The 144,179-nt window shown below is 36.4% G+C and overlaps 6 protein-coding genes across 18 annotated transcripts; 3 read left to right on the forward strand and 3 right to left on the reverse strand.

Moving 5' to 3' along the window:
• The first annotated feature begins 4,363 nt into the window (after positions 1-4,363).
• Positions 4,364-15,151, forward strand: LOC117334296 (apoptosis regulator BAX-like). The gene is made up of 5 exons (XM_033893823.1): positions 4,364-4,447; positions 7,142-7,451; positions 7,607-7,724; positions 8,789-9,031; positions 9,468-15,151. Exons 2-5 carry the CDS (start codon positions 7,144-7,146, stop codon positions 9,579-9,581), a joined length of 783 nt encoding a protein of 260 aa, XP_033749714.1. The 5' UTR covers positions 4,364-4,447; positions 7,142-7,143; the 3' UTR covers positions 9,582-15,151.
• Positions 15,152-17,174: 2,023 nt separating this feature from the next.
• On the reverse strand, positions 17,175-32,225 carry LOC117334295 (ubiquitin-like protein 7). The gene is made up of 11 exons (XM_033893822.1): positions 31,648-32,225; positions 24,207-24,399; positions 21,807-21,926; positions 21,417-21,496; positions 20,728-20,812; positions 20,333-20,390; positions 20,095-20,195; positions 19,165-19,229; positions 18,612-18,701; positions 18,233-18,343; positions 17,175-17,676 (listed from the first exon to the last, which is right to left on the reverse strand). Exons 2-11 carry the CDS (start codon positions 24,394-24,396, stop codon positions 17,551-17,553), a joined length of 1,026 nt encoding a protein of 341 aa, XP_033749713.1. The 5' UTR covers positions 24,397-24,399; positions 31,648-32,225; the 3' UTR covers positions 17,175-17,550.
• Positions 24,401-56,916, forward strand: LOC117334294 (TIMELESS-interacting protein-like). 10 transcript variants are annotated; one of them, XR_004534076.1, is made up of 11 exons: positions 32,376-32,486; positions 43,608-43,761; positions 45,075-45,168; positions 48,679-48,754; positions 49,768-49,890; positions 51,056-51,175; positions 51,574-51,795; positions 52,162-52,255; positions 52,743-55,268; positions 55,646-55,726; positions 55,781-56,916. XR_004534076.1 is itself a non-coding variant. In XM_033893821.1 (9 exons), the coding sequence occupies exons 2-9, from the start codon at positions 43,623-43,625 to the stop codon at positions 53,381-53,383; spliced, it is 1,509 nt and encodes a 502-aa protein (XP_033749712.1). In that variant the 5' UTR covers positions 24,401-24,705; positions 43,608-43,622; the 3' UTR covers positions 53,384-56,916. The 10 variants fall into 10 exon arrangements, 2 of the variants coding, with proteins under 2 accessions (XP_033749712.1, XP_033749711.1); XR_004534070.1 differs by having other exon boundaries at positions 52,743-55,969; positions 56,024-56,916; XR_004534071.1 differs by having other exon boundaries at positions 52,743-55,726.
• A 2,695-nt stretch (positions 56,917-59,611) lies between these two features.
• On the reverse strand, positions 59,612-67,351 carry LOC117335198 (alpha- and gamma-adaptin-binding protein p34-like). Its single transcript, XM_033895185.1, has 9 exons — positions 67,274-67,351; positions 65,896-66,086; positions 65,384-65,483; positions 64,878-64,967; positions 64,379-64,459; positions 63,657-63,911; positions 63,153-63,260; positions 62,954-63,003; positions 59,612-61,825 (listed from the first exon to the last, which is right to left on the reverse strand). The coding sequence occupies exons 1-9, from the start codon at positions 67,338-67,340 to the stop codon at positions 61,769-61,771; spliced, it is 999 nt and encodes a 332-aa protein (XP_033751076.1). The 5' UTR covers positions 67,341-67,351; the 3' UTR covers positions 59,612-61,768.
• Positions 67,352-67,371: 20 nt separating this feature from the next.
• LOC117335196 (IQ domain-containing protein H-like) lies at positions 67,372-103,459 on the forward strand. 4 transcript variants are annotated; one of them, XM_033895181.1, is made up of 24 exons: positions 67,372-67,586; positions 76,818-76,928; positions 78,090-78,259; positions 78,582-78,669; positions 78,999-79,118; positions 82,287-82,364; positions 82,970-83,138; positions 83,485-83,711; positions 84,359-84,373; positions 88,972-89,105; positions 90,366-90,443; positions 91,089-91,197; positions 92,412-92,639; positions 93,057-93,207; positions 94,536-94,711; positions 96,068-96,340; positions 97,728-97,916; positions 98,241-98,361; positions 99,130-99,404; positions 99,740-99,922; positions 100,162-100,287; positions 100,815-100,876; positions 101,088-101,196; positions 101,562-103,459. In XM_033895181.1, exons 1-24 carry the CDS (start codon positions 67,536-67,538, stop codon positions 101,646-101,648), a joined length of 3,330 nt encoding a protein of 1,109 aa, XP_033751072.1. In that variant the 5' UTR covers positions 67,372-67,535; the 3' UTR covers positions 101,649-103,459. The 4 variants fall into 4 exon arrangements, with proteins under 4 accessions (XP_033751072.1, XP_033751070.1, XP_033751071.1 ...); XM_033895179.1 differs by lacking the exon at positions 84,359-84,373 and adding an exon at positions 85,107-85,217; XM_033895180.1 differs by lacking the exon at positions 84,359-84,373 and adding an exon at positions 86,014-86,115.
• Positions 102,618-110,543, reverse strand: LOC117335197 (tRNA (guanine(26)-N(2))-dimethyltransferase-like). Its single transcript, XM_033895184.1, has 5 exons — positions 110,504-110,543; positions 108,477-109,835; positions 107,910-108,000; positions 105,239-105,547; positions 102,618-104,687 (listed from the first exon to the last, which is right to left on the reverse strand). The coding sequence occupies exons 2-4, from the start codon at positions 109,805-109,807 to the stop codon at positions 105,296-105,298; spliced, it is 1,674 nt and encodes a 557-aa protein (XP_033751075.1). The 5' UTR covers positions 109,808-109,835; positions 110,504-110,543; the 3' UTR covers positions 102,618-104,687; positions 105,239-105,295.
• Positions 110,544-144,179: the final 33,636 nt, after the last annotated feature.

A 144,179-nucleotide genomic window follows, 5' to 3' on the forward strand; every position in this document is an offset into this window, starting at 1 on the left:
GACGATTGGGTAGCACACTACAGAAAGACTGCGTGTTAAGCAAATAACTCCTGTATTATGATATGCATAAAGAATGAAAATATGAATGTACACTATATTTGGTATGATAAAACTAAAATAAATAAAATGGTTTCTGATTTTCTGACAGTGTGATTACATTGGAAATTTAGTTTTGCCTACAGCGAAAAATGGTGCGTCATAGTGAAGGTAAGATGCGGGAATGTACAACATATGAAAAAACAAGATTACTTCTGTCTTTTTTTAATTTCAAATAAGTTTCAGGGAAAAAATTGTATAGGGAATTGTGTCATTTCGGGTCAAATATCATATTTTGCAATTTTAAAGATATTTTTAAGTTGTTACCATGGTATTCACAGGTCTGAAAAACAGAAAAATAAGTTTACTTATCCTTCAGAGCTGTATTAAAATTGCAGATGTTGCATAGATTACAAATATATATACTTCATTAGAAGTTATGTGTTGGGTTAACTGGCATTGTTTACATGTCTAAAACGTGCCATATTTTTCAGAATTGGGCATTTTTTTTCTGTACACTGCTACCTTGGCAGACAGCTGGAATACTGCAGATGGGTGCTTTATACCAAAGGAAGAAAACTCCAAGAACATGTAAGGGAAGGCAATGTGCTTGCTATCATATCAAGGAGAATGACCCAAGTACATGTTGGACAACAAGTACATTGACACCTCAGTGCAGAAGGGAGGTATACCCGGAGTATCTGGATGCGTGTAACACGCCAGCGTACTTACCCAGATCATCAGGAAGCAAGGAGAACAAGGGCGATGTGACAGTGCTCTGGCTTGACTTGGCAAACGCATACAAATCTATACTTCACAAGTTAGTAGAGCTTACCATGGAGAAATATAACATGCTGGAGAAGTTCAGAAGACTGTTAACATGCCACTTCGACAATTTCAAGATGTGTTTCACTGTGGACGACTTGAGGTCGGGATAGTCACCGGGTGCACAATATCTTAAATACTCTTGGCAGCAGCCATGAACTTGATTTTCGAAGCTGCCGGGAAGATTGGCAAATGCAATAATAAGGCAGTCGGCATCAGACAACCACCAAACAGAGTTTTCTTGGACGATATGACGGTGAAAACAAAGACTGTGGTAGAAGGAAGGTGGACACTAAGAATCCTAAAAAGATGGCCACAAGGGCACGTATGAAATTCAAACCAGCGAAGACCTCGAGTCTTGTACTGAAGGCAGGCAATGTGAAAGAGGAATGGTTCAAGATCATGGGAGAGGACATAACACAGTCACAGAGAAGCCAGTGAATAACATTACCAAGTGGTTTGAGGGTTCATTTAACGATAGGAACAGCGTAGTTGAGATGAAAAGGCAGGCAGAAGGATGGATGAAGGCTGTTGATGAAAGTGGACTACCAGGGAAACCCAATGCTTGGGTATATCAGCATTGTGTGCTTTCCAGATTCGTTTGGCCATCACAGGTCTACGAAGTACCAATCGCATCTGCTGAAGCAATGGAGATGAAGATCAGTGGTTACCTGGTTACCTTTGGCGATTGCTGAGCGTACCTCGGAGCTTCAGCAGTGTAGGTATGTACAGCTCAGGATCCAGACTTCACGTCCCACTCAAGTCGGTGACGGAGGAGTTCAAGGTAACCAAGGTGCGATAGGTCATTATGATGAGGGACAGTGCAGACGACAAGGTCAAGGTGGCTTCGGTTGCCACACGGACAGGAAAGAAATGGGACGCAAAACAAGCACTGAAAGGGGCAGAGTCGAGACTCCAGCACGGGGATATAGTTGGAACGGTGGCATCAGGGCGCCTCCAGGAACCATCACAAGTACCAGGGTAGGACAACGCTAATCAGCGGGAACGAAGGGACATAGTTCAGGCAGAGATCAGAGGGATTGATGAGGAGGCTAGGCAGGTGAGGGCAGTTAGCATGAGGCAGCGGGGAAGCTAGCTGGATCCACTTGGAGGGAGTGAGGCAGCGGAAGGAAGGCTACAGGCTAAGTTTCTTACTGAAGACAACTTACAATGTACTGTCAAGTCCAATCAACCTGTTCTCCTGCGGCCTTAAGGACAGTGCAGCATGTGCACTTTGCTGGCGACCAGCTACTCTGGTTCATATATCTTCTCACATCTTGCAAGGTAGCACTGTCGGACGGGAGGATAACATGGAGGCAAGGCCAGGTTCTGAAGGAGATATCGGCATGCAGTGACTGTGTCAGGCCAAAATTCGTCACCTTTGTGAAGTCTGGAGCAGGAGTGAAAAACAGTGTGGGGAAGGATGCGGGATATGAGGGCAGATATTCTTCAGAGGATGAGTTTGGCGGAAGAGGTTAATTGACTCAACACCGCTCCGCCCTCGACATCGTGTTGTGGTCCAACAGCTCCAAGCAGGTAGTGATGATTGAATTAACGGTGCCATGGGAAGATAGGATGGAGGAGGCTAATGAAAGAATACCAGCAGCTAGTATAGAGTAGTGTCAACAAGACGGATGGAGGACATGTAGCCCGATTTTCCTCTGGTCCTGACACCATATTTACACCAGACATGATGTCAGGGCTAGAGGAAACTCGGACTAGAGGACATGGTCGGATGTAGGGGATTCACTGGTTACTTCCAGCTGGATATGGAGAAAAAGGGGAGGAAAGATGGGGTGTTCACCAGACACAGTGATAGCCAAGGTGACAATTAAGAGTCAGGTATATATGCATTATGGGGGACCAAAATTTCACTGCAAATCTGTTCACTGCAAAATCTTATAAATTTTATTAGTTTGATAAAATTCTATATTTCACTGGCAAAATATGCAATGAATATATATTTTCAATAGAGATATCTGTATTTATGTAAAGTTTTGAAGGGGGGGAATATAAGATTTTTTGAAAGTTTTGAAGGGGGGGGGGGGGGGGGGGCCCATAAAAAATCTTATATTCCCCCCCTTCAAAACTTTCAAAAAATCTTATATTCATTGGGCATTGGGAACAGACCAATTATCTCCAACTAAGTCCTCTACATGTACATTTGTGTATAAAACTTAAATTGATCAGATACACCAAGATAATTAAATATGGCATAACCAAAAGAATGTACGGTTAAGTCTATATATAACGAGCTTTACACGCAAGTGGAAACTTCTCGTAACATAAATTGGGCTAAACGGCTGAAGAACATATTATGTGCTCATGGTTTTGGTTATGTTTGGCTAAACAAGGAGTTAAAGATACTGATGTATTTCATATCATTATTCCAATCAAGGGTACGAGACATTATTCATACAATACGGGCAAAGAGAGCTTGTAGACTCACCACGAGCCAGATGTTATAGACTTTTCTTAAATGAATTTGGTTACAAGAGATATCTTGATATCATTCGCTTACTTTATGGTAATACTGTTTTTCATGCTTTAATATTCTGTCGTGAATACTGTGATTTATTGGCAGCAAAATAATGGTAGCGCGCTTCATGGAATTTGCCTCTGTCCAGTTGGCATTCATATTGACTATGAATGCCAACTGAAAGCCGTTCAATGCTTATATTTACCATCTGCGATTTTTTATTTGTCGTGCGATTTTTTTTTTTTTTTAATTTTCAAATTCAAATTTCAGTTGGCAGTTCATAAGCTGGTGAACTCGCAACTGAATTGGTAGGGTAATATAGTGGCAGTGCCCCCCCCCCCCCCTCCAAAAAAAAAAAAAAAGCCACAGGCCCCCCCCCCCCCCCCCCCCCCCTTTCCCAAAATCCTGTATCCGCCACTGATAATCCCTATTTAACATTAAATAGATATAGATATCTGAACAAAATAAAATAAAAACGGAGCCCTATACATCATTAGGCCTACTGTAGACCACAGGTGCCTGACTCGTTTTATAAAATAATAACATATAGAGTACATATAAATTATATTATACTCTAATCTAATCTAGTCCAGAAACCTATATACTAAATTAATATAGGTCTCTGTCTAATCGAAGCTATGGAACTTAGAAATAAATACATCAGATTTCAGATTTCAAGCCTGAGGGAGTTCAGAACCTTTCTCATTTATATGTACTCTAGTCTATATGTTATTATTTTATAAAACGAGTCGGGCACCTGTGTGTAGACTAACGTTAGGCTTATCCTACCACGATACATGGACCATTTAGCCCGCCTTTCATATTTACAATGTATATCCTCGATTGTACAATGTGATAATATCGATCAATAATACGAGTTATATACTCATGTCTAATTTGGATTTACACATTATAAGGAAGAATCTAACACATTACATCACGGCACTTGTTTAGACACGTGCTCCATTGGTGGCACGATAGTCTATTTATAGACCATAACACTGCTTATGTAATACGGGGATTTCCGCCAAGTTGAGAGTGGTTTGTTTTGGGCGCCATATTGAAAAGCTGGAAGTACGAAGAAAAGAGAGAAACTTCTTCAAAGGAGTGAGTTTTGTCGTTTATACAAATCTGATTTATGATAATGTGTGTTGGGTGTAACTAGGAATGTAAGTGACGATTTTTTAATGTAAAATATGTGATGTTTTATCTCCGTCATCCCGAACACAATGATGATGGAAATTTCACCAGGTTGGGCACAACACGGGATTCGTTTTCGGGATTTTTAGTAAAATGTGACATCATTTAATAACCACAATACTATATTAGACCTTGAGATTATGTTTGTGACTCCCCAAAAATCGTTAATTCTTGGGATTGAATGCAACATGTCTATTTGACATTTGTTTTGACCCTTCAGGCTTCACTGGCTTCAGATTTCCAAGAAATATTCATTTGACTCATGAAATTTCTAAAAAATCAAGGGTCAACTAGATGCCCTGGGTAAAGACTGGTCTTTTCTAACATTGACTTTAGAGTCTACCATGTATAGTTTTATGTAATGTAGTCAGTCGCATGACTCTCTTGTGTCTACAAGTGAATGCCAGTTATATAAATTACTAGTAATAAGGGGTTGAACATGTCACCAACACTTGAGGTATTTCTAATTTGTTGGTGATTAATTTAGCTACCTGGATGTTCTATGCTGCACCATTTCCATTTTCCAAACTGAGCAGGTGATTTCAAAACATTTACAGGGATAGACAGGTGCTTTTTAGGCCTGCTACTTGACAAATGTAGAATATATTGTTTTTACCGTCGGGTAGATAATGACAAGGAAGTCAAAATTTATCATAATTGCTTTAGCCTCTTTAATCATTAATCATTAGTCATAGAAAACTACAACATACAAATAAACAAAACTTGTTTGACATCAGGAAAATTCAATATTTCAGTCATAATAAAAATCATCTCAAATGTTGATTTATAGTGATTGTATTATAGTACCAGCAGAGACATATATATATATCTATATAATATCTCTGCATGGTACCAGGTACATGCAATAATAAACCTGTAGGGATCCGGAGATAATTTCAACACAAGGGATCATTTTGTTGAAATATTAATTAAAAGATTTGTTGTACACTTGGAATAAGATACAATCTGTGTATTCAGTAAAATTAAGTCCAAACTTCCATTAACTAATATGTGACAATATATAAAGTACTGACATATCGATATACTTTTCCAAATTTAAGTCATGGTTACAAGATTTCACTGCCGTTGACCCATTAGAGTACTTACCTATATAACGTAAACAGTCGGTATAATGCGGGGATTAATGCCAGACCAGGGGACTACACATGCCTCAGGGACATTAGAACAGTGGTTGTTCTAAACTGAAAGTGTACAGATACTGATCTCGCTGTAAATGATAATGAACTTTGTTATAACTTACATATGTAGGAAATAATGAACATTCAGCCTTCTAATATAATTGTACATAACTTCACATCAAATTAACAAAGTGTCTTGTATGTAATACTTCATACACAAGACCGTTACTGATGTCATAATCAATGCAAGATGTATCTAACTTATGAAGCATATTTTACATTTTCTGATTAACAGATTTAAAAGGGAAAAAAAATAGCAGATATTACATATAGCACCATGTCTCGATATACAGGGACAGATATGTATAAAATTACTAGGATGTAAAACAACTGATCCTAATTAAGGTACAGTAGCACACTACAGTAGTAGGACAGGCTGGCCATGGGTGATTTTTTGTTAAGCAAATAACTCCTGTATTATGATATGCATAAAAAATGAAAAAATAAATGTACACTCTAATTGGTATATTCAGTATGAAGTAGTAGTCATACAGGCTTCACATTTGTTAAAACAAAAATTAATGATTTGGTTCCGGATTTTCCGAAGTGTGTTTACACAGGAAATTTAGTTTTGCCCACAGAACAGGTAAGATATAGCAGAAAACTTAATTTACAACATATGTCAAAACAAGATTAATTCTGTCTTTGGGATAGGGATATTTAATTTCAAATAGGTTTCAGAAAAAAAATTGTGTAGAGAATTGTGTCATTTTGGGTCAAATATAATGTTTTGCAATTTTTTAGCATTTTTTATAAGCTGTTACCGTGTTATCACAGAAAATATAAGTTTACTTATCCTTCAGAGCTGTATTAACATTGCAAATGTTGTACAGATTAAAATATATATAGACTTTATTAGAGCTCGAGATAATATGTAGGGTTAACTGACAATGTTTACATATCTAAAACATGTGCCATATTTTTCAGAATTGGGCATTTTTACTGTACACTGCTACCTAAGTATTATGGGCACTGACCAATTACTGACAGTAAAGATAATTTACACATTTGGCTGGATCTGTACATGTGGACAGTTCTGTTCTAATATTTCAGATCGGTGACCATCACAGAACATACTAAGTCTGAGACGAAATGTATGAACATAAAAATCAAAGTGAAATACAGGAAAATGTTTTAAATCAAAAACATTCGGATTGTATCCCACTTTGCAAGTTTGTAGCTCTAGAAATGTTGTGTGGAATGGTTTTAACCTTTTGTAGGCTTAAATTAAATTCGGCAAAGATACAGTATATACAAAGCCAATGACCTCGGATCTAATAACCTGGTTTGACATATTTGTAATTACCAGGTCAAGGGTATTTTATTTCTTTGTCAGCACTAGCAGTCTTGAAAGGATTTTCATATATCGCATTCATAGTATTGAATACATTTTATTTTTCAGGAATGAATACAGAAGGAGAAGGTGATAGTGGGCAGCAAAGCGATGACGCACATGATGGCTCTGTGGTCCATCAGAGGAGGAGGCACAGATCGTTTACAGAGAAGAGAAGAAATTCCATGAATCTGACTCCTTTAGTTATGCCAGGAAATAACACGAGCTCTTTTGGTGCATTCAATTTTCCATCAAGGTTTGGCAAAAAGGAGGACATAAAAGAAGAGAGCAAGGAATTGTTTGAACGTTTTGTGTATGATGAAATAAGCAGGGAACATCTTCATTTGCCTGATGACTTAGAAACCTTATCAGGAATAAGGTACAAATATATTTAATCTGAAACATGTCTGAAACATCAATGTTTGTAAAGGTTTTTATTAATGGGGTATGGTATATGTAAAGGTTTGTGTCCACATGTTATAGCTGCTTGGTCATACCGTCAATAAGTGATGCTGATTTTTATATTCCTTTCAGTACTCCACAAGGTTATAAAAACCCTACTTGGGCAAAATATGGCCGTGAACTTAGAGTAATGGCAGATGAATTTGCCGAGACCAAGGAAAGGCAACGAATAAAAAAAAGAGCAGGAAATGTAAGTTTCCAATGTAAGATTTTTGATATTTTACAGCAATGTAGTATTTAAAGTGTGAATCTTAACTTAATGTTTGTTTGTATATTTAAAGCCTAGAGCAGCATGCTATTTTGTAGGATTGATTTCTATAGATAACAAACTATATATACTCTGTTACCATGGAGTTTGTTATAAACAAGTTTTACTGTACTTACCAATTTTAGCAGTACTAGTGAACATCAATTACAAAGGTAAATTATATATGCCTAATTAACGATACTATATGATGTAGACTACTAAAATTTTCAAAGTCTTTGTTAGTACATGTACATGTATAATGTCGTAAATGATAGAATTTATGCTTGAAAGCTTAAGCAAATGATCCACATTTTAGTTCCTTGATTCAATCATATCTCAATTTTGAACAATTTTATTGACACAAAAACTTATGACAAATGATTGAATATAAGACAAAGCCTATTTAAGTCCTCTCCAAATGATTCTGTGTACGTTTGATGTTCAAATACAGTAATGAAATGAATATATATACCTCAAAACACATTTGCAAATAAAACTTCAAAGCCATGTTCACTTTCACTCTCTGCATCTCTGGAATATGTTGTGGCAAAATAAAAGCACACAACTAGTGAATATATCTCCTGCAGTATCAAGGGTGCTGTATCCATGAATGTTTGTTGTATAACATTCATGGTTTTCAAAATATCATTTGAATTTGATGAGAATCTAGGGAAGATAACAAAAAAGTGAAGATAAATCTTGGACTTTTGCATTGGTCTATATTGAGTATTCTCAAAGGTAAAGAGCCCACAATTATAATATTGGTATAAGGTATGATACAAGCTGGCACAATTTACATTTTGTACTTGTAGTATATTTCACACAGTACAATGGAAATGTTTATTTATTATCGGAACTTTCAAGAAACCCTAGAATCTTGGCCTGGTCTGGCAGAGATATCTTATTTAGTCAAAATAACTGTAGGAAAGCATTCATTGATGAAATTTACTGTCATGTTCCATGAAAAGTATGTGGTCAATATCAATTTTGATAAAAATTTTTTTCAGGTGGATATGAATTCTGCTACCTATGAAAGTTTCAGTGATATGTTATCGGAGTTATTTTTTAGCGGTGGGATGTCTTCTGCTATAACGAGGGAGAGACTGGTTGTTCTCTTCTTCTTCTGTTCTGACATTGTGATCCGCTCTCTGAAGGCCAAAGCTACAGACTTGTTTAGAAAGTTTATTGAGTGGTCGACACAATTTATAACTAGTAAAGTGGCAGAATGGATTGAGAGACTTGGAGGCTGGGTAAGAATTGAATATCACAAAATTTGAAAAGATTTCGGGACTATTTTCCTGAACTGATCTACTTTCTTAATAGTTTTCTTCATAGGCTGTCCAGAATGAAGATTGTTTTCTAACATACATGTATAGCAATTTTGCAAATCCAATCAACACTTTTCTTCCTGATATTTGAAGGTTGAAAAACACATATACATGTACAATTTTCAAGAGACAATCTTTCAACAATGTTTATACATGATGTCATAATAGTTTTATTTCACATGTTGCAATATTATGACAAGATGTCCTATTACATAGTATAACAGGCCAGTTCAGTGATAAATTGAGAATTTTCATCATGCTTTTGGCAGGAAATGGTGATGATTATCTTTAAACCACAGTAATTAAAAAGTTTTAATTAGTATTTGATAGTGAATTCGAACCTGGTTTATTTTTTCAGGGCACTGTTTTGAGGACCTCTGGACGCCTATTTACCAACTTGTTAATGATAAGCGCTGTGTGTATTGTTGCCTTTGCCGTAGGGAAGGTGATCATTCGCAGAAATACTGGATAGAACAAGCAGACATTAAAACAGTCTCACAAGTATATTAATATATGAACTTGACCTGCATTGGCCACCACATGATATCGGGATGATCAAACATTTGTGAACAGCATAGAAGAATAAAGAGAGTATTTTTGTGTACATGAAATCTGAAACAAGTAACTACCATAGAACAACAGAAATTTAATTAGAAAGTGTAATTACTGGTCTAAATAGTTAAATACATGTACATACTGCTGATAAAATCTGGATGAAATTTTTTTGGCAATTAAATATGAAGGTGTTTCGCTCTTGTACAATTTCAACAGTATTCTATTGTGTAACAAGATGAAGAGTCTTTGAATTTGCACGAAGAAGAAAAACTCAGTTACTAATCATGGTAGACAATTACAAGTCATTGTGTACATATACATGTAGTATTTTGAAGAATATACATGTAATTGTTTTCACCATGATTCAGTACTGAGAATTTTTTTGAAGAACACAAAACTTTGACATGAAAATTGTTATTATAAAGTACATGAACAGTAAGTTGAATGAATTTGTGCTGGATGTTAGAAATATTACTTGTCAGAATGATATTCTACATGCATTTAACCCTCTATTGATATGCTTGCAGAAATGAATTTAACTTCCTAACATGTCATACACAATGTGTTCAGATATAAATTTTGTATTGAAATCACATATATTGTATGGTAATGGGTATTAATGGGGTAGGCTATAAATTTATGTCAATATTTAAAACCTTTTTTGGGACTTTTAAAAAAAATGTTTTCGATTGTAAATTCTATTACTTTTTCACTTCAAAACAATTCAAATATTTTTTAATTGGAAATATCTTTTTAAAAACACTTCACAATTATTTAAATTCTGTGTTCATTTATTTCTGTAAATGAATTTTGTATGCATAAAGGGGCCAAATCAGAAGATTAATGTGAGAGGTATTTTCATTGATTGTGAAAATTTGCGTTGCTTGCATTAGGACATACATACCAGGTACGTTCACACTCATTCTCATTAACGATTGGCTAACATCAAATTAAAAGCATACATGGTATACACTTTCCCAAAACAAATAAAGTACCATACATGAACTAGAACAACTTTATTCATTCATCTTTTTCAGTGTACCTGTATAAAAATTACTTCCGACTTTCTGAGATTTAATTCTCTGTACCATAATTCATGATATGCAAATATTTTTTGTAGAGTATGGAGGAGAATTGTTCTATGTATTGTACATATGAATACAAAACCCAGATATTTACTATATACATGTACATAATAAATATTGTATCACCATAAATAATGCATCTACACAATAGTGCTTAATATACAATTGTTTACGTCGTAGGTACCTATATGATCCGTCTTTGCACAGCTCTGATCGATCCTGTTGGGGCCCTGGCGCAAAAAGTCTAATATTCTTGAATTATTTATGAACCAAATCCAGTTTTCTAATTGGTTATGTAGATAATGGCAGCTACAGAGAATCTGACCATATCAGAAACGTCATTTTATATGTTCTTTGGTTTGTTTGGCAAGGTGTTGATCGAAGGTGTTGATCGAATTACAAAAAGGCCAGTGCTCCCACGGGTCAAACGAGTGAAATGTAGAGAAGACTCTATGGGGGCCTATAGGATGACTTTTTATTGCGTAATAATATTGTTACCAGGCTCATAGAACACTTTTTAAATTTACTCAATAATTTAAGGGAGAAATAGTGATGGAAATGGGCAAAGATAGAATACTCTTATGAATTAAGATAATTTGTTTCAGGTGGAAATAAAGCCTGCCTTGTAGCCATTATGATTTGTCCTTTGAGCTGGACATGATCATTTAGTCTGCTTTTAGTTAGAAAAGTCACCATGTAATGATAGAAGAACACTGTATATTTTGCATAGTTTTATTTATATGTAGTTAAAAGTTCTATGAATTATATTTCCAATATATTCCTGATAACATTTAATCTATGTCCAATGTTTCATTTTAGTTTTGCCTTGTTAAATCACTTAAAAAGTGATAATGCAAGCAATTAATATGTACAGAAATCTGGTCAAATTCGATTTATTGAACATTATATTGGTTTTGATGAGTTTGTTTTTTGATAGATTTTTATTATACAGTATGACAGGATAATTAGATTTTTTTTTCTTTCCATAATTAGAAACCAATCAAATGGAAAACCACAGCTCTTTTATTTCATATGTCTGTTTTAAAATTTCTGATTCAGTATCAAAGCTATCTAAAGGACAAATTTCTGATTCAATATCCAAGCTATCTAAAGGACAACCGTTTGTTTTTTAATTTCCTTAAATTAACTAACAGTATGTTGGTTTTATGTTTTCATATATATGTGTGTTCATATTATGGATGATATGAATCTGGAAGCATTAGTTGGATGTATATATAGTGGGCGAAACAATCAGTAATACCAATCATTGATCTCGGTATCATTCGGTATAGAATGAGGAGTCCAAAATGGACACCTTTAGGTGAAGGTAATGTCAAAGTATTAGGTAAAGGATATCTTAAGCCGAAAGGGGTTATAGTCAAACATTGTGTTCATTCAAGTATCTTATTATCCATGAGATTGAAGGATGGTATATTAATTGTAATGCCTCAGTCATTCTGTCTGTCCACATCATCATTTTTCGACAATAATCCTATTTGGACAGATCAAAGTCAAACTGAACTGTTTCATTATTGAAGTGCCAGCTGGGATGATTTTGTTTTTGTGTCAAAATGTCAAGGTCACTGTTACTACCGATAGAGAATTGGTCTGTGCCAAATCAAAAGATCAAAGATCAGATGTCAATATAAGTAAAATATAAGCTACTAGGGCTAGTATCATTCAGCAGTAAATGTACCATGTTTTTTTTTAATTTAAATTAACAGTGATTTTTTTTTTTTTCCCAATATGACATCTCGGTGATTTATTTTTATTTTCCAATATGACATCTCTTTATGGCCAATCAGTTGCATGCTGTTTTATAAGATCTGTTGACAAAGATACAATACTACTGGGTACACTTCTCCACAATGATATGACCGAAAAAGTCTAAAAATCGAAATGCAACTTAGAAGACTCAATACATATATAATGTATACTGTATTGTTGTTATTATTTGTGGAGGGATTTAAATTTGTGGTTTTTAAATATAGCATGAAAAAAGATACCCAGAAAATATTTTTGTAAGTGTTTACAAAGTGTGGTCACACAAAATTTATTGGGACAACTGTGAAATTTAACAACTCTGCAGTGATATAAGTAACAAGAAAACGATGATGAGGAAGTGGTATGAATACCAAAAAGCGCACAAGGGTAAAAATATTAAAAGAATGATCTCATGAACATGTGTTCATTGCTCAATTATTTGTAGTCCATTATATTTAGTCAAAGTATAATCAGTAGTAGTACAGATATTATTTTTTAAAGATTTATTCTGGTTCCAACCAATGCAAGTGCTCAAGACTTTCAAAGAGTTAATTGAAATACAATTCGGTGTTAACTATTTTATTGAAGGAGTCATTGTTTATCTATAAGCTAACATATATTTATTTGTATTAGAAGGGGTTTATCAATTTTTTATCCAGTATCTTTTTTTTTTTTTTTACTTAGCTGCCAGTTGCACACTTCATCATGTGACATGCATATGGCATAACAAAGAAGTTTCCTGTAAATTGATGTAAATAATATTTGATTAGTAGAAATTATCAGTTGTCATTTTACATTTTAGGGCATCTTAAGAATCCCAGGGTTATATTCTCCATTGGTTGTCAAATATGAACATCACCCCAGGAATCTCATGATAGTCACCATATCTACAGTATTCAACAGCCTTTAACCTTGTGTAATCTAACCTAGAAACTTTAATTCACATCATCCTAATACAAAGTATATACACGCCTGTGTGCCTAAAGATGTTATATATGTATGTCATATGTACCACATTACTGAAAATTACTTAACACAATTTTCTGTGAAGAAAGAATGATAACATCATTGGAAAGCTACCGGTAAGCACATTTCTTTGCGACTTATCCACAATGATTGTACAATCTGTTTCACCAGCCATGTGATAAGACAGTAATCATGTGATAGTGCAGTGGTCATGTGATAGCACACAAGCCAAATGATGTACAGTAGTTGTGCTTGTTTCATATTTGATCTCAAGTGGCAGCTTTTCAATCCATCCCTATTTGCCTATGTACATATATACTTGTTGCGATTTTATACTTCAGCCTGTCATAAATGTCTTAACTGCTTACACCATCATTTCAGCTTAATTTGATGAAAAAAAACTATTTTATATGTATATTGTAAATGAACTGAAATGTTCAAGTATTTTTTTGTCAAAAAAAACTTGAAAATATTTATTTTTACCTGTACATCTCATATTTAGGCAAGTCGAGTTATATTTTAAACGTTTATAATTACAAATCACTGCTATATATGGTGCAATTAAACAAATACATGTAACTTGATCAATTGTTAGTATGAACTATGGCTTTGCTGTTGACATGCAAGTTTCAGGGGAACACAATTAGATCATGTACATCACATATATTGCACAAAATAACCATGCTGTTAAGCTTACAAGTGCATGTCTATAGCACACGATAGGAGCATTTGTTTTTTTGAAAAATTGTTCTACTGCTGAGTTTGAGGTGAAAGGTGTAGATTTCTGGGGAAAAGTCCCAAACTCCAAAATAGAACTGTTTGTCTTGAAAATATACTTCTTCCTATGATCAAATGTCTTAATGGTATCCAATAGGAGAATTGTATTAATTAAAAAGTATCCCTTGTTGCCATATTTGTGAAATATTATTTACAACCCCCATTTGCATGTCAAGGTCAAAAATAGAATCAGAGTTTATCCGTATATAAAGTTAAATCTAGTCAAACTAATGCTCCTATTGTTTCCTCTAGACACTTGTGAGTAAAATGGCATGGCCATTTTTCAGGTTTGATTATTTGTTTGACGTTGTGTAACGCTACAGAGATAACATGTCCAGACAGAAGATTTTGTTTACATATATAGATGTAAATATAAATAAACTGATCAATAAAGACATTTTCAAAAATATGTTTATACTTAAATACACTGCAAGGTTTAGATGCACCATTTTATAGGAGAATAAGTAAAGTAAATTAATAAATTGATTTGATAAAGAGTCGATCCCTACACTATTAATCTCCCAGTATCTAATATTGCCATTATTTTAGGAAGGTGTCCAATTCACATACCAAAAGTTTATGCCATACACTTCAAAAGTAGCTCAGATTATTATGATGCAATGTATATTCATATTAAACATTTGCAAACATGGATTTCCCCTCCATAATAAATAAAAGGGAGGTAATCTTGTAGAAGTCTAATAATATGTGTTGAAGATACTTTTGTAGCGTGTACATGAATTTTAATATTTTTGGATTATTTATGTGTTTTGTATAATGGACAGTGAATGTCATCGCTATACTACAGTTGTTACTGAATGAAGAAGTCATTTTGGAAGAACTATATCATGTTTGTACATGTTTGAATTGAAATATTAAAAAAATCACAATACATGTATGTAATCTGTTTTGAATCTTATAAGTATCCAGTATTTTTACATAAGGATGTGAACTATTAATTGACACCATGCTTTTTGCATTGTCCACTGCTCTGTCCCCTGTTTTGCATACAGACTTGCATTCCTGTGGTGTTTTTACTCTGTATTGAAACAGTGGTCATGTGTATTTGAACTTGAAAGTTGGCGAAGGTAAATTTAGCATGTTATTGACCAGATACTTAATAACTATTTTACATTTCCTGTACATGTTATCAAGTGGATCAATGTTTAAAAACAAATCATCTCCGCTGGGCAGTAGTGGTCTAATACTGCGACCCTAGAACATGTAATTTGTGAGAAATTGATTGAGAAAAAAATGGTTTATGCTGGACAGATGGAGGCTGCACCACAGATGAGCTAAACATATGTATCACTAACACTTGTTAAACCTGACATTTAAACGTTTTGACATAAACATAGATATTTTGCAAAAACATACATCAATTCATTCCATTTTAATTTAGCAATGACTTAAACCGTTTCCAGAAATTTTGACCCTGTAATTTAAAGATGGAGCAAAACAATATGGTTCTTTGGTCACAAACTTGGACTACATATATTCATAATTTATCAGGAGTCTTAAGTCATCTGACCAGAAGAGATGACCTATAGCCATTGTTATTTTTCAGTATCCTAAAAACTTTGCACTGCAGCTAGAGTAGCCATTTTGTAACATGAAATCATTGTTTTCCTCAACAACACACCTGTTTTAAAATTCTTAAGTTCAACCATTTGGAATTAATTGACACTACATGGTAAGGTGCATCATTGCCGCCATCTTGAAAAGCACATTTAAAACAAAAGATCCCAGAGGGATCAGGGCACCCATTAATTGATCTTTATTAGATCTATGCAAAAAAAAAAAAGACTGATCTTTTCTGTAATTTCCTAATCTTTCCCTCTTAACATGAGATTTGATTAATATCTTTAAAGAACTTCCAGGAAAATAGAGAAAACTTTCATTGTCAAATTCAAATGATCCATGAAGAAATTTTTGATAATATGTACACTTGCAATAATCAATTTACGTGTGTGAAAAATTGGAAATGGATGGCCGTTTGTCATTTCGTTTTCTAATCAGTCTAGAAATTCAATACTAGTATGTACAACAAGAGACTACTTGGTAAGGAAAGCCTATATATGAAATTTGAGAAAGATTCATCAAGAACTTTCAGAAATAATGATAAATTTCCAACTGACTGCTTGATGGCCATTTTGTTTTCCAATCTGTCTCAAATTTGAGCATGCACAACTATAGACAAGGGGAACCTCCTTATGAAAAGAAAGATCTCGTAAAACAGGGATAACAGGGATTGGTTATGGATAGACGGACAGACAAATGGTGATATGAACTGCCCACCATCCGATAATGGTGGGCTGAAGACTGTCCTTTTCACAAGTTTTCATTCTTTCCTCATTTGCCCTTGATAAATTATTTGATAACAACGAAAACTTTCATATGAAATGTAAAAAAAAAAAAAAAAAAAGGTCTAAGAACTTTCTGAATAGTGATAAACTTCAACAGCCAAAATCAAAGATGGCTGTCTGTCAGCCATTTTGTTTTCCAATCCAATCCAAAGTTGAAAGGGCACAACTACGGACCAAGGGCTGGGGAACACGTGATGTTTGAAAAATATTCTTCCTGTACTTCTTAAGAGGAATGATCCCGAGATATTCCTGATCAAATGTTCTTATTTTTCAAACTGGTCCAAATTTTCCGATGGAATCGCAACTGTTCTTAGTAGTACATTGTACTACTATACTGCAAGTGAGAATGTATACTACATTCTAGTCTGGTACAAGGGTCTTTATATAGTCAGATGACAGTTGAAGCCAATGGCATTCTTCTTTTTTTTTTTTTTTTTTTTTTCGTTGTGTGCAAAAATAAATATCTTATTTTAATCTAAGTTACAAAATCTTTTTTTCCCCCCAATCTTGCAACAAATCTTACAAAATGCATGTATTACAACAATACACTCCTTAACTATTATAGCTTTTTATTGCACAAACATTTTCATGGAATTTTGTCAAATTTCACAAGAATTATTTGATATCACATACACTTAAATGCATCAACTGTTGCTTCAATACAATTGTTTTAAATAAACAAGCTTTTACAAAAACTCATTCTAATAATTCTATAAATTAGAAATTTATTGTTATCTTTACCACTGAACTTATTTCATACAGCATGGTTCACACATATTGTAAATGACCAAATAAAGTAGCCAAGCTATTTGTCAACATGTATGCAAAGAACCTTCTGGGATGGTTTCTTTTGGTAGATGTGTTGATTAATTCCTTTGCAGTTTATGTTGTACCAAGTATCCTTAAAAGCTTAACTGTGACAAGGTTTTCAGAAATGTCCATCACCAAAGATAAGGTCTAATGCAGCATGGATGTCGCCTCCTGTTGCTTGAAGAGCACGCCTTGCTAGGGCCTCATCCGTGATTCCCATGTCTCTCAGCTGCTGTATCTGACCCTGGGGACAAACTTAGGCTGATAAGTGGTGCATCTCGTAACATGTAATATATGGTGTGCATAAGTATTGAAAGCTGTTTTCAAATCATCAATGACAATTTCCATGAACAAGAATGTGGGTCACAAGTCACTTTTTTACCCTGACAAGGATGACTTTCCATCCCAATTCTTTCAAAGGTGAAGGGATCAAAGCTATCCAATGAGTAATGTGTTAACTTGATGTCATAACTAGTAGGCATGACTGTATCTTAACTAATGTGAAAGAAAAATTCTATTGAAGTTATTCTGTCATCAAATATAACTAATGTGAAAGAAAAATTCTATTGTGAAAGAAAAATTCTATTGAAGTTATTCTGGTCATCAAATCAACTGATTGTGATTTTATGATAAAATATGAGTGATGGATTACATAATATATGCAATACTAATATACACATAAAAATGTGAACTTCTTTGGAATAAAAGACGCTTTTTCAGGAATACGGTCGGTTACATTTAAAGACTAACTGACCAGGAACAGGACAGAAGGTATCAGTAACGTACGTGTTATACCTTACCTGGGTTGCTGTTGCCTGTTGAATTGCCTGCTGGAAAAAATCCTGTGTGATGCTTGACCCTGATGAACCTCCAGGTCTTTGTTCTGCATTGTAGGCTGGTGGTTGGTTACCCTGTGAAAATATTAAGTTAGATGTATACACACAATTCTGAAGAGGTATGCATCAAGGAGCAGTTGAAATTTCATTTTTGAGCTATTAAAGCATATGCATGTGTACCATGCATTAGCAAGTTTCTGAAAAGTAGAATTTCCAAGCCTGAGATAATATGTTTAATTACATATTCATTTGTAAGTTTTCAAGCATTATCACAAAATAAATAGATAGAAGAATTGATGACATTAATTATTTTCATAATAGGTTTAGAATTTAACTAATTTACCTGATCTGGAGGTGGTTGCTGTGGACTTCCTGTGGCAGCGGCTAGAGCAGCAGACAGCTGTGAAGCTGTGATGGCTTGTCCCCCAATCATCTGTAACACATAATTGATTTATTAGAGACACAATGTAAGGCAGGGAAAAACAGACACAATGTAAGGCAGGGAAAAACAATGTTTCACTGAAAATAGAAAGTCAGCAAGGGCAACCTTTGTGCCTGGCTGATATCACCCATAATCACTCGGCCAAAACCACAGAGAATATCTTTCAAGATGGCAACCAACTTGATCGTTTAACACAGTATCTTGTACAATTCTGATCAGCCTTGCTTTAAAATGTCATAAATATGTTACTTGATATCTTTTGAAAACAATTGACAGTATGTGCTATGGACAATTTTAATTTTATATATGTGTATTTGCCCTTGATACATTGAGACGTAATCAATGATTTAGAAACAATAAAATATCTGGGAGGGTACAAAACTTGAAAACTAATACTGCATAGTTCCAGATAGAAGTAAATCTCAGCAAACTTGATATAAATATCTAAACTTACAGTTGGTTCTGGTCGATTGTTTGGCATGTCCTCATCATCTGACATCTGATCGAGGGAATAGGTTCCTACAGTACAAATAATGTCAAATGAACATAATATACCACCTAGTTAGGAGATATAAAGTAGAACAAGAAGTACAACAAAGTCAGTCAATCAAAACATGTAACAGCAGTATACAGAAATCACCCTTAGGCTAGTTTATCAATACTGTATTAATTCATGATCTCCCATGAATCTATACATCACGGAAATTATTCAGTTGGCTATAATGTTTAACAAGAATACCTTTTTAAAGCTATATATAGCTAAGGCTAAATAAAATTAATTTCGTGTTTCAATGGCAATTTTTTTTTAAAAAGAGATGAGGGAGTTAATTTTTTTATCATTTTATTGGTAAAAAACAGATGAGGGCATTTGTTTTTTAATTTCTTAAACCAATCATTATCCATTTTCATATACCTGCTTCAAAATGTAGGTTCTTTTTCTTTGTTTCATATTAATGAACATGCTCTGATTTTATGGTTAAAAAGTATAATAGATATTACAGGAGAAAAGTTTGTTGGTGATCTTTTTCCACACATTCTTCTTCCAAAGAATAACAAGGGAGATTTTGATTTATTCAACCAGGAAAACATAAGATGAGTGGCTTGTTTTTACTTAAAGCAAATGAGGGAGGGACTGAGAACCAAGTAATTTTGTTTTAGGCCTAGTGAACTACCTTTACCACTATCAAATTCAGAGTTTGGATTCCATGTTAACCTGTTTAGGTTTGTTAATAAAACAGAACAATCTGTATGAAATGCCAGAAATATTTTATCAGAATGGGACCTCATTAAGCAATCTGCATAATCAAAATTTACTATAGCTATGAGACCAAACTAACAACATAACTCATTTTTTAATGAAACTGTTTTAATAATGTTATTTTACCAGTTGCTGTGTGGTCCGAGTCCTCCCTGCTTCCTTCTTTGCTGACCTCTGCTGCTATGAGTGTGGCTGCCTGACCAAAGGATGGGTGCTTCTCTACAATTCTGTTTACAATAAAATCATATTTGTAAGATTTTCATATTATCAGGGTTTATACATCTAGTGAACTAATGTATCATAGCAATAACAGGCATCAACCTATCTTTATATTACTTATATAGTACTATTACCATTGACTTACTTTTGTATGTTACCGGGGTGGGCTAGTATAGCTAAGAGTTCCTGGTCTTGCAACATTGCTGTAAAGAAAAAAACAAGACTGATACCATCAACCATCTTTCAAAATTCTTTCACTCTTAATGTCATCTGATGTTTGTTTATGCCTAGTCTATAAGAAATGATTCCAATGATATAATCTAGACTGTACAATTTATTGTAGTTGTGTCACAATCTTGTTACCTATCCATACAGACATTGCTAATATTGTGATATAGATGATTTCAAGCTTGTTTTCCATTTTTCTAAAATGAATTAGGTATGCAATCAAATGTGTCATATTTTTCTGATAATTTGAGCATTTTCAACTTCACAAATGAAGCATTTTCAACTTTTAAATCAAGGCTCATTTCGTTTTACCTAAAGCAACAGGGTCCTTGTCTAAGCCAGGGGTGGCAGCAATAATGTTCTCCATGGCATCAGGTTCATTTAATATTCTTTCAACCTGTAACCAAACATGAAGGACATGTATTGATTCAGATTAAAAGACATCCGTAAGCGACAAAGATCATATTGAAATAGCATTTTAAAATTAATCATCTATTTTACTACTCCCATAACATAAGAGGCCGCTAGTCAGGCTGAGTTATTATCTGATGTTATTGTGCCGACTGTGACATAGTGGCCTATTATATATTTCTTGCCATGTCAACCTCTAGCATTGTTGGAGTATTGGATCAACTTTTGGGAACATTAGCATCAATCCCTTAAAGTTAAAGTTAAGATTAGAAACCAATTATTTCTGCAACACCTGGATATTATAAACAACCAAATAAGTATCCATTTGTTTTTTTGGTCTGTTTACATGTGAAAGTATGATGTTCATATACATAATACAATATCACCATAGAATGTTATGTCTTTTAATAAGTTCCTTCGCATTCAAAGACACATATTCAACCTAGTGGTTCTTTTGCTTACTTTCTAACTCGATAAATAGCTGAGTCTATTGACATTACATACTGAACCCTAATATATATCTGTACATACTCACATTACAAGAATTTTATGTAGATATCATGTCTACAAACTAACTATGTTCTACATACCGTTGTTCTGTAGGCAGGATTTAGTAAAGCTGATCTCAATGTTGCTACCAAATTCTTAACAGCAACTGGAGTCATGTGTTCTGCAAAACATCAATTGTTTGTACCAAAATGGACACATATTGTTAAACATAGTGTTCTACATCTACTCTGGAGTTAACATTTATGATGCTATTGTATTCGCATAAAGTTTTTATTTACTAATTACAGTGTACTATCGATTATATTAAGAAGGACAAATCAGTGATCATTGTTTATGCTATGTCAGGTTTGTTAACTTTGGCAAACATTCTTCAAACAATAAAACAATGTCATCAAACACTGCTATAATACCTATGTTATGTTATTACTGTCCATTCTGAAACATGTTTCATTCATTGTTTAACTTATTACCTGCATCATTCACAGGATACTGTTGGTGCCTCTTTAGTGCAAACACTGTTGAGCCATTTTTAAGTCCATACTGTTCAATTTGTTTGTCATCGTCAAGCCTCTGTCCACAATATACCAGGTCTGGAAAGTTAAAAATAGTAAATGTATGTATGTAGATGTAGATTACAGTCGGCCAGTCGCCTTAGCAAAGCTACCCATTGATTCCACTCCGGCTTTTCTTTCTAACTCATTGGGAAGGGAATTGTTCATGGTGGTAGAGAATTTGTGTGTCCCGAGCCGAGCCCGAGCTTTTGACCCGAGCCCGAGCTTTGGATATTTTCGTTTTTCTCCTTCATTACTGAATGGATTAAAGTGATTTTTTCTACCAGGATTTGATTTCATGTTTTAAATCAATCTGTGTAAGTGGATTTTCGTAAAATGTATTTTAACGTCCAAAATACACATTTTTCATTTTTTAGGGGGAGAATTTGTGTAGCCCGCAATCAAGCGTGACTATTCATGTTTTTTGCTAATTATTTCCGATACATGCTTTTATTTAGATATATTACGAGATACAAACAACAAGTAAACATAGCTGATTTTAAAAATATATATTTCAACATATATTTAATGTGACTTGGTGTCAAATTTTGACATTTTTGTAACCGCGCCGACGATCAACGTACAATGTACTCGCCGTGTTTACCGAGCTTTCACCGAGCCCGTGCTAAGGGCAGATAACCCTACCGATCTACCGGTTTCATTCGTAAAGCATAATCCCACTTACCGTTTCTCAAAACTGGAGCGTAGCCTGTATCTTGCATACCGTTTATATTAGGAAATTGTTTCTTTAAAATGTCCTGAACATAACACATAGTATTTCCGCATAATTTTCTGTCCTTTAAAATATCATCTTTTTCTTTAAAACTTATTGTACTCTTACCGTTATCCATCCAAATACGTTTTGTTTCTACTGGCTTACAAATTGACGGTCTATCATCTGAAAGATCTTCTAATATATCACTTACCTTTGGTTTGTGTCTTTTTGGCAACGAAAGTCGTTTTCTATTAGGCTTTACCTTAGGACTAGTGATAACAATAGGCTCGTTTATACTTACAACATCATCAGTCGGGGCAATTTCCTCTGGTTGATTTATACTCACGTGATCACCACTTAGTGTATTTTCTTCTGACTGTTTAATACTCACGTCTTTGGATATGTCTTCCTTCTCTTCCATTATATTTGATAATCTCCTATTTGTTAAAGATAATGTAGACCTAGGTTTGGGCTTTTTAGGAGTACCGATGTCTGAAATATCATGGAGGGGAGAGATTTGATCAGATTTCATTGGAGAAACTATTGTTACCTACTGAATCATCTATTCCTATACTTAACTTAGCAGCTATAATGTGATAATAAGTACCTATAGACGGACACTGACATTTCTCTTTGGGATGTAACTGAACTGCATACTTATCTCCCTGCGAACCTTCAACTAAAAATGTCTTGGCAGATGGAACATGAGTTACCTTATTATCCCTTAATGCGGCTACTGCTAACGACTTTTGTGAATTATACTTACCTGCTTGCGGAATATTAGAGTCTGTCAATAACACTCAATTTGAATTAAGTTTAATCTCAAGCCATTTTTATGTTTTAATCACAATCAATTCACATATATAGCTCGGCACTACACTAAAGGCTTTACTATTGTACAGTCACAAAGCTCGGGATCGGTAGAGTTATCTGCCCTTAGCACGGGCTCGGTGAAAGCTCGGTAAACACGGCGAGTTCGTTGATCGTCGGCGCGGTTACAGAAATGTCAAAATTTGACACCAAGTCACATAAGATACATGTTGAAATTTATATTTTTAAAATCAGCTATGTTTACTTGTTGTTTGTATCTCGTAATATATCTAAATAAAAGCATGTATCGGAAATAATTAGCAAAAAACATGAATAGTCACGCTTGATTGCGGGCTACACAAATTCTCCCCCTGGAAAATTAAAATCGTCGATTTAGGACGTTAAAATACATTTTATGAAAATCCACTTACACGGATTGATTTAAAACATGAAATCAAATCTTGGTAGAAAAAATCACTTTAATCCATTCAGTAATGAAGGAGAAAACGAAAATATCCAAAGCTCGGGCTCGGGTCAAAAAGCTCGGGCTCGGCTCGGGATACACAAATTCTCTACCACCATTGATCATGAGTACAAACCACACCGACCCTTTGATTTTTTTCGCATAAATATCTTAAAAAGATCACGAAATAAGTTCAAACCAAAGTAGACAAATTCAGCAAATATTAGTCTAGCCTTATTAAATAATACATCTTTAGGCCTACTTTGATTCTTTTTGACAGATTTCATGATTTTGTAACGGTGTAAACAAAAACAAATGTGTATTGTGTTACCAAAGTCCGGTGAAGGTAAGTTGATCACCCTAGAAATTTCGTCTTTCAAAATTGAGACTTTCCCTTTCAGATTCACGAGATTTAGCTTTGTCCGCTCAGACTTTCCATGGATGGTCCTGTTGCATACAGAGACGGATGCCATGACTGCAGTATTCCTTCGTTGTGTATCTATACTGCTTCCGGTCCCCATCTCCTAATGAATTGTGGGAAATAAAACGCATTCTAGGCTATCACTATAAGTTGTACAATTATTTCTATGACTTTATCTTTAATACATTCACTATGTATACTCACTAGTTTCGAACATATCTAAGGGATAAATTACTGGAGAAGATCAACAATAATACTGACAGGATATAAATCAGTGTGATTTTTTTTCTACTTTCACTTTCATTTATTAGCTCTACATCCGACATATTACAACTTCCGGTGAAGTTACCGCGAAAATCAACATTGAAGTTATAGAACTGAGAGAAAAGCACACAGACAACAGTGTAATGTAAGTATTATTTGTCTTCTTTTTGTAGTTTTTAAGTTCTTTTGCTTGAGATAAAGCATGATATATAGAACATACACAGGATAAGTAATCAGATAAACCTTTTCAGTCGCGCTAAATATTCCACATGTTAGATCTACGGTAAACATTCAGCATAAACAACTGTGCAACAGTAGCTATAGCTAAGTAGATTTATTCTGACAAAATGCATACAATTTGTATAATGTATCCAACACATAAAATTTCAACAAAATATAACCATGGATGTAAGCATGGCAAGTGATTGAAATAAGTTGAAAATGCAAAGAAATTACAGCAGATATAGGTTACTTTTGACCCAAAAATGTAGATAGCAAAAAAAGTTTTAAATTTTACCTTAGTACGACTCTCAGAGTCAAAAGATAGCCATAGTTCTTTGAATTATACTTGGAAATTTATGTAACTTTGACTTGAAGTACGAAAATTAGTCGCTGCCAGCAGGTGCAGGCGAGTTGCTAGTCTATTTTTTTTTTAAATACGGACAGAGCTCTTCATGATAAGGATTAGCTAATGGGTCATTGAAAATAGAACTAGAGTATTATACAGCAATATAATTAGCCTCCCTTTGATGTCTCTGCCTATTGCCAATATGCAGGCATTCAGGGAACACACCAATATATCTTACACAAACTATATCTCCGATATCCCCTCTAGTGTTAGGTGTCCAGTATCCTCTCCAGTGTTGGGTGTCCAGTATCACCTCCAGTGTTGGGTGTCCAGTATCCCCTCCAGTGTTGGTGTCCAGTATACCCTCCAGTGTTGGGTGTCCAGTATCCCCTCCAGTGTTGGTGTCCAGTATCCCCTCCAGTGTTGGGTGTCCAGTATCCCCACCAGTGTTGGGTGTCCAGTATCCCCTCCAGTGTTGTGTGACCAGTTTACCCTCAAGTGTTGGGTGTCCAGTATCCCCTCCAGTGTTGGGTGTACAGTATCCCCTCCAGTGTTGGGTGTCCAGTATCACCTCTAGTGTTAGGTGTCCAGTATCCCCTCCAGTGTTGGGTGTCCAGTATCCCCTCTAGTGTTGGGTGTCCAGTATCCCCTCCAGTGTTGGGTGACCAGTATCCCCTCAAGTGTTGGGTGTCCAGTATCCTCTCCAGTGTCGGGTGTCCAGTATCCTCTCGAGTGTTGGGTGACCAGTATCACCTCCAGTGTTGTGTGTCCAGTATCACCTCCAGTGTAGGGTGTCCAGTATCCCCTCTAGGGTTGGGTGTCCAGTATCCCCTCCAGTGTTGGGTGACCAGTATCACCTCCAGTGTTGGGTGACCAGTATCACCTCCAGTGTTGTGTGTCCAGTATCACCTCCAGTGTAGGTTGTCCAGTATCCCATCCAGTGTTGGGTGTACAGTATCCCCTCAAGTGTTGGTGTCCAGTATCCCCTCCAGTGTAGGGTGTCCAGTATCCCCTCTAGTGTTGGGTGTACAGTATCCCCTCTAGTGTTAGGTGTCCAGTATCACCTCCAGTGTTGTGTGTCCAGTATCACCTCCAGTGTTGGGTGACCAGTATCACTTCCAGTGTTGGGTGACCAGTATCACCTCCAGTGTTGTGTGTCCAGTATCACCTCCAGTGTAGGGTGTCCAGTATCCCCTCCAGTGTTGGGTGTACAGTATCCCCTCAAGTGTTGGTGTCCAGTATCCCCTCCAGTGTAGGGTGTCCAGTATCACCTCCAGTGTAGGGTGTCCAGTATCACCTCTAGTGTTGGGTGTACAGTATCCCCTCTAGTGTTAGGTGTCCAGTATCACCTCCAGTGTTGTGTGTCCAGTATCACCTCCAGTGTTGGGTGTCCAGTATCCCCTCAAGTGTTGGTGTCCAGTATCCCCTCCAGTGTTGGGTGTCCAGTATCCCCTCCAGTGTTGTGTGTCCAGTATCCCCTCCAGTGTTGTGTGTCCAGTATCCCCTCCAGTGTTGGTGTCCAGTATCCCCTCCAGTGTTGGGTGTCCAGTATCCCCTCCAGTGTTGTGTGACCAGTTTACCCTCCAGTGTTGGGTGCCCAGTATCCCCTCCAGTGTTGGGTGTACAGTATCCCCTCCAGTGTTGGGTGTCCAGTATCCCATCCAGTGTTGTGTGTCCAGTATCCTCTCCAGTGTTGGGTGTCCAGTGTCTCCTCCAGTGTTGGGTGTCCAGTATCCCCTCCAGTGTTGTGTGTCCAGTATCCCCTCCAGTGTTTGGTGTCCAGTATCCTCTCCAGTGTCGGGTGTCCAGTATCCCCTCCAGTGTTGGGTAACCAGTATCCCCTCCAGTGTTGGGTGTCCTGTATCCCCTCCAGTGTTGGTGACCAGTATCCCCTCCAGTGTTGAGTGCCCAGTATCCCCTCCAGTGTTGGGTGACCAGTATCCCCTCAAGTGTTGGGTGTCCAGTATCCCCTCCAGTGTTAGGTGTCCAGTATCCCCTCCAGTGTTGGGTGTCCAGTATCCCCTCCAGTGTTGTGTGACCAGTTTACCCTCCAGTGTTGGGTGTCCAGTATCCTCTCCAGTGTCGGGTGTCCAGTATCCCCTCCAGTGTTGGGTGTACAGTATCCCCTCCAGTGTTGGGTGTCCAGTATCCTCTCCAGTGTTGAGTGTCCAGTATCCTCTCCAGTGTTGGGTGTCCAGTATCCCCTCCAGTGTTAGGTGTCCAGTATCCCCTCCAGTGTTGGGTGTCCAGTATCCCCTCAAGTGTTGGGTGTCCAGTATCCCCTCCAGTGTTTGTGTCCAGTATCACCTCCAGTGTTGGGTGTCCAGTATCCCCTCCAGTGTTGGGTGACCAGTATCCCCTCAAGTGTTGGGTGTCCAGTATCCCCTCAAGTGTTGGGTGTCCAGTATCCCCTCCAGTGTTTGTGTCCAGTATCACCTCCAGTGTTGGGTGTCCAGTATCCCCTCCAGTGTTGGGTGACCAGTATCCCCTCAAGTGTTGGGTGTCCAGTATCCCCTCAAGTGTTGGGTGTCCAGTATCCCCTCCAGTGTTGTGTGTCCAGTATCCCCTCCAGTGTTGGGTGTCCACTTAGCTCTCTAGAACCCTCATAAAGCTTCAGTTTTTAAACGAACATTAATGTTCGGTTATTGCCATCAAGAACTGGACTGAGAAATATGACCATATTTGGTAGCCACATTCACCAATACGCCATCTACTGTCTGTTTCAATGAAATATGGCTGCCCCCATTGCCTTACGCTTCAAATAATTTACTTGCAAAAACATCTTCGTTTTATGTAGTTGTTTTTCCGAAAATGTTGAAATGTATTCAGTAGATGTTTTCAAGATGCATACGATTTGAGAAATGCATAACGCTAGCGAAATGTGAAGACTAAATGAACCTGAACTTTGCGAATAACTCCAGGTCAATATATTTATGTAAACAAATATTGCGCAGGCGCATTCGTCTCCGGATGTTTAGAAAGTTTTGCTCTTCCGTGTTCATTCCAAAACGGCTGACATTATAGCATAGGTCTGCAAATATGTCTGCGATTTACTTAAATTTGTAATATATATATTCTAGAATGTTACATCATTATCAACTAGATGAGTTTTTGTATAATTTAGAGAAAGAAATATATCAATAACGGCATACGAGACGATACATTGTATCATACTGTAGGTACGAGACGATACATTGTATCATACTATAGGTTACTGAACATGTTTGCGAGAAAGATAGATACTAGGTGGCATTTGTGGTCAGGGTGACTGGTCATAGCGTTAACATTGTCATCGATTTCCATATTCCATTTTCCTTTGACGAAAACGACCAATAAATCAAATGCAAATGATAATATCTTGTTGCCATGTGCACGGGATTGGTTGTTGTAGGCGATACTTAGAACGTATTTACTGTTGTAAGGGAGGTAATTGCAAGATTACGGAAATCAAACGTTAAACCAATTTGATTGGTCGATTCTTCCATGACTTTGGCAATCGGTTTACAATCGAAGTGACAGATAACTACGGCAATATTCAGATGATATCCACAATAACATTTTTAGATACGTGTGGTTGGCAGTTGTCATGTTTAAAATGAACAATTATATAGCTTGTTTTTATTTCGGCAAAGTCGAGAATATTTACTGAAACGGACCACAGGTGAAGCAGACTTGGAAATACCGAAACGAAGAAAAACGGGGCTTAATTATAATATAGGCCTAAATTGGCATTATTTTCACAGAATTGACCCACATATATGTTTTTCAATGCCTATTTGTATCGTATGTAAAATATTAGAGGTTTACAAATTTTAAATTAATTTTTCATTTGCGAATCGCGGCCCGATTGTTGTTAGAGTTGAATTACTGAAATGGCCGATAGTGGACCCAAATCGACATTTTTACGAGAGAATGGACCCAATATAGGATCTATTAATCTTTGGTGTGTGTATAGAGACCTGGAAGTATTTTGAAAGAATTTGCAAAATACCGAATTCACAATCAAATTTTAGATCGTGACGAACTACTGAGACGGTGTTAGTTCATGTTAAGTCACAGGGCTAATCTAGGATTTGGGGAATACTACCCATTATGAAATTTAGGGGAAATAAAGGGGCGGCAGTGTCTTGAATTATTCTTTAAATTTTAACATTTGACAGCTTTTATTTGCTATAATTCTTACATATTTCATTAAATTTGGGGGAGATCCCCTGTTTTGGAGAATTTTCCCCTGTTTTATGGCATTTTTTCTTGATGGGGAATTTGTTTTTATTCAAAGGGGAAAACACCATCAGTGGGGAATACTACCCAATTTCGGTAGTAAAATTGGTCTAGATTAACCTCTGAGTCAATCTGATTAAATTCAACTGTTACATGATATGGCTACGTTTAGTATGCACTACTCCTACGTATTTTTTTTATAGCCGGAAAACGGAAATCCGGATTATCTAAAAACAAATGCAAAAAGACTTGTGATATTCACTTAATTTGATATTCAGCCATTAATTGTTATTTGTAGTTTTATAACTTCTGAAATAGTGTGATTGATTCTCTATATAATATTGCTGTGGAACTTGTGTTATTTTTCAAACAAATTCATTTTGATAATTTGTTAATTTAGAACGTTCATCAAGTCATGATCAAGACTTGAAATTCTCGCTACACCATACTTCAAACACAGTAATCAATGAATTGATAAATTGAAAATTGAAGTCAAGCAAATGAGTTAATATTTACCTAAACAATTTTTCAATATACAACACATGTTCAGATGACTATTTGTGCCATGCTGTTACAAGATTTCAGTTACAATTCTAAAAGTCAAGCAAATGAGTTAATATTTACCTAAATGATTTTTCAATATACAACATATGTTCAGATGACTATTTGTGCCATGCTGTTACAAGATTTCAGTTACAATTCTAAAAGTCAAGCAAATGAGTTAATATTTACCTAAATAATTTTTCAATATACAACACATGTTCAGATGACTATTTGTGCCATGCTGTTACAAGATTTCAGTTATAATTCTAAAATTGAATTAGTATGTAAATATATGTTATACTGTCAATATCCACAAAGCGAGTGTAGTCTACTATACTCAAAGCCCTGCCAGTAGATAGCGGTACATATACTTACTGCTTACATCTAGTGCTTACTTGTATGAACTATAAATCAATAACAAAATGGTTCATATATTTCTATATATGACTTCACAAATTATGCGGTGTCTGAAGATCTGAATGAAGTGAATAAACGATGTATTAAATTATTTTTATGAAATATTCAAGTCATAGATCATTCTCTTAAAAATATTGATTTCAAGTCCATTTTGGTAATTTTACTATGACGGCAATCAGGCCTAGAATGGCGAATAAACCCCTAATATTTTACATATGATTAATTTTGACATTGGAGAACATATAATTGTGTCCATTCTCTAAGCACTGGTAGAATGTACAGAATAGAGCTTCATAAATATATTCTCAAAATTACTAATTACCCCGGTAAATATAACATTTTACATAAACCTCCCATGACTGATGGTGAACTTAAACTTGCAAATCTCCTGTGTCATTCCAATTTTGATATGTGTAAATATATACACGTACTGTATATATATAGTTATAGATATGGAATGCTTCACAATTTGCATACAGTTATGGAATCTTATAACACCCCCAAAAATGTTCTCTCCACATAAAGGATGTGATTTGTGCAATTACATTGCTGAATTGTGTGGTTCAGTATGATTGGATGATCAACATTGGAAAAGGACAATAAATAGGGAATGTGTCGTCCCATCAAATGGATTGTAATCTTTGTGATCAGGTTTGAAGTTGAAAATGAAGCTTGAAGTTTTCTTTTCCTGTTTGCTGAATTATTCGATGAAGATAGTCTTTATCTGGTTGTTATTCTTTATCACATTGTTTACAATACTGTAATTATACCAGAAGTTTATCTTCTCATATACAGATTTATTAACATCAAATGATTCCTGAACAAAAGGAGTCAGGTGTTTTTGTTTTGAAGTACCATAAATGCTTGCATGAGTACAGTTTCAATAGGATACATTCTTAATTCGGGCCTTGATTAGCAGCTCTGGTTTTGGTTTTCAGTAATTCTTTATGTGTGTTTCATCATATTAAGTTGAAATGCAACTATGTATGCTAAACTAACGATGGAACTAGCCTAAATTTAGTGCATATTAGAAGTTGGCATCAATAAGGTCACAGAGTCCTGGCTGTATTATAACTGATGATGCCTTCCCGAAAGAAAGAAGACATATTTTATTTTCATCGATCCAAGATAGATCAACAAACTTCCAATTTCAATTAGGACCTTACAGAAACATGCATGTGTACAATCAAATCAGAACAGCTGCAAACATTTCAAATTATTTGCAATTAATTCCTAAACCGATATCAGTAAATTTATCAACTTAAAACTTAGAAGATTACTGATTTTGCATTAAACAATAATGTTCGTTTACAGTACTTCCAGTACTTTGATTCTTACCTTAACAGGGCAAGAAGAAAATTTTCAGCATCACTGGTCCTTCGGGCAGGTTTCTTTAGGTTCGAAAGTACTTGCCAAAAGGTGAAACATAGTGGTCCAATTAAACTGAATCAGTAATATCTTCAATTACTGATTTTACACTTGCCAATCGGGCAAATAGTCTACAATATTTACTTGCTCACAGACCAAATCTACTGGCCCGGGCCATCAGACCTGAGTTTTTTCTTGTCCTGCTTAACAGCAAATAGTTTAGGAAATCTGGAAGGAATTTGGGATATTATTACCATAAAAATGTCTAGTATCCCCATCAGTGTTGTTGAATGTCCAGTTTGTTCCTATCATATGTCTGCTACCCTCTCCAGTATCTGTTTGAGTGTTAATATCCCCTGCAGTGTTGGATGTCCAGTTTGATCCTATGTCTGCTTATTTGTATCCCCTGCATTGCTGGATGTCCAGTTTGATCCTGTGTGCTACCCTCTCCAGTATCTGTTTGAGTGATAGTATCCCCTGCAGTTTTTGATGTCCAGTTGTTCCATCCTCTCCAGTATATGTTAGTGTTAGTATCCCCTACAGTGTTGGATGTCCAGCATGTGTTTATTGATCTAACCTGGTGAGGTCATCTCCTGCAGAAAGTACAGCCAGTGGTCAGTGTATCCTGTACTAGCCAGTGGTCAGTGTATCCTGTACTAGCCAGTGGTCAGTGTATCCTGTAGTGAGGTCAGGTTCACATTGATTTTGTGTATTTAATTATTTCTGTCATAAGTGTAGTACAAAAGTGAACTTGCTTGTCCAGCAGAGCAGACTGACCTTCTCCAGCCACTCTGACATAGGTTATTAAGGTAAGGTGTTTTACTCCTATATAGATTAGCTAATACACAAGTATGTATAGTAGCTTGAGTGCACTACCACATATTCTAAATGTTGATACCTCATATTACTACTATATAGCACCTAACTGATCCACATGACATTTGAGTCACTTTGCCTGAAACACTGTGTATATAAATGTTTATGCACAAAAAGAAGAGATGTCTGAAGGGCAAATCATAGTCTCATTTTATTATATATTTATAGACTTTAGAAAAAAATTTGTTAAACTATCAGTCAAGTTACGATATCCTGATTTAAGATGACATTTCAAATAAAAGAACTCGAAACAGCTAAATGCCTACTTGAATTATTGGGGCCATGATCTGTATGAAGTGTAAACTGTTAAAACTGATCATGATGTCATGCCATTCCTGGACACCATTATTAGTGTTGTAGTATATGTAATGTATCATATTGTCATAAGATGGAAAAACTTTCTGGACATATTACCAAATTTTAGAATGCCATCATTTGCTGGGATAATTCTAGCTCATCATTGTTTGGGATAACTATGGAATTTCAGCAAAAACATTTTAAAACCCCCTTAATGATCCCTCCCAAGTTTGACTCTAAGGAGCATATATATCTTTGTGACCAAAACTAAAGGTCAATTGGATTTATAATTCTGATAATGGAATCATGGACATTCTAAAAAAGTATAAAATTTGTTGATGAAATAAAGGTTGAAATGTGGTTATGAGAACATAATCATAAATGTTTTGTGTAAATGATAAAAAGATTGTTTTCAGACTAATGAAAACAAAACATCTATGTCCATTGACTTAAAATTAAAGTATTATTGGATTTAAGGGGGTAGGGGGTGAAATCTTAAGCAAAAGATTCAAACTTAATTCCAAAAATTCTGTTATGTTTTCCTACGGAAAAGTTTTAGTGAAGAAATTGGCACCATCTTCAGAAATATACTGAAATTAATTAAGGATAAAGAATCATAGCTTCAACTGTTAAATAAAATAAAATTTGTGAGGGTTTGATCAAAGTAGAGGTAAGGATGACAAAATGGAAAACACATTAAAATCTACAGTTACACTGTTTGAGCACTTATTGTTCTCATTAAAATAAGCCAGATATGGGATAATTATAGACAAGATACTGAAATAGCTATATATCACACAGTACTTCACAGTACTTTTAGTACTGTACACATTTTGTATTGCAGTATACCCATCTTCTGGGTACCGGCAGGTTTGACACTGGTGTTGAAATCCCCATTTTTCGGGATAGCCGTATAATATTCTTTTGGCCCTGGATATGACGCGACAGGTGGCGTTACTGGTCAAGAAGAAGTACCAATGTGATTGGTTGATATAGCGGTAAATGCAAAATGAAGATTTGCAGTTAAAAATGAAACAATGTTAAGATTGAATGCAAGCTGAATAAGTGAATGTATCTTTTCAAATAACACATATATTACTAAAATTATATTCCTGATTCAAATGCAGTCTTATTTATTATCACCAAAAATGATTCGAACTGATATAATTTTGTTATCAGTGCTGAAATGCATTAGTTCGTTAATTTATTTCATCCACCAGTTTGACATCATAACCACCAGCATTAAAACTATGCCGTTTATCTTTTTAAAGATATTTCTTGTTACTTCTAATTCAATTACACAGGGGATGGGGCATGATGTTAATTAAGCCTGTGTGGTCTGAGCTTCTGTTGTCAGACTGGTCATATATAGCTACTAGCTAGGTATTCTGAAGACCATAAACATGGCTGGATAGTCTGGAGACATATACACAATGACAAGTCCCATGTTAGTGACTTTGATAGAACTATATGTCTGTGACAATTATCAAACACATGGTGGTCATATTGCAATTACAATAGCACAGATTTACATCAGCCTATTCCTTATGTTACTGTGCAATAATTGCTTAATTGTTGAAGATGTAAAGAACCTTTAGTTACAATATTAGATAGTTCTAACCAACACACTACACACACATTCAAATCATCATAAAGGAAGGAAGGAGCAACAGAACTGATGAACTGTTGGAAAAGTAAAAATATGAAGAAAGACAGAACAGAATTCAATTGAAAAATTAACATATTGATTAAAGTAATATATCTGTCCCTGTCAGCCTGATAATTATAAGTGGGTCGGCTAAAGTGTAGGTGTTGTGTGCAGGCGTATCAGTTATTAATGATCAGAAGTCTTCAAGCCACTATATGACCCTGTATATATACACAACCTGGCATTAGATTTTAGTAGTCCCTTGGCATAGTTGACCCACATTAATTTAGCCTGGTATCATGTATACATTTTAAGGTAAACAGGAAGCTTTGCCACCCTGTTACTATGGCCTCAGTTTGTGAAGAAGTAGATAGGGGAAAAGATAAACCCACAATACTAACATGTATATAACTACAACTGACCACAGGTCAAGCTGACCTACCACTATGTTCTAATACACATGTGGGAATAATTGCCTGGATATATGATTTCTATAGAGAAATGGAGGTGTTATGTTGTATTGATAACTGATGTAAATGTCCTTTAATTTAGCTTACAGAAAATAAGAGAAGAATATTGGAAATTAAATGAATGTACCATACTTCATGTATATCCAAATTTTGTATACATGTATACAATTAAAGTTTTGTTATTGATTATACGTTTGATCGGCTTTAATCAAATAGTTTCGACACTAAGGTGTGGCATCATCAGAATAAATTAGAAATACAAAATGTACAAACATTTAGGTATGAAATATAAAATGCGTTGCCGTGCCTAGTGACAATAACAAGTTGTTATGTATGATGTAGTACATAATCAAATGACATCATCAATGATAGTGAGGACTTGTAGTGGGAAAAATATTTTCAAATATTCTGTATGTGTTATTTAATGTAATGCTCTAAAATACACAAAATAAAATCTTATCTGGCATATATATGTTAACACTAATGCTGCATAGAACTTGAATTGTATTTATAGAATAATATGAATATAGCATTTATGATTTTAATATTCTAGAGGCAGGCTGGATTAGGAGACCAATATTGCCTAGGCCATCATTAAAAAATTGTTTGTTTGTGGTTACCCGACCCACATTTTTTTCACTGGGTAGGTAGGTAGGTTTTTTTTTTTTTTTTTTTTCAATACATGTCTGATCTTATATGTTTACATATGAATTCAGTTTAACAAGAAAAAGAACTTTCAAACTGGTTAATCATCAAACAACATAACAACTCTCATTTGTTTGAAAAAAAATAAAAAAGCACAATTTTGAAATCAGTTAAAACAGCACACCCAATGAAGATTTTATGTTTTCAATGTTACATATATTTGGATACCACTTCCCCATGACTGAATTAATATTTTGACATTTTACAAAATTAAATTATTTTTTTTCAAATGTGTCTAACTTAAAAAAATACTTGCAATATGGGAATAAAACTTGTATAAAAAATGTTTGTTGTTATCTCTAGTTTGAATATATGTTGTCAATTGTGTCTTCAGCATTTAACAGGTGCAAATGAAGGTAAAAAACATAAATATTTGCAATTTAAAAGCAAGAAAGATTATTTTGTTACTAGATTTGTCAACTATTATGAGTGACATATTGATACTGGATAAAATATATTTCGATGAAGAAATCAGTGTCTCAAAATTTTTAATTCGATAGAGATGTATTTGACCTCACCTGTGTAACTTTTTTATGAGCGACTCCGTCTGCCAGGAATGGCTGTGCAGACTAGAGATCAAAGAGACATCAGAAGCTGTGTACTGATATAAATTGATTGATCTCATCAAAGCCAAACTTTTAGAAATATTTCAAATTAAAGATATCTACTTTTCAACACCTAAAACACTTTTATTTGAAGATCGCATCAAGCGGTTCTATCTTCACAGGCGAAGAACATTTTATACCGCCATTGATCCGCTCGGTGTCTATATCTATCTTGATATGGATTAAATGTAACTATATATCTGCCAGGCAAATAACCTCTGCTAAATAGCTTTGTCTTCCCTAATTCTGTCTAACAACAAAATCATTGTATTCATCAAAGTCTGTCTCGTGACGAACACGTTTTGAAAGAATGTTTACATCGTCCGCCATGATTGATCGATGCTTCTCTCTCGCCGAGGAAACCCTCATTATTATTGAAAAATGACATCAGTAACTTTCCCAATCTAACCGGGGTGTTCTCTGAACGCCAACATTTTTTTTAACAATAGGTAGGTGTTGTTTCAGGAAACAATGGGAGGGTAATTATATACTGCTTCATATAAGCTGTTTTTTTACCTGTACAGTCACATGAGATTTACCTGTGTTTTACAAATCATACAGTAGAATTGTATTTTATTCCCATTTTCTTAGAACACACATGTATGCATTCAACAAAATAAGCAATTAAGTAATATAGAACATATATAGTTTAAAAAATAGCAACAAATATGTTATACTATGTAATAACAGAATTTGTTCATAAATATACTTATACATGCCACTTGAAGTTCCATCACAGCACTGAATACTTTTTAAAACTAATTTCTTGAAAAGTTTATTTCATCAGTCTCAGCACTAAGAAATCTATATTTATTGATTAATATTGTACACATAAACATCTATTCAGTACTAATCTCGGATATACATATATATATATACGATAAATGAACAATGCATGTTAATATTCAAATGGAAATGATTCAATATCTATAATAAAAAGCCTTACATAGACAAAGTAAGAATATCTGAAATAAAAACCTACATTACTAAAAATCAAAATATCTTAAATAAAAATATGCATATAGAATGTTGAAAATGAATAGACATACATGCATGTACATGTACCTCTCAACAAAGGCAATATAGGAAGCACCTACGGAAAACCAATCCACGTTAATGTTATAAGAACAAACCCCATTCTGATAATGACCAGCAGATTATTGATTTGTTGATATGGACTCTCGATCTCTGTTTTTGGAGCAAGATCGTGATATCTATCTAAGGATGAATTTAAAAGTGCTATAAAGCTTCTGAAACTGAACAAGGCGTACACAGTCTCAATATTACAACGAAGCTTTTAAAATCAAGCTTTGCTTACTATTTTTATCAGTGTATTTGACTGGGATGGAGATGGAAGCCTTTTACGAAATGTTTTTTTTTTTTGACGGAAAGAAACTTAAAGTTAATTTAATTGGGGTTTCTTCCCAATTGTGTATACCCAGTATTATAATGTAATTAAGTACTGGTTAAAGCTATTTAGAACTAAGAACTGCATTAAGATACTATTTTAGTATTAAAATGTAGTATGGACAATGCATGACGACAAGATATGTTTACATTATTGTGTAGATTATATATCACTACATGTACAACGTTATCTATATAAATATATACCAAAACGTACAATAATTGCTTTGAGTAGAATAAGTTTAATTACCAGCTAATACTCTGAATATTGAAATTCGTCGATATAAGTGAACATCTGTATGGAGTTTGCAGCTCTGGTGTCATAGAAGATGAATATCGCTCTTTGTAATTTGTCAAATTTCCAAGTCCTGTATTGAGAGGTAGTCGATAACATGCGACCAAGGTAGTAATTAGTAGTTATTAAATGTGTACCTGGTTGTACAATGGAACATTCAAGTTTTGAGAAGTTATATTTACAGGTATATTGCTGTTTGTGCAGACTTTTATGTTGCTGCATATACTATCATCAATATAGGACGAGACTTTCTGAAGTAGTGAAATTAGTCTCAATTAATTCAAATTATCCATATGCCTATATGGAAATTAATGTTGCAACGAGAGTGTTAAACCATTTTATCTATCTAAATGCAAATGTATATATACATAAAAAATCATTATAAATTGATTTTTTTTAAGACTTTAATAAGATAAAATAAAATCATAATTTTGAACATAAAGATAATTTTCAAGCAAAAAATATTGTATTGTCGTTTTAAATTTGAAACTAAATATCGAATAAAATAAATATTTTTGATATACATATACATACAGTACATGGTATTTAATTATAAATTCTTAATTTCACCTACAGGTAGTATCAACAGGTAACTTTTACAGGTAAATTACCTGTTGGCATTGAGACTCCTTTTAGGAAAAAGACTATAATCACTATCAAAACAAACTGCCCTACAGGTAAATTCAAAATGTTGGCGTTCAGAGATACACCCATCTAACCAATCGCTGTTGGAATTATATTTTGATATCACAAGGAATCACCATAATACGTTTTCTGATTGGTTGGTTAAGCTAGCTATATTTATTTGAAAACACTCATCGTTGTCTCAGATGGTTAAGAACCGAGAGAATCCGCAAGTATTGAATATGAAGGTAACTCCCGAGAGCATTCGAAGTATTTTGCATGCTGTCGGTGCGTTCGTTACAAGGCACATTCATATTGGTGTTACCGCTGGGGGAAGCAGCAGGTAAAAAAAAAAAAATAGCAAAGGTCCAAAAAATTGTTTGAGTCGCGGCTATTTTAGTGAGTCGGTCGGGTAACCACAAACAAACAATTTTTTAATGATGGCCCTACTTGTCTCAAGTTGTAGTCTTCATTCATAAATTCTCTCACCAATTACATGATTTAGCCTGTTCTTAAATAAGCATACCAGTAAGTATTTGCTTTTATTTAAATTCATTCAGAAACAAAATAATATCTCACATGGTATTTTGAGTCTATGATACGTCTGATTAATGCTTCGGATAAAATTTTTGTATTCAACATATTATGATTGAAATCAAACAATCGGCCATCATGATTATGGACCCAGATTATGGCGGATGTCGCTATTTCGAATGTGAATTGAAATTAGTAGTTCCTGATAACCACCAAAAATAACATTTTAATAGCATTAACATAGTACAAGTACCTTCATCCAGGCTAAAGAGGGATTCATATAAGTTGTTATTACCTCATCCACAATTGTTGTAAAACAGATAAATTTTACAAATTTTCATTAGATGAGAAAATTAAGATGTATTAAAAAATTTCAAGTTTTAGTGTATCAGTATATTTATCACCTGCAAAACTGATGTATTGTTACTACATCTGATTTGATCTTCACTACTGGCAATGAATGTATGGGGAATATAGATTTATATATATATATATGTATAGGTTGTGTAAGATATACTGATTACTGACCATTGGGAATGACCTGATGTAGTGGTCATCTGCTGGTCAGTGTGGCTATATAGGTCTTTTGTTGTGTCAAAAGAAGACTTATCAGGGTTTATAGCTGAAGCTTGTGTGTGAGACAGAGCTGGTACCCTAAAATAATGAAATACTACAAAAGTCATGGTGTGTTTGTAGTCAGTTGATATAAAATTACAGATGTTGCCAAGATCTATGATTTTATAGATCTGCATGCATGGATTATATATATAGTGCCCATTATAAAACAAATTGTATCAATTGATCATTAATAGGTACATACATGTATGTATATGAAAATCTGATTGGATACATCAATTATTATCATGTGAATTCAAAAACATTATAATTATACTTAATAGTACCGTGTTTTGAACATATAAAACCACAAGAATTAGATACAGGTCCTGCATTTATTCAGCAACTACATCATTGGCAATATACAACAGCTAGTAACCATAACTATTTACAGCACCACAGAATAAAACCTTCCACGTGCACACTATCATATAAGAAGCAGCTATTACCCAAAAACATAGACTGAAAACTACAAGGAAAGTAACAAGCCAATGGCTTCTGTTAGTTCATTCAACTGCATTCCCACACATACATGTTACATTCACACATATAAACTAGCACACTTTTCCATTCACAATGGTGCACATAGATTAGCATACACTGTTTTCAATATAAAATACACAATCATGATTACTTGCACATATTCCCAAACTAAATACATACTCCAATACTACATATATTTTACATTCTGAACACATATATTCACACTCACAATTAATAATTCAACTAAAATTCAACACATTACTCTCATACATATACATTTGATATACAAACTGTACACAAATACATACTTTTTGCTAAGGGGCACAACTCTCAAACAAAGGTACATAACTCACAAAATCCATTCCCGTTACATACATGTGAGTATGAGATAAGTATGGTGAAAGAATGCACTAATGTTCTTGATTTGGATAAAATACACTGACATGTTAGACAAGATAAATAGAGATTCAGGTAGTCAGTCAAGGTTCTGGTAGTCTATCCAGGAGAGATCCAGGTAGTCTGTCAAGGTATTGGATAATAGATTGAAGTATATCATTGTGCTAACCATGCATATACAGTATTGATGACACCGACTTTAGGGGGGTTCATTGATGGACTTTGATATTTATATTACTGTGTGATAGAAATCAAAGACCAAAAGTAATGAAAAATACCCTGTCCGCACTGAGGATTTTACTAATATCTCTCGCTCTCTTAGGAAATTCTCACTAGCATGAGCTAGTAAGGGGAGCTGTACTTTCCACTTTCATGTTGCTTTCTTCCTGCACAGAGTTTTTGCCCCTGAAGAAAGCCCAGGTTCTTCATTTCTGAGGAAGCCTTTCAATCTCCAAACAGCTTACAATTGATGTGCATGGTCAGGGCACCAAATCCATAACAAAATATATCCTGCCCATGGTGAGGCTTGAACTGTAGTGACCTCTCACTCCCTAAGCGTACATCCTACCGCTGAGCAAACTAAAAACTGCAACCAATCTGAGCTCATTTCAACAAGCTTGAGCTAGTCATTTAAGGCAATCTTACACTTGTCACTTTTACAACTTTTATGGAGTTGTACGGCACAATGCTCTGTATGGCACAACAGATTTTTGAAACCAATTTCAGAGGTTGAAAGGCTATGAAGCATTGATATATAGAGTGTAATCTTTTCTCAGATTTTATTTTCATATTTCATTAAGCCCAAAAGGATTTACAGGGACTTAGTTACCTTTTTAGCCCACCATCATCAGATGGTGGGCTATTCAAATCGCCCTGCGTCTGTGGTCCGTCGTCCGTCCGGCCGTCCGTCCGTCCGTCCCTCCGTCCGTCCGTAAACAATTCTTGTTATCGCTAATCCTCAGAAAGTACTGAAGGGATCTTTCTCAAATTTCATATTTAGATTCCCCTTGGTGCCTAGTTATGCATATTGCATTTTGAGACCAATCGGAAAACAACATGGCCGACAGGCAGCCATCTTGGATTTTGACAATTGAAGTTTGTTATCGCTATTTCTGAGAAAGTACTGAAGGGATCTTTCTCAAAATTTCATATGTAGGCTCCCCTTGGTGCCTAGTTATGCATATTGCATTTTGAGACCAATCGGAAAACAATATGGCCGACAGGCAGCCATCTTTGATTTTGATAATTGAAGTTTGTTATCGCTATTTCTGAGAATGTACTGAAGGGATCTTTCTCAAATTTCATATGTAGGCTCCCCTTGGTGCCAAGTTATGCATATTGCATTTTGAGACCAATCAGAAAACAACATGGCTGACAGGCAGCCATCTTGGATTTTGATAATTGAAGTTTGTTATCGCTATTTCTGAGAAAGTGCTGAAGGGATCTTTCTCAAATTTCATATGTAGGTTCCCCTTGGTGCCTAGTTATGCATATTGCATTTTGAGACCAATTGGAAAACAACATGGCCGACAGGCAGCCATCTTGGATTTTGACAATTGAAGTTTGTTATTGCTATTTCTGAGAAAGTACTGAAGGGATCTTTCTCAGATTTAATATGTATGTTTCCCTTGGTGCCTAGTTATGCATATTGCATTTTGAGACCTATCGGAAAACAACATGGCCGACAGGTAGCCATCTTGGATTTTGACAATTGAAGTTTGTTATCGCTATTTCTGAGAATGTACTGAAGGAATCTTTCTCAAATTTCATATTTAGATTCCCCTTGGTGCTTAGTTATGCATATTGCATTTTGAGACCAATCAGAAAACAACATGGCCGACAGGCAGCCATCTTGGATTTTGACAATTGAAGTTTGTTATCGCTATTTCTGAGAAGGTACTGAAGGGATCTTTCTCAAATTTCATATGTAGGATTCCCTTGGTGCCTAGTTATGCATATTGCATTTTGAGACCTATCGGAAAACAACATGGCCGACAGGCAGCCATCTTGGATTTTGACAATTGAAGTTTGTTATTACTATTTCTGAGAAAGTACTGAAGGAATCTTTCTCAAATTTCATATGTAGGTTCCCCTTGGTGTCTAGTTATGCATATTACATTTTGAGACCTATCAGAAAACAACATGGCCGACAGGCAGCCATCTTGGATTTTGACAATCAAAGTTTGTTATCGCTATTTCTCAGAAAGTGCTGAAGGGATCTTTCTCAAATTTCATATGTAGGTTCCCCTCGGTGCCTAGTTATGCACATTGCATTTTGAGACCAATAGGAAAACAACATGGCCGACAGGCAGCCATCTTGGATTTTGACAATTGAAGTTTGTTATCACTATTTGTCAGAAATTGCTGAAAGGATCTTTCTGAAATTTCATTTGTAGGTTGCCCTCTGTGCCTAGTTATGCATATTGGATTTTGAGACCAGTCAGAAAACAACCTGGCTGACAGACAGCCATCTTGTATTTTAACAATTGAAGTTTGTTATCGCTATTTTACCTTCTGTAAAATAGCGATAACAAACTGAAGGGATCTTCCCCTTGGTCCCTGGTGTTGCATTTTGGGACCAATCCGAAAACAACAGACAGCCATTATCGCTAAATCTTAAATTTTATATATAGGTTCCCCTTGTTTGAAAAGTACTAGAGGGCTGTTTCTGAATTTACACAGATTAGTAAGACTTAGAGGAAGGGAAAAGTAGAGAAAAGATCAATCTAACATGGAACCTATAAAGATCATTCAATGGTGGGCGCCATGCAAGATCCCTCTGGGATCTCTTGTTTCTGCAAGCTTTTCTCCTGAGGTACATACAATATTTTTGTCAGTGATGGGAAATGTTGAAGCATCAATTAGATATGCAGTGTGTTTTACCATATTGATGGGTTCCAAATGAGATTGGCAAGACCTGTATAATTCACATCTTAAGCAGAATATGAATATCAATTTTGTTGGTACAATTTCAGATTTCTAGTGCAAATATGGAGACAGTTGATCTGAACATGGAGGATATTTTTGAGGACCATGGAGATGATTTTCCTACTGTGGGTCCTTTGCCAGACCTTCCAGAAGAAGATGGGAGTGTAGCTCACCAAGATAATGAGAACGAGGATGATGCAGGTGATATGTCTTTAAGTTACCTGTGTAAATACTGAAACACAGATACAAATGTCGAATAGAAATCATGGAGTCTGTCCAGCTGTCAACTGTGACTATATATATGGTTTCCGGTTTCGAATCACAAGTCCAAAATTAATGAAGATTTCCTTTATACAGTCAAACACTTTAACAGCTCTATGACAGGGATTTTGAACAATTTTATATCAGTCTAAAATTAAACTTTTATTAAGCCCACCATCATCAGATGGGTGGCTATTCGAATCGTCAATGCTCCGTGGTCCGTCAGTCCGTCAGTCCGTCCATCCCACCTTAAACAATTCTTGTTATCGATAATTCTCAGAAAGTACTGAAGGGATCTTTCTCACTTTCTCATATTTCATATGCAATATTTTTGCATTTTGGGACCGATCGGAAAACGACATGGCTGACAGGCAGCCATCTTTGATTTTGATAATTGAAGATTGTTATTACTATTTCTCAGAAAGTTCTGAAGGGATCTTTCTCATATTTCATATATATGTACATGTACTTATAAACAAGTTCTGACCTAGCAAAAAACTTTATGCATTTACTTTGATACTGCATGTATGATGTAGATTTTGCAAACAGATTTTACACAGGTTTGCCGAATAATACTGTGGCAACATTGTGAAGAATCACATGATTTTCTTGGTTGTGAAACTTCATTTATTAGTTGAGATAAGGAAATAATGATAAGGAAATAATAAATTAAAAATCTTCACTAAAGCTATGTGATAAAGAGAATCTTACACTTATACTACTACTGGTGTATGTTGAATAATCAAATTATTGAACATGGATAATGGAAATTAACTACAGAATGTCTTGAGAACTTGAATTCACTTAATTTGAAGAGAATCACTTACATGACCTACTATGGACAAAGCTCACTTAAACCTGCAAGATCTATGATATTCCTCACAAAAACATTGTCTGTTTGTATTGATAATTATATAACGTGTAATGGAGAAATATGAAACTTTCTTCATGCAAGAAATGTAATTTGTAATTTGGTAATCAATAAGTTGTTATTTATGTCAGCATGATAATAATTAGTTGGCAGGGAACAATTGTCAGTATCTCCTGAATTACAATTAAGTCAGTAAAAATAAAACAATGTATAGTATTTTATATTAATGTATTCAACTTTAGATTTATTCCTCTGAAAACTGGACATTTTTCACATGGATAGATCCTAAGTCTATGAGTTTAAGCTTCCCTTATTTCCTAGCACCTTATTCACTGTGGATTTGAAAGTTATCTTTTAACTTATTTTTCTTTTTCATTTGTAGAAAATAGTGAAATTCTTTCAAAGCTGAAAGATTTATCAAAAGGAGCAGCTAAAAAAGTGGTTCGGAAGCCAATTCCAAAACTGGATGCTACAAGGTTGGTTTCCTTATAGTCTTATAATTAACTCTATCATAGTCCAAAGTATCTGTTAATATCAGTTAGGGATACAGTCTCCATCTTCTGGTCATCTGTTAACTTCTACTTTAAAAACTACTCATCCAGAAGCACTGATTAGTTTATCATTTGGTAAGGAACATTATAGGGGGAAGTGGGTTCAGTATTGTGTAAAAATGATGGGCTGGACTTCATGGGACAGAGCTACATAGGTAAAATATTTGTTAACATTCAAATCCTTGTATATGAATGGGTTTTATCTAAATTTGATTTCCATAGTCCTTATAGTTAAATGTGGCGTGACCTGGGCATCATAGTCATACAAACAGCCTCCCTGTGTATCTGAAAGACTTCCCTTGCAATAGAAAAACAGCTTCCCCATATATACTACCCGTGGGCAACATGCAAACAGCTTCCCCATATATACTACCCATGGCAACATGCAAACAGCTTCCCCATATATACTACCCGTGGGCAACATGCAAACAGCTTCCCCATATATACTACCCGTGGGCAACATGCAAACAGCTTCCCCATATATACTACCCGTGGGCAACATGCAAACAGCTTCCCCATATATACTACCCGTGGGCAACATGCAAACAGCTTCCCCATATATACTACCCGTGGGCAACATGCAAACAGCTTCCCCATATATACTACCCGTGGGCAACATGCAAACAGCTTCCCCATATATACTACCCGAGGGCAACATGCAAACAGCTTCCCCATATATACTACCCGAGGGCAACATGCAAACAGCTTCCCCATATATACTACCCGTGGGCAACATGCAAACAGCTTCCCCATATATACTACCCGTGGGTAACATACAAACAGCTTCCCCATATATCCATACAGATAACCCAGGCAACACAGCAGCTGATGTGAAACTGTCATCATAGAATGTTACGAAATGGTTATGTACATGTAAGGTGTTTAGGATTGGAGCCTTCCTGTGTTATGTAAGGTGTTTAGGATTGTACATGTAAGGTGTTTAGGATTGGAGCCTTCCTGTGTTATGTAAGGTGTTTAGGATTGGAACCTTCCTGTGTTATGTAAGGTGTTTAGGATTGGAGCCTTCCTGTGTTATGTAAGGTGTTTAGCATGGGAGCCTTCCTGTGTTATATAAGGTGTTTAGGATTGGAGCCTTCCTGTGCTATGTAAGGTGTTTAGGATTGGAGCCTTCCTGTGTTATGTAAGGTGTTTAGGATTGGAGCCATCCTGTGTTATGTAAGGTGTTTAGGATTGGAACCTTCCTGTACTATATTAGGTGTTTAGGATTGGAGCCTTCCTGTGTTATGTAAGGTGTTTAGGATTGGAACCTTCCTGTGTTATGTAAGGTGTTTAGGATTGGAGCCTTCCTGTGTTATGTAAGGTGTTTAGCATGGGAGCCTTCCTGTGTTATATAAGGTGTTTAGGATTGGAGCCTTCCTGTGTTATGTAAGGTGTTTAGGATTGGAGCCTTCCTGTGTTATGTAAGGTGTTTAGGATTGGAGCCATCCTGTGTTATGTAAGGTGTTTAGGATTGGAGCCTTCCTGTGTTATGTAAGGTGTTTAGGATTGGAGCCTTCCTGTGTTATGTAAGGTGTTTAGGATTGGAGCCATCCTGTGTTAATGTAAGATGTTTAGCATTGGAGTCTTCCTGTGTTATGTAAGGTGTTTAGGATTGGAGCCATCCTGTGTTATGTAAGGTGTTTAGCATTGGAGTCTTCCTGTGTTATGTAAGGTGTTTAGGATTGGAGCCATCCTGTGTTATGTAAGGTGTTTAGGATTGGAGCCTTTCTGTGTTATGTAAGGTGTTTAGGATTGGAGCCATCCTGTGTTATGTAAGGTGTTAATGATTGGTGCAATCCTGTGTTATGTTAGGTGTTTAGGATTGGAGCCTTCCTGTTGTGTTATGTTAGGTGTTTAGGATTGGAGCCTTCCTGTGTTATGTAAGGTGTTTAGGATTGGAGCCTTCCTGTGTTATGTAAGGTGTTTATGATTGGTGCAATCCTGTGCTATATTAGGTGTTTAGGATTGAAGCCCTCCTGTGTTATGTAAGGTGTGAGGATTGGAGTCATTCTATGTAATCTAAGGTGTTTAGGATTGGAGTCATTCTATGCTAGTTTGATGTTATTATTGATCAATAGATGTAGGTCATCCACATGAGTATATAACCAGTCAGCTGTGAAATCAGAATTGTTATCTCACTCAAGGTCAAATCTTTCGACAGTAAACATTTGTAATGAATTGTTAGGTTACAGTGATCAACTGTGTCCTCTTGGATGGGATTTGAATCACTGGAGACTATCCACTAATAACTCATCAAGGCAAAATAAAATTTGTGTCCAGAGCCAATCAGAATGAATGGTGGACAAAGTTTATAAATAAACAATTGATATTGACCAGTAGTCACTAACAAGTCAACCCTCCTGTATGACGACCAGTGGTCACTGAAGGACCCTCCTGTATGATCATTGGTCAGAAACCATTCGATCCTCCTGTAGATGGTCAGTAGTCACTAAAGAGTAGACCCTCCTGCATTTCACTAACTAGTCTACCCTCCTGCATTTCACTGACCAGTCGACCCTCCTGTAGAACCAATGGTCGCTAACTAGTCAACCCTGGAGTCGTGTATGACCAGTGGTCACTAACCAGTTAACCCTCCTGTATGACCAGTGGTCACAAACCAGTCAACCCTCCTGTATGACCAATGGTCACTAACCAGTCAACCCTTCTGTATGACCAGTGGTCACTAACCAGTCAACCCTCCTGTATGACCAATGGTCACTAACCAGTCAACCCTCCTTTATGATCAATGGTCACTAACTAGTCAACCCTCGTGTATGACCAGTAGTCACTAACTAGTCAACCCTCGTGTATGACCATTGGTCACAAACCAGTCAACCCTCCTGTGTGACCAATGGTCACTAACCAGTCAACCCTCCTGTATGACCAATGGTCACTAACCAGTCAACCCTCCTGTATAACCAATGGTCACAAACCAGTCAACCCTCGTGTATAACCAATGGTCGCTAACCAGTCAACCCTCCTGTATAACCAATGGTTGCTAACCAGTCAACCCTCCTGTATGACTCCTGTAAGATTTCTCATTCCCACCAGGGGAGTAGATAAAGTTTATTATCCTTTATATGGTCAGTGGGCTGAATATCATTACCCACGGAAAGTTTTACCTTTTCCATTACAACTTGGAAAAGAAATCTATGATTATATAATCATTAGGCTTTGGGGTACTAGGAGATACCTGGTATATATTGGATGGCATTTGTATATAATTTATTCAAAACTTTGAATCGGTATGTTGGTACTTACTTGATATTGCCATTGGAATGGCAGATGGTCTCCAGCTGTGAAATAATGTGTTGTCAAGCTTCAACATGTTGTTCACAGTTGCCAAACTTGTGTTGCATGTACTGTTTTCTTAATATAAATCTATATCAAAACTAAGGTGACCTTTAATGCCCATGTGCTTTTGTTTGTTTACAGATTGTGTGGTGAAAGGGGAATACCTATCCTTCCCAAAACATTCCAGGGTATCAAGTTCAAGGGCAAAGGTCATGAGGTAAGTATCATAAGACAAAGGTCATGAGGTAAGTATCATAAGACAAAGGTCATTAGGTTAGTATCATAAGACAAAGGTCATGAGGTTAGTATCATAAGACAAAGGTCATGAGGTAAGTATCATAAGACAAAGGTCATGAGGTAAGTATCATAAGACAAAGGTCATGAGGTAAGTATCATAAGACAAAGGTCATTAGGTTAGTATCATAAGACAAAGGTCATGAGGTTAGTATCATAAGACAAAGGTCATGAGGTAAGTATCATAAGACAAAGGTCATGAGGTTAGTATCATAAGACAAAGGTCATGAGGTTAGTATCATAAGACAAAGGTCATGAGGTTATATTAGTATCTTAAGACAAAGGTCTTGAGGTTAGTATCATAAGACAAAGGTCATGAGGTCAGTATCATAAGACAAAGGCCATGGAGGTAAGTATCATAAGACAAAGGTCATGACGTTAGTATCATAAGACAAAGGTCATGAGGTTAGTATCATAAGACAAAGGTCATGAGGTTATATTAGTATCTTAAGACAAAGGTCTTGAGGTTAGTATCATAAGACAAAGGTCATGAGGTCAGTATCATAAGACAAAGGTCGTGAGGTCAGTATCATAAGACAAAGGTCGTGAGGTCAGTATCATAAGACAAAGGTCGTGAGGTCAGTATCATAAGACAAAGGTCGTGAGGTCAGTATCATAAGACAAAGCTCATGAGGTAACAAGTTACAACCACGAGACAAAGAAAATGAAGTAGGAATCATATTGTAAAGTATCCTTAGACAATGGTCAGTAGGTAAGTTGCGTAAAGCAAGTGTTAGGAAATTGTTGTAAATGTAGTCATGAATCTGGTATACAACCAACTTTAAATTTACACTAATGGTTTTTTTTCGGTAGAAGTTTGCAACCACAAGAACATCAAATCTGTTTTCTTTGATTTATATTAAAGAGCTTTAATTTAAATTTGAAAGATATTGATTGTTTAAGTACAATAAAAACACCATGACTTATTCCTGACAGGCAAAAGACTTAGGGGTGATCATGAGGTACCTTGAACACTGGGCACACAGGCTGTTTCCTAAAATGCCATTTGATGAAGTTTTGGAAAGGATAGAGAGACTGGGTACCAAAAAGGAAGTACAGGTAACCATAGCAGCCATCTGTAATGTGTCTAAATACTGTCTAAATTTATAAAAACAAAAACAAAAAAAAACTAGATATATACAGAAAAGTGAACATCCCTCTCTTGTTAAGGATTTTACTGAGTTACTGTTTTCCCCAGTCCTGTTTAATATCCACCCTTCAATGATATCCCTGTTTTCCCCAGTCCTGTATACGATCCACCCTTCAAAGATATCTCTGTTTTCCCCACTCCTGTATAAGATCCACCGTTTATTGATATCCCTGTTTTCCCCAGTCCTGTATACGATCCACCCTTCAATGATATCCCTGTTTTCCCAGTCCTGTATACGATCCACCCTTCAATGATATCCCTGTTTTCCCCAGTCCTGTATCAGATCCACCCTTCAATGATATCCCTGTTTTCCCCAGTCCTGTATCAGATCCACCCTTCAATGATATCCCTGTTTTCCCCAGTCCTGTATAAGATCCACCCTTCAATGATATCTATGTTTTCCCCAGTCCTGTATCAGATCCACCCTTCAATGATATCTCTGTTTTCCCAGTCCTGTATAATATCCACCCTTCAATGATATCTCTGTTTTCCCAGTCCTGTATCAGATCCACCCATCAATGATATCTCCGTTTCCCCCAGTCCTGTATAAGATCCACCGTTTATTGATATCCCTGTTTTCCCCAGTCCTGTATACGATCCACCCTTCAATGATATCTCTGTTTTCCCAGTCCTGTATCAGATCCACCCATCAATGATATCTGTTTCCCCCAGTCCTGTATAATATCCACCCTTCAATGATATCCCTGTTTTCCCAGTCCTGTATCAGATCCACCCATCAATGATATCTCCGTTTCCCCCAGTCCTGTATAATATCCACCCATCAATGATATCCCTGTTTTTCCCAGTCCTGTATCAGATCCACCCTTCAATGATATCTATGTTTTCCCCAGTCCTGTATAATATCCACCCTTCAATGATATCTCTGATTTCCCCAGTCCTGTATACGATCCACCCTTCAATGATATCTCTGTTTTCCCCAGTCCTGTATACGATCCACCCTTCAATGATATCTATGTTTTCCCCGGTCCTGTATAAGATCCACCCTTCAATGATATCTGTTTTCCCCAGTCCTGTATCAGATCCAACGTTTATTGATATCTTTGTTTTCCCCAGTCCTGTATAAAGAGGATGAGACTTGACATGCCCATACTTTCAAGTGACTTTGTTCCGGAGGCTGATAATGAGGATGAAGATGAACTGACCAATGGAACAAACCAAAATGGCGGAACACAGGTAAGGTGCTATTGATTCAGTGATCATCAAGAATTACATAAATCTTAAATAAGCTACACAAATTGTAGCCACTTTGTCATTGTGGTGGTTATACAAAGGGCTGTGACCTTGAATAGCCTTGAATTCACTTTTAGTCTGGAATAGCCCTGAATCCTTGTCAGTGGTCTTAAAAAGTCCTTTTATATGCAATATCAGTGTTTCATGTACATGGAGACATTTAGTTTGGGGATAAATGAACTTTTAATCCTAATTGGAAGATCAACTCTTTGTTTAGATGAATTGCATTTGTGTCTCAAAAATTATGGAAATCAAAAGCTGAAATTGTACAAGTGAAGCCTTGGGCATTGCAAATACCTTTATGTTAAATCTAGTAAACTAACCATATTTTCATCTTTAAGCCTGGTGTGAATCGAGATGCTGAGGAGGTTTGGGATGAAATGATCCGTGAGGAAGAAGAAGCAATGAATCGGATACCTACACCAGTGAAGACATCACATCTCAGGACAGCTCTCTCCCAGCCAGACACGCCCACTTCCTACTCTACCGACAGCAGCCACACCCCCTCCACACCCACTACTCCACACACACCCGTTAACAATGTCAGCAGTAGTCTGGCCATGGTACGGAAAACTCTACTTCCCACCAATACAGCTTATTGATATCATGTGTCCTTATAGTAAAGTGGTTGATACATCAACAGATTGCTGCCTAGAATTGCCTGAACCATTACTAAAATCTGATTGTAAAACTGTGATCATAAACTTGTGGTGTATTGTGACAGTCACCTGAGATGATACTGAACATGGGCCAGGGGAATTGTGGGTAGCAATTAATGTAATGTGCCAATATTAATAAAACAAAAGTACTTGTGGTATCTTAGCGAGGCAGGCTCTCTGGCCACCAATGGTGGACAGTTAGATTAGTACAGGGTGGATTTCCCTCTGCATGCAGGTAAAGACTAAAGTGTGAATGTTATTTGATTTCAGGGCCTCACTCCTGAACAGGTTGAGAGGATGGAGAGAAATAAAAGACAAGCAATGGAAAAACGCAACAAAGGAAAAGCTGTATTTAAAGTTCCAGGTAACAGAGATAGCCACTCTTAACCATACATTGTTTATGTCCATAATTGGATGTAGGCCAGGCACTGTATAACATTTCCATTACAGGGGCCCATATTTAGATAAAAGGCCACTCCCAGGTAGTAAAGATGTGGTTTAATAATCACTTTGTCCATGCACCAGTGAGGGCATGAACTTTAGTTAAACCATGGAACACCATGGGAGCCAGGGTTAAAGGTCAACCATAGCAACTTCTGAAATTAAGTTTTTGTACAGGATCTCTCATAAATTCTGGAACAGATATGAGTTTATATTCATACAATACTATGGTTTTAATGTTCTAAAATCAAAAAACAGATTTTCTTGGTTTTTGGTCAAGGGTTCAATGCCACAATTAACATGCTTTACTTAGGTTAGTGTAATTAATATCACTACCTATTGTTGTTAGATAAATAAAAATAATCTAATGACACGTAAATGTAATCATTATTCTGTCTTACTTTTACAAGCCACACCCACATCTACCCATGGGTCACCTCTTAGTCAAACAAAGACCACACCTCCTGGAACAGTATCAAACTCACTGGAAAACGGGATGTCGGCAACTTCCACAGACAGTGATGCAATGAGTGAAGTCATCTTACAGCAAGACAGAGAAAAATCAGTCAAAAGCAATGTCGCGCCGCTCACAGGAAAATCAGTCGAGGCCGGCAGTGTCACGCCACTCACAGGAAAATCAGTCGAGGACAGCAACGTCACGCCACTGGCATCAAACTCAGTCGAGGACAGCAACGTCACGCCCCTGGCATCAAACTCAGTCGAGGACAGCAATGTCGCACCACTCGTATCAAAATCAGTTGAGGACAGCAATGTCGCACCACTTGCAACAAAATCAGTCGAGGACAGCAATGTCACACAATTTACAGAAAAAATGGATGAGGATAGTAACATTACACCACCCACTAACAGCTCCAATAGTGATTCTCAGATGAGTGAGGTGTTCCCTGTTATAGACAAAGTAAAGCAGGGTAGCAGCACATATGACTCTAGTCAGGAAATGAGTGAAGTTATTCCCCTTGTTAGCAATTTAAGGGGAGATAATTCTGGTGACTGCAGCCCATCCAAAATGAGGAAGATAGACAGTGTATAAACAGTTTTATGAAATTTATTGTAACAATGTACTGAATTTAATATATTTATTGTTTTATGTTTATATTTGTGCCCTTAACTTTCAGCAGCTTTGCAGAGTCTGTAGTTGGAAAATTTTGAAGACCTTTCAGGTTTAGGAAAATCCCAAAGGCCAGTCACATTTCCTGTGTCTATACTTTAATAGTCATTGTTTGTCTCTCCCGGTGATGAAGATGAAGCAAATCATTAAATGTGGCTGATGTGAGACTAATGTTTCTCACATTGTGGCTCAATATTCACTTCTCACGGCAAATCATGCTAGATTCCATATCCTTTCACTATTGGAATTATTCCATGTAGATGTATTGGTTCATCATCATCATAATAAAATCGTTTATATAGCATTTACTAGAATACTCAGGTAAGTGGTATTCATGGATATTTCTTCAATCTTCATTACCAATGGTCTATCAGACCATACTTTATACTGTACATGTAAATAATAAATACTTGGATTTTTGTTTATTGTCATCAGATGGATATTTATCTACATGAGATTGATGTCCTGTATCCCTAGTCCTACCTAACATCCAATATATGATAAAAACTATGATGATCTACATGTATTTACAGTATATATAACAAGATGGAAATATATAACTTAGCAACACAAATGACGAAGGAAGACAACTTTTTGACTTGTGTTCTGACCGGGCCAAGATTTTAATATGTATTTATACTTGTATAAGACCCTTCTCATTGTGTAAAGTTCAGATTTGGGGAGGACCTATTTGTGAACCATTATATGATTAATGATGTAAAACTGAGGATTCTTGCAAGGGCTTATTAAATAAAGTAACTACAAATGCTTAACTTAGTAGAGTTTGGTTCCCAGCTGAATACGTTTTGATCAACATATTGACTTGAAGTTAAAGAATGTTTAAAATGAACCATAGGTTTCCCTTTTAAGATGTCTATATTTCACCATGTAATTTTATCAGCAAAGAAAAAAAAATTAATCAGATGAAAATAAAGACTTTAACTCACAGTAGGAATTCTTATTGCAGGAATGTTCTGTTTCTAAAGTCGTTTGAGTGCTAAACTATTTATAGATGACACAAAGTCTAGATTAAGAACACCTGCCATGCGGTGTGGGGAGAGTGACAAAGTCTAGATTAAGAACACCTGCCATGTGGTGTGAGTAGAGTGACAAAGTCTAGATTAAGAACACCTGCCATGCGGTGTGAGGAGAGTGACAAAGTCTAGATTAAGAACACCTGCCATGCGGTGTGGGGAGAGTGACAAAGTCTAGATTAAGAACACCTACAATGCGGTGTGAGGAGAGTGCATTTTTGCTCTCCAAATACCCATCTATTGTTTATTCTTTATTTGTTTCTTTGGTCTATCACTCACGATCAGCCAGGGTAATTGTTACGCGAGGTCCATAGGTTACATTACTCTGATAACTGCTATAGGCTTCATTGCTTCAATAACTACTATAGGTTTTACCATTTCATTAGCTGCTCTAGGTTTCACCACTCTCATAACTGCTATAGGTTTCACCATTCCAATAACTACTATAGGTTTCATTACTTCAGTAACTGCTATAGGTTTCACCATTCCAATAACTGCTATAGGTTTCACCACTCCAATAACTGCTATAGGTTTCACCACTTCAATAAGTACTATAGGCTTCACCATTTCAATAACTGCTCTAGGTTTCATTACTTCAATAATTGCTATAGGTTTCACCAATCCAATAACTACTATAGGTTTCCTCATTTCAATAACTGCTCTAGGTTTCATTACTTCAGTAATTGCTAAAGCTTTCACCACACCCATAACTGCTATAGGTTTCACCACTCCAATAACTGCTATAGGTTTCACCACTCCAATAACTGCTATAGGTTTCACCACTCCAATAACTACTATAGTTTCACCACTCCAATAACTGCTATAGGTTTCACCACACCCATAACTGCTATAGGTTTCACCACTCCAATAACTGCTATAGGTTTCACCACTCCAATAACTGCTATAGGTTTCACCACTCCAATAACTGCTATAGGTTTCACCACTCCAATAACTGTTATAGGTTTCATCAGTCCAATAACTGCTATAGGTTTCACCACTCCAATAACTGCTATAAGTTTCACCACTCCAATAACTACTATAGGTTTCACCACTCCAATAACTGCTATAGGTTTCACCACTCCAATAACTGCTATAGGTTTCATCAGTTCAATAACTGCTATAGGTTTCATCAGTTCAATAACTGCTATAGGTTTCACCACTCCAATAACTGCTATAGGTTTCACCACTCCAATAACTGCTATAGGTTTCACCACACCCATAACTGCTATAGGTTTCATCACTCCCATAACTACTATAGGCTTCACCACTCCAATAACTACTATAGGTTTCACCACTCCAATAACTGCTATAGGTTTCATCAGTTCAATAACTGCTATAGGTTTCACCACTCCAATAACTGCTATAGGTTTCACCACTCCAATAACTACTATAGGTTTCACCACTCCAATAACTACTATAGGTTTCACCACTCCAATAACTACTATAGGTTTCACCACTCCAATAACTGCTATAGGTTTCATTACTTCAGTAATTGCTAAAGCTTTCACCACACCCATAACTGCTATAGGTTTCACCACTCCAATAACTACTATAGGTTTCACCACTCCAATAACTGCTATAGGTTTCATCAGTTCAATTGTCACGTTGCTCTCATAATTGGTTCTAACGTTAACATTTTCATAACTGAACTCTCCAATTCTGACATTCTAGTGCTATTGACTTTTTAGGTCATCTGAGACGAAGTCAATATTAGGTCTGTAGCATGCTCAGATGAAGGGCTATCAAGTTTTTCCAAATGGTCGACCTTTACCTTCATGCAAGGATACAGGGGCCGTATATGCTAAAATATATCAAAACTCAGGTGACTGTTAAGGCCCAGGGGCCTCTTGTATTTTCAAGATTGTAGAATTCCAAGTGTTTGTTCATCTTCAATAATACCACATACTCTGAATTATAATGGTCTACAAAATTTTGGACTTGGTTTGTCATGTTCATTCTCCTGATATAGATGTTCATCCTTTTTGGGTGATCAAGATTATTCACGTAATCCACTTGTATGCTTAAATCTCCTGTAGAATAAATCTTTACTATCATGTACTTTGTATGCTCTGTTTAAATACGTAAAGTGCTTCATTAGATGTATTGTTCATAAGATGACTTTGTTTATACCGTATGCCATAACTGGGTATTTTGTTTATACAGTACCGCTGTCATACCAGGTAAACTGAATACTTTGTGTATATGTTCATTACACTTTTCAGATTATGTGACAACTTGTTTAAGCATTTATTAAAGTTACTGACCACAGCACTGAGGTACTTTTACACATTTGTACCATGTCAAAAAGGTCACAAAAGCACACAATAGCTTTCATTCACCGGGTATTACTTTGGCATACCTTACATTGTAATAGACAGTGATGTGCATGATTTATAATGTAATAAACAGCGCTCAGCAATATATAATGTATTTGTTTTGCTTGTAAAGTCTTCACTGATCAAAACCAGGTATCGGGACCAACATTTTACTTCGGTATAACTTAGTTTTCGCATTATCCAAGGTTTTTTTTTCAAGAAAAAGAAGGATTTTGGCCGAGACCCGAGTTCGATTTAACAAAGTTTTTTAACGAAGTTTAACTGTATATAAACATTGTATTGATAACTTCTTCACTTAACTTCACCTACAGTGTATGACCTTTATTTGACCCGACAAACAAAAGAGGGCACAATGGTTTTCAATGTCATACTTTGGTCATGATTCCTCATTGTAACATCCTGATTGTTGGGTGTAAAAGTATTCTGTAAGGACTGACTGTCCTGAAGCATGACTTGGGTAATCTTGGATGATTTGTACTTAAGAAAACTGCTGTTAACACAGTAGAAACATGTTAACTAAGCAAAGTATACAGGTATCAAAAAGATTTACAGAAATAGACTGGAACCTTGTTAATGCAGCCATCTTTTTATCTGGGCATGATGTCCAATTCTTAAAAAACTATAGCAGTTTTTATAAATTCGTCAAAATTTGATGGGAGTGTTTTTGCATAGCCATATTAATCAGGCATGAATATACACATGTATATATATTTGCCTGGAGATCTGCAATACAGTATTGCAGCATATCATAGAAGCATGGAAATTACAAGTCTATGTATTGCAGTGTATCGCAGAGAAGCAGAAATTACAAGTCTACTTTTAACTAGATTGGCTTTATATCGTATGAAGCGAGTTCTTAGCTCACATGCCCAAAGGGAAAAATGGCTTATGGCGTCCTCCATCCGTCTGGTTTCAACTTTTCCATTTAAACAACTTCTCAATAAGCAAAAGGCCCAGGGACTTGATAGTGTGTCTGTAGCATGCTGCGGTAAAGTGCTACCAAGTTTGTTCAAATGAATGACCTTCACTTTTATTCAAGGTCACAGGGGTCAAAAAGGCTAAAATCTTTAAACAGCTTCTTCTCATTAACAAAGAGGCCCACAGACCGGATACTGGGTCTGTAGCAAGCTCATGAAGGCCTACCATGTTTGTTCAAATGAATAACCTTGATCTTCATTCAAGGTCACAAGGGACAAATAGACTAAAATACATCCATGACTTCTTTTTAAAAACCAAAAGGTCCAGAGACCTGATATTTGGCTTGTAGCATGATTGGGTGAAGGCTAGAAAGTTTGTTCAAATGAATAACCTTGACCATTGTTTGAGTTTGAAAGAGTTAAATTGGCCAAAATATTTGAAAGACACCTCTTCAAATAAACGTTAGGCTCTGAGATTTTATATCTAGTCTCTGATACACTTGTTCTTGATTATGTTGATGTATAAAAAGGATTCCTGGATAGGTGAGCTATTCGGGTCTATATATATGGCCCTTGTTTCTTAGTGGCATTCGGTTTCAATAATTATTTAAAAAGGAGTTTTTCTTTTTCGTTTAATGTTTCAATCCCAAGATCTTCAATTGGACTTTATTTCAAATCAATCTCTATGAATCTTGGCATGTCAGTTTTGCCTGGGACAGGAATATTATGTCCCTTCCCTTTGTACTTTTGTTAATACAACAAATCAAACGTTTTACCAAATCATTTGACAGTGGAAGCTGGATCATACAAGTTGAACTGTTAAACATAAGAAAGTTTGAATCTGATCACTCCTGGTTTTCAGGGATGATCTGAAGCAATAGCTCTCCAAGTTCAAGGTAATAAACAGTTGCAGATGTTTTCTTTTGACCATGGAGAAATGTACTTACTCCATGTTACATCTAAGGAATGTATCTTAACTTTGCAGAATACAAACATTTGTTTTATAGACTTTTTTGTTTGTTTGCTTGGTTTATCGCCCCCTGAACAGCCAGTCATTTTGAGACGGGGTCTCCTAATAGTAGTTGGTGACTACCTTGCTTAACAACATACAGGAGGCCTGTTGCATGTCACCAAGAACAATCAGGGTAAAGTTTCTTGCCCAAAGACACAACCACGAAAGTTCAGACAGGTCCTTTCCTCAGTTTCCCGAGAAACACATCCTGCCAGGGGTAGGGAGTGTCAAACCATGTACCTCGGACCTTCACCTGAGGTTACATGGCCGGTACTCTGACCGGCTGAGCTTTGATGGCTGGTGTTCTAACCAACTGAGCTATCATGGCCGGTACTCTGACCGGCTGAGCTTTGATGGCTGGTGTTCTAACCAACTGAGCTATCATGACGGTGCTCTAACCGACTGAGATATCATAGCCGGTGCTCTAACCGTCTGAGTTATCCTGGACAGCGTTCTTACCGACTGAGCTATCATGGCCTTTGCTCTAACCGACTGAGCTATCATGGCCGGTGCTCTAACCGACTGAGCTATCATGGCCGGTGCTCTAACCAACTGAGCTATCATGGCCGGTGCTCTAACCGACTGAGCTATCATGGCCGGTGCTCTAACCGACTGAGCTATCATGGCCGGTGCTCTAACCGACTGAGCTATCATGGCTGGTGCTCTAACCGACTGAGCTATCATGGCTGGTGCTCTAACCGACTGAGCTATCATGGCCGGTGCTCTAACTGACTGAGCTATCATGGCCGGTGCTCTAACCGACTGAGCTATCATGGCTGGTGCTCTAACCGACCGAGCTATCGTGGCCCCTTTGTTTTATAGACAGCAATAATGAAACAGATACATCAACATACAATGAAACTTTTCAGGTTTTTATTTTTGCAAAGCTCATCAATGGACTATACAACACCACTCTACCATATACTGAGTACAAGCAGACCACCAGTCAAATGTAACTATAACATGTTATTACGGAGTAGTGGGACATATACTGAGTACAAGCAGACCACCAGTCAAATGTAACTATAACATGTTATTACTGAGTAGTGGGACATATACTGTGTACTCGCATTCAGAATGGAAATTATACATGTCACTGTTTCACCCATTAAATGTAAACTTTATTTATTTTACAACAATTGCAAAACAAGATATATTAACTTATATTAATCACGCTTGTTGGCCCGGATGGAAGCGCGCAAGGGGTCTTACTGTGGGAGGGGTCTTACTGTGGGAGGAAACCGGAGTACCCGGGGAAAACCCACATAGTTTTTAACCAATTTCAGCAGCTTTAGATCTCCATGATGCCATATACCTTGTAAAGAGGTGTGGTGACTCCAACCACATACTGTACTTGCAATGCTAAGTTACATATTTAGATAGATTCAGTGATCATTAACAATTGCTGTCCAAAAAGTGACTTATTTTACATCTGATCTAATTACACGATAATTATTCATGCATGTAATACGCAATATTTTGAAAACTTATACAGAAAATGTACAAGAAATTCAAAAACTTCCCAGAGAAAACAAGCTTTATCTGACAAGCCACCACTGTGTTACTGTAAGGTATGTTTTGGGAAGAGAAATATACACATATGATAAAGTATCCAAATTCAAATTAATGTTCAGATTTTATTTTTCACTTAACTTTACGGCTCATCTGTGTATGTAAATAACTATTTGATAACAACAGACTCTTGATAGTGTCGACCCAGTAGTGCTTGAAAATTTAACAAGCTCAAAATCCTAACAGTTTAGGTGGGACATGGACACGGGGTGACAGCATTAGCTCCCTATTGCAGGCCTGGTGACATAAGTGATTGGAAGGATGTTATACCTTACAACTCCATACAATGTCTAGTACTTACAGAATCCACTCACAATACACTCACAATACATATACACATTAATATACTCAGTCCATATAATAATGAACTATTTAGTCTCAATTGTTAAAAGTTGCGATAATCAGCACAATCACGATATGAATACTTAGATTAATATTTAAAACAAACATGTAGCGTAACAATACAATAACACCAACACCAAATTACAAAGGGAGACAACTTATAATTTTCCTGATTTTAAATTTGATAGATAAGTACCTAGTACCTGAGACTGACATTCATACAATGGCAGAATACCTATAAGGAAGTTTTGATTTTCAACTTGATCACAGTGACAAAATCATTAATTGATAATACAGGTATCTGGATCATAATTTATAAAAGTATCCATGACTAAAAATTACACAAATCAGTTCTCGCAGATAATTCATAACATATACACACTGTAGAATCATTATGTACTGTAACATTTATATTTGACACTTAAAGAAATCATATTTAAAATTTCAATTGAAGTCATATGAAAACATGATTTTGGAATGGTTAACAGTTTTATACAAAGGATACACTGGAGTATTGTAGGTTATGAAACAAAATATAAGACTCATTGTATATTTACCACAGGCAATACACAATAACAATATAGCCCTATCTCTTCTCGTAGCACTTCTACAGGTCTCAGACCTGATCTCCATTTTACAGACTGAGCTATAAAGAACTTACAGACTGATATCACAGCACAAAGCGGTCACAAACTTTATAAAACTCAATCACATTTTGTAATAAGTAACATGCATACTATTTAACCGACAATTACACAAGTGCCCTGTACTTGATCCACTGGCTGTGTAATATGGGAACCTAACTGACCTCTTTCCAATACAAGTTTGGAATACATCAAAACATTCCACAGTCAAGCAGTACTAATAATGTATTGGAATGCTTGGACATTTTATAATCAAGTTTGTAGAAGTTGTCAGCTTTTAAACGCAAAGCGCCAACTCACATTACAGATTCACAATGAAAATTGCTAAACTATAAGAAAATAAACTTGATATTTTGCACCCCATGAACGAGTATGATGTCTCAGCCCTGCTGGACAGTTCATGTTGATAATAAAGATGGGCAACCTATAAGTTACTAGAGAAGTTCTGTATCATGTTTCTTCATCACTATCTTCACCTCCTATAGCTCGCCAAAATGATGTAGCAACCTGTCAAAAACAATGTTGTAATCTTTTTCACAAAAGAGTGGTAATAATGTTCGGGAAAGTTTAGACATGTACATGTACTTCTAAATATATGTACAAGGTTTAAAAGCTCTATGGATGTGTAATTGCCATTTCTCTAGTACTAATGCAGGCCCGAGACCATTTTTGGCTCATTGTGTGAGGATGTACGTACAATTTTAAATATTTTGTCACACAAACAGAACAAGAGGCCCATGGGCCTTATCAGTCATTTGAGTTTCGAAATATTTCAGCTAATTTGACCCTTTTTCACCCGGCCCATAAGCCCCTGGGGGTCAGGCAGGGATAACATGTGCATATCATCAAGAATTAATTCCTATTGAAATCAAACAAATGACAGTCAAAAATGTGATTTCCCCATATAAACTATAGTAAAGATTACCCCATCCCAAGGGGCAAATGTGGGACCCCAGGCTTATAAAATTCAAAATTTTGGTAAAACACCTTAAGACCTTTCCATCTATGAAGAGTATTTGATTCTAGCTTATTTGGGTCTTGAGATGAAATGTTTTGAAATATCAATTAATTTGACCCTTTTTTGCCCCACCCCTCAAGTCCCTGGGGGTCAGTCAGTACCAATATGAACGTACTAATCGACAGCCATCCCATATTGATAATTCTAACCAAGTTTGTAATATTTCCAATATTGGCAATTAGAACAAATAATGGTCAAAAATGTGTTTTCCCCATATAAACTATAGTTAACTTCACCCCCTTCCCATGGGAAAATGTGAGACGCTGGCCAGGATCATGAAATTCAAAATTTTAGTAAAGGACCTTAAGACCTTTCTATCTGTGTAGAGTATTTGATTCTACCATATCTGAAAGTTGAGAAGAAGGTTTTTGATGTTCTAGTCAAATTAACCCTTTTTGACCCAGCCCCTCAGGCCCCTGGGGGGTGGAGACCATATAATTCATCATTTTGGTTGACCTTTGGTCCTGCTAATTTTTATTGAATTTTATTCAGTGGTTTTGGAGAAGAAGCCAACAATGTAAATTGTTTACGACAGACGGCGCATGAAGCATGACGTCAGACAAAAGGCAAAAGACCTCGTCTCAGCTAGGTGACCTAAAAATTGTTAACATGTTCACCTGTTCTGCATATATCTTTCTCTCATCCAGTGGTAGGGATTCAGCTTTTTCTGAAACACAGAAGAAAAGGACTTAAATACAATACAAAACAATTTCATGTTTCATGACACTATTCATGTAAGTTTTGTATGTTTTATGTACAAATATACACAGACTTATCTAATATCAAACATATACATCCAGTGATCCTGTACCTTACCTTTCATCAGGCGGAAATTTGCAAACAATTTTTCAAAAGATTCTCCGCCAGGATCATCAGCTCCAGCAGCCTCGAAGAGAGCTAGGTCTTCCATTGGTAACATGGAATCTACAGCAGAACATAGAATTTATAGACTTACTAGGAGTTGGGAGAAACAAGTCTATAGGTTAAGTAATATGGATGTCATTCGATGCTGGTCACTATGGTACGAATTCCACAGAAAAAGATTGGTCACTACAGTGCAAATTCTCACAATTGGACACTATTTGAACAAATGGTTACCACTATACAATTCCATATGCACTAATAGGTCACTGCAAGTGCTACAGAAATCCCTAATGTAACAAAGAAGAACTTCATGGTTTGTCAAATATCTTCCATCTTAATTTTGATACTTACCGATCAAGAATGATTCATTTAAGATGCTGTCAATTAAAATTTATAGATAGCAGGTCACACAATACTATTTTCCCAGGGGTTCACTTATTACAATATCAGTCTTACCTATAACATTAACAGGTGTTTTCTTGGATTTGCCAACAGTAGCAGCTTGATTATCCCCACAACAACTGGATGTGGTACCAATCATCACCCCATTACCAGCTTCAAGTTCTCCATTTATTTCTGTATTGCCAAGTCTGCTGTTTCCTGTAGTCTCTTCCGCATCTCTGTCCAGCGGCTTCTCCGAGTCTTGCGATTTTTTGGAGGACTCTTCTTTCATTAACTCTGTCATGTAGGAACTACGGAAACTTGGTCTTTCTGAAAAAAATAAACAAAACTTAATACATGTAATTTGGAAAGAAACTGTAAATGAAATATTACCAGTATAAAAGATAATAGAATCTACTAAATAATTATATGTCCAATCTCTGAAAGCATTAAGCAGTTTTATAATTGGATTCTGATGAAGACTGCAATCTGTGATGTACTAGATCCATCAGTAATATACTAACTCAATTAATGTACTAAATCACCAAGATTTTACTAAATATATCTACTGTATAATGATTTTAATACTGTATGTTTTATTTTCCAACCTGAACAGAATGTTTCAAGACAATACAGTATTGTTATAATCAATAACAAAGTCCACAATATCTTCCGAACTTTAGAGAATATTTGATAAAATCTTATTCCGCCTAATAAAGTTACTCTGATGATAAAGAGCAGCATATTTATCCTTTTCTGTCCTGTAAGATCTTATGTTTGGTGGACTATAAACAAACCTTTCATGACAAGATCAGGCCATGTATAGGCATGTAGTGCCTGAATGATCCGCTTTACCCCAGTCGTTTCTTGGAAGTCATCTGTAAATTTTAAATTGAGATTAATATGACCAGCATATAAAAGGATCTGCTGCTTATTACACTATCAGCAAGATGAAGTATCTGGCATGCACTTTGACACTTTTTTTCCAATCAGTGAGGGGTAAAAGACCCAATAGGACAATTAGGCAGTAACAGAACAAATGTAATTCTAAGTAAATGTCATGAAAACTCATATTTATCAATCACACTTTTAACATTTTCATAAAGCAAAAGATATAAACAGTGCTGACACATCACACAATTTAACCAAGAAAAAAATGATTTTTTTTTTATCAAAAGCCTGCACATGTTTGTCCTCAATTAAAGGAAAGAATGGAAAATGTGTCTTTCATATGAAAATGTTTAAAGCCTCTATTATACCATAGTACAAACAATAGAGTGTAAAATACAAACATACCTTCACTGTCACTCTCCTCCAAGGGGCATAACTCAACCAGCTCAAAATTGTTATCAATGCACCATTCCTGTACATTGAGCTTTTTAACAGCTGAAGAGAATCAGAAATCATGTAACTAAATATATATTTCATAGGATTAATTGCATGTTTATCAGTATATAAGATTTTCCACATAAAGAAAATGATTCAATATCTAGTTTACACTGTTAAATCCTGACATCAGCAATATGATATTGTTTTGCCATTTTGCAAAAGGTTACAGATTGTAGAGCCTTATGATTAAGCCAGATTCAGAGATTGTCTTGAAAAGTTTGAGAAAAAAAAATCTGATTAAATAAATTGTATGCATTCATCATGCCTGTACATGATTAAATATCTTATCATAGCCAAATGTAAAATGTGTACAATACTTACAAGTAACCTTAACTATAAGCTAAAGCATGTGGCTATTGTATTGTAAAACTGCAATCTTTAAGCATGAAGAATGACATAAAAATATAGCATACATGTATTTTCCGAACAGGACTGGCAGACAAGAATCTGTACTGCTGGTTCTATCTGCTTCAGGTAGGGAAGCCATGATTTGGCCAGCTCAAAGCTCTTGTTCTTCAAAACAATAACGTATACAATATTAGTAAATGGTAATACCTATTTGTCAAGGATATTTTCAAGAAAATGATAACTTGACTGTTAAGACAGCATAAGATAACACAAAATGATGTATTTTTGACAGGTTAACAACGAAAAGTTATATACTTTTAGTAGATACCTGCATATACATGTACACATAAGCAATTCTGTTTTATTTTACAACATAGATAATACTATTTAAGAGTAACATACTTGTTCTTTTTTAGGATGATTAGCTAGTTATATATTATATATACAATGTATATTGAAGTAATCCAGGAAATTAAACATAAATTATAAATTAGTATTACACAAGTTACATGCCAATTCCAACTTTCTGTTTATAGCACAAATCTCAGAACATACAGAGAACTGTAATTTGCTTCACCTCTTCTGCATTAAAGTAGACCACAAATGCATGGACATTCTCAGCAAAAGCTTCATTGCCTATTGTTCTTCTTGATGTGCAGCACAACTTGATATCTGCAGTGTAGTATTTGGTATCTATGTGCCAGTCATATCCCAATACATTCTCAATCAATGGGTCTGTCGATGGTAAATTCTCAACATTCAATATTTCTGAAAAAAAAAAAATGAAATGAAGTAAATTTTAGTTTACCCATGGCTTGCAATTATTTTCTCACATGTACATTTGTATGACACCACTAGTACTACATTTGCCATTGACATGAGGTAGGAGATTACATATATACAGTGAAATCTAACTTTACCGACCACTGACTTAATTAAAGGACATCATGTACAAATGTATTATCAAACCATATCCATTGGTCAGTTAAGTGTTCAGCTTTTGTTGCAGTTTAATCATGCATGTATATATAGCAAAGTTTATACATGTCTTCAACAGTCATGTCCTTTTCATTTGTTCTACTGTGTGCCTTAAATTTGCTCCTATACCAATCATAGCGAAGGTTGCCGCTTCAGATGGATCCAATGACAGAAATTTTGTAAATATTATATATATTACTTGCAAGATCCTCATATTTAAACTATCAATGTGCATACAGGTTAACCGTTTATGCTATGTAGAAGTAAATCCATGTACATATAAACAACTTTAATCTGTATTCTAGAAAATTCTGGCAATATTCTCACAACTAAAAGATGGTAATGTTTTGAGTTTTACGACCAAACTTGCTTCGAAATCTCTTCGGACTTCACCAAATCTGCAAATAAAACCAGACTTGTAAGTTTTGCTCTCCACTACAATACTCTATGATAAACTGCAGTGTTGTACAGTATTGTATCATAGAGGAGTGGAAATTACATGTCTAATTTTATTAGATTGATAGACTCTAATAACTCCCACATTCCCATAATTGAATATATCATGTGTGGCATTGTAATGACTGCCAATTGCTAGTTGAGACAACCGAACATGCTTCAAAATCTATTCAGACTTCGCCAACTATGCAAATAAAACGTCTTTTAAAGTACAACAAACTTAACTCCTTGTTCCAATACTGGTTTTCTGATTCATTAAATAATTTACTGACTGAAAATCTGTTTAATGCTTTGAAAATTTGAGTACAAAAAGGCACTATTCTTTACCATGAGTCAGATACTATATATAATACTGATATCACTATTCACTGGACAGGGCCAGTGTGTTTGATTGTCGCCCTTTGAAAAAAATGACATTTTCTTTCCGTCTGTCTGATTTATTGAGATGACATGTTAAAAACATACAGTGTTCTTCAACTACAATTCACACTGGGTTAGTTCTGTTAGGCACGTATACATACGTCTAATAAGATCATCAGATTGAACTTCGCTGCAACATGACGTGAAAAGTGCATAGGAAGACATCATTGAACCGGAAGTGCGGACTACGTCACAATTTTTGTTGTTTGATGTGTTGCTGGAGAAACAGTGCATGGCTGGCGGTTTTTTGGGTCATGAGTGTTCGTGGATATTAGATATGTAGCGATATTTTATTAGTTGCATTACAAGTCAATTTGTATGCATTCATTATTTTAAGGGACAGTGACATTTCGATCCTTCAAGATGACAGAAATAGAAACACGACCAGAAGAAGTTGGACAAATCCTGTTAAAGGTAAGAGTTCGGCTGGTACACAATGATTAGTACCATGTAGTACTAGGTTGTTATTGTAAGTTACATCTACAGACATGACAGAATGGCTATATTGTATCATAACCAATCTAATTAAAACGAAACTTTTAATTTGTGCTCCTCTACGATACACGGCAAAACAGTTTTGTATGGTATCGTAAAGGAATGGAAATTATAAGTCTATTTTTTTAGATTGATAGACTCTCACATTCCTAATTGCAATAGGTATGACATCTTAATCATGGCCAGTTGCTAGTTAAGAAAACTTCAATGTCAAGTTGGATGATTCTGATGAAATCGTCAGTATTTCTATTATATGGAAATGGAGATGAAAAGTAAATAAAATGGAGAATATGTATATACTGCATTAGGGACACTTAAAAAAATGTACAATATGTCTCTAGTGTAGATATTTAGCTCTTTAGAATAAAGTATTCTTTTATAATTACCAATGGGTATTATACAAAATATTGGTTGTGGAACATGGCTGATAAAACATTTGTAAATCTATAGACTATACACAAGAAACTTATAATAGACAGTTACGTACACATATGTATACGTACATGTAGCTGAGGGTAGAGTACCAGTCAGTATCCAGGAAATAAAACTATCAGGGTACAATTTTATATGTTTTTCCATTGACAACCTGACAATTCCCCTTCACCTAACCATATCAGCCCACTGCTGTACCCGATTCAGCTAGCTGAGAGAGATTCCTTCTGGCACAAAGCTAGAGGCAAATAAAAGGTGACTTGATTAATATAATACATGTACAGTACATTGTACCTATATTTTAAAATTTCAAAACATACAAGTTTAAGCATTAGCACTTTCAGTTTAAGCTCACCTTCTCCAAAGGGCTGGTGAGCCCTAAATGCCTGAATGGATTATGATGAAATTTGGTCTGGAGCGTTCTTGAGCAAAGGAGATTGAATGTTGTTTAAATAAAGGCTGTGCTTGCATGTCTCCCTGGGGGCCAAAGGGACAATAGAGGAAGTAGGGGTAAATGCTTTAAATCCCTACTGGCCATGAATAACTGAATGGATTGTGATGAAATTTGGTCTGAAGCATTATTGGGCAAAGGAGATCCAGTTAAGCATTAAACAACATTCCGTGAATGATCCTATAACACAGAACAGGATTGCAGACAAATTGAATAACTCATATTAGCAAGAAGTAAAACAGCTGACGGAACTACCCATGGAATTTTGTCTTGTTACTTTCCCTGCAAAAAATATAGTTTGTGAAAAAAATCACAAAAAGACTGGTATCATTTCTAAAATTTAATCTAGCAATATTTGCAACTCACATTTTATGTTATTTTTTGTCATATGGAGAAATATTTGACCACGCTGGCTTTTTAAAAAAAAAACGTCAGAAAACTAGGCTAGTTACAAAGATGTATTTTGCATATTACTAAGCACGTGTTATGATCTCATGACACAGAACTGGCCTAGGAAGTGTTATATGGTGATACTGCATAGCAAAATATTGTTCACAAACAAGGATGTGACTCCCCTAGCCTAGGGCCAGAGAGAAGGGACTCATTAAGGGAAATATAGCAAAAAACTTTAAAATCCCTCTTCTTTTAAGAATGACAGATTTGGTCCACACTTGGTTCAAAACATTGTATGGAATGACAGCTCAAGAGTAGGAAAATATTTGAAATATAGCTTATATGAGGATATTTTGCCATAATTACTTAAATATCCATGTGAGTAATGCAGGCTCTCTGGGCCTCTTGTTCAATCTTTATGATACTTAAAATGTCTAGACACACTGTTTCTAATCTATGACATTATTACAAGGGTGATTATGTGACATCATTATGGGGGATAAATCTAGGTTTGGTTTGAAAATTTTGATAAAATGCATAATTTCCTTTTTTTGTTTAAAATATTACATACATTTATAGATTTATCTCCAATACACAAGGGAAAATGGCGAAAGCTGCATGTGAATTGGTCGTCAAAATTTGTTATTTTTGTTATATATATATATATACAATTGTTATACATGTAGATAAATTACAAGATTCAAAACTGGACACTGAGAATTAGATCTTTTTTATACATGAATACATTGTACAGAGATTAAATAGATCAGGCATTAGATCAGACACACTATGCATATTATTACTGTCTTTTGAAAAAAAGTTGTTTTGGTGTATAAAAGACAAATTAATTTAGCAGATTTTTTACAGATTAAAAGAAGATCAAAGTTACTTTATTCAGGGATGAAGAAAAATAGAAATATACACATACAGAATCAAAATATCTTGTAACATTTTAGAAAATGTTTAATTTAGAGAAATAGGAACTGGCCAATCAGTAGCCTTTGATCAATGAATTAGAAACTGGCTTAGTTGTAGTGCTCACTGAATAAAATAATACAGATTCAATATTGGTCTGTATCCATGGATCAATTATTGTCTGAGCAAAAAGAATTCTTTATACTTTAATACCTTAGATTGCAAAATATTGATTTGGTGCAGTGTTGATACCATTACGTAACCCCAAGGTTGTTTAAATTTTAAGATGTTTGCTTCAATCCAACTTAGAAGGTTATCATGGTGCATTGTTTTGGTGATGCAGCATACTTATACTTCAACATCTGACAAATGATATTAGTCTGTTTGACTTCCTGATTTGAACCTGTTTGACCTTTGTGGGATGAGTTATATCCCTTTATGACCTTTGTAGGATAAGTTGACCCTGATTTGACTCTATTTATTATCTTTAAAAGCTTAATTGACCCTGTAGGATCTTTGTTGATTGAGTTGACCATGTTTGACCTTTGCAAGCTGAGTTGACCCTGTAAAATCTTTGTGGACAGAGTTAACCATGTAAAAACAACCTTTGTTGACAGCATTAACCCTGTACAACCACTGTGTACGTGGTACATTTTGTACATAAATTTACACTTCTAAAGACATTTGTGGGCTAAATTGACCCTGTATGATCTTAATGTGTGGGCTGAGTAGATGCTGTACAACCTTTGTGGACTAAAAATTGATCCTGTAGGACCTTTAATAATTTGTGGGCAGAACTGAACCTCTTTGACCAAATATGGGCTGAGTTAAACTTTTATTGCTTAATTGAACCTGTTGGACCTTTTTGGGCTAAATTTAGCCTGTAGGACATTTGTGGGCTTAATTGAACCTACCAGTTTAATGGACTTTTATAGGACCTTTGTGGGATAAGTTGAAATGGTACAGTTGTTTGTGATGACGTCGCCTTATAGGGATTTAATTTTGTAGGACCTGTGGGTTAGATGGTTGTGTCAGATGTGTATTCATTGCTCGCTGTCATTGATCATATGGGATGTGTGTGGTGTCAATAAATCTGTATAGCTTGTATGCTAGATCATTTGACCCAAGAAAAAAAGGCAGACTGCCTTATTCAGAAAATAATAAGTTGTCTTCTGATTCGAGTGAGTCCTTGTAAAGTATATTTGTACATTGTGTCTGTGTTAATCTAGCAGTTTGATCTTTAGTTTGATTTATATCCAAAACAACCTCCAAGCATACCACTAATTAATACCCCACAATAATATCACAATTTTATAGTGGTCTTTGTTTTAGTGTGATATTTTGTAAACATTTATGTTTTAGTTGTTAAAGTTTGCATGGTTCTTATCAATTAAAATCATTTTGATGCCGTTTGTACTGACACCCAAACAGTACATACCATGAAGACATGTATTAACATTTCTTGTGTGTTTTTTTTTTAAGAAGTACTTGCATGCGTTCAAATATTGATCGGATTTAGAAGGAATGGGACTGAGGTACAATGCAGACATTTAAATTTTAATCTGAGGATAAAGTCTATCATCTGATCATTCCCTGATAATGAGGTGTTGAAGTTTTGAATATTGACTGTTGTTGGAGATACAGTACAATCAAATGGTACATTAGGGACATAGTCTGGTTACTGTCTCAGTTCTCACGCTTAGTGTAAACAATATTACTGGCCGATGTTAGTTTTAAAGTAGGGATACGAGGGGATAGAACTCCCAGGCAGACAAAATATTATGTCATTGTTACAATGCCATCCACCAGGTGATAAAGTCTAATGTGATAAAAAAAGCCAAGTGTGCAATGTTAGGATGTCCAAAGGGAAGTGAATGTCACCTGTGAGAAGTTCTGTATAACTTACAATGACAGAAAAGAGGGCTATATTTGAACAGCCTGGCAGTGTTAGTTTGCCAACTTTGCCGTACCAATTCCAGACTCCGAATGTGAAAAAGAAAAGTTCTGTCTGTAAAGATGTGGATTATTCACAAGTTGTGAAGGAGGTAAGGTTTGTAATGGTATAATTTCTTGGAAGAGTCTGCTGAGAAATTAGAATAACTATATAACTAGTACAAGTCCTTGGACTATTATAAATGTAACAGAATACTGTACGAAATAAAACTGAATCATTGGACAAGTTTGTGTTAACTAGCTATATACGTGTATAGCTGGTCTGAAAGTTGAAACAATTAAGGTTGTCCAATTTAACGGAATTGATAAAATATTCATTCAAAGGAAAGGGTACAGCTTATATATCAGGTGATTAGTGACAAATATTAACTTGCCCACAAAATTAAATTTGACCTCAGTTTTTTTTTTTTCCTGGTAACGTTTCTTTTTCTTATAACTTAATTTACCTATAGATCTGCAGCAAGTCTTAATACTTTACAGAGAAATTGTATTTACATGTATTATTAAGTATGAGGACATGCAATAGGCTAGCTAAGGCCAGTCCCAGCTAAGGGAATACATTAGTAAAGAAAGCTCATTAAATTCCTATTTGGGAATAATTTGAAAATCCTTTAAAAAAAATATTCTGGCAGCTATTGTTGGAGAAATTCAGTGATAGATCCTTAAAATTCCGTTTTCTCCAGAAAGTTAAATTGGCACAACCCCCTAAAAAGAGCCTTTTACAATGGTAAATAAATAATTTAGTCATTTAAGAAAATATGCGGTGACTACCATAGTGAGCTAGAAATACACAGAAGCTGTAATCCCATTCTCTTGAAACTTTTACTTCAGGTTTGTTATTTTGTAGTTTTAATATACATGTAGAAAATTTACTCTGTATATTCTAGAGCTTTAAAATCCTGCACTGTTACACATTCTGCTATATATATAAGATAGTGCCAGTAATTAATCCAAACAAGTTGGCTCAATCAGATTTACGATCCTTTGTATATATGTAATACTTTATGTAAGATTGTATCACTGTAAACAGATTTGTAGGAGATTGTCTATAATCTGTCAATGTCTAACAGCCGTGACAGCTTAGTTTTATGTGTTGTTGAGATGGTCACTCATGCAGGTCCATTAGTTATAATAAGGTATTAAATATATTATTTAAAAAAAAAATACCACCCAGTGTACATACAGGCTGTTGTCCACCTCAGTATATGTTAAATTTTGTTGATCAGAAATTTATCCTGTGATTTTAATATCAGATGGTATGAAAATCATCTTATAGGAAATTTATAGCATAGAAAAAAAAGAATGGGTGTTTGGCTACCATTAAATTTACTGCTTTTTTGATCTTCAGAATTCTGTTGCTGCCATTGAATATTAAGGCATTAATTGTGAGACACAACAGAGAGTTTGCTACATATATACCAAAGTTTTTGATTTGGAGTTTGTTATTTATTTTTATTTTACATAGAAAGATGGACATATTATGATAACATTTCATCATATCTTTCATATGGTCACACAAAATTTTATTATCAAGTCAGTGACGATCCAAATCCAGATGATATTCTGGGTATATTACATGGGCCAAGTCTGTTGAATGGAACACCAAGATATAATTACTGTCTGGATATTTATAAAATAGAATTGACTATACACAGGTATTCTTAATGTACACTAAAATCCTTGTATGTAAACACTGAAAGGATTTTAGAGGAACAAATTAATCTTTTGGATGATTGAATTCTTTAGGTCTGAAGGTGTTTTGGCTGGAGTCAATTGTTTGGGTAGATTGGAGTCTTTAGGGCCGGGGTATAGTGTTCTCTTCTTTATTGTAAATTCAATTGGGATCGTTGGTAATCAGCCAAGTGGAACCTGTTTTATTGTGACTTATGATAGAAATAACTTGTACAGTATAGAAATAGTCTTTCTCAGTATGATCTGAGATTTTCTCAGGTATTATATGAGATTGTGTTTAATTCCATTAACGAATGTCCATTAACATGAGTGTACACCTACCAGGTATGCTGGTAATTTGTCTGCCATGAGTGTTGCCTATTAGGTAAAGAGATTTGTGCTGGGTCAGAGGTATACACACATATTTATCGAGTCCGTACGGGTTCTGACTATCGATAATATTTTATGACTAAAACATTTTTATTGTGAAGTCGTTTCTTTTGTGACATCATAGTACAACTTTGGTAAGGGCTGGTGATCATGAAGGAGCGCTGCATGGAATTGCCTAGCTGTTAAAGACTGATGCTAAATGCAAATTTGTTGACCAATCAAATTACTTGATGATCTGGCCATGCATGCTATTGCATAACAAACATTATTAAGTATCAATTAGTTTTGATGGATTTAAAAAATATTTTCACTGTGATATATGCTAATGATATATGCGTGTGTGGTATTCAGATGATACTGGGAGATACACATTGGTCTGTTTAGTTATTCAATGATAAGCCCATTGTCTGGTGATAATTCCACTCAATACCATTGCAGTTATGTATGTAACAATGCTATATTTCAATGACCTTCAATAACCAATAAGGAGGAGTGGGTTTGGAAGCAGGAAACTTTTGGTGTTTGCAGTCATTTGTCAGACGATATGAGGAAGCTTAAAATAGATAAATGTACAAATAGATAACCTTAGACCTATTCACCTGGAATTAATGTTAATATACAGGTATTACAGCTTCAAAGCTCTACTTTAAACTGTATTGATATACCAGAGGAAATCTATCGATCTCCAGGGTTTTATGGAGAAAATTGCAACCATTAAAGTTTGAGTCAGGTGGACATAACTATAACTTGGTTTAGTATGATTTGATTAAGACATTTTTTCTTAATTTTACTTAAAATATTAGAATACAAAGGAAATTTCTGATGTGTAAATGTGTACCATAACTTGTATAAATGCATGTACCAGGGAATCGTACAAACCAGAGTCTTTAAGAATAGTAGTTGCTACTCCTGCTTAGCGCTCAGCATATTAGGAGGGGGACGACTGGTTAATTTGTTGTCAGTATTATGTGACCTGATGGGGTGTCCTGCTGGGTGTCTTCGGCAGTATGCTTCAGTGAGGTAGCACTATAAATCAGCAGAAGTTCTGGCCTATCTCAAGGAGACTTAACACAAGTATAATGCAGCCTCCCAAAACATGCATACACATTCACCACACGCATGCATAAGGCATGCACGGAAGGCCGTCCTTAAATGACCTTAGCTGTTGATAGGACGTTAAACAAATAAAACCAAACCAAACCAAACGTATAAAGTACATGTATGTGTATGATCAGTGTGTTATCAGCTGTGCACCTAAGATCCCAGACAGTGTCTGTAGACTGTCAGACCGTTTTCAGCAAATCTACAAATAGTCTGTCCAAGCTAGGTTACAAATCACTTTGCTCTTAAAATCCTGTACCCGTTTAGGAAAATCAATGGCGATGTCCTACATAACCCAGTGTATTATATATGGAATACTCGACACACTTACAAATGGACGGGTACCACCATTAATGTTGATAATCACCTAAATCCCTGACAAAACACCTCACAAAAATGACCATATACCAAGGATGCAAACTTATTTTACTACAAGGTATGCCAACTTGATACATTAATCACTAATGTTGGCCGGATGGAAGCGTGGGAGGGGTCTTACTGTGGGAGGAAACCGGAGTACCAGAAGAAAACCCATGTGATTGGGCAAGTACTCCATATCTTTCACGTGTGATCGGAAATCGCACCCTGGCTACCTAGGTGAAAGGCAAATGTGTTACCACTGTGTCACCTGACCACTCCATACCACGGATCTGTATGCAGGTCTGGTTCGAACAATAATGCAATTGATTACTTAAGATTGATTGTTTCCCTCCTGTACATTAATGTGATAGGTTTATAGATTGAGCTCTGTTACAGTTATAGTTATGAGATAATAAAATCTTTTGAAGTCTTCCACATTATCCTAGAAGATGACAACATAACTAAGAGGTGGATATAGAAATTTTCACTTAAATGTCTGAATTTCTTCAATTTCAACTTACTTGTCAGATGGTTGAGCGATGTTTCTGAGAAAGCTTAGTACATGATACCAGGTACCGTATTTGACCTAATAATGGTGCAGGGCGCGGGTAATTCACAGTGGGGGCGCCCTTATTAAGATTAGTTATTCTGAATTTTTATGAAACAGACTACCTTATAGCAGAATACCCAAGGCTGTGGAAACGGTAAAATATTCAGTCATAAAAATATTCCAGATGAAGATATCTATTCATTATCATATATTAAGCTTAAACATCACTTGAATATTCCTGTAAACTTGTAAACCATGCCAGCTGATCTTTAGACCAGAGAACGTGTGTTCCACCATTTATAGACACAGGTGATTTCCCAGATCATATCAGACATCGTTTTCTTTGACCTAATAATTGATTTACAATGTCTTTTACTAGCTTTCTGTTCTGAACAAAAGTTATTTATCAACAAGAATGAAGTCTTTTACTTTATCTTCAAATAAAGATGATAAGTTTATAGTTATTATTTGTATGTGTGTTTAGTTTCGGGTGCTCTTTGCACTGACATGTCATCTGTAGGAATAGACAAAATGTGGCGAAAACTTGTGTTCCAGTTACCTAATTTTCTGAAGAAAATTGAACACATAAAGTAGCAAAACATTTTACATGAATTATTACTTTTGAACACCATATTGGCACTCAGTCAAACATTTATTTCCTTGAAAAAAGGTAGGGGCGCCCTTATTAGGTCAAATACGGTATGTTACAGAGACTGGATTTGACCCATATTGATCCCTTTAGCATTTCATCTACATTACGTTTGTTGTTCACTGCAAAATACAATTATGAAAACGGCAAACATATTCATTTCTATTCTGGGTTTGTTTTTTTTGTTTTTCTCAAGTGAAAGTTTTCAAGATTTACTGAGTGTTTTCACTAGAGATAATTATAAGTTTGACTTGCCATATTTATCATTTTCTCTATATTCAACAGGTACAAGATGATATCCGCCAGCTCCGAGATAGAATTAATCATGGGGACGGGGGCAGTATTAACATCAAGGATCTGGAAAGTGCCCTAGCCAAAACTGAAGAAGGCCTACAGGTAGGTATCAAGTCTAATGAAAGATAGTATAGCCAGAAGAAGAGTCGAGATGGGAATCCAGTCTAACAAGCTGGCCCCCCCGGGACTAGACAAGTTGTTTACTCAGACTACAGCAGAAGATATTGTTCATTGATAAAGACTGAAGTAGGAGCCTGGATTTAATTTACCTGTCTTTCATTATATGAAACTTTTTGCTTGTTAAGAAATCTTTTCCATTTTCCTCAGAGTTCTTTTCCTGGATATTTCCTAACCCTTGCCAAAGTGCCAGCATTTTGCTGGAAATTATCTATCTAGTACTTGTATAAAGATTTTATGGAACATCACTTCAGTATAAGGATTAGGGACAAGTTCAGTGCTGTATGTGTTATTGAAGGCCTTTAAATTGCCCTAACAATATGTGAGGACATACAATTGGAATTAAATAAATCAAAGTTAAACAAACAAAAAAACCTGTTAACTATTTATTACAATATTGTATTATGGATTTTTTCAACAAGAAATGATAAATATTTGATTTTTTTTTTATTCAACAATTACTTAAACAAACAAGTCAAGTTGAACAAATATCAAATATTGGATCTGTAATAGAAAACCTTTTACCATATCCTGTTATAGACCACAGTGTTATACTGTTTATCGAGAATTTGATGACGTCCAGTCCACTGCTTTTATTGATGAATTGTCAGTGTAAAAGTGAGCTTTATCCCCAGTCGAGAATTATCCAAGGCTGAGAAGTCTCAGTCCTTTCAGTCAGTCAGACTTACCAGCCTTTAACAGATTAGTTTCACTACTGATATTTAGATGCAGTTTCTTACGTCAGTCTTTTTAAATCAATGGAATTAACTGAATTGTTGCAATGTGGGAGAGTTTAAAGGAAACGATGTAGTGGAATATTTGATCATTATACAGGTACAATAGCTGTTTGATGTTAAAACTTAAACATGCTACAAATAGAATTCTTAGTGGTACATTTAAATCATAAACATATAACTGATATAAGGCTAATGATGTTGATGTAGCTCTGTTATTATTTAATGGGTAATGATTTGTTTTTAAGAATGAATTACATGACATTATGATAAGATGCCCTAGATACCACAGGGTAGCACTAGAAGATATTAATCACATGATTTGAAAATGCTTTTTTTTTTTTTTTTGCAGATGAAGACAGAACAGGTGATTAACCATTACAACAACAAGGTTCAGACCCTGCCCACAGCTCTCAGCACCAGGTTTGACCCTGGAATGGTGGCTATGGAGCAAACCTGGGACCTCAAAACCAAGGCCAAGTCAGAGATGAAGAGAGTTCAGGATCAGCAATACCTTGCCAGGTGTGTCCACAAAATCAAGTATTCATTGATACATGAACTAGATATTTGTTTATTGGTACATGAACCAAATATTTTGAAATGTCTGTCTCTCCATTTTTTTCACCAGGTTGTTTTACCTGTTGACATTCTTGTCCTCACTAGTACTATAAATCATTACTTACTCCACCGTGGTCGTGTCTACCTTGCTATGTCATTTAATTATTGGAGAGAAGATGCTTGATTGTTTGTATCTGACTTTCTATAATTGATTATTATCTTATCCAGGAGACATTCTTTCATTGGTTGTATCAGACTTTCTACAATTTGTCCTTGTATTCATTAGGGAGAAGCTAAGACAGCCACAACCTCCAGGGTCATTGTTACCAAAACGACAACAGGTCCAGGTTTCAGGACCGTCACCAGGGCAACAGGTAAATGTCACAAGGTCAAGGTCACTTGTAAAGGTCGCTAAAAGTTACATAAAGCCTAAGTGTCCACCATTAACGTTACAAAGTTATATTACTATCTCAAGTTTTGATCACAATTTATTTTCCTATATATATGCTCCTTTATGATAAAATCCATGTACAGTTATGCTTATCTGTTTTTCAACGATATAAGCTGTTTTTACTAGGTCTGTCCCTCTGTGTTGGACTTATGAAGTTGTGCACCCAAGATTGTTAAAAAAAAAAAGTTGTTTCCATGGTTGCATCTTAAAAATTTCATTGTTGAAAACCAATTTTGTTTATATGTTCCCCAGACAAAACACATGTTAACACTAAGAGCTGTGCTGAACCCAATGCATGGACAAAACCGACAATCTCTCAACGACAACTTTGGTATCCAACTTCCTCTTATACCACAGCGTGTAGAAAACAAGGTAGGTCTGCATCTTATAACAGATGAAAACAAGAATTTCTCTGTTACATGTCGGTTGAAAATTTGGTAGGCCTATCAATCTTCAGCATGTAACAATCTTCTTTTTTTTACCAAGTATCAAAATTAATGGAGGTAGGATACAACCAAAGTTGATACAATTACATGTAGTTGACTGATATTTATTTTTTCTTTTATTTTTAGGTCACCTGAGACAAAGTCTCAAGTGACCTATTCTAATCCCCTTTTGTCCGTCGTCGTGCGTCCGTAAACAATTTACATTTTTGACTTCTTCTCCAAAACCTCTAAACCAAATTCAATGAAATTTGGCTGGAAGCTTTTATGGCTAAAGGTCAACCAAAATTGTGAATTATATGGTCCCCACCCCCCAGGGGCCTGAGGGGCGGGGCTAAAATGGGTCAAATTGACTAAAATTTCAAAAATCTTCTTCTCTACTCTCAGATATGGTGGAATCAAACACTCTTCATAAATGGAAGGGTCTTAAGGTGCTTTACCATAATTGTGAATTTCATGACCCTGGGGTTTCAAGTTTTCCCCTTGGGAGGTGGTAAAATTTACTATAGTTTATATAGGGAAATCACATTTTTGACTATAATTTGTTTGATTTTGATTGGAATTCATTCTAACTTGGTTAACATTATCAGCATTGGATGACAGTTTGATGGCATGCACATGTTGGCCTTGACTGACCCCCAGGGGCTAATGGGCGGGGCTAAAAATGGTCAAATTGACTGAAATTTCAAAAATCTTCTTATCTACTCTCAGATTTGATGGAATCAAATACTCTTCATAAATGGAAGGGTCTTAAGGTACTTTACCAAAATTGTGAATTTCATGACCCTTGGGTCTCATGTTTGCCCCTGGGGAGGGGGTAAAATTTACTATAGTTTATATAGGGAAATCACATTTTTGACTCTAATTTGTTTGATTTCAATTGGAATTCTTTCTAACTTGGTTCACATTATCAGCATGGGAAGACAGTTCGATGACATGCACATGTTGGCCCTGACTGACCCCTAGGGGCTGATGGGTTGGGGCAAAAAGGGTCAATTAAATTAACTGAAATATTTCAAATCTCAGGTGACCGTTAAGGCCCTTTGGGCCTCTTGTTAGTACATATATTGATTTATTTCATCCATAATTGTTTATGATATCGAACAATATACACGCTCGTGCTTCCATACGGACCAACATACGTGATTAATATAAGTTGACATTAATTGTTTCACAAATGTTGTAAAAGAAATAAAGTTTACATTACAGTGTACATAACTCAACTCCTAGCAAATAAGTCTTTTATGTTTGGGTGCCATATGAGGCATTTAAATAGACAAGTTATATTTATTTTACTTTTGTTTAGTATCATAAACATTATTTGAAATTAAAAAAATGTCCCTGTTAAACAGTAAAGCCGTTTTGCTGTAGTCTTTATTAGAAGAGAGAATCTTGTCTATTATTTTATATATAATGTCGTGGACCTTGTACAGAACTATATAAAGGTCACGGTGATTTGTTTGATGTGGATCACTTTGTACATGTAACCACCGATGTTTACAGAGACAGGTCAGACTCATACAAAAGGATAATAGTGGAATGGTCATAAAAGTGACCAATGTGAGTAAATACCGCTGACCGCAACATGCTTATTGATGATTGTAGTTTGTGTGTTTGTGCAAGGTTTAATTTTACTGTACAAAGGTACATAACGCAGAAATGTACAGTTACTGTAGTAAATTAACATGGTCAGAGGAATCGTCTCCTACATTTACATCAGTAAACTGATCAAGGAGATTGTGTTCTAGTTTTACATTACATTATTGTACTTCATTAAACTGGCCGAGGGGATTGTGGTCTAGTTTTACATTGCTTCATTAAACTGGCCTAAGAGATTGTGGTCTAGTTTTACATTACATCAGTAAACTGATCAAGGGGATTGTGTTCTAGTTTCACATTACATCAGTAAACTGACCTAAGAGATTGTGTTCTAGTTTTACATTACTTTATTAAACTGGCCTAAGAGATTGTGTTCTAGTTTTACATTACTTCATTAAACTGGCCGAGGTACATTACATCATTAAACTGGTCGAGGGAATTGCCTTCTAGTTTAACATTACATCAGTTAACACGCCTGAGGAATTGAGCTCTAGTTTTACAGTACAGTTTAATATATATCAACAATGTTTGCTATTGTAGTATACCTTACCCTTGAAATTGTATCAAAATTATAGATAATCTTTAATCAAAAAGCAGTTTTATTTCCACATAAAACATCATAGATTATCTGTAATGATAATTTCTCTATATAGAGAATATTATGTCATATCAAGGAAGGAATATAAAAGTTTTAATTAACAACAGTATGTGGTGATTGTGTGTGTTGAGTTTAGTTTGTGGTGACTGTGTTTGACATATGTTGAAATTTAGACTTTTAGGGCCATATGACATAACATTGAGAAAGAAGGCTTGGACATGGTATTTGCTAATAGACTGGATAACATGTGTGTTTTATGATCTTTTGTGTATACAATGTATCATTTATTAAAGTTATGCCATTATATTTAATTTTCCATTCTTTGTACGCAAAATGCGGCTTTCAGATTTGTTGAGATTTTGTTCATACCTCTATGAAAAATAATCCACAAATGGCATGAAAAATGTGACGTCACAATACGGCCATTGGCGTTGCGTATTGATTTGTGAAAAAAAATCCCTTATAAGATCAGTTAAATTGTACATAAAACATGTTTTGATTTTAAAAGTCAATTTCAAAAATTAATTATAAAATTTGATGTCAATTATATTTTAGTTTCATAGGGATATGAACAAAATTTGTTTACAAACTTTTGTAAGAATCCGCTACGTAGATTCAAACAGTTTGCAAACAAATTTTTACCATGCTGTGATTTGTTTATAAATATATTTTTCCACAGAATGTTGTATATCTGATCATAATTTTTTTACATGTAAAAGTCTATCTGAAATAGTTGAATTTAAACTATTGCTTGTGTGTATGGTTTTAAAGGGAACTAAGTAATGTATATCACAGACTTTTTCTGAAAGAACATTAAGATTTAGTATCAAAACTTTATAAGTTTAAGAAGTAAGATATACCAATCAAAATTAATAAAAATTATAATTTTCTCTCCTCCAGAATATCCCACGACCGATTATAGGAACCACAGTAGAACCACTGGCAGTTTTACCACGAGCCAATAGGGTAGACCCACAGGTAAAAGTATTAACCATATGCATACACTATACTGATATAAATATCATTGTCTTACGTCATATTAATCTTACAGCAATGATGAAGTAACATTGTCATACGTCATAATAATCATACAGTAATGACAAATTAACATTGTCCTACGTCATAATAATCTTACAGCAATGATGAATTAAAATTGTCATATGTCATATTCATACAGCAATGACGAATTAACATTGTCATACGTCATGATAATCATACAGCAATGACAAATTAACATTGTCATACGTCATAATAATCATACAGTAATGACAAATTAACATTGTCATACGTCATAATAATCATACAGTAATGACAAGTTAACATTGTCCTACGTCATAATAATCTTACAGCAATGACAAATTAACATTGTCATACGTCATAATAATCATACAGCAATGACAAATTAACATTGTCATACTTCATAATAATCATACAGCAATGATGAAATAACATTGTCATACGTCATAATAATCATACAGCAATAATGAAATATCATGCCATTATAATCAGAGCATTTTTTTCTTATGTAATTATGAAATAAATCAGAAATGGTGCAGATTTTGTGAAAATGTTTGTGTGTTTAGATTGCCCCTCCCCCTATATCTGAAGACGATGCTAGGAAAGGTATCCTGAGTTTACTTGAGAGGGGTTTGATCCCACCCGCAGCAGAGCTAACCTTAGACCCTTCACCAGTCCGACACAAGACTGCCCCCCTCCACGACCCACATGTAAAAACTAAAGCACCTCAGCCAGGTAAGGAGGACCTGTTGTATCTACCTACCACTATCTAATGAATAAACAGATGTTCTTTTTAGGTTAAAATCTTACTTCATATCTACATACAGTTTGATTTTAGTTGCTTTCTGATGATATCGATAAGCTTCAATTTTAACCACCTGTCATTATAAGGACAGTGAGTTAGACAGTATCTTGTAACACTTGACTCTAAAATATGATAATGTACATGTCCTCTACTCATTCTGTGGTATATGTTATCTTATGTAACATTTAATAGATGTATATATATATTTATTTTAAATCTTAAATTGAGTTTAATAGCGTGACCTGTTTATCCAGTGCAAAATGTTTTTATTTCCAGAAATGTCGCATAGCCTAGCAGGAGTAAAATTAGACATAACGCCAACAAAGAAAGCAGAAATTGATGATAATGTGACGCGGATACCCATAGTCCCTCCGCACCCATTGTCTGCCCATAGTACGGAGACCAGGACCCCCTCGGCGAAGACTAGAGCTACCTCTGCCTCTATGCCACAAATAAAGACACCAGCCACCCTTAAAACCTTTGATCTTCCACTTCAGCCGATGGTATGTACACAGATCTAAAGAGAAACTGATATAATTCTGTTTCTATGTCTTGTTTTGAGTACTAAATTTTCATAGCATGTATTTTCTTTTATCATATAATTGGTTTGATGTTCAACAAAGTTATTCTAATAAAGTATGTTTTATTTATTTGATTTAATAAATTTAAAGTATGATAAATATTATAGATATAACTGCATGATTTTAGTTAAGATTTAAAGAAGTGATATTCAAAATGACCATGTCATGACTATTGTGTTGATTGCATGATTTAGTGTTAATATGACCATTACCTTACGTTTTGTTTCACAAGAAAATATCTAAACAATCAGAGAAGCTTTTTAGAATTAAAGAAGTTGCAAGTAACCTGTATTGAACTGCTGGTATTGTTTCTCTTCTGATATTGAAATGGAAAAAAAGTCCTGTATTGCAATGCCAAATTTTAAAACAACAATTAAAGATCATCATCAATTCAGGTTTTACAAATCTGTTCTTGATTTAAATGACATCAACAATACACAAACTACATATGTAAACAACCGTTTACAATATCGTATAACTTTAGCAAACACATAACATAACCCCCACGTGAGCTTGGAGATTTATGAGATAGAATTTGGAGATGATAGTGAAGCATTGCCTAATTTCAGGATCAATATTATGGGGTAAGATACTATAAAGACAAATTGGTACCCTGCAGATGTGTGTGATATTAATTACTTCACAGTGACATGTTGTTGTTTTCAGTGCTTTCACATTGTTAACAGTTGAGACAACAGGGGCCAGTTCTTCGCTCTAACCAGCTTCATCACAAGAGAAAAGTTTCTAAAATCTTTTTATTCAAAAGTTTAAAGTAATTGTTGTTTTTTTTTTCAATTTAGTCAAAAAACATATTTCATATATTCTGAACTTAACTTAAGTTATAAAGTTCAGTTAAAAAATAGGAGTTAAATATTAAAATTGGTTTAATGCTGACCAAGCATTACATTAACCTGCTGGTGTAAGCTGAGTTCTGTAAGCTGAGTTTTGAACAGCTGGACCCAAAATGGTTTTGTTATTGTTTTTGATGACAGCTTTAATTTGTTTATTTACAGAAACTATTACATTATACTAAGGGGGGAAATATAGATAATTACATTGCAGCTTTACAGTTTACACATCTGACAGGGCCACAATATATTTCTGCAGAAATTAAAGGAAATTTTATTGTTAAAATTCATTCTTTATTGAAAGGCATTACATAACAATTTAATTGAAATCACTTCAATAATTTTTGTGTGAAGCTTCTTGTTTTCCAAAATTGCAATATATAACTTCTTTTACTTCACCTTCTGTCAAACATTTTATAAAGTGAGGGCGGCCTCATGATTGATTAAGTTACTGTGTAATGTATTTCAGCCGACAACATTGCCATCCCCTTCGCCTGATCAGTCTGATGGCCATAGCCCAATAAATAATGCTGCCATTAGGTCGGCGTCATCAAAGCGAGGCTATCGATTTCTCTTTAGTGTAAGACTTTTACGATGTATTCGGTACAGGTTCCGGGTGTTTCCTACATTATCTTTCCACAATTTTTTCTCTATTTAAGATCACAGGGACGGTCAGAAGATTTTATTTTTCGACCACCAAGAATTTAGTATAATAGCATTCCTCTAGGGAAGGATGGTTCTTTGTACATCTGTTGGTCCTACAGTATTATAGACAGTTGGGGATCAAGGTTTGGGAATGGTGTATGTTTGGTTGTTTTGGTCTGATCTAATTTACTACTAACATTTTGACTTTATTTCAGGGACCTAAAATACGATTGTTCAAGACGGTACCAAATAGCTATAGTTACTGTGTATTACAAAATGCATGATATTGAATAAACTGCTTTGCAGCAATAAAAATGTGTCAGAATTATTACAGACACGTCAGTAGAAACACACAAATCACAGCATCAGAGGCATGGACAACACCCAGGCTCTGGTTGTCTCCGTATAGGCCGAGCACCAATCACTTGGCTTCAGAGTATTTTCTAGTCTCTCTTTAAATTGCATTTGCATGTATATATAATTTTTCCTATTTATTGAACAGTTTAATGTTATTCAGATAACAATCAAAAGTACATTGGCCTGGAAATTGTTGTAATAAACGGCTGCAATTAGTTGTGAGAGTTATAGAAAATACTGTCTTAGTTAGACTTTATATCAAATAAGATATCTGATTTTGACTGAACTAGCTCCATCAGTGGCCAAGACAGAAGTGACAAATATACACACTTGTGTTAGACAATGACAAGTTGTCGTTCACTTGCCTTTTTAAGGAGTTGATACAGTCACCAGAGCTCAACAAGATCATCCATATTCCGGGACAGTCTCCCAGTACAGTCAGGCCTGCGGATGTTACCTACCTACCCCATATTAAGGTTCACACACGACGCATGCCTGTAGCTTTACCCTCTATAGATACTGTAGTGCTAAACCTCCTTATTTCGTACCCTTTCTCGTCAGTCTTTCTGTTCTTTGTATGCTAACCTAGTAGACATTAAGTCCTCAATACATCTTTCAGTTGTGTCCAATCCTTCTGTAATCTTCTGTTGGCCTTTCATCATGTCATCTCCATATTACAGATGGCTGGGTCTGGAAGTTTCTGATTTGTATTGAACTAGATTTGTCCTTTTAGAATTATTTATCTCTAACACAAATTACATCCTTACCCAAGCAGATATGTGAGAATGCGTCATTGTTTAGATTGAAGGTTTCTATCATTGACCATAATGGTGTTGTGTGAAATTTTACCCCGAAACTGAACTGTCACCCCATGGAATAAAAGTTTTCTACAGCATTTTATTAAATGCACAGCTGAAAAATATGTACATCATGTTATTAAAAAAAGTATGCATGTTTTCCTGTGGTATCCTGATGTTTTGTCTGAAAGTAAAAGTCAGATGAATTTAGTTATCAAGAAAGTAGAGGTTGGTTATCAAGAAAGTAAAGGTTGGTTATCAAGAAGGTAGATGTTAGTTATCAAGAAAGTAAATGTTGGTTATCAAGAAAGTAGATGTTAGTTATCAAGAAAGTAAATGTTGGTTATCAAGAAAGTAGATATTGGTTATCAAGAAAGTAGATGGTTATCAAGAAAGTAAAGGTTGGTTATCAAGAAAGTAGATGTTGGTTATCAAGAAAGTAGATGTTAGTTATCAAGAAAGTAGATGTTAGTTATCAAGAAAGTAGATGTTCATGGTTATCAAGAAAGTAAATGTTCATGGTTATCAAGAAAGTAGATGTTGGTTATCAAGAAAGTAGATGTTAGTTATCAAGAAAGTAAATGTTCATGGTTATCAAGAAAGTAGATGTTCATGGTTATCAAGAAAGTAGATGTTCATGGTTATCAAGAAAGTAGGTGTTGGTTATCAAGAAAGTAAATGTTGGTTATCAAGAAAGTAAATGTTAGTTATCAAGAAAGTAGATGTTCATGGTTATCAAGAAAGTAGGTGTTGGTTATCAAGAAAGTAGAGGTTGGTTATCAAGAAAGTAAATGTTAGTTATCAAGAAAGTAAATGTTCATGGTTATCAAGAAAGTAAATGTTAGTTATCAAGAAAGTAGATGTTCATGGTTATCAAGAAAGTAGATGTTCATGGTTATCAAGAAAGTAGATGTTCATGGTTATCAAGAAAGTAGATGTTCATGGTTATCAAGAAAGTAAATGTTGGTTATCAAGAAAATAGATGAACCTTGTTAAAACTTCGAGATATCCAAAGTATTCAAGTTTTTACTGCAGAAATAAATTTTTACTTTGAGTTAAGTAGGATGTTTGAGCTATCATAGTTTGTGATAATGATGTTAGACTATAATATATGATAATTCAGTGTTAGTAATGCAGTTGTCTTGCATGCTACTCTACTGTAGCGACCTTGGCCTCTCATCTTGACCTTGTGCTCAAAATTTTCAGAAGAATCTATTCAAAGCAGCTGGGCTGATCATTATTCTTGATTGCATTGCCTGGTACATGCATGTTATTATGTATACGAGTATTACAATTCTTTGCTTCAGTGCAAATTGTCTATAGACAACCAGCTTTGAGCTCTTCACAATTTTACGTTGGCCGTCACACAAATGCTGGAATCCATCTGGAATGATTCTGATGTATTACCTCAGTGCACATGTAGTTAAAAGTAGTTACACACAATTACTAGGCTTATGACTATAGCACACTGCTGTAAAATATATAGATACTATGTAGTTTATGGTTACACACGCACACAAATATCATTATATCTGTAGGTACTTGTGATTACTTAATTAACCAAAGATTATATTAGTACACAGCTGAACAAGTTAAAAAGTAATGGCTATTTATGTATAGTTACACAATTTATGCTTATGCACATACCTATGTATAATTAATGTTTATGTATTATGTTGTCTGTATCTTTGTTTTTTGACTGACTAGAACCGTAATTTACATACTACGGTCTGTAGTTACTGGTAGTGGGTAACTAGGACCGTTGTTAACATACTATATGGTCTGTAGTTACTGGTAGTGGGTAACTAGGACCGTTATTAACATACTACGGTCTGTAGTTACTGGTAGTGGGTAACGGGTAGTTGGCCGTAAACCATTTACTATCAGTAGTTACTGGTAGTATCGGGTAGTTGGCTGTAATCCATTAACTATCAGTATAGTAATTGGGAGTAGGTATCGGGTAGTTGGCTGTAATCCATTAACTATCTGTAGTAATTGGGTGTGGGTTGTTGGTGTAGGTTTTGTCTGTAGATTTACATTATCTCTGTTATCATCTCTTTTTATACTCTATTGTACAGTCTGTTCTAGTAATCCATTTTAATATTTTACAAAAATGAAAGGTTTAAAAAGAAGTTTTATGAAAAATATGAACAAAAATACAAAAACTAAGTATGAACTGTTAAGCTCTGATTTAGGGTAGGTTAATAAGGAGACATTGCAGTCAAACATTAGCTGATGATGTGAGCACTGTTATTGATTTTTATTGGCTGAAGTATGAATTAACCTCTAGAACAATTTCACAATTATTGATAAACTTGTTTATAGCTTGTCAAATATCATTGCTTATGTTGACATGCTATGTTGATATATCCATGCAGATTTACTCAGGTACATGTAATAACTGTATACTATGATTTATGACATTCATAAGAAGCTTTATTATTCTACGCCTGTTAACGATGTATGCTATGTTTTAACCACTAAGATATGATAACTTCATTAAGTATAATGTATTTTAACTGTCTCTGTCCACAGCCACCACCTACAACCCCCGCTAGTGGTGACATCAAACACCTTACCCACAGGTTCGCCATCCAGAATGGAAAAATACGGGACACGTCTGCCGAGTTTTTGTCTTTCAAACAGCACTATTGTCTGACCTGGGGAAGGTAAAGATATTAGCCTAATCTAACAGCCTCTGACAGTGAGTTTTATACAAAACGGTTCCTGGCAGCGACACATGTCCAGATAATATAACGCCAGCGTCAGTGTTAAAACATGAAGCAGAGAAACGTTAGAAAGTATGATGTCAGAAAGCTCAGGATATCTTCATTTGTTACAATGTTTAATGTTGTATTTCTGTGTTCATTTTAAAAATTTATCTTCAGTGCATTTTTGGTATCTTAAAAAAATCATGTGACATCAGTCACCCAAACCAGCAACAGTAAGTCACGTGTCTTTTTCCCTGCTATTCTGAGAGGAGATAGATACTTAACGGAGACTGTAGAACCTTTTACACTTACCTGGTTACAAACAGCAGTATTCATCATATACTTGTAGTGATAGCGGTATTCATCATATACTTGTAGTGATAGCAGTATCATGTGTGGTAAGAGAAAAAAAGCATGGTGAATACTTTTTAATACTTTATTTTCTTTTTATTTGATCGTACACTTTAAATGTTGTCAGTGCTATGCAAAGTTAAGTTTTAATTACATATGTATATATCCAGCAATAAGCCGAAGAACCAGCACCTCAAAGTACGAGGGTTTGCCTTATTACACAGTAACACAAATATGTTCTGTTGATCTGCAGTAAGTTTTGTATAGTGGGCTTATTAGAAGACACAGGCTTATTGCTGGATAGCTATCTCTATCACAATACACACTGAACACATGTTACAATTTTATAATCTTTATACTTTTATAAGTAATATCATCCTTACCATCACTTTATCTTATATTCTATACACAAAGATATATATTTTTATATAAGCCTATGGCCGATATAGCCTTTAGTGGCCTATATTCTATGCAGATCAACATATTCTCTACTTATTTATGTATTCCTCAAATTCTTTTATCTCGGTTACATGTTTCTTATTAGTATATTTACTATTTTATCATGCTCAGCACCACAACAAATTTTGGAAGTGTCTGTCCATCCATCTGTTCATCTGTCTGCCTTTCTGTGTAGAAAACAAATTTCTTTTAACAAAAAAGAAAGAAATGCTGATACTTTTACAAAAATATTTTAGAGGGCATGTAATATAAAATACAACACAGGAAAAGTTTTTGTGTTTGACAAATGTTCCTATAATGGAGAAAATTACCGCTAATTGATGTATTCAAGGTTAAACATTTTACAATTGACTGAACTTTGTGGTTGAGAATGAATACTTTAATGTGGCATTTAAACTCTAATTACAGTATTGTATCGATGATCAAACACCTGGAGAAGATGACACAAGAATTCAGTGTTCCTATTGCCTTCATCAATGGAGACAAGTAAGTTTTCTATCTAACCAGAGACAAGTAAGTTTTCTATCTAACCGGAGACAAGTAAGTTTTCTATCTAACCGGAGACAAGTAAGTTTTCTATCTAACCGAAGACAAGTAAGTTTTCTATCTAACCAGAGACAAGTAAGTTTTCTATCTAACCGAAGACAAGTAAGTTTTCTATCTAACCAGAGACAAGTAAGTTTTCTATCTAACCGGAGACAAGTAAGTTTTCTATCTAACCACTCAATATAATAGATACCTGTGTCAACCTGACCTATTCTTGGCGGGGAGGCTCTCTGAATCTCATATAAGTCATATTGTACCACTGTTTTGTCCTGTCAATAAAGCATTATACCTAGTTTTTTTTAAGACAGTCTTGCTTTTCACACACATTTTCTCCATTTCAAATTTGAAAACAAGTATGAAATTAATTAACCAATGTAAAGGTTTTCATCTTCACCTGTCCTTAGCTGTTTTGAAGATAAATTCTAGAGGCAAAAATATCCAATATTATCCAATATAAGTAATACAATGATAATTTTGGAGTCACTGTATTATTGATGAAATGTTTCCTATGGATGTGGCAGTTTCTGATTATCAATGATATGTGTCTATACTGCCGTACTAATCATGTATCTGTATGATTGACAGACTTGCTGACCTATCTCTGGAGTTTGAGTTGGAGAAAGCTCCAAGTTTAGATGATCTATTGGCTGTCATTGTCAATCGAGAGGATGTGGAGGTCATCATGAACCGACCCGTAAGTTACTCCCACTAAACATCCATTTGTTGTCTGCCATTGTCAATCGAGAGGATGTGGAGGTCATCATGAACCGACCCGTAAGTTACTCCCACTTAACATCCATTTGTTGTCTGTCATTGTCAATGGAGAGGATGTGGAGGTCATCATGAAACGACCCGTAAGTTACTCCCACTAAACATCCATTTGTTGTCTGTCATTGTCAATGGAGAGGATGTGGAGGTCATCATGAACCGACCCGAAAGTTACTCCCACTAAACATCCATTTGTTGTCTGTCATTGTCAATCGAGAGGATGTGGAGGTCATCATGAACCGACCCCAAAGTTACTCCCACTAAACATCCATTTGTTGTCTGTCATTGTCAATCGAGAGGATGTGGAGGTCATCATGAACTGACCCCAAAGTTACTCCCACTAAACATCCATTTGTTGTCTGCCATTGTCAATCGAGAGGATGTGGAGGTCATCATGAACCGACCCGTAAGTTACTCCCACTTAACATCCATTTGTTGTCTGTCATTGTCAATCGAGAGGATGTGGAGGTCATCATGAACCGACCTGAAAGTTACTCCCACTAAACATCCATTTGTTGTCTGTCATTGTCAATCGAGAGGATGTGGAGGTCATCATGAACCGACCCCAAAGTTACTCCCACTAAACATCCATTTGTTGTCTGTCATTGTCAATCGAGAGGATGTGGAGGTCATCATGAACTGACCCCAAAGTTACTCCCACTAAACATCCATTTTTTGTCTGTCATTGTCAATCGAGAGGATGTGGAGGTCATCATGAACTGACCCCAAAGTTACTCCCACTAAACATCCATTTGTTGTCTGTCATTGTCAATCGAGAGGATGTGGAGGTCATCATGAACAGACCCGTAAGTTACTCCCACTAAACATCCATTTGTTAACTGTCATTTTCAATTGAGAGGATGTGGAGGTCATCATGAACCGACCCGTAAGTTACTCCCACTAAACATCCATTTGTTGTCTCTGAAGCTGTCTCACAGGATGTTCTCATGATGTATTATTGCAAATCATATGCAACAGTTCAGACGGTGTTTGTGGGGTTAAAAAGGGGAGGCAATCAAAGAGGCCAAATACATCAGTCATTTTATGAATGGTGCTTTCAGGGAGATGATTTAACGGGGTTAAATACATCATTGTTCATTCACAAAAACTACCATACATGTATTTTATCTTTTTTTTCAGGGGAGACGATATAAGGGGCCTAATGGGAAAAATGTGGCAGCAACTCGTATCCAGTCATCTTGGAGGATGTTCCGGGATCGTTCTGAGTACCTCGAATATCGTAAGAAGAAGTGGGCAGCAGGTGTTATTGCCATTTCTTGGATCATGAACATAAAGATGTCACAGGTCAAACAGAAACTCAAACAGAGTCGAGAAGATCAACTGGAGGCATTCAGGCGTAGGGCAAAGGTCAGATATGTCATAAAAAACAAAGGTTTTCAATAAGTGTCTGAAGGTCAGATGCTATCAGATCAGGACTTTCAATTTGTAGGATAGTTTAGCTAGTGTCTCATCAGAGGAGTTCATCACAAGGCAAAAACATGTAGAATCTATACAAGAGGCACAGCTAAATATTTCAGAGATATACATGGTCAGGGTCAAAGGTCACAAAGTTCAAATATTAGGTTGAGGTCAGTATTATTTTAAGATACTGTTTCATTCTACTTTAGGCTGAGTAATTATTGTTCAGGTATATGATATATGTTATGGCAGTAATAAGTTTTTAAAGAACAAGGTCATATCTAAGGGCCACAAGGAGATATTTCAAGTTTTCTTGACCTTTCCAAAAAATTGTAATGTATATCTAAGTTTTCTTGACCTTTTCAGAAATTTGCAATGTCCTGGGACAGAATTAAGCAGTCTAAGCGAGTGATTATCCATGTGTCCTCCCTAGGACTGTCTCAGAACATTAGAGACACCATCCACGAGTTTGGGATTCGACAGAACACACAGATGGCCCGACTCTGTGATATTCGGGGTATGTACTCTGTGATCAAATATAATGTACTTCCTAACAAGACTGGAGTATTGAAGCCCTGATAGGAGTAGAGAAGCCCCAGTGTGACAGGAGTATTGAAGGCTCTGTATGACATGAGTATTGAAGGCCCTGTATGACATGAGTATTGAAGGCTCTGTTTGACAGGAGTATTGAAGGCCCTGTATGACAGGAGTATTGAAGGACTTGTATGACAGGAGTATTGAAGGCCCTGTATGACAGGATTATTGAAGGCTCTGTATAACAGGAGTATTGAAGGCTCTGTATGACAGGAGTATTGAAGGCTCTGTATGACAGGAGTATTGAAGGCTCTGTGTGACAGGAGTATTGAAGGCCCTGTGTGACATGAGTATTGAAGGTCCTGTGTGACAGTATTGAAGGTCCTGTGTGACAGGAGTATTGAAGGCGCTGTATGACATGAGTATTGAAGGTCCTGTATGACAGGAGTATTGAAGGCTCTGTGTGACAGGAGTATTGAAGGCCCTGTGTGACAGGAGTATTGAAGGTCCTGTGTGACAGGAGTATTGAAGGTCCTGTGTGACAGGAGTATTGAAGGCCCTGTGTACAGGAGTATTGAAGGCCCTGTATGATAGGAGTATTGAAGGCCCGGTATGACAGGAGTATTGAAGACCCTGTATAACAGGAGTATTGAAGGTGCTGTATATACGTATGACAGGAGTATTGAAGGCTCTGTATGATAGGAGTATTGAAGGTGCTGTATGACAGGAGTATGGAAGGAGAAACCATGTTTAGACATGAACATTACCAAAAGAATGTCCAAACTGTTACTTTGTTCAGTGTCAAGGTGACATAGTTAAAATGATAGTAGTAATTGATGGTCATATAAGACAGAGAAAAACCTGACTTTTGAACATTTCTATGGAAAAGACTAGGACAGCAAGTCTGTAAGGTTAGAATGAAGTTTTTTAGGGCCAAAAATTTTAAATATTATCATACAGAGTTGAAATTCTTATATTACTGTTTCTTTCAAGATTTAAAGTAGAGCTGTATTAAGTTTTTTTTATGTAGGAATACATCTAATATTACTTAATGACTAGATTTTTTATATTAGTCCCTTGACTAGTAACAAAATTAGCTGACCTTGACTAATTAACCTCAACAGCTGATTTTAATATGGATGAGGTCATCTTTAAGGTCAAGAATACAGTTCAAAGGTCAATATACATGATGTTAAAATTACAATACATATAGTCTATAAGCACCGATTACACTTACCTTTTAGATATGTGATGCATTAATAATTACATTGCTTCCTTTGTTTCCTCATTGCTACTGTTGATTGTCTACAGACCCCAATGTGGATGTAATATTCATCTCGCCGGTACCCCTCAGTGAGGAAACCCTCCAATACTACAGCAAACTGCTGGGCCTGAAGGCAGCCATCGACTCCGGAAATGTCGAGGACCAGTGTGTCATGTCTGAGCGGTATCGCATCATCACTCCAGACGCTATCAAGAGCTTCCCAGTAATTATAATGAAGTTTAAGTTACATGGAATAAAGTTTGATGTGTGATGGGTTAGTCTATGTGATTGATTAGTCTATGTGATGGGTTAGTCTATGTGATGGGTTAGTCTACATGATGGGTTAGTCTACATGATGGGTTAGTCTGCATGATGGGTTAGTCTATGTGATTGATTAGTCTATGTGATGGGTTAGTCTACTTGATGGTTAGTCTATGTGATTGATTAGTCTAAGTGATGGGTTAGTCTATGTGATGGGTTAGTCTATATGATGGGTTAGTCTACATGATGGGTTAGTCTGCATGATGGGTTAGTCTATGTGATGGTTAGTCTATGTGATGGTTAGTCTATGTGATGGATTAGTCTGCATGATGGGTTAGTCTATGTGATGGTTAGTCTATGTGATGGGTTAGTCTATGTGATGGGTTAGTCTACGTGATGGGTTAGTCTATGTGATGGGTTAGTCTATGTGATTGATTAGTCTAAGTGATGGGTTAGTCTAAGTGATGGGTTAGTCTATGTGATTGATAAGTCTAAGTGATGGGTTAGTCTATGTGATGGGTTAGTCTATGTGATGGGTTAGTGTATGTGATGGGTTAGTCTATGTGATGGGTTAGTCTATGTGATTGGTTAGTCTAAGTGATGGGTTAGTCTATGTGATGGGTTAGTCTATGTGATGGGTTAGTCTATGTGATGGGTTAGTCTACATGATGGGTTAGTCTATGTGATAGGTTAGTCTATGTGATGGGTTAGTCTACGTGATGGGTTAGTCTATGTGATTGGTTAGTTTGCGTGATAGGTTAGTCTATGTGATGGGTTAGTCTACGTGATGGGTTAGTCTACGTGATGGGTTAGTCTAAGGGATGGGTTAGTCTACGTGATGGGTTAGTCTATGTGATGAGTTAGTCTACGTGATAGATAAGTCTATGTGATGGGTTAGTCTATGTGATGGGTTAGTCTCTGTGATGAGTTAGTCTACGTGATGGGTTAGTCTATGTGATGGGTTAGTCTACGTGATAGATTAGTCTATGTGATGGGTTAGTCTATGTGATGGGTTAGTCTATGTGATGGGTTAGTCTCTGTGATGGGTTAGTCTATGTGATGGGTTAGTCTATGTAGGTACATTATTGCCATCATTAGTGAATTACAAACTACTTGATTTCAGTCAATTGATGAGCATTATATTGTGCATGAAAAGGAAAACAAAGAGATATTTTAGAATACCATAGTGATGAAATTATACATTCCTGTATATTTGAATATTTGTTCATTTGTTAATGCATGAGTTCAGTCCATCAGGTTGTCACTTGTCAATGACATTTTAGGGAATTTGTTGCTATTTTCTGGTGTTAACTTTCAGACCCATAGGATGTGTCTGTCCACACTCCTCAAGTACAGTCCACGCACCATTAAACGTATAAAAAACTTGATAAAGGGGCGTGAGGCATATATGGTGTCAGGTGTGCCCCACAGTGATGATCTGGCTGTGGCTGATGAGCTGGACGTACCAATCCTGTCACCGGAGCCGGAGGTGGCACACCTATACTCCACTAAGTCTGGCTGTAAGAGGATCTTTGCCAGTGCTAATGTAGACCTTCCTCCCAGTGAATACGATGTGTATAGCCTAGGACAGGTAGGTAGCTGTGGACACAATATTCTGTCTATTGATAAGCTCATTTTAATGTCCCTTCCATTTTATGGGGGCGGGATGGATGGAGTGTTCCCCATGTCCTTATTTTACATTCCTTCTCATTCCAAATCAGTGATATATCTTGAGAGAACCCCTCAACAGACTTGGTTTAAACATATTTATTTGCCTTTGATTGGTTCATAATTATAGTGACAAATAGGATTTGGGCACAAGTTCTAAAACTTATCGAGGCCCTCTCCTGAACATACATCAAACGTTAACAGTGAATCATGGCTGCATATTAGCTATAAATAAATTTGTAAATACTTTACAGTGAATTGGAATTACAATTTCAATTTCAATTGGACCTTGTTATCTCGAGCTCTCCTGATTGCTAGAAATGGGACTCTATCTATTTTAATAATATAGACTCAATAATATTTAAGTTGTGTATTCAATTTTTTAAGATTTTACGTTGCTATATGATTTCCGAACAAATTATTCTTCCTGTTCGAGACAACAAAGTCCGACTGTTATTATTTGGATAAATAGCACTGTTGGAAAGGATTAGCACAGGAGAAAAAGAAAGAAAAAAAAAGAAAGAAAATAGTTAAAAACTGGTTGTTGACAGCTGTTTCAATGCCCAATTTTTAGCACAACATTTTTTACCTGGTAGCCACATGAATTGATTAAAATTTTAAAGTTGTATTTCTTAAGAAAGATGTGTTAAGGTGCTAAAAACGGTCTGTATCTTTAATGTATTTGCATACGTAGTTAAAAATCTCATTATTCAGTACTTCAGACAGATTTGGGTTTCCCCACAAGAAGGTATTTATATCATATAACAAAAAGTCTGGAAGATTTAAACTTCTGAGATTGTTTAGTAATTGATTTCTAGGTAGTGTATATAATGGGCAAGAATAGAAGAAATGAAAATTGTTTTCAGTATCTCCGCATGAACACGACGGATCGTTAGTTAAGTTGACCCTAAATAGATCATCCTGGAGAATACTGCATTTGTTTCTAAGTCTTGTGTGTAAAATTGTGAGTTTCCTGTCTCCCATAGTGAGAAATTTTGGAGTTAAGATTATATCAGGTTTTATTTGATTTTTAAAGGCTTGGTTTCAATTCACTTCATAGGGTCAGGGTTGAAGGTTCAAAGAAGCATGGGCATACATGTCTTACAGATATATTTTTTTTAATTATGATTGTCATTATCAATCCATACTTTACAGATCAAATTCTTTCAAAAATAAACCATTTGAGAATAACCAAGTAAATCTTTTGGATTCATAAAAGTAGATACCAGGTTTATGTGAAAACATTTTTATGGAGATAATTCATGAGTTATTCTTCCTATGATGAAGCTTGTCTGTGTATATTCCTTCAGTTACATGAATGTCTGGCCCAACTAGTTACGGAAAACCTCATGGTGAAGCGCTGGCTATTTAAGCTTGATGATGAGTTTGACGGACGTGGCATTGCATATTGTGATGTGACAGAACACCTGCAGTGTTACCCATGGGCGCTTAAGGAGTCACGGCGGTATGGGGAGAAGTGGAATAAAAAGTGGGCACAGGTAAATAGTTCAGGCTCAAGTTGAAGAAACGATATTTAATTTTAAAAAATGTACTTTTCTTCAGAGGTTTATTTATATATAACATCATGTAATAAGCTCAAGCTTAGCTTTCAATTGTTACATTTAGACTTTATCACATTTCAAACAATCCTACATTTAAATGTTTAAAAAGCATCAGAATTATTCATAGTACGTCTCATGTAGTTATACAGTAACTGGATGTTATGTGACATCTGCCAATAACGTCATTTTTTCTACTTCTGCAATACTTTATTTAGACATGTTCTATCATGAAAAATATCTTGTTTCCTTCTTGTTTAACAGGAAGCAGCTTATATTAAAATCCATGCAGAAATTGCAGATGTATTACATGCAAATGCCAAACCAGTCCAAACAAGTATTTATGGGACCTGGGATACATTCTTAGAGGCCTTTCTCAGTCAAGGTAAACGGTCATTGTAGTATGGGAATCTAGATTATTACTGTATTAAACAATATCCTGATACTACTGGGTATACCAATTAGTCAATACACAAAAATAAAAACAAAAATATGTCTCAAACATGTATATCTGTTGAAAATGAAGCATTTGTTCCTTTTATATAAATAATATATTAAATATACATATGTATCAACAATATTTTGAATACAACAGCATTAGTGAATGCTGCATATCTTGTCATTGTATGAAAGGGAGGTAACTTATGAAAGTAACCCTAGGAATTTGAAGATGTACATCATATTGTTTATAAAAAAGAAGCTAACAGCTACATTCAGTTTGCTCGGTATTATTCAGTTACTGTCATGTTCTGCCATGCCATATGGCCATGTCATTAATATTGTTAAAAGTGTGAATAAACCTACGATGATATTGCATGGTCACTTGTTTGTTGAATTGAAAAATTGAATGAGTGAATTAATTAACATGAAAGCTACAGAGGAATAACAAAAAATGATATATCACAGTGCACTTGAAATATATCAAGAGGTCTTCATATGATAGATTATATTCAAGGAATAATTTGTATTGTTCGGTGGTGGAAATTTCACCATCTGAAATTGATCCAGTTTTTTTAGGAAATAAATTTGAAAGATTTAGCTTATTGATACTCATGACATTACAAATTATTGAACTTGTTCAATGATACTTTCCATATAACACTGACATCAGTGTAAGTACCTCTATATATTAAGAGTGTTTATCCTGATTTAGGTGGAGTGATTGAGGCATGCCCGCCCTCAGAGAGCATCACAACATTAACGGTGGACATGATGATTGAGCCAAACGGTAAATACAACATTGTGAGTTGTGGTGACCAGATCCACGCCGAGACACCCTTCAGTTGTTGGGGTGTATCAGTACCTCAGTCCTCTGTAGAACCGGATGTACTCAACGTCGCCTGTAAAAAAATTGCAGAGGCCTGCAAAACTAGGGGTATTCTGGGATACTTCTCCGTCGACTTTGTGACATTTATAGATCCTAAAACTGTAAGTGAAATAAACTTTTTTTTTTTTCATCCCTCCTCTTTAACTCCAGTCTCTCCATCCCTCTTCCATAACTCGAGTTTCTCCATCCCTCCTCCGTTACTTCATCCCACATCTAGTTCAGCAGTTTCTTTATCCATCTTCCATGACTACAGGTCTGTCAAGATATATAATACCTGAATGGCATTCAAAAACAGATGAACCAGTTTGTTCACATACATGTAAATGAACAGGCTCCAGATATCCTGGTGACTTTTCTCCAATGTTTTTTTCCTGTGACATCCCCGATTAGATATGTAATGTCCCTTTGTCTAATGTTGTCATTCTATACCCCTCAGATGGATCAACGACTGTGGGCGTTAGATCTAAGTCTACATTACAGCGACAGCCTGGCCATGTTCCAGCTCATGTCTTATGTCAGTAATGGTGTCCTTGATCCAGTCAAGCATGTCCTCAATGTTCCGATGAATAAGCAAGAGAAACGCCAGAGGAGGCGACGACTTGCTGGCCAGGAAGAGGAGGTATAAAGTTTTAGTTGTGATATTGTGGCCAAGTTTGTGACGCTATCAATGGATTTGTTACTCTTCAGCAGCTTCATAACCAGTTGGTGAAATTGACGATATCGTTTTTGATGATAAAAGAATATTACATAATTTTTCAATATTTATAACCTAGCTTTGTAGAGAGCTGATAGTCTTGTGTATACAGCTGAGTGTTTCATCACAGAAAACATTATACATATTTACTATTATGTTTACAGCAAGAGCCTAACACAAGTCGGTTTGGAGTGATGAGTACCCGCCTGTTACACACAAACTTGGCCGTCGTCCACTACAGTGTGTTCTTCCAGATGTGTCGGGCTCATGGCATTGGTTACGATATCAAGGTATAGTATTAACCTATAATGACCTCATTGAATACAGTCTGGATAGTTACTCGGTCAATCCCGGTCCTTTTACACAGCAATTCTGATTTACCAGCATCAGTTATATAACATGAAATGTTTGTTGTAAATAAACTGAAACTAAATTTAATTGTATGTACTCTATTCTAAATTGTGACATTATTGTTGCATGGGCTAAACATGAAAGTTTGTACTCACGAAATAATTTGGCAGCCCCAAACCACAAACGAAAGTTCAAATTCACACCTTGTCATTTCACGTCTGAACTTGTCTGATAATCTAAATGTAGTTTTTGGTAAATAGGTTTATTAGTATAAAAGAACAGGTATGATGTACTTTGATATACTGCTGGCATTTCCAGTTTTGGCCCATCAATTGAATTATTTTATAATCTTTATCTTTTAATAAGAAATTATTGACCCAAAGATTGTCAATATTTGATTAGATGTCATTTTTCAACATTTCATTATTTATTATCAGAATTTGATCAGAGAATATTTTATTTTCAGGAGAAGCAAGGAACAGTATTTACTCTGATTGACAGTTTCAACAGGGAAAGGTTGGGTATGTTGTAAGTATCCCCTAATCATACCACAAATCTATTGGTTTATTTGATGCTTTGACCTGATCATTTTAATAAGTTAGGTATAAGAACACAGGTTCTTGCATGTTCAACAATTCAATATTATAAACTCAGCTTTCAACTGACTTGTCTTGGAACAACTAGATCAGTGTATATTTTGGTATGGTGATTATTTTTGTACTATTTTTTCTGTGAACAGAACCATTGGTGACAATCTACAAGGAGCCCTGGCTACATTTGCTAGGAACATGTCGGTGATTCATCAGGAGATCTCCGCACCCAACATGCAGGGTGAAACCAACTTTAAGGTAAGCAGATATCTTCAATTATCTTTGGGACAATAGCAGGTAGTACACAAATTCAAAAAATTGATTCTGTTGGCTTTTTCTCCTAATTAGTGATAATAAGTCGATGACTAATTTAAGAAATGAAAAATTCTATAAACTTTTTAAGTTCTTAGATCAAGTGAGAACCATGTTATACAAGGAGGCTGTGCTACCATGTGCAATGTACCTCACCAAAGTCAATATTCTACGTACGGTGACAATCCAGTTTGCTGAATTGACCGAAAAATGGCCCATCAATTCAAAGAATTCCAACACTTACTTGATCCAGTCTCTAAACTTTAAGCATTTGTATATAATTTTAATGTGATCATTTGTATGTGTTCCAGAGTGCAATAGAAGATGTTGAGGGAATTCTGGGTACAACTATTGAGAATGCAGATGAACCAGAAGAGGAAACAAATGAACAGTCGTGAAATTTCCTACAAAGGGAGATAATTTATAGCAAAAGTCCATTGATGTTCTGTTCTGAACACTAATTGTAAATGTCTCTGTGACTTTCATTGTTCAATTATACAAAGCATGCTCATCATCTTGTAAACAATTTTTCAAGAAAAACATGTTATTGACTATTCTTCAAGTCTGTTTAACAGTATATGTACTGGACCGTTTCTCTAAGAAAATAAGGCTTTTTAAACTTTTCTCAAAGAGGATTAATGCATTAGATAGGGAAAGTTTAAAGTTTTATGTTCTTATAATAAGTATCTATATCTATTGTTTACTTGATCTTACTGGTGCTGCCATGCCCAGCATTACATAGTGAAGGGCCATAACACTAGATAAAGTACAGCTGGTTTTCCAGGCCAGTTGAAGAGAAGTATTTGGCTGTGATATTGTTTTACTGTTGTCTTCACTTTTGTGGAGCTATATTTATTGTTTTACACAATGTGATAAAATTACGTGCAGTGGTATATAAGGACAACTAAGGATCAGCATTAGTCAACAAGTTTACCGAGATGTAACAGGTATCTTTGTTCACAAATCTGATGCATCTGTGTTCTTGTTTTGGTAAAATTTCCTCAGAGAAACCAAGATATCAGATGATAAAGAGTACTTAAACTTAGTCAAAAGATCATCTATTGGAATGAAGTTTGACTTTTTACTCAAAACAATAATATAGTAAAAACAGAAAAAATCATTGGGGTTGGTATGTGTGTGGGATCAGTATTGTTGGAAAAAGGACTGCTACATGTGATTTCACAGAAGTTAATATCTCAGAAAGTGTAAACATGTATATGTATACATTATGTATAAATGTGTATATATATTCTTAATTGATACCCTGTTTAAGAGTACCTTCAATGCAGGTACTAAAAAAGACCTGTAACAAATTTCATTTAAGTGTTCAAATAAACAACCATCAGTATTAATAAGAGAAGATGGAGTTAGTTTGTGACATATGTTTAAAGATTACAAGCATTCTGTTATTTTGACAAAATTGGCCCAATATATAATTTATTGAATCAGAACGGAATACATTACATTACATGTATATGTATGGAATATTTTCATGTTTGCTTTTCATCATTTTTCTTAATCCATCATAAATAAATCCTCAATGAGAAATTCTACTTTTACACCATGATAAATATGATGTAATAATATTCAAATGACATGTATTACCATATATTATACTTTGTGAGTTTAATTCCAAGTGTAAAAACAGAAACAATGTCAGGGAGAGTTTGTTTCCTGACATAAATCAAAGCACTTAAGTCTAGAAGAGTTTAATTCCAGACAACATGTGTACCAAAGTACTAGTAAGTTGGTGCTCTATATTGATTTAGATGTATTTTATTCTGTGATTTTTTTTTGTTGAAACTCGTTGATGAACAGTCTGGAGTAATTATATACTGTCCACAATGGGACGAAAATTAACAAAATATTCTAAAACAATTTTATGAAGTGAAATGTCTTTTTCAAATGATATTTTACCTGATGTATGACAATTAGTTTTCCTCTTTAATCCAAACTGAATCCCTTAAAATCAGATGTACATATTTTTATACCTTATACAAAATACATTTTTCCGTCCATTTTATTAGTAAAGGTATACAAAATGTAGGTCATTATCTTTACATCTCTCCGTCCATTTTATTATCAAGCAAATGTGCTTATTTTCGTAATGTGACACACTGTTAGTCTTGTTTTTTGTTTTCAAGATCACCTGGAACAGATGATAATACATATATGAAAATGACCTTGCTCTATAACTTCTCAATGATGTGAAAAAACATTAGATACATTAAATGTACCCAGAGGGACCTGTATCCAATGTTTCATGAAAGAAATAAACTTATAGATGACATTGAAATTTCACTTGTAATGACCTTAACAAGTAACTGACAAATTATCTTCCTTTTCAGGACAAGAAAAATCCCAAATCTGATGGCCCAGGGCCAGTAGATTTGGCCTGTGCCCAGTATGGGCAATTAAATATTTGTCATTACCAATATCCAAGTTGATTTTTTCCTACAATTTTTACATTTTCTCTTGAGAAATTTCACTATATTACGCCTTATGGCAAGTACTTTTGAATCCAAAATTGCCATAAGGACCAGTGACGCTGAAATTATATTTCTTGCCCTGCTTTTACACATTCCGAAACTAGTACTTCATAGTTAGAATCTGACAGGTCAAAGTAATAAATTTTGTAAACCATTAACTAAGTTATTGAGTCAGACAGGACCAATTGCTGGATATTCATGTGATATGCGGTTTTTTTTTTTTTTTTTATTATCTTAAAACAAAATTATAATAAACAATGTAAATATCTGGTAACTGAGGGCCAAAGTATGAATGTATTATACAATTAATTTTCTTTAGAAAATGTTTTATCTCTATAGTGTTTTAGATCGCGTCATCAACACTATTGAATTAGACATCATAATCTATTATTGCATTTGGTTGTGAATTGTTTTACATGTATAACAGTCATGATATATATATATAGTGAAGAATTTTCATGTTAGTGTTGTATTAAATGTATACACTACATTTTATTATTGAAATGAAATTATCATTATGAAAGGTTACAAAGATTTAGTGTTTTCTTTGGATTTAATGCTGTTTGCAAGTCCAACAAACAGCATAAGCTCTGTAGAGTAAACTGGTAAAACTAGTTACATATGCTTCAAGGAGCCTTTGTTGAAATGGCCTCCTGAAATTCACAGGTTTGAATGGCAGTTATCAAGCAAACAAGTTGTCCCAGGGAACTTTCGTCGACCTAAAATCACAACTAGTCCTTATGTGACAGTCGTTCCAGCAAAGCTTCATTGTAACAATAGTTCAGTAGTCTTAAGAGTAAGCTTTGTCGCAATGCCCTACCAGTGACTGCAGCAGTCGGTCTGGGAGCTGACTTTGTTGCAAACTCCTCAATAATTCCTACATGTTACTGCAGTGTCCAGGGAGTTTGTAAGTGTGTCTTATATCCTCTTGGCATTTTCCTCACCAACCTAAATAAAAAGTTTGAGTATGATAAATAATATCCGAGACCAACATAAAAAAATTTATAGTCTTTCATTCCAGCATGCTGCTGGTCACATATGACCTATGCCTCTTCAACTGTTCAAAAATGATATTTATATGGGCCTTTTGACCATGGAAGGTGTGTCAAGGCCGGCGCCATTCCTTTAAACACGTTTGTTAGCCCTTATTAATCCCACCATAATACCGTCGGATCAAATATCATGAACCTAGGCCTCCTCTTTAATAAGTTGTTTCAAGACATTTAACTGACCTTGAAAATAATTTAATATAGCCCGACATCCCAGCATGCCACTACCAAAATTTTAAAATCAGCTTCTTCATTATCGAGAGGAATATAAGATTTTAACACATTTGTCCCCTGTGACATTGGAAATGGTTAGGATTATTCATTTAAACAAATATTATAATGGCACTGGCCAAATATAGAAAGTTTTGGAGGAGTAACAGAAATAATAAGCATGCAGAAACCAAGACAATAAAACATTTTTATTTTATATGGAAATCAATGAAATCATACCTGTGATAATGAGAGACTATAATGGACTTGATGTTTCCTCTTTCTTTGATGAGCATTTCACTTGTCCACAATAGATTCTACAGAGTCGACCTGTAATCTTTTGGCCTTTGACTTGGGTCCCCAACACCTCTCTGGATTGGGCTGGTATCGAACTAGTCTTTTTTCTTTAGACTTTTGTTTGGCCCCAGGGTGATAATTAAACAACACCTTCAGGATTGGTTCCTTGGACATAATACTAGCTGTGATTGATCCCGGCACAAGTCTCTTCTTATGTATTGGGTATATTTTGTTCCATGATCGTATAATATCCTAAAACAGAGCAACATTATCAACAAATGTTCTTATTACAGCTGTAAGCTTTTTAAGTAGATAAATAAACACAATAAGACCCATGTATGCAGTAGGTAAAGCTATAACAATTTTAAATATGATTAATATCTTTAGACACGTCAACATAATTTGCAGAACCGGGTCTTGAATGATTCAATAATTGGTTGAATATCATTTACAAGATGCCCATGGGCCTTAATGGTCACCTGAGTTTTGAAATATTTAAGTTAATTTAATTGAACCCTTTTTGGCCCTGCCCATCAGCCCATGGGTTCAGTCAGGGCCAACATGTGCACATTATCAAGTTGTTATCCCATGCTGATAATGTTAACAAAGTTGGAAGGAATTCCAATAGAAATCAAACAAATGAAAGTCAATTTTGATTTCCCCATATAAATGATATTAAAGTTTACCCCCTGCCTAGGGGTAAATGTGAGACCCAAGGGTCATGAAATTCACAATTTTGGTAAAGCACGGTCTTGAAACCCTTCCATATAGGAAGTGTATTTGATTCTACCTTATTTAGGTTTTTAGAAGAAAGTTTTTGAAATTGCAATAATTCTAACCAAGTTTTTATTATTTCCAATGGTAATTGGAACAAATAATGCTCAAAAATGTGATTTCCCTATATATACTGTAGTAAACTTAACCCCCTCCCCAGGGGGAAACATGAGACCCCAGGGTCATGAAATTCATAATTTTGGTAAAGCACCATAGGACCCTTCCAGTAGAGAAGAAGATTTTTGAAATTTTCTATCTGTGAAGAGCATTTGATTCTACCATATCTGGGAGCTCGAGTTGAGAAGACTTGAAATTTTAGTCAATTTGACCCTTTTGGCCCCGCCCCTCAGGCCCCTGGGGTGTTGGGACCATATAATTCACAATTTTGGTTGACCTTTGGCCACGGAAGCTTCCTGCCAAATTTCATTAAATTTGGTTCAGTGGTTTTGAAGAAATTGAAAATGTAAATTGTTTATGAGGCACAATGCATGACGCATGATGGAAGATGGACAACAACAAATGAAAGGCGATTAGAATAGGTCACTTGAGACTTCTATCAGGTGACCTAAAAAATACAAGAGGCCCAATGGGCCGGTATCTCTCACCTGGCCCTACAGCTCACATACTGTCAATAAAATGGGGGAAAACACTCAAGTATGGGCACGTGGGTATAGGGCTTTGGGATATTCTACCCAAGGGGTGATAAAATGACAGACTTTCACTTGAGACTCAAGTTTTACCATATAGTGTTACCATGGGGTAGAGTATCCGAGTATCCTTCATACTGTATAACGTGAAACGTTTGTTGTGTATAAACATTTCAATGTTTTTTGTAGTTGCTATGGAACCACAAATATAAAAAACAACAAATATTGTTGTATGTATTATTGCATGGGATAACCACGCAAGTTTTTACCCACAAAATAATTTGAAAGCTACCACCCACGAAAGATATTACACACGAACATTTAATATTATACGGTACCCACATATGGATGAGTATTACAATCTTTCACCGACCACATGTGCGGTCACTTCTGTCAGTGAGGTAGAATAAGAGGACATAATCAGTGAATTAGTCCCCACTGGATGCTGAATATTATCCCAAGAATGCACAGGTAATGAATTTGTGTTGAAAATAGTATACACACTGATTTTTTGACAGAACCAGCACATTCAAATTGCAGTTGGTGGTATTGATGTGCATAAATTCAGAAATATGAAGTTTTAAGTACAGGTAGCATAGGAGATAAAACCAAAGCAAAGTTTTTTCTTTGGTATAGGTCAAAGGTCAAAAGATAGGTCAGTGACCTAATGACAGACTGAAGGTGAACCCATGACCCAAATATGAAGTTGTAATGACAATCTGTGGGTGAACCCATGACCCAAGTATGAAGTTCTAATGACAGGCTGTAGCTAGGTGAACCCATGACCCAAGTATGAAGTTCTAATGACAGACTGAAGGTGAATCTATGACCAAAATCAGAAGTTCTAATGATGACAGGCTGTAGCTAGGTGAACCCATGACCCAAGTATGAAGTTCTAACGACAGGCTGAAGGTGAATCTATGACCAAAGTTTGAAGATCCAGTGACAAGTAGTGTAAGAGATAGAGCCCAGACAAACCTAATCTCTGATGTAGGTCAGAGTGAGCTACTTTCAGTTCATGATGCACCATCTCCCTTAACATCTATACTCGGGCCATCCTGGTGGGGGAGTAACAAAACAAAAAAAACAGACATCTCTCTATGCTGCACCCAGCTCAGATACTGTTTATATATCATAAAGTCTGAAGATGTATTGTCTCTCATAATTCACCACACATTTAGATATAATCTTACCCAGATGTCCCTGTTAGAAGCATTGGTCTTGATAGAATTCGGCTCAGCATGAGACAAGGATACTTCAAAGCCAGCATTCAACAAAGCAGACCTAAGAAAGAGAATATAAGTGACTATAAACTCACAAAAACAACTAACTTGAATTGCTGTTTTCACTTATTGATCAAATAGCCCAAACTTTGAAAATGGCACGGAACTGAACATAATCATTAAAAACAGATTGAAAACCATTCTAAATGTATTGTGACTGTAAAAATAATAAAAGTTGATCATGACGAAAATATTTTATGCCAAAATTATGATAATCTATTCAGCTTTAACAAATTAGGAAATATAGAATTTTAAATGATTTAATATATATTTTATATACAAGAAAATTGCTCTTGAATGATAAATTAGTATGAAGTTTTACTTCCTTTTAATAACTGGCGAAATTCATTACCCAAAATTTTTGGCAGAGAAATATTCATAATAAAATATGACTAATAGAACACAGAATTCACAGCTAGATGTATCCATTGATTCAATATGAGATAATTTCAGGTAGATGAGTTAAGAGAATATTACATGAATAATTCCTGTTCTATTTCCTTAATGTGGACCTTCTTGCACAAGTCATCAATGATATAGTACATAGGACAGTCTTTGAGCTCTTCACTGATGAGGCTAAGCATGCCAACTAGTCTCTTGTGAGTATGAAAGTCAGCTTGTTTCACCTGAACATACTTGATGACCCTTTTAACAAAATCAGTGTCATGAAGTCTGTCTGCCCACACGGGACCAACAACATAATGTTTATGTTGACAATGTTCACATATATCTGTGACAGGAGGTCCATGTGCTGCAGCTATTTTGAAGTTATCACCTTTTGTGGGTATTTTTCTTGCCAGTTTCTGAATGGTAAAAGCTCCACATCCTGAACAGTGATAAACATTGGCCAGCTTCAGAGATGAGAGTTTAACCTTTGCTGCACCTGTGAAAACTCTCACAAAAACTCGGATGTAGAAGTCAGCACTGATTGATATCATGGGAACGATGTATCGTGAGTACCTATTGGCAGTAGTCTCAAGAGATTGCAGGAGGATACGGAGTGCCATTTCCTTACAGTATGCTGACCTGTAGGACATGGTTCCGTACCTAGCCCGACAACTTTCTGGTGTGTTACCACACAGAAGTGCCATGTCTGTACAAGTCACACACAGTAAACCGCCTTCACTGACAGATTGCACCGCAGCATCCAGAAACTGGGATGCACCTCCATAAGGGTCAAGGTCAATCACATCAAAAGCGGCATCTGTTCCTTTACTCATGTACATCACCATAGAAGCATCTCCAAAGCTGGAGGTTACAAGGTGATCAAGTTTATTTCTCTCAATGTTCTTTTGTATTATTTCTACAGCAGTTTTATCAAAATCATTGGTCACAATCCGCTTAACACCTGGAATTTCCAACCCAAACCTGATAGACCGAAGCCCAGATGCTCCTAAGCCTTCCAAAATTGATATTCCATCTTCACACTTCTTACCTGCTTCTATAACCTCGTCATGATGTTTAATTTTGGTTGAGAACTCAATATCACTATTCTGTTTTACTTTTTCCGTATCATGCTGCCGTATCCTCAATTTACCATTCTTAATCTCCTGTCGACGTATTTCAGCAAAGTTTGATATTACAGCCACAGTGAGATCCCTGCTAAACTCTTGCACTGGATTGTAGAACACGTAGGTTGGTTTGAGGACTTCTGCCTTCCCTTCATTAATTATATTGCATTCTGAATCCTTTCCAAGTTCATTTTCATTCCAGTTAACATTAGAATTGGTGTGAAATTGTAGAATTCTGACATTCCTTAAGGAATTTGATTTAAACCATAGTCTAGACATTGACCGAAACATCATCATCGATGTCTGGTGTAGTCCAGATCTGCCACTGCAAATAGAACAAAACGTGTACATGCTTATCTCTCTAATATATGTGTGCTATAATAGCAATGGTAGGACCAATAAACACTTTTTTTTTCAAACATCAAAATTAAAATGCTGAAATAAATATGACATTGTCTATGTTTACAGGAATCTGACCAACTTCAAAAAGTTGAAAATAATTGACCAAATATATTATAATATATGTACAGTGTAAACAGCAGCTACAATGATTAAAAATGGATAACAATGATGTGTTTAATAAACCTGAGACTAGTCTAGATATATATGTAATTAAACTAGAAAAGAAAGCACAATAAGGCATAATCATACAATTGTTACTGATTGTTCTCTGTTGTAACATTGACTTGATTAATTGTTATATTACGGTAAACTTGTAAAAGTAGGTCCCTTCTGTCAGTGATAGGGATAGCCCGAGTTTCCTCTGACCCTGGCACCATGTCTGGTGTTTGGTTTTAGATGAAAATCTGGCTACAAGTGTGGGTAACGTAGTTAATTTCTAATTTTGACTTGTCCCAGTCAGCCAGTGATTTAACGAAACCGATTTAACTTATCTAAATTTAATATTACAGTACTCATTACATCCCTTCAATATGATAATATTGGTAAAATTTTCTATAACAATGTCAGATTGTTGTGCAAGTGTCAACGTACCAAAAATGAAACCCACGTGGATGCGGTATCAACAATTGAATTTTCGTACCTCCAGTAGAAGAGAAGCTTCCGGTTTGCACATCTTGGGCCTTTTCGTTTATGCGGATAAACCGGTGAGTCAGTTTTTAAATATAATATTTCAAACATATATCTTGGCGGATCTGCAAATGTTAATACAGATCTTGAGAGCCATTGTCAAGGCTCGTCTGAAAATAAATAAAATAAAAATCATCAAGTCCGTACGCGTCTTTATTTCAAAACGAGCAGCATCGGTCCAGCTGGTCCGTCCGTTTGGACCGCAAAAACGAAAGCGGCCCCCAGAGCCCCCTTTCGATTTGCACTCTTCTCGGAAGAAAAGCTTTCTAAAAAGATCGAATTCCGTTATATGTAAATCGAGTAAACCGGAAGAATATAACCCAAAATAAACAAGTTTTTAAGTTTTCTCAAACACTGTGACACAACACGTCAAAAATCCTGGATCCGCGCCTGGGAAAGATGGTTTTGTCATATTTCTTGAGGATATCTCTGCGGCTGCCTAAACAAGAAAATTGAAAATGGATGATAAAGTAATGAAATTTATTTTCTCTAATGTATGCTCGCGATGATCCCATTACATGTGGTGATTGTCGTTTGTGGGTAGATCTAAAACATATATATAATTGGGAAATGGCTTCATATAAGTTTGAAAGCCTTTGTCCAATCCTTTTGTATATATTGATGTATGGGGCGCCGTTTTACTATTTATTCCCATTTGGTGATATCACCTATTCGAATAGGTGATATCACCTATTCAATCAGTGATATCACCTATTCGAATAGGTGATATCACCAATTCATTTTTCAAATAAGTGATATCACCTATTCGAATAGGTGATGTCACCCATTCGAATGAGTGATATCACCCATTCGAATAGGTGATATCACTTAATGAAACGAATAGGTGATATCACTCATTCGAATAGGTGATATCACTCATTCAAATAGGTGATATCACTTATAAAATTCTTAAGTGATATCACCTATTCGAATGAGTGATATCACCTATACGAATAGGTGATATCACTTATGAAATTTTATAAGTGATATCACCTATTCGAATTGGTGATATCACCTATTCGAATGAGTGATATCACCTATTCGTTTCATTAAGTTATATTCGAATTGGTGATATCACCTATTCGTTTCATTAAGTGATATCACCTATTCGAATGAGTGATATCACCTATTCGTTTCAATAAGTGATATCACCTATTCGAATGAGTGATATCACTTATTCGTTTCAATAAGTTATATTCGAATTGGTGATATCACCTATTCGTTTCATTAAGTGATATCACCTATTCGAATGAGTGATATCACCTATTCGTTTCAATAAGTGATATCACCTATTCGAATGAGTGATATCACCTATTCGTTTCATTAAGTGATATCACCTATTCGAATGAGTGATATCACCTATTCGTTTCAATAAGTGATATCACCTATTCGAATGAGTGATATCACCTATTCGTTTCATTAAGTTATATTCGAATTGGTGATATCACCTATTCGTTTCAATAAGTGATATCACCTATTCGAATGAGTGATATCACTTATTCGAATGGGTGATATCACTTAATGAAACGAATAGGTGATATCACTCATTCGAATAGGTGATATCACCTATTCCAATAGGTGATATCACTTAGAAAAGTTCTTAAGTGATATCACCTATTCGAATAGGTGATATCACTCATTTGAATAGGTGATATCACCTATTTGAATAGGTGATATCACCAAATGGGAATAAATAGTAAAACGGCGCCCCATATTGATGCAAATAAAACATGTTTTAATCAAATCGAAAAATAATATGGCAGAAAGTTGAAGCTTAATATATATAAACGGTCACGCACGCGTAACACACTGCGATCTCCGATTTCTGATCCGTTAGCGAAAAACAAGTTTTAAAAGTCTTATTTTTGTTTTAGTCCATGTTGACTTTATAAAGATGGTGTATTAACGAAAAGTCAATAACTTTCTCTACACGAGCAAGTTACAAACTTTCGATATTATTCTCACACATGAAAGTCACGTCAGATATAACTTTAAATGCATGAATGAATTCGTGCAACTTACTCTCTAGAAAACGATCCCGAATGATTGCAAATGCTATATTCCTTTTCCGCCGGGGGGCTTTGTTCTATTTCATATATGGAAAAGCAGACGTAACAGACCAATCAGCAGAAAGGTTAATCTCAGCAGCAGAAACATTCCAACATGTGGGCAGAGACCTATATCTCATGTGGGTATTTGTGTCCGACTTTACTTGTATTACTGGCACTAAACAAAACACTATGTGAAGCAGCTCTTTAATTTTTTCGTCGTTCATTCAAAAAAATTCTGTAATTTCAACCTAAAACTTCATCCTTTTGTTACATAAAATTTGTCTACATGCAGCAGCAATTATAATAACAAGGAGCGGTACTCTTTCCATGTCATCCATTTTGTTAATATTTTATCTCTATGGCGGGAATACATATGTAGCTGTCAGAGGTGAAAATATATAAGAATGTACATATGGGGTTGCAAACCATGTAAACCGGATTACCGCATGTGGTCATTGCATATCTGATTTTACCACATGTGGAAAAACAAACAGTGTAAACGGGCCTTTACATGCTTTAATTTTGTGATTTCATGTCAAGTCGTGATTTTATTTTAACTGCGACGAAGCTAGGTCCGTTGAAAATGGACCCCGTGGAAAATGGAACCGGGATGCCGTGGAAAACGGAACCAAATATTAGATTTTCTTTACATACCCGTTAAAAATGGACCCAGCCAATCAGCCAGCCAGCCAAAAACAGAAACCAGTTTCGAGACACTTTAACCAAAACGGGCATGGTCTAGAGCACGTTATAATAACCCTAATAGAACAGGCATTTTTGGATTGATAAACTTCTAACTTTAACCCCACACGATATAAACTAACAATCGGTTCCAAACCAGATCCTAGCTTTTGTAATAACCTATAACACAACAGCCACAATAGTAAGTAGAAAGGTAAGGGAACATTATAATAAACTACAGTTAGAATTTCCTGAAATCTATAAACACAGACTAGTGACAGCGTACCGCAAAAACAAAAACCTACAAGATCTATTAGTTTGCAGCAGATTTAAGACTGACATATTCACTCATAGGCCAGTGCTTAGGGATTAAACCCTAATCCCGAACCATAACCTTAAACCTAACCGATTTTGTCTATTTTGCAAAATCCGCTTGTCTTGTTTACTTCAGAGTGCTTCTTCGTCGATATAAACTAAAAATTAACCTAATGAGACCAATATTGTCAGAGAATAGTAGGATTTCAAAAGAAAATCCTTTAGTACCTCCTTCAATACGAGGCTCACAACATATCAATCATCCCTCGTATATATATAAACATGTGCACATTTCTGAATATAACTATGTTTGTGTCCGAGGGCAGATGTTCATCTCCAAAAAGGAAGTATTCTAACCTAATAACTGCATCGAAATTTTGGAGACTAAGAAAAAGTAAATGCCCCTGTACATTATGTGGACAATCAAAGAAAAAATGAAAGGCATTCTGCATTTCTACAGGGTTTATTTGACATAAGTCACATTTGAGAGAACTGCTTTGGTACCTTAATTTTATATGAATTTAATTACTTTTCCTATTGCCGAAGCCATAATAATTAGGAGGTTTTTATGTATCTAAATCATGAGTGATAGAATTTTTGAACATGTTCAAGGAAGGTGAACATCTAGTAGTATGATCGAGTTCATAGACGAAGAGTTGAAGGAATAAAGGAAGGATTCGTACTAGGAAGCCCGTTGTTAGGAATAACAAAATTATTTCTATTTCTCAGTACATACGAGGTATTTTGACCAATCATTTGAGGCAATATAGAATTTAAAAAGCCCGGAGTTAAACTATTTTTCATCTTGTACAGTAGTTGTAGTTTTCTTCTTTTCTATCCGAAGGTGGCTCCAGACCATATTAACAATATAAAGAATAGCTAGTAGCATATGAAGGTAAACCAGTTATAATACGTGCCGCTTCACATTGGGCCATCTCTAATAAACTGGATTCTAAAACATTACACCAATCCCATAACTCGCAGGCATATTACAAAACCGGTTAGATAAAAGCTTTACATATTTTAATACCGTATCACGTTTAAGCCTTTATTTCAATTTCCTAAGAGCATTTAAGCATTTTAAGAACAGACATATAAGAGTTAGCAATTTGGTCACCCCATTTACCTTTCGAATTGAAAATAACGTCTTAGTATCTATGACGGGAACGCATTATCAAATTTCAATTTTCTCAATTTCCAAAATTTGAAATACAAATTACTAGCGTTAAAATTTACCAACCATGTCTTTGCCTTATTACTTGAAGATTTTAATTCTTGGTTGATGTTGGTTTCAATTTCATTACAAGAGAAAGATGTACTCATTAGTGACGTATCATTAGCAAAAAGACGGGAAGCTGATTACAAAACTTCAGCAACACCATGGATAAAAAATAAAAATAGTAGGGGACCAAGGACAGAACCCTGTGGTACTCCTGCTTCTATAGCACCAGTGCCGAAGATGCATTTGAAATGAATACTCTTTGTTTTCTGTTCGAAAGATATTTACTCAATTATATGAACAGTTTTACCTGATATATACCGTGATATTTTAATTTAATTTACAAACGTTTGTGCCAAACACGATCAAATGCATTTAGTATGTCACAAAATACTAAACTAATCCCGTTCCAAAATATAATGAATCATTACTTGCATACAAAGGTAGTCCAGTTATAACTTGAGCCGCCCCTCTTTGTGCTTTTTCTAATTTCTCAGATTCGTAAGCAGTGCAACCATCCCACAATTTACATGCATATTCAAAAACTGGTAAAATGAACGATTTATAGATCTTTAAGAGCGAATCTCTTTTCAATATGTATTTAAGTTTACGTAAGACATACACTGTCTCAACATCACTTTCCCATTTTCCACATGAATTAATGACAACTCCTAAATGCCTATACATGTTTGTAAAATTCAAGTCTTTCCAATCAAACATCAAGTCCAAATCTTCATCAATATCGATAAAATTAGAAATAAAGGGAACGTCAGTTTTATTAGGATTAAAGGAAACTAACTAACGTTTAGCCCACTGATTTAAAGAGTCTAGGTCCTTGTTGGGAACATTTTCTATTTCGTGGCATGAAAAGGCAGAAAAAAGTAAAGATGTATCATCTGCAAATAATCTAGAGGCGGAATCAAGTACATCAGTAATATCATTGATATATATATCACGAAGAGAAGCGGCCCGAGTATAGAACCTTGTGGTACACCAGCATCAATATTACCTAGTTCCGAATAAGAATATCAAGTTAAAACATTTTGCTTACGCTGATGTGGATAATCATTAAACCAATTTAGTAATTCACCTGAACTTCCGTATGCTTCTATTTTTGCTATTAGATCCCTATGTCAACCACGATCAAAAGCTTTAAATATATCACAGAAAATGATGCAAGTATGTTTTCTTTCTTCTAAGGCAATACATATCTTATGACATAAAACCCGACTGATACCGATAAAACAAGCAATTTTCCAAAAAAAATTACTATATATGTGTTTGTATATTACACGCTAGAACACTTTATCAACAGTAGATAGCAAGGATATAGGTCAGTAATTAAATGGAGTATGTCGATCTCCCTTTTTGTAAAGCGGCATTACAGTAGCAAGTTTCCACTTGGCTGGATATATGCATGAAGAGAGTGACACATTGAAAAGTATTTCCAGTAGTTTACAGATAGAATTGGAACTTAAATGAGCTTTCTCTGAAAGCGAAATTTGAGATAAATTTTATGAACTTAACTTCTACTTAGGGTGCAATTGAGATGACGTTAGAGTCACGTGATTCAGTCTTTAGAGTACAACACAACTATTCATTTGCCCTAACTGGGAGGGTCAAGGGTCGTAGAAGTTAAGTTCATTGAATTTATCTCAACTTTCCCTTCAGAGAAAGCTCATTTAAGTTCCAATTCCATGAACTTAACCTACTTTTGGTCCAAATGAAATTTTATAGATGAATATTTGTGTTGGTAAATCAGTCAAAATAAAAACAATCACTTTCTGAGATCTTTGTTACAGCTTTATATATTCAAAACATACAAATAAATAATGTTTGTTGTTATAGTAGTCCAGAACTATATTTGTCTCTCACTTGTCATGTACAACCACATACATGTTTGTTTTTATAGTAGTCCAGAACTACATTTGTCTCTCACTTGTCATTTCCACATACATGTTTGTTTGTATAGTAGTCCAGAACTACATTTGTCTCTCAATTGTCATTTACAACCACATACATGTTTGTTTGTATAGTAGTCCAGAGCTACATTTGTCTCTCACTTGGCACTTGCTATTAGCGTATCGATTCAAGATACCACTGTCAACACTACTAGGTTCATTTGTTGATGTGTCCGTGTGTATTTCTTCATTGTAGAATTTTTGAAACACTTGGGCATTTGACCAGCCCGCACTCTTCATAATGACTGTTAGGGGAACCTGTGCTGTTTTTGCTGCTGATACAGACGCACTTCTTTTGCTATGTGGTTTAAACACTGTCACAGTTTACAAACTGGATGGTGTGGTGTGGTGAGTTCACGGCGAAAAATAGCCGAGTTTGTCCTTCAACACGCATTTTGTTAGTACGTCTCAGATATTCAGACATAGTCTGCACTATGCACAGTTTATGGTTCTCTTGGAAAGCAGATAGGTGCCAGGTGATATTCTGGACTCGATTGTTTAATTAAATCAGTCACTCTTATTGTCACATCTTCAGAAGTTACTCTAATGTCACTTACATTGATCGAAAAGAGATAGTATTTACCGGAGTTAAAGAATAAATCTTTGAATCACTGTCCTGCATGATGTTGTTAGAACCAGTTATCTCTAACAGTGAGCAAATACAAGATTTAGCTGTATTAATAGAACTATAACTAAGGTTCCTATCAAACATTGTCTGTAAAAAATCTATCACATCTTTCACGGATGAACAAAATGGACCACTTTGTTGTTCGCGACAAAATAGCAGCCATCTGCGGAGATGGACCCCATATTGTTTTTTGGTTGAGTCTCTCCATGCCCCAATGATGATGTCTGCAGACTCTTTTGAAATATCCTTCTCCTTGAGTCTATCCCAGATAACCTGCATTCAGTCAGTCGAAGGTTCTTGATAGGATGCTCCTTATTGGGTTTGTTGACCAGGTGGAGGATTCGTTGTTTGTTGGGTATGAGAACAGGTTTGTCCACCAGCAAGTGAAGCAGTGCTGGAAACCAGGGTTGTGTCGTCCACAGAGGTGCTATCAGTATCAGGTCTGTTGTGTGTTCCTCCTCCACTTTTTGTAGAACATGGCTGAGACATTAAAGTTCGACCATGAAATAGTAAATGCATCGACAGCGACGACTGTTGGATCAGGTAAAAACGAAACATATGTGTCAACTTGAGCATTTACTCGCGTAGCAAAATGGTCAATGCAGAGGGTGTCAAAATGTACACAGATGCGGTGAAAAATAGACTCATCAAGGCGCCACTCCATATCGTCAGATAACGCGCGCGAGAGTTTATCTGCTTCTGTGTTGTTAACACCAGGCAGGTGACAGGCCGACAACCAGATATCTCTTCGAATACACCACAGCCAGATTTCTTGTTTAAGAGTCGTAAGATCTGTAGTTTTCCCACCCATGTTATTGATGTAATTCACAGCTACTGTATTGTCGAGAAACAACTGTACATGAATATGTGATTTAATACTACAGAAACATTGTAGTGTCAAAAAAGCAGCTTTCAGCTCAAGGTAGTTTATGTGATAAGACTGTTCCTAATATGACCAATGGCCTCCTGTTTTCTGTGTCTTATTATCCACCACGAGGCCACCCCCATCCTGTTCCAGAACTGTCAGATTCTAGTGAAATGTCAGGTGGGCCATAACGAACTGGTTTTTTGCTGTCAACGATGTTGTCAATTCACCAAGAAATGACTTGTTTAGCTGTTGGAGTCATTGTCATTTTTGCCTCAAAATTCCCCTTGAATGCTTTGAGAGCATAGTCTATCTCGTGTTCTAAAGGTTTGTAGAACATGGTTGCATGAGGAACTGCTGGTTCACAAGCCACCAATTTCCCAATGAGTTGGGCTATGTGACGAATAGGTTGTTCATGATGCACCAATGTGTTCCGACATTTTTGTTGGACATCCAAAGCTTTCTCCTTTGTTAAACTTATCGTCATTGATACAGAATTCAGAACAAAACCTAAAAACACAATTTCTTGGGAAGGTACAAGTATTGATTTGTCAGGATGTATTGTCAGTCTAAGTGAATCAATGAGGTGTACCGTGTCATGGATGTTAGCTATTCAAGATTCGTGCGTGTCGCTTGCAAGTAAGGTGTCATCTATATAAGCCACATTGGTATGTCCTTGTTTACGCAAGGTCGAAAACACAGGTTTCATGATTTTGGTAAATATTCGAGGAGCTGAACTCGAATGGCAAACAACAGAATTGATAGCAGCGTCCTTCCTATATGTGTAATAGAAAAGGGATTTCTGGCGAATAGGTGTCAATCCCGGATATAGCGGGTGTGATTTTGTACTTCGCGTTGTGTTAAATTTTGTGATCTCATATGTCAGACACCCATTCCTCAATATCCCTCGTCCACAATGTACTTTTATATCAGGCGGGAGATAAGAGAAATGAAAACTTGAGTCAGAAATAACAGTTCCAGTATTTAATAACATAACAAATCATCATCTGAAAACATAACAATTGTAAAGGTTGTTGCCATTGTAAAATATGGACAGCAGTAGTATCAAAAACTTTATCACAGAGACTAGTGTCCTTAAGTTTAACTTGTAATTATAGACATAATGTGATAGTAAACCAGTAAATACTACCTAAATAGTTCCTATATAATAACTTCCCTGAATAGCTGCATCCAGAGCTATACATAATTCTACTCTAGAAATTTATCTAGCTATTACTCCCCTGTCTACATTATATTCACCTTAGCAATTATATTTTAACCTAACACTGACAATATTCATATATTTCTCCCATAAGCTCATAAAACTACCACCTAGCCACAGTGAGACTGCTGTCTCTAGTGTTAAACGGTCTATTACATTTCTACACAGGGGAAATATATAAACTGTACTCAGTCCTGTGCTCCCTCAATACTATGGTAACTATAGACCTATTGTTTATAACATGTAAACACCCCAAAATCAGCTGTTCTGCTGTAAATATCTTTGGTACTGTAAGTTGGCTTCCAAGCCATAAACTCGTGTCGGCACGTGCTAACTCTATCCATACTCCTATACTGGGTCTCTCGAGCCATCCGGCCCTATACTAAAGTGGCAGCTAACCCATCCTTACCTGGACATAGGTTATTGTTGACGAGCTGTCCATCCCTGTCTGCCTCGTCTATACGGGAACACTGGCTTATATAAGCCGCGGTCCATTTTGATTGGCTACTGGTGCTGAGCTCAGCCAATGAGAAATCCGCACTATGTTTACATCCCGACACACGTTCCAACATGGCTGCCTGAGAGCGAAAATACGACCTAACGGAATAACAGAGGCGCTATATCTATCCTGTAACAGCGAACGCCGTCGTACAAAATGCATACAACGTTTCTAAAGCTGGTATTTATATCAAACAATCATATTGCCGCTATTCTGATGTAATAAATCCCCCGAACTAGCTACGTATAAACACATATATTACTCGATTCGACTACATATGAAACGAAGATACTTTTTGTCCGATCTGTGGATAGGCACAGATTAGTACGCATCTTTCAGGTCTATGGAGGCAAACCAACATTCCGTTGTCATGAGTGTAATGGCCGATTTAAAGTTTCTATTTTGAAATGGATATGTTCCACATCATTGTTGAGTGTTTTTAAATTAAAAATCATTCTGTATGTGCCATCCTTTTTTGGTCGTAGGAAAATGTTAGACATGAATTCAGTTGAGGTCCCAGTCTCTGGTAAGACTGGTTCACTAACTTTAAATTTTATTCGTGCCCCACGTTGGGCGCCATTGTCGTACGGGGATAAAATATAATATTCTCGGTAGTTCTTCCGTTCAACAGTTTTATTTACATTCAAGACAAAGACCAGGCTTCCCGATCCCCTCAGCTGGATGATATATATATATATATTGCTACAGTGCTGACCTTCAGGATGTTACAACTGATCCTCACGGATAGCAGTTGTAGAATGACCAGTAAAGGGTATGAGATTTAGCAAGAAATCTCAGTGCGCAGGCGCAGTGAAAGTAAGAGAGAAAGTCGTGCCGCTCGTCGAGTGTCGTGTCCACGCTCATCTGTCAGATGAAGCGTGCATGTCCGAGGTCAGAGTTAACATCACAATACAAAACGTGAGTACAACTCATAACAGGTAACACAAGTACGGATATAACACCACAATACGATTCACAGGTACAATAAGTACAAGTCACCGAGTATACTGCACAGGGACCTGACACATACAACGTACAACAATTACCCTGGATTACACTAACAACTTGTTGACTTGATCATGGACGAACACCTGTTCCTCCTTGGAAAATTATATATTTGATGGACATTTGTATTGAATTGGTCTTTGTAAAAATTTAATAGAATATCCCAGTAGTTGAGTAAGAAGCCACCGGTCTAATGTGCTATTACTCCACGCATCGGCGTAAAAACTGACTTCCTTGCATAAGAAATTGTCAGGTGTATTAATTAAGCATGAGAGAATTCTAAACTTACATGTCGATCCGTATCGGTATTGTGCTCTTGATGTACATGATGATCTGTCAGTCCTTTTTCTTTGTTTTCTGGCGATCCCCCCAAAAAGGACTGGTTTGAGGCTTGTGATGAGCACCTCTGCCTCTGTATGAGCTGGAGGCATGTTTGTGTTGCACATATGTTCCTGGACTTTGTAGATTTTGCCTTTCTCCTCTTGGGGAGTAGGAATGCGACCCGCCGCGGTTATTGGCATTGTAAGCTTGATAGGGCGTGTAGCGCAATGTTGATTTCGGTCTCTCTAATTTCTTACTGGTGCGTTGAGCATCCGTCAACTCTTTGATCTTGTCCTGACCTGAAGTCTAGATGTAATACTGGTTTTAGGGCTTGGCGTCGTCGGTATGTCACATCGCTGAAACCAACTTGCACCAAACGGAAAGTATCATGTGCTAAGGATAAGCAATCCTCAACTGCCGTTGGTGGCAGGCCTTAACTAACTTGAGTAAGGATGTTAGTCAGGTGGACGAGAGGGTATATTCCTCCACAGATATAAGTCTGAGTCAGCCTAAGTCCACTGTCCTTGTTCTTTTAGCCACTTTTTAAAGTAGTCAGCACACTGTCGTTTATTTTGGGAACCACTAGCGCTTTACAGTTCTCAGGGCAAAGATGTTTTTGGAGAATTTCGTTCTGTTGTTTATACTCCAGATGGCGTTTGAAGCCTTCATTCACGATTTTAGCCAGGCCATCGTGCACCTTATATGAAGTGTTGTTATCCTTGGCGAATTGGTCATCAATACCTTTCAAAAAATCATGTATATCAAAATCCGTATTTGACTTACTTCATGTAGATCGTGACCATGAACCGAACGTTGCGTGTCCGTGTTGGAGAGGAGATCACTGAAATTGTCGCCAGAATCAGAATTTGTGGGAATATCGTTTGTTGTTTGTCCCGTAGCGACCACTGTATTTTGGTTACTTGCTAGTTGTGATAAAATCATCAGTATTGCCTGATTTTGTGATAATAATTGTTGACGAAAGTCACCAGGAAAGCCCACACTCGTGTTATGACTGGGTGCAGCAATGTCTTGTCTTGTCTTGTCTTGTAGGGAATTTCCTACTCCATCAGGAGAACCGCTGAAGGAACCTTCCTCCAGAGTAAAAACAAAAGACAAGAGATTTAGTGTCAAATCAGCAGTATTAGTATGTACATACATATTAGTGATTTGAGTAGACTTTGATATTTACATTGATCACGGCTTGCATCGATATTCAATCTAGCTATCAATATCTATTATTACTATGGTCTGTATACATACCGGTTGATAATCAATGTAACAAGCTATACTAATTGTATGTTGACGATAAGGCTACTTATATAACTGAAAGTTATCGTCATAATTGCTATGAGTAGATGATATAAATGTAGCACAACAGAGCAAAATGGATAGCAACTGAAACAAACGTAAACATGAAAATTAGTAACCCAGATGGGAAAATTATGCCGATAGCCATATATACACAAATGCTATACATTTTGTATGGCGATGAATAAAATGAGATAACTGTCTCTGAGTTTAACATGAATAGCTGAAATATTTAAGAGGATAACAACACTTTCCGTTCAGAATTTAGGGCAAAGTAAAGGTGTAATAGGACTGTATAACACCTATACTTTAATACATCTTCAACCCAGGTTCGGTAATTGACCTAAGGTTCCGTTGGAGTATAGCGAGAATGTAAGAAACAAACACAAGGAATTTGGTACAGGGTGGTTTATTGCACCCGCATATGCTGAAGTATAACGACGTCAGAACAATATAAGGTAATACTGAAATATATACAGAATGACAGAACAACGCTACCGCTGGTTAACGCTATATCAACATGGACAGCTAAAGTTCAGGAATACAGACCCGCCAACCCCACAGACGAAGTAACATAGAAAGTAGTAGAGAGAAGGATGAGCTTACCAGCAGGTCAATGCTATGCAGACTGCCGAACAATCGAAACACCGGGACTTAAATACCAGTTACACAATAGAGAATGAACGGCCAATCAGATTTCCCGTTACAGTTACTAAAATAAAAGTAAAGGAAGTGAGTCTAAAGAAATGCCCGGATGACGATGAAAACCAGCGGTAGTAAACAGAGCTTATTACAAGGTAACATTTGATTAATGAACTACATTTTAACTTAACAATGACATGAAACAATACACTTACACTCTCAAGACTTATACACGATCGGTCATTCATTCAGAATCATCACTCCTTCTACACTCCTCCCCCCGTTGAAAAATACAGTGATACTCAACAAAAAATGAATAAATCAACAAGGGTAAGAAAACATTTTACAATACGATTCAATGTTATTAACTTAGAACACAGATACATAGAAATATAGATCTTATATACATATATGTGTAACAAATAAATAAATAAATAAATACATGTGAAGTGCAACAGAAACGCACGTATGAAGTATGTATTATCAAAAATATACCATATATATTGCATAGTAATTCCAAAAACATGCAGTTTAATTAATAACATTAAAAAAAAAACACAAAAAAACACACAAAAAAACATACAATGTATATACAACATCACACATCCATTACATTTTACAGGAAAAACCGGGTAAACAGAAAAATATAGATATACATTTGTATCTATAAAAAATGACAAAAAACAGACTTTGCCGCAAGGCCTTTCTGCCCTCTCAGGCTTCTTCAGGCGGACTATATATATTTATATAATGAGTCCAAGGGAAGCATCTCAGTCTCCTCTAGCTATGCCTTGGACTAAGAAAACAAACAAATGAATATATACATAAATAAACAGGTGAACACTTTATAATTATTTCAGATATTTACATTAAACAACAAAGAGCAGCCAACCATTTACATTTACACCCTGAATTCATGTACCATTTTTTAAACAAAAACAAACTTTATGTATCAAACAAAAAAAGAGGTTGGACATGCCCTTGACATTTGAAATAGCAAAACCCACAATAATTCAACAGCAACACCAACACAGACATACATGTAAATGTCACCTCTAATACTTTCCGGAATATTCTGTAATTATAATGCAATGAAATATATTATGAATGTTTCTTAATTTTCAGGAAACATGTCCATGATATCATGGAATTCCATGGAAGGCCATGAGCGGCCAGACTCCTCCCCCCGGAAGCGGATTCGCTCATCGCGCGCCTGGTGCACTGAACTGCGTGCAAAATCTACAATACTATCCCTGACTTCTTGTCTTTGAGCCTCCCGTACCCGTTCCCGATATTGCTGAGCGCCCTCTGAAGGGGGACACACAGGCATCAGCATAGTTCCAGGATCAATAAACTGCTGGTTCAATCTCTCTACTTCCTGAATATTCCGCATTGCTTCTGCCACCTGGGGTGGGCTTAGCCTGTGACGACTAGCCAGGTGCCTCCTGATATGGTTTCGTTGCCTATTCCAGAATACACAGCGAGGACATACAACTGCTGTAAATTCTGGCTCACGTACCCTCCAATGCCGGGCAAGTCGTATATATCTGTTGAAGATGGTGTCTCCGCACCCAAGCACAGGACAGGGCATACCACATGGGGCGAAGGTCCCTATCCAGCTCCCGGACATCAGCTTGGGCAAACTTAATTTCTAGGAGATCCATTCTAGCTAAAATTACAGAATGTACATAATTACTGATTAATAAATTGATATCTTCTCAATAAATTGAAATTGCAATTGTCTTTTGATTTTGTGAAAGACTAATTATTTCAGAGAGTTGTCTCCCTTATTTTGCTTAAACTATACTATAATGTTTCATAGACCAAATATCAAAGTATTTACTTTAATTTGCATGAGTATAACTATAGGTAGATGACAATTAGAGCAAGACATTACATGTTATACACAGATTTATATTTCACAAAGACAGGTTGACCGTTGTCAGTATAATGTGACCGGGTGGGGTGTGCTGCTGGGTGTCTTCGGCAGTATGCTTCAGTGAGATAGCACTTTAAATCGGCAAAAGTTCCGGCCTATCACAAGGAGACTTAACACGAACATACTGCAGCCTCCCAAAACACACATACGCACTCACCACACGCATACATGTCGCACGTACGGGAGGCCGTCCTTAAATGACCTTAGATGTTAATAGGACGTTAAACAAAATAAACCAAACCAAACCATGCCACTTAAAATGTCAATCGCTATCCTGTCCAGGGGTCGACTAACCTGGGCAAGAGAGGATCGAAGCGGGGACTTCCCAACCCCTGGGCCTGGTTTTCTCCTAGCACATAGAGTGCATTGCCTACAACGACGCTTAACATTATCTGGCAGTCGTGGCCAGTAGAATCTATTTCTGATAGAATGCATTGTCTTGTCCCTACCTAGATGTCCTGAAGTACGGTTATCATGTAATTGCTCTAAAACTTGTTTTCTGATAGTAAATGGAGCCACTATCCTCTGGAGGTAGGGCGTAAGAATTGTACCTGCTGCCCCCATTGCATGATCGTAAGAGGCGACTAAATTTGGGATCTTATCTTTTCTCTTTCTGAACAACTTTCTTCTTCCTAATATCTCCCTTGACAATGCCTCACTTGTGACCAGGTGGGGTGTGCTGCTGGGTGTCTTCGGCAGTATGCTTCAGTGAGGTAGCACTTTAAATCGGCAAAAGTTCCGGCCTATCACAAGGATACTTAACACGAACATACTGCAGCCTCCCAAAACACATACGCACTCACCACACGCATGCATGTCGCACGCACGGGAGGCCGTCCTTAAATGACCTTAGCTGTTAATAGGACGTTAAACAAAATAAACCAAACCAAACCAATCCTCTGGATCCTTACCCAGTAGTATCATCATTAGAGAAATAGAGAAAACCATCTTTGTCTTGATATAGCCTGTCCCATGACTGGCAATATACCCTAACTTCATATGGTAACCCTGCCGTCTCACCCCTCCTGGGCTTGTGAGAAAGTTCAGTTTTCAAGCTCATAAACTTTGATATATGGGGATCCTCACCCTGTTTAAGCTCAAACTTATATTGTTGGATTCCGACTTCTTGTCGGCAATATTCGTCAAAGTCATCAGCCTCAAATCTCATGCCCAGATCGTATTCAGACATGTTTGTGTTGATGTCCTCTATGCTATACATGTACGTCTCTGATGCTACTGGCCACCATATCAGTTACTCCGTTAAACCTGTGACGTCATAGACTGTAGAGATACGCTGATTAGCAGTCGACCAACAGGTGCAAATCGCGTACTTCGATGTGCGATATCTCGGCACTCGACCAACCGATTTTGATGCGGTTTGCGACATTTTTCTTTGGTGGTTACAAAGAATAACATATTTGAATATCGTTTTTTGTTCCGGGTACACTTTAATGGGTATCCGGAATCTCTGAGCAACCAACCTTCCGTCTCATTTTCTAAAGTTGTTCCAACTTCACTATTGGACAGGATAAAACTGTCATGTACAGATCCTGGCCACTTGCAGATCACATTTATGAACCAAAGAAAAGCAAAAGAATTGCATATAAAATCAAAGTGTCCAACGACTAATGATAGGCAAAATGATTTTTATTTTGTGTCGTTATTATGATGAATTGAGAATGATGCAGATAACTATACTATGATGATGATTTACCTTTTAAGCTTGCTCCATAACATTCGGGTGTTTCTCGTCCCTTTGTATCGATATATAAAAATAATTCCCCTGCAGGGAGGGTTTGGCAAAACAGGAAATAAGCCAATACAAGTGTAGTAGAACGTTTTACAATCATTAAAGAAACCAAGTAAATGATTCAAGTCATTTGGGTCTAGCTTTACAGTAATTTCGAATAAATTTCATTTTCTTGCATATTATTAGTCATCTACTTTGTGCTCCGCCTTTTGGTTTGGTTTCTCCAATTATTATCAACCTACATATAGCAAGGGGGCGTCACTCTCGTTCATGAAAGAACCAAGGTGGTTATATTATGTAATTCACGGAGTCTTACAACAACTTACTTCATGTTGTAAGTACATATGGCTTGCACATTCAGTGCGTGATATCCTTTCCTGCATACAAATACATGTTCGTCTTCTGATGGTGACTGAATTGGAATGAGTGTGCCGTCGATCGACCAACAACATTCGGCATCCCGGCGATTCTGTGGAATCATTTTTTCACATCTCGGATTTCCGCATTGAACGATAGGAATTTGATTGAAACATGATCCTTGTAGAGGGCTGTGTTGGGCTTTAGCCTTTGTAGGCTTATTGGCCGCTTTCTGTGCTGGGTTGAGCTCTAGGTCTACCGCTCTAACCTCCCTCAACAGCAAGTCGTATGACTTAATGACTTGTGACGCGTCTGGCCTTTCAATCTGTCGCAGCGCAAGCCAGTCCAAAATTTGGATCGGATCATGTCATCCCTGGCTGAAGGGCTTACATGTCCACTGTTTATGGCAAGCTGCAACAGTGCCTCTAGTCTGCACCCGAATGCGGTGACAGATTCACCTTCTTTCTGTGTAGCAGAGTAGAACTGCTGTAATACAACATCATTAGAAGCTACATTACCAAAGAAGGTGTCCAACTTTTTCAGAACTTCATCCAAAGTTGCCCTAGGACCTAAAGGTATAAGAGTCTGACGAGCGATAGCCCTGAGTGATTTCCTTATAGCCTGAAGAACAAGCTCTTCGGGTGCTGTCGGATGCTAGACACCTGACCTCGTATCGCCATCCCTCATATGTGGTTTCACCACGTTGAGGTGACTCATCTCCTGAAAATGAGGAGATTTTTGGAACCTGGGGTAAAAGGTGTGTATTCCTATTCAGCGATGGATTTAGAGGAACCCCATATCCTCCCCAGACCCGAAAATGGAGAATCATTAGATATAGGAGGTAAAGGAGTACTGGTATTCCCCCTATCCCCAAGTCCAGCGAAATCAAATTTTAATGACCCTGGGGCCCCTACCATACCTTTGTCACTGCTCGCAGACTTGACATTAACAGGACCTTGTGACACAGCAGGAGTTTCGATAGAGCCAGGATCTCTTACACTCAGTGAGAACTACGAATTGATATATGTAAACAATGAACTAAGCAGTGAATATATCAAGTATCCAAGTGATTGGGACAATCCCTACCTACGAGGAATACAAGACAACTGCATACAAGTATATAACTGGTAAACTAAAGTATGTAGAATTGTATGTATAATATTTACACACAATAAGTACAAATTGAAACAACAAGTCTTTTCATCCAACACCTAGCTAGTAGAGGACTAGGATGGTTCCCATCCTTGTACAGACTAAAATTCAATGAGATCCGGGACTTATCCTAGTTTCTCGACTTCCTGTACCTAACTAAGTCTAACCTAAGATGAGGTCAACAGACTTGAGATCTAGTATTGACCTCTGTCAGGAAGCTGTTCAATTCCAACACTCTCATTTAGAATGAGATCTTGAGTTTGGAATGAATCGGGGTTTGGATGCCCCTTGGATTTATTCCACTCTTGTATAGAGTATGAGGGGATTTCCAAAAATAATAACTGTACAGTAGGAAATTGGGACACTATGGAAATAAACTTGTTAACTTCAAACTGCAAATCCGAACTAGCAGATATTGAAGTCTGATGTCGTAAACTAATAAATTTCCCTTGCTTTACTGTGAGGTCACATGTACCTAACTACACATATAAAACAATATTTGGATATGAACTAACCCTTACTGGAAGTTCAGTTTCCAACCAGCGAAGGAAATGTATAAATCGACCACCTGGTTGGCAATGGAACTCAAGACTACAGTCTAAGTGCTGCAGCAAATCCAAATGCCTTTTCAGGTAAAATCCCTTACTACTAGTAAGAAGTATAGGTTTCTTTATGGTAACATTAGGAACAGCTTTATCAATACATTTCTGGAGCTTACTATAACTCATAACCTATTGACAGTGACAGAGTATAAGAATACACAACTCATAACCTCATAGTTATGCACAAACGATGTTATAAATTGAAACAGTTTATTGGACATAAATACACACACACGGAGACAGTGACCTGAAATAAAAAGAACAATACCTAGAATACATACGGACACGTGTATACGATGCCGATAATTACATTATTTAATACTGAACGCATTAAATATTCATTTAGGTATATTTCATATGTTTATATTATATTCTATTTTATTTCATAGTTACACTTTTACAATTGACAATTATAATACATTATTTTTTACATTAACTTTGACCCTATGGAGCCCGACCACGTGTATGTCATAAATGTTAAATATTTTAACATATTACGGGCAAGATATTTAAAATGCAAATACATTAGTTCAATGTATTTTATCTATATCAAATAGCTAAAACATATTAAATAATGTATTGATATTATTATTTTAAGTTAAATAAACTTACCTTGAAGCACTGTGGCCGTAAAGCGCACAGGCTTATACTGGACGTGTGTATCCTTGCGCTCGCCTCTCATACGTCACAATAACAACTATATACACTGGTACATAGGACATTATATGACACAGGGACTTGTACAAACAATAGATATGATACACAGCGCAAGTATATATATATACCTTACATGTGTTGGTCAAATTTTAATAATAATTTGACCACCGTGACACTTAGCTAGCATATATTTCATTGATGACCGCTGTAATGCACCGACTAGCTGTGGACCTGCTTATACCATGCAAATCCCCAATTTCAGAAAGGAATCCAACTTTGGAATATTATCTTAAAGTGACTAGGAGCTGAGTTGCAGGATTTACTGCATGTGAACGCATGGTATGGCGTGTTATGGTAGGTGATATTGCATTTAGAATATCAACAATCAAATGTCTTTCACGAAACACCCTTTCTCTCCTCAGTGCCCGCTGGTGCTCCTCTTGGTGCAATAAAAACCGACGACCGCCATATTTGTTTACTTTAATAAGTAAATATAACGCGCTCACGTAAGTTACGTACGGTTTACGGTAGGTATTTGTTGGCGTAAGTTACGTACGGTTTTGGAGATGATTTACGGGTACCCGTAACTTATTTACGGGCACTCGTAACTTACGTGTACGTCGTGAAACGGTTAAAAAACTTACGTATGGTTTTCGGGTACCGGTAAAGTTACGTGTGCGTTGTGAAACGGTACCCTGGTCAACAACTGAGCTGGTTCAACTAACCCTAATTCTCCCTCAATATTACCATCTAAATACCCAGAGAAATAACATTCTAAGTTACTGGGAATAGAAAGAGTTTCAGACATACTTATATGTGCATACTTATGATCTACCTTTGACCCCTGACTCAACTGCACTACTTTACTACCTAAACTCAGGGTCTTCTTACCAAAAATTCAACTTCCCTTCATGACTAGTTAGGAAATCAATACCTACTATACCTTGAAGACCCTCAAGCTTAACAACGATAGCTACCTGTCTAAACTTGGCTTTTCCAAACCCAAACTCAAAAGTTGCTTTCCCAAAAACCTGGAGACGATTGCCCGATGCAGTCAAAAGCTTAAGTTTTGAACTAGACAACGGTGGCTTACTTTCTCCCGACATTTCCTGATGCATATCTACACCAAATATGGTGACAGAGGAACATGAGTCTATCAGAAACCTAACATCAGACTTTCCAACATTAACAGTTGCAAATAGACTAGATTGAACCATACTCAAAATAACTGTAGGCCTTGTCTTCTGACAATTCTCCTCAGAAACAGGGGCTGTAACTCTGGGCCCGAGTTCAGCCCGGTCTAATTTCCCTGGGCCTGATTCCCATTATTGTTCAAACTGTCTTTCTTGGGACATGTATAACTCATATGGCCTGTTTCCCCTCAACTATAGCACTTCCTCAGTGACACAGGGACATAGTTTTTGCTAGAACCCTTGCACTGAGACATTTTTTTATTTAACTGCTCAAATTGCTCCAAGATAGGGCTGCTAAGTCTTTCTCAGCTGTACTGTTTGTTGATTGTTTGGTACTGTTTACAGCATGTACAAAGGCAGGAGCCTCAGCGTTGAGTTCATGGGGTTTCCTACTCTGTGTCTGTCTATAACTGACAGCTTCAAACTCTATTGCTGCACTTACAGCTTGATCTAGACTACCGGGGTGACAAATCTGTACATGTTTCCCCAACTCAAAATTGCAAACACCATCTACAAACTGGTCCACAGTGTCACTCTCCAGCTGTGCAGCATCTTTAAAAGGAAAAGCCTTTCTAGCTTACATTCTCAACCTTTCCCCGTAGTCAACGAGTGATTCCCCTGTCCCTCTGGACCTATTCCTAAACTCAGATTTGTATGCTGACTCCTACCAGGTGGATCAAACCTCCTAAGTAAAGCATTCTTTACAGCAATATAACTGGACATTTGACCAACTGTGAGTTCTGACAGAATGCGCTGAGCAGGACCTCTCAAACACATTACTAGTTGTTGAGCCTTCTCTAAAACATCCCACCCATTCCAGGTAGAAATATGCTCAAACTGGATAATAAGAGGATAACAACACTTTCCGTTCAGAATGAAGGGCAAAGTAAAGGTGTAATAGGACTGTATAACACCTATAATTTAATACATCTTCAACCCAGGTTCGGTAATTGACCTAAGGTTCCGTTGGAGTATAGCGAGAATATAAGAAACAAACACAAGGAATTTGGTACAGGGTGGTTTATTGCACCCGCATATGCTGAAGTATAACGACGTCAGAACAATATAAGGTAATACTGAAATATATACAGAATGACAGAACAACGCTACCGCTGGTTAACGCTATATCAACATGGACAGCTAAAGTTCAGGAATACAGACCCCCCAACCCCACAGACGAAGTAACATAGAAAGTAGTAGAGAGAAGGATGAGCCTACCAGCAGGTCAATGCTATGCAGACTGCCGAACAATCGAAACACCGGGACTTAAATACCAGTTACACAATAGAGAATGAACGGCCAATCAGATTTCCCGTTACAGTTACTAAAATAAAAGTAAAGGAAGTGAGTCTAAAGAAAAGCCCGGATGACGATGAAAACCAGCGGTAGTAAACAAAGCTTATTACAAGGTAACATTTGATTAATGAACTACATTTTAACTTAACAATGACATGAAACAATACACTTACACTCTCAAGACTTATACACGACCGGTCATTCATTCAGAAACATCACTCCTTCTACACAGGCGCATAGAAACGAATTCGAGCTGAATAGTGTTTCGGTTCCTGGGGTGTAGCACCGTGGAATCCAGAATCAGCTGTGATTTGGCCTCCTCTGAAAGTTGATGAAACGGCTGTCCTCATGGGATCTGGCTTACTGCGTCATCAAGTGTCTCAAGAATTGGGTTCCTCCTCATCTCTAGCATTGGGCATTGCAACAGGATATGGATTGGTGTTTCAGGTGCCGTTTTACAGAGTAGACAGGTGGTGTCGACCTCATTTTGGATACATGCTCGCTTGTTTGACTGAAGCTGATACGACCCTGTGAGAAGTCGTTGCTTTGTTGGAAGACGAGTCACGTTCCTAGCATTTGGTGTGACCGAGGAGATCGACACTTGGGGACACCAGGTTTGTAGCATCCATTGTTCAAGTATCTCAATGAATTTGATGATGCTACACCCGCCATGATGTTGACTTTACAATTGATTCCATTTTGTTTTTGGAATCTCACCTTCTAGGAGATGGTGAGCAGAAGGAAGCTCATAGATAGCAAGCAGTCTAAGGACTTCGCCAAACCAGCTTGCATGACCATTCTGTCGAGTACAAATGTACATAGATGCAATGTCGTACTCCAAAGAGCTGACTTCCTCATGATACTGCCGAAGAGAGAGAGAGAGAGAAATCCTGTAAGCGTGTACACAGCAGCAGTGGAGGTGCTGGATGGAAGAGAGAGCACTTGCTTGAGATAATTTTCCTTTGAAATCTCTCGGGTGGTAGCAGTTGGTTTGAGGAAGGTTGTAGGACTTCCAGCCCATATATGATGACAGGGAGGACACATTTGCTTATAAGATGGCAGGCTGTGTGGGGATCAAGGCCATTCTTGCCATGAAGCCCAGGTCCCATCAACGTAAGGTGGCTTTTCTTCCTTTCCTGATGTTCTCAGAGATTGCTATTTGATTTTGGTTTCTTGAAGCTCTGAGAATGCCCATATATGATGTTTGCTTGACAATCGGCATTGCTGCGCCATTTATTTCGAAGTTGTGGTGTGGGACAAGTTCTTTTCTGTCTGAGCTGGCAACCTGCATCACTACGCTTTTCGTTGGTTGAAGTACGTAGTGCTCCCTATTGCTGTAGTCAACTGCCATGTTGCCAGTCATCTTCTGATTCTGCGATGAGGGCCACATCATCGCCACAAGTGGGCGCAGGTATTCTAAGATGTCCTACCTTGGCTCCTAGTTCTGATTTGTTTAACCTTTCAAGGAGGTCGTTTATGAAGATCTTATGGACTACCGTACTGAGTACTCCCCCTTGCCTTACACCTTGGATGACCGCGAACGGGTCAGAGGTAACACCCATTTTATGCATGAGGTGGCTTCTTGATGCAGATCTCTTACAAGAGCCGCAAAGCGCCGCTCACTCCTGAATTGAACAGTTTCCTCTACAGTTTCCTGTTCAAGCTGTTGTGAGGAACGACATCGAAGGCAGACTTGGCATCAAGAAAGGCAATGAATAAATCTTGTTTCCTGGACTTGGCCGCGAGCAGAGCTTCTTGCATCAGGAGAGCACAGTGTAGAGGAGACGCATTTGCAGTGGAGCCTCTTTGCAGTCTACTTTGGATGGGGTCCTGCCCTGCAGGTAGGGCGTAAGAATTGTATCTGCTGCCCCATTGCATGATCGTAAGAGGCGACTCAATTTAGGATCTTATCTTTTCTCTTCTTTCTTAACAACATTCTTCTTCCTAACGTCTCCCTTGACACTGCCTCACTTTTAGCCTTTAGTTGAGCGTTCGCCGCTGTGAGGAAGGTTTTAGGTTCTGTCCCCTGGCCGAGACATACCACAATCTTTAAAAATGGTAGTTGCTACTCCTGCTTAGCGCTCAGCATATTTGGAGTGGAACGACTGGTTCACCCGTTGTCAGTATAATGTGACCGAGTGGGGTGTCCTGCTGGGTGTCTTCGGCAGTATGCTTCAGTGAGATAGCACTATAAATCGGCAAAAGTTCCGGCCTATCACAAGGAGACTTCACACAAACATATCGCAGCCTCCCAAAACACACATACGCACTCACCAAACGCATGCATGTCGCACGCACGGGAGGCCGTCCTTAAATGACATTAGCTGTTAATAGGACGTTAAACAAAATAAACCAAACCAAATGGATTGGGTCCGTTATTTCCTTCAGATGTTTTCGGAGCAAAACTTCAAGGATCTAGTATAGAACAAGCATCATTGTAATCCCTCTGTAGTTTACATAGTTCTTCGTGTCGCCATTTCTCTTGTATATTGGCGAGATAATACGCTGCTTCATACAGGAGGGGATTTTTCTATGAGTAGCAATTGCATTGAGGAGCTGTGCCGTTATTTTGTATGCGCTTTTACCCCCGTAGAGAAAATGTTCGACTTGTAGGTTGGCTCCATCCTGTGATTTGCCTGTGTTTAGTTCCTTGACTGCATCTTTTACTTCACCCATAGAGAAAGACAGTTGAGGCTCACTTAAAGATGATTGGTAGCATATGTCATTGATACTTTCTACATCAAAGTCAGTCTGAGCCGCAACCTCATCGCTAAAGAATTGGTTTTGTGATGGAGCTGCTAGTTGCATAAAGCCTTCACTGATGTCATTTCCTGTTAAATTTGGAGCTTCCTACAAGTAATTCGCCAAAATAGTTATTAGAGGACTTACGCTGCTTGTTGACAAGAGAGTAAACTAGTTTTGTATCGGATTCCCTTGCCAGCATGATGTTTTCCCGCGATTCTTTCCTCTGCCTAGCCGCTTCTATCCTGATTTGTCTACGCAGACTTTCTTGGCTGCTTTTTTAGCCATCACAGTACGGTTGTTCGTTTCGGTTGGTTTCCGTGCTTCTTTCCAGGCATGCAGTGCATTTTTGTTACATTTTTCTACGTTGGCGATGTGATCGTTTCGCAGCCTACACACTCGTCTTCCCCCTGTCTTGCTGTAAGGTGCCGCGATAGCTACTGCACTCGTAAGAGCTGCGCTAAGTTTCTTGACAAGTGTCTCAATACCAAACTGAGATGACAGATTTGCCTCGCTCAGAATGATGTCTGACGTATCATTTACAAGCGCTTTGTATAAGTCTGTGTCTAGTTTGGACCAGTTTATCTTTTGTGTTTTATCAGGTTTTTGGGAGACTTCTTGCGCTTCGTAAGAAGAAGTGGGATATGCGCTTGAATGGGGTAGTGATCAGAGGTGTCCAGGGCCAGGCTGTCGATCCGACTGACAGTAATGGTGGAATTCAGGTTACCGAAGAGTATATAGTCAATTGAGGATGAATCCTTAACATTTGGATGGATAAAGGTAGGATCAGTTCTATTTGTTGCCAGATTATTCGAGATTCTGAGAGATTCTGAAGTCTGAGAACAGTTGTCCTCTTTTGCTATCAGCTTGACTTGACATATCGCAGTTCCAATCTCCTCCTATTATTATCGAATGTGGGTGCTGATGTATGTTAAGTATCTCGTTGAGCTGGTCAATGCACTCTTCGAATTCGTCGTCACTGCCGGACTTGCCTCTTGATGGCATGTACACAGAGATAATTAATGTTGGTTTCGGGGATGTCTCTATTTGTATGCATTGGATCCGTTCCCTGCCATATTCAAGAGGAGAAATAAGGTGATCTAAATCTTTAGACCAGATGACTGCTACTCCTCCATAGCCTCTTGGTTTTTGTATTGGTGGAATAGGGTCTAGATCGTCGACTGCTTTAGCTCCATAGAGCCATTCACAACTGATGCTTCCTAACTTGTCTATCTCAAAGTTGAACAGCCAATGTTCCTGAAGCAAGACTATGTCTGCAGTTTTGATGCGTTTCTGGACAGCAGGGATGCTGGTGATGGTGTTCTTGCAGTTGTAACTGACCGAATGGAGCTCTTTTTGTATTAGCTCCGGTGTTGGTTTTCTTTGGCAAGACGAAAATTGGAATGGGATCGTTGAAGGTAGAAGATTCATTGGCTATTTTGCCGTGTTGGGCATACCATTTGAGTTTGTAGATCAGTGGTTGACTTTCTGTATGGTAGAGTTACAGGGGTCAGGACAGTTGTTGGCTGACTCTCTGGGCTGTTCACCTGTGCAGACTTTAGATGCATCAATGGGAGGAGCAACAGTATTGTGTTTAATTAGAGTCAGACTGGGAGGAGCTGTCTTGTCTCCTGAATGAGCAGAATGCAGATTTGTCGCTGTGCTAATAGTTTCAACGTTGTGGGTATTTTCAGTGGTTACAACTGTCGACACCTGCTTATGACTTGTTTCTAGTAATTTGAGGTGTTCTTCATCAACAGGGTGTGGGAGTGTGCTAATCGGATGTTCCGGTTCATCCAGGGTCACTGACGCCACACAAGTTTCAACCCGACGGACCCGGGTAGGGGTAATGTTTGAGCTAGTTTGAGCTATTGCATGACGAAGGATTGTTTGGACTAGTTGGGAAAATGTGCTGAGCCAGCTTTTGTGTGGGAGACAGTGTTAGGGATTCCTGTCTTTCTTCCAGCTTGTCCAACCGTCTCTGTAGGTCTCGCATTTCAAGAGCCATTACCCTTTCATTCAACAGTTGGAGTCTGGATTCAAAGGTCCCATTGGGCCCTGTTCCTCAAGCACTACAATTTTTCTGGGAATCCTGATGATACTGTGTAGTTCATCAATAGTAGCTTCATACAGTTGAGTGTAGACTAAAGGTTACACCCAAGTGCACTCCGAGTGCACTCCATTTGGACTTGGAGTGCACTCCGTTTGGACTCCAGGTAAACTTGGAGTGCACTCCAAGTGGACTCCGAGTCTACCTGGAGTCCTATAAGACACCATGCCTACCCCAGTTCTATAATCAGACTATATCATATATATATATTAATACTTTGATGCTTTTAATATAATTTACATATAAATAAATAGATTTTTACAAATTACTTTTGTTCTGTTAATATTACTATTAACATTTGTTTAGTCTACTAGGAATATTTCTTTTATTGTTAATACATGGTAATAATGCCTACATGTTAAATTTATATTTATTAAGATCCATAAAAGACAGTTATACAATTTATGCTATAATCAGGTTTCTATGAAAGTTAATTGCTTATTATTTCAGATGTAAGTAATTGTATTTCATTTTATTAAGGAATTGAAAATTATTTCAATTACAATATTTATTACTGTACATATATCATGACTGTAAAGGAAGTTCAGATAATATATCTATATTACGTTATTGATTATTCAAAATATTGAAAGTTTACAGTATTCAATGAATTATGTGTTTTTTTATATAAGACATTCTCTACATATATGTACTCAATTCAGGCAAGTAATTATAAAATGAACAATCATTTTAGTTGATATATAAAAGGTTATATATTTAAATGTATCATTAGAAAAATATACATTTACAACTGTACATATTCACGAGCATTACCTAGTTAAATTAATGTTCTGACATAACGTACACACAAGTATGTAGTTCTGGACTACCCATAATGAATGACAGTATCTGTTTAATTGCTATTATTATTGGCCATGCATGACTGACTCTGGCCTGACACCCCTGATACTGTGCCAGGTGAGTTTTAGGAGCCAGCTACAGGTACTGTCCTGAGTTCACAGAAATACCTGTGTCAATACTGTCACTGTATGGCTTCAAATGATGAAGCTGTGCAAAGCAGGGTCACAGTGTTATAACCTCAGGCCAATTAACAGAACAGTAAGATTATCTCCTAGCTGACTTGAAGGAAAGGATTGTAGCTCTCCATTTGAGAGGCCTTAATCAGACCAAAATTACATGTATAAACTAAATACCAGTGTAATTAAGGTGGAAATGTCAAGATAAGTTGTAAAACCATTAACAAATTGGTTAACAGATTTAAGAAGACAAACTCTATTGAAATGAAGTCATTCTTTACTGAAATTAGAAAGTAAAACTAAGCGGTTTCTTATTACATTGTAACCTGTCTAAACCGTAAGTCCTTGAGACCAAACGTATTGGCTACCGGTTTATGCAAGTGTCCGGTATGTAGAGGTACAATGTTGAATGATATAAGTTCAAAAAAAATTAATGCAAATCAAATTAAGAAATGATGCAGTTCTTATCTTGTAATATTCAAAAATATAAAGACATTGCTTTAAAAAATTAATTGTAAAGAAAGAGATTAAAGTAAAAAAAAAAAAAAAATCAGTGTAATTCAAAAGGGTATCAGGAATGTAAATTCACCATTTCCCAAAACTAACCTATAGCTTTATACCCGTAATTAGTACACATTGTTCTCATCCAGGAAACAAGAATATAGAGCCTGAGGTAAAATTTGCCCCAGGGCAGTTGGACACGGCAGCCTATGTACCATTTACCTGTAAAACTGACCTGTTGGAACTACATCGTTTTCTATCCCATTCAGTCAATAGCTATCATGATATGTGTCACTCATACATTGTATGTAACAGATACAGGTCATGAATGTACAATGGTTGTTCAAATTGCCAATTATAAAATCATAAAGTTAAATGTTCAAACTTTTAAAAAAAATGCATAATGCCCGCTGCAGTTGGTGTATGGAATGTTTGATAAGTATTTACTCAAACATGAAAATTATATTAATCTATGTTGATTTACATATTGACCTCTAATACTCTATACATGCTTCCATTATAATATCAAAGACATAATAAAGCAATAGTACCAGTTTGAAATAAAAAAAAATTTCAAATATTTTTTTTTCTATAAATGACTTTTAACTGTTTTAATAATACTGTAATAGGAATGGACAATCATATAATTTCAAAAGTGTCAGATATCGACCGTCACAAGTCTGTACCTTTATTTCTATAAGACCTTAATTGATAAAGGTTAGCCGGAGTTTCCTCTGGCCCTGACACCATATTACACCAGACATGGTGTGTGTCAGGGCCAGAAGAAACTGGGGCTAGGTAAAGGTAAGGTGTGATGACCAGTTTCCATCTAACAATTAAGAGGGTCTTTATCTAGTTAGATGACCATGTGTACACCTGTCCAGATCTTCACACCTTACGAGGTAAACTTGGAGGAAGGGGTCATTATTGGGGTCAGTGTAAGTCTGTCTTTTCTCCACACCCCTGTAAGTGGGGGGGGGGGGGGGGGGGGGGGGGATGTATCTGATATAACTGTTAAAAGAACTCCATGTATGACCTGGATTTAATCAGGCAGGCATAACAAAAAAAAGTTGGTTTACCAAAGAAATGTAAACTGTAAATCAAAATTAGACATTAGATCCGGAATATGCTATCCAGGTGATAAAAAAAAAACTTTCTTTTTTATTGTATGTTAAGATAAATATAAACTGTTGGAAGAAAAGTATTTGAAATATATTAAAAACAGTACTTAGTACTTCGAGTACAAGTTATGTCCAGTACACAATCAAACTCTACATTTTGAGAGACCACAAACAACTTGCCAAATTTATATACATTTTTGTTTATTGCCAATTTTATACTAATTGATGTGGCTTGTTAAAACTCTTCAAATCAAAGGAATGCTATCATACATTTTTCAACGAAGTGCCAGATCTATTCATTTTATGTAGGGTTTAACCAACGAAAAATGAACCAACAAAATAATAAGATGATATATACAAAGATAAAACAGTAACACATAGCTAATTGTTACATGTTTAAGGAGTCAAAATGTATAAGAGTATACATCTATCTATAAACATTATGTATATATGTACTTGGTTACAGGTACATGTGATACATGTGGACCCAGGTAGGATTGGGGCCTGAGAGGACTCCAGGTAAACTTGGAGTGCACTCCGAGTGCACTCCAAGTTTACCTGGAGTCCAAACGGAGTGCACTCGGAGTGCACTTTGTGTAACCTTTAGTCTACACTCAACTGTATGCCTGTAATCTAGCTTCTAACATTATTTTGCCTTTTGAGCTGTCATGAAGTATAGCCTCTCTCTTTTTTCCTTTTCCTCTTTCTTTCGGAGCCTAGCTTCTAACTGCTTGGTCGCTTAAGAGTCATCCAACAGCGGTTTGGTCTTCTTAGGTGGTGGTGTGGGTTTTTTTTGTGGTCGTCTAGCCCTTCTTTGTTGGTTTCAGGGGTCAGATCAGTGCTGTCATCTTGTTGATTGATAAAGAGCTCTTCAGCTGATACAGAGCATGATCTCCGTGCCCATACATGTTTGATGGCATGCTAGATAACACCCTTGACAGGTATCATTCTGGTTGCCCAGGGGTTTGTCACATATCGGGCAAAGTAGAGTTGACTGACTCTCATAGGGCTGTACTTCATCTAGGAGAGCTGTTGCAATGAGGGCCTGCAGGGTGGATGCCTTGTTGGAGTGAGGTGAGATGGTATAAGAGTATTTGGGGAGCTCTTGGTTTGCCGTGCTAGCGTCGTGTCTATGCGTACTGGTGAGGGAGGTGTTCGTTCTGTTGTCGTCACGCTGTGGTCTCTAGCCGCACTGCACAAATCAATTACTAGCTGGTTGAGATTAGTGAAGTCTGACACTGCGTCAAGACTGGCCAGTATGGCATCGAGATCCTTGTCCATAAATTCATTGTAGTGCTTGCCATTGACACACACTCTCGATGTAGTATGGTACATGTAAATCCTATATAGTTGTCTTCCAATAGGCTTGTTGTTGACTGCCTTTTTCACTATTAATGATGTTTCGACTACACAGGGATTGCCTGAAGACGCATCATATTTCTCCTTGATTTCAACTATTTTGTCCGTTGCTGAGTTGAAATATGTGAGTGTAGCATTTTTGAAGGCCTCGTATGGAGCTGCTGAGAGGACGAGTGAAAGGGTTTCACTTTTGTCGCTACCTTCCACAGTAAACGGCCTGTTAGCAGCCTCAATCTTCCTGGAAAGAGCCATGGTCCTATCTAGAAGGTATTCCATTATTGCTGTCTGATGTTTAGATGGGGTGTATACCGCTGGTGGTTTCTTGTTTCTGGTAGTCCTTTTCACCAGGGCATCCTTTTCCAAAGATGACATCGTCGTAGGCTTTGAGATATTAGTAGATGACAATAGAAGGAACGTGAAAACCATTGATAGGGATACCCTACCTAACGGTTTGTATGGTTAGATATATCGAAATTATGGTATTGCAAGGTGACAATATAGATGGGGTAGGGGTTATTGTATTTAGATACTGTTAAATAGGGTGTAACAGAATAATGTTACAGGATGTGAACAAAAGGCAACAGAGAGACTACCTGGAAACCAATGATGAGGGTACCTCACCTAAAGGACCAGGCTGAATGAATCAGATAGTGGTTAGGTATGATAATTAGAACTGAGTGGTAATGTACCAGTATTAAATGTAGTACGTAAACGATTAAATAGTGATTCTGTTATCGTGAGCAGAGCTTAAGTGCTATTTAATGAGGCAACCTCACCTATTCAGAGTAGATGATGGCATAGGGATTACCGTAGCTGATGAGGAAACCTCACCTAACAACATGTAACCCCTAGCAAAATTGAATACCTCAGACTATAATTCTTCCTCTTCAGCTAGTATCTGGAGAGAATCTGGATCATCCAGGAAATTACAGTGCTTGTAAATGTCCTGTAAGAGGTACTTGATCTAGTTGAGACTTAAGAGTTTGCCTGGATATACGCCGTCTTGATTGTTTAATGACAGCTTATACGAGTATCGTGGTTGCCTTCTGCGTTGTTTTCTCACCCTCAAGAGGAAACCACTAAACCTGAGAGAATTCTGGTTTAACTCTTGGTTGATTGCCACTATTTGAGAATTTAGTTCTTTAATTTGTGTCTCAAGGGAATTGCCCTGTTCCTCTGAGGAATGTGCAGAAGGTGTTTGTTGTCTATTCCACTGGGTGGTGGAAAAGGGTGGACAATCAATAAATTTAGCCTTAACTATGGAAACTGCTCCCCTGTATTGCTGGACGATATTATTCACAGCTGTTCAGGTATCAGGCATTCTGAGTTGGATGGCCTTGCCGCGGTTTAGAGTACGATCGCAAGTCCCAGCCCAAAAGTAGAAAAGAACGTGCTTATGTCTTTTCACAGCTTTAGTGATTCTTGATAACAGAAGGTCAACCAGCACTTTAGAACCGACACCAGAGATAGCCCACAGTTCAATAGGAAATCCAAATGACTGGCAACTATTCCTCAGTGTGTAACCTTTGCTATCAGTAATGAGAATGGGTATCGCTCTTCTTGACTTGCTAGGTTTGTCTGGCTGATTGCTGACATATCTCTGTAGTTTGCTAACACTCATCTATCATTATACACAGGTATGAAACAATGCTGAGATGGTTATAAGACAAAACAAATAAATACTAGGTAGAAAATTATATGGAATTGTGTTCACTTGGAGGACTAAACTAATAAATGACTAATAAGAAATATTTATAGTCATTGATGTAAAGCAGTGTGCTCAATGTATAAAGATTAAGACTTCGTAAGACTGTGTAAAAGGCTAACGTTAAGTGAATATTTTTGTCAAAATCTAAACTGAATATAGCGGAAATTGGTCCATATTTAACTCTTCCACGAGGAAGGCTAACAAAAAATGGCTGAGGCGTACACCTCATATAGAACATTTCACTACTAAACAGTCATAGTTAGTTCGAGGCGAACATTGTGGTTGTGAATACATCAACTTAAAAGGCATTAAACAAAAATGTTGATCTTTTAATTTTGTTTACAATACTGGTGTCCTTAAGTAGATTCACTGGAACTATGTTATCCTCGCAACAACAGCTGACGTAGTTACCAACCTCAACTTTTGTTTTCTTCATACGGTATGTCAACGATTTGTTTGATGTTAATATATTCATCAAACCGTGTTTTATTGCGTTTACGTTTCGCTAACACGCTATATAGAATATGTCTGTATATCATTGCTTTCATAACACCGTAAACGCAATAAAAACACCGTTCAATCCCTATAATATCGAATGACAGACACACATGAGTACACCTCCTGACCTAAGTACACATGTGAGACATTAACAATAAGCAGATACGTATTAACAATTAGAGCGCGAAGATAATCTTGATAATCATCGAAGGAATCAGACCACTGCCGCCGCTCAAACCGGAACGTCACGGACCGCAACCAGTACCACACAAATTAAACTAGCGTGATCTGAAGCAATAAAATGCACAATGGAGCGTCATGGGTTATCACCCGAATCAAGCGTGGATGAATGATGATGGGAAATGAGCACAGGCGTCTGGTTAGTATCTTTAGAAAAAAATAGTAGTCCGTACGTACTCCTACTATATCATCAAGGTGTCACACCTGATGATCGACGATGCCTCGACAATGAAACGGAGGTAGGCCATTTATCTTAGAGCTGTTTTGAAACGAACGGTCTGATTGGTTGACAATTATAGTTATCGTTTACAGAGTTGTCGACCAATCAGAACCGCTCTGAAATATATATCCTACTTCCGTTCTACTGTCAATGCATCGTTTCCTATCACGACCACTTTGGATCCATTTTTGTGTTGCTTACAAATAGGTATCCCTATATTCTTGAGAGGTCAAGGTCACTGTTACTATAACTCAAGTTAATGCAGATCTTCCTTACCGCAAATGTTTGCTTTGGTTGTGTGTTACTGGTCTAGTTTACTGTTACTATACAATTATAATACTAGCCAGAAGTAGACGTCTGTGGACTATTACACACAAGAGCATCACGGAACGCAGATCGTGCCACATAATCTGGGTGCACTAACCACGTGCACACCTTCCG

The sequence above is a fragment of the Pecten maximus genome, chromosome 9 (genome assembly GCF_902652985.1).
Source record: "Pecten maximus chromosome 9, xPecMax1.1, whole genome shotgun sequence".
Taxonomy (NCBI): Eukaryota; Metazoa; Mollusca; class Bivalvia; order Pectinida; family Pectinidae; genus Pecten; species Pecten maximus.

Coding starts and splice junctions, on each gene's coding strand:
- LOC117334296 (XM_033893823.1), top strand. CDS start 7,144: ATGAATACAGAAGGAGAAGGTGATAGTGGGCAGCAAAGCGATGACGCA. Junction 7,452..7,606: donor GAAACCTTATCAGGAATAAG/GTACAAATATAT, acceptor TATTCCTTTCAG/TACTCCACAAGGTTATAAAA. Junction 7,725..8,788: donor TAAAAAAAAGAGCAGGAAAT/GTAAGTTTCCAA, acceptor AATTTTTTTCAG/GTGGATATGAATTCTGCTAC.
- LOC117334295 (XM_033893822.1), bottom strand. CDS start 24,396: ATGGGGACCGGAAGCAGTATAGATACACAACGAAGGAATACTGCAGTC. Junction 20,196..20,332: donor CACCCCGGTAACATACAAAA/GTAAGTCAATGG, acceptor TATTGTAAACAG/AATTGTAGAGAAGCACCCAT. Junction 19,230..20,094: donor CTCGGACCACACAGCAACTG/GTAAAATAACAT, acceptor TTTGTACTGTAG/GAACCTATTCCCTCGATCAG.
- LOC117334294 (XM_033893821.1), top strand. CDS start 43,623: ATGGAGACAGTTGATCTGAACATGGAGGATATTTTTGAGGACCATGGA. Junction 51,176..51,573: donor ACCAAAATGGCGGAACACAG/GTAAGGTGCTAT, acceptor TTCATCTTTAAG/CCTGGTGTGAATCGAGATGC. Junction 51,796..52,161: donor TCAGCAGTAGTCTGGCCATG/GTACGGAAAACT, acceptor ATTTGATTTCAG/GGCCTCACTCCTGAACAGGT.
- LOC117335198 (XM_033895185.1), bottom strand. CDS start 67,340: ATGATGTCTTCCTATGCACTTTTCACGTCATGTTGCAGCGAAGTTCAA. Junction 64,460..64,877: donor GGAGGAGAGTGACAGTGAAG/GTATGTTTGTAT, acceptor TAAAATTTACAG/ATGACTTCCAAGAAACGACT. Junction 63,004..63,152: donor AAATTTCCGCCTGATGAAAG/GTAAGGTACAGG, acceptor TCTGTGTTTCAG/AAAAAGCTGAATCCCTACCA.
- LOC117335196 (XM_033895179.1), top strand. CDS start 67,536: ATGACAGAAATAGAAACACGACCAGAAGAAGTTGGACAAATCCTGTTA. Junction 99,923..100,161: donor TTGCTGGCCAGGAAGAGGAG/GTATAAAGTTTT, acceptor TTATGTTTACAG/CAAGAGCCTAACACAAGTCG. Junction 101,197..101,561: donor AGGGTGAAACCAACTTTAAG/GTAAGCAGATAT, acceptor TATGTGTTCCAG/AGTGCAATAGAAGATGTTGA.
- LOC117335197 (XM_033895184.1), bottom strand. CDS start 109,807: ATGATGATGTTTCGGTCAATGTCTAGACTATGGTTTAAATCAAATTCC. Junction 108,001..108,476: donor ATAGAACAGGAATTATTCAT/GTAATATTCTCT, acceptor TCTCTTTCTTAG/GTCTGCTTTGTTGAATGCTG. Junction 105,548..107,909: donor CTTCTAACAGGGACATCTGG/GTAAGATTATAT, acceptor GCTCTGTTTTAG/GATATTATACGATCATGGAA.